This window comes from Pseudoliparis swirei, chromosome 5 (genome assembly GCF_029220125.1).
Source record: "Pseudoliparis swirei isolate HS2019 ecotype Mariana Trench chromosome 5, NWPU_hadal_v1, whole genome shotgun sequence".
Classification (NCBI taxonomy): domain Eukaryota; kingdom Metazoa; phylum Chordata; class Actinopteri; order Perciformes; family Liparidae; genus Pseudoliparis; species Pseudoliparis swirei.
In genome coordinates this window covers 19,042,115-19,186,293 of record NC_079392.1, presented here as the reverse complement: position 1 = coordinate 19,186,293, position 144,179 = coordinate 19,042,115, and the positions used below count along the sequence as shown (strand labels likewise).

The window sequence follows — 144,179 nt, the reverse complement described above, 5'->3', positions numbered from 1 at the left end:
AACCAAAGGTGGAAAGCTGAATCGTTTCCAAATGATGGATAACAGAAAAATAATGAGAAACTATTATTCCGCTGTAAATATAAATGACAACAAAAACTTGACCAGAATCAGCTAAGAAATCACAGTTCTGTTTTAGGACTAGGTTTTACAATCCCTGATTGATTTGCACTCCTGAGATGTAAAGTGGGTTGACGCAGACATGCAAGGTGGTTCCGGATAAGGGTCATGGTGCCGTCTGTGGGACAAAAGGGTTAAAAGCCTCATTGGAGTCATCAGGTGGGCACCCTCCATCTCCGGTGTTTCGATGATAGGCCCACAACACCTCCAGAGGGCTCATCGGCAACACCTGGCGTCCCAGATGTGCCCCCCTCTGCTTCAACCCTTCTGCGCCACAGATGCTATTTTGGGGCCCAGGTGGCGTCTCTCCTCTTCACCCACAGCAACCGGCTTGCCCACTCAGCAGCGCTTGAGAGGGCTTTGATGGCTTGGCGTTGGGCTTGGCCTCGAATTCCCAAATCCCTAAGCAGCCTGGTAGTTGTCTTACCAACAAAGCTTCTGCAGCCGACTTCCACTGGGCAGACTTTGGCTTTCCAGCCACGTTGCTCAGCATCAGTTGCCAATAACATAGCACAATTAATCTAATTAACAAGCAGCAGAGAGTAAGCCATTTGTAGGTCTCTAGGTCTCTCTAATTCAGGCTTTAAAGGGAAATTCCACTGCTTTACACATTGAAGTATGTGTACAGGTGTTGAGAAGTACTATGGTAAATGGATTCTTTTAACATAAATTAAACCTACTAATCATCAGCTTCAAGTCTTTGTGAAACAAAATTCTAAACGGCAAACCTTCCCATTGGTAGAACCGTTTATACAGTCCACAAGGTTGGAGTTATTTACCCATCGGTGTTCTTATTGACATTTGTCTTCAAGCAAACAATACTGCATGTGTTTGCATGGCTCCCACTCTGCGTTAACTGTATAATGTACAACATAAACCCCCATGTTAAAGGTTAACTCATTGCTCGGTTACATGAATGAAGGGCCAAAGCACATGCTGCGGATCCATAATCTATAGTGACTCTAATGACTGTTGAGGTGATTAGTGCTTCTTCACCAGAATTTTTTTAAATAAAAACCTGCACCCACAACAGATGGAATTACAGGTCTGCAGCCTGGGAAAGCTAGAGCTCTTGTTTCAACACATTAGGCAAAGGCCGAAACCGTGAATATTTTACAGCTCGCTGCACACACGTGTTCATATACTCATCAATATCAATGTTCCTCAGTTGATATGCAGTTTCTACCAGATGGCTACAAAGAGTCAAGGGAGGCCACATAAATCTGTCCTTCTGTACACATTACATCTATTGCATCTGTCCATCCTGGAGAGGGATCCTCCTCTGTTGCTCTCCTGCAGGTTTCTTCCCTTTTTTTCCCCCTGAAGGGTTATTTGGGAGTTTTTCCTGGTCCGATGTGAGGTTTTGGGGCAGGGATGTCTATGTGTACCGATTGTAAAGCACTCCGAGACAAATTTGTAATTTGTGAAATTGGGCTATACAAATAAACTGAACTGAATTGAATTGAATGAATCCAGCCTTTATTTCATTGGCTTAACTGATGGGGATGATGGGTGTTTTGCCTAAGTAAAAGATCCCTACTAATGATATAGTCAAACATGCTTTTATATGTTATCATTGTCAATGATCTGAACAGTGGGCATCACAGCTGTTTGAACAAACTCAGTAGCTGGTAAGGTTGGACATCTGCACACATTTAATAAAAAATGGAGAACCACAATGTAATATGAGATGGCATCTGCAGCAGCCACAAATATAATTGTTGTGCAAAAATAATGTGACACATATTGTTTGTTCATAGTACTTTTAAAGTCACAAAATGACACATTGTTTTTCTTTGGAAGTCATAAACTGGTAACAAACAAACTGTAGATGCCAAAAAAACATGATGTATGAAGTAGTACAATTAAGAAAATACTACTCTTTTCATGCTCACATAATACATGTCAGATGGACGTCACCTTGTCCTTTGCTGCTAAGAGCATTTTTCAGAAATGTGTGATCTCCAATTAAATCCGTTAGTTGCAGACAAAATTAAAAAAGATAATTTGATATTACATATATACAACCCCTTCATCTGTAAAGTAACCATTCATTATTATTATAGTTACTCTTAGCACTTGAATACATGTTCTTACTAACTTTGACCACTTGATTGATTCATCGATTCATCTTCATCAAATGATAACGTTTTGTATTATATTATTGGTTATGTCTCTTCCCTTGTGAATATACATTGGTCTCTCCTAATTAGTAAGGCCTGTGCAGCTTTGAGTTCTACACCAGTGGAAAGCGATCAAGCTAACGAGTCAGAGGGAGGAGCCACTGCCTATTTCAGCCTGCAGTGGCCGTGGTGGAGGAATCTGCATCGACAGTTCTGTGTTTGCAACAATGGGGTCCAGCCAGCTTCTTGTGTTGGGGTTTGTGCTTGTTTGTGTCAGCTTCAGTGCTGCTAGATTTCTCAGAACGAGAGCACCAAACTACCTGGGAGTTGAATTTGAGCCGGCAGCAGCGACGCCTGAGAGAAGGCCCTCCAGGAAGTCTACTCAACAAGCGCCCATGTTCCGGGTTAAGCAGATCCAGCCGGTGGCCGACTCGCTGTCCTGGAGGTTTCCAGAAGATCCAGTGGATTCGGTGACGGTGACCCCTGTCAACTTTGAACTGCGGCAACCAGAGACGGACAACCGCGTTGCTGTGAGGTGTGGAGAAAGCCGAATCCAGGTGGAAGTGAGCCAGGACTTGCTGGGCCTTGGCAAGCTGATAGACCCAGAGGACATCACACTTGGTGGCTGTTCCCCTACTGGGATGGACGACTGGGCTCATGTGCTGGTCTTTGAATACGAGCTGCACAACTGTGGCAGCAAACGAGTGGTGAGGTTTTTGTTCTCTAAATGCATTGGTGTTGTACTTTCGGTCGAATGTTACTCAGTAGTTCTCTCTCTTTCTTAGATGACCGAGGATGTCTTAATTTATGCCTTTACACTGATCTACGACCCCAAAGTGTCTGACGGGAGTCAGATCACGAGGAGCCAGAGTGCCGTCATTGGAGTAGAGTGCCACTACACAAGATGATCAGCTGCAGCAGCCTGCAATGATGCCCTTGAGTTTACTGTGTAGAAATTGTCTCACCGCAAACTACAATAAACTTTTTATCTCTCTGAACACTAGTTTACTCGGCTCTATTCTTGAAACCCAACGAGATACAAACGCATGACTGACTGTCCCAACTCCATCACAGACTATGATGCTCTACAGAAGATGGGATCTGAAAGGAACTTTTGTAAACAAGTCTGTGCTCTTGTAAACTGTCACAAGACTGGGGCTGCGGGTAAAGTCCAAAGTATCTCCTAATGTCATTTCCTAAACTTTTCCTCGACCACGATGGACATGCGTGTCGGAGAGTTCATTAGGAAAAGGCTACTGTGGAGCTTTCAGCTCTGCCATGGTGAAACTACACCAATTAAACCACGACCCTGTGAAATGTGACACTTTGAAGATCTTAATTTTAGACTATCCCGAAGAGGCTGCTTAAAGAAGTTTTACCTTATTTGCAACTTCTCTATTAGATATTGTCTCTTTTATGACAGTTCATTTCCCGAAGTCTTACAAAGTAGCTGTAGCTACCTTGCGAAGCCCTGATCTAGAGCTGTTGGCTAACTACAAACTGATCCCTAACCTTTCTGCCTCATTCGGATCCTTAAAAGTGGTCGCTAATCAGTTGTGTGACTTTCGACATCGTTCATGTAGCCCTGGGGGGAAATAAGAATAAAAAACAATAGGTTCCTCTATGACGAAGTCGACGAGGACCCTAATAAGCCACAAAGATATATTTATATATATTTTGTCTTGATTGATTGGGCACACAGGTGTCAATTGGTCTCACCTGGTGGGGGTGGGGTTTAGAAGATAAAAGGTGAAAGGAGTGGGAGAGATGGGTGAATGAAGTGTGAAGGTGCGTGCTGTTTGCGGACACTGCTGCGAGAGGACACGGCACCCAAAAGGACAGCGCTGGAAGGAAGGGGCTGCAACAGGCCTGCAACGTGTTGGGGAGCATGAGTGTGTGTGAGCGTGTATGCTGGCTCAATGGGGGGTTATTTAAATAATTAATTTAATAATTTAAAGTAATTAATCACCATCATGAATGTTACCGATTTGTTTGGAGAAATCCGGTTTCTTAGTTTGATTGTTTTGATTGTATTGTTGGGTATATAATTTATATCAGTAAACTCAAGGTGGTCATTAAAAGCGGTCATCTGTGGTCAGTTAGTCTGTTAACTTCCTATATGGTCGATCACTCAAATTCTACTCGATAATAATGGCGACATGAACCCAACCACCCCATCTTGCTAATTCAAAATGTTGGGGTGCTACATTCATTTGAGGACTTTCAGACAGGATTCAGAATGCAGAGACTGCACTGGTGAAGATGACAAACCTAAATGCATCCGATAAAAGGCCTCATCTCTGTACTTTTTACCATGGATTGTGGTTCTATCTTGACCCTATTCCTGCCACGGCCCTGCTGACGCCCACCCTTCTCTATCTCCTGTATTAATTCATGTCCCATCAATGCACATTACTAACTCTGCTCCTTCTCCGGAGATGTTGTGCTTTCTCGCCTCACAGGTTTACATGGATCGTGGCTTTATCTGGATCCTGGACCTGCCCGACACCACCTGCTTTTATCATTATTTCTAGTTGCATTGTAATTAGTTTAGCTAATACCATTACGGCATTTGATTATTCTAATATATTGACTGTTGCTGTTAATTTTGGTATTTGTAACTTTTTCATCATGCCTGCAACCCATTATATAAAAAGTTTCTGTCATGTGCATTGCATGTGTTGTAACTCTGTCATGTTATTTATTCTGTACACATGACATCTATTGTACTTCTGTTGATCCTGATGAAGGGATCCTCTGTTGGTCTCCTGAAGGTTTCTTCCTTTTCTCTCCCCGTTTAAAAAGATTTTGTGGGGGAGTTTTTTCCTGAACAGATGTGAGGTCCCGGGACAGGATGTGTACAGATTGTAAAGCCTTCTGGGCCTCTTTTGTGATTTGGAGCTATCCAAAATGAATTGAATTAAAGAACAAGACCCTTTAGGCCTCCGAGTGCTGGTGGTCTTCTTGACAGGCCACTTGTTAGCATTTGATCATCAAACCACCACTGATTTATGAGATGACATTGTGTGGTACCAGGCAGTACAAATATTTACTGATTGGATCTTTTAGACTAAAAGTAGAGCTGCAAATATTTTATTTCATTCATTTTATGGTTCAGAAGCCAAAACGTATCAATACCAGTGTTAAATTGATAAAGGTCAGGGCTGGAGTACAGGGACAAACTCATTCTGATACAGATAATTACAATTCATATTTCTATCAGATTTCGTTTCAAGTCTGTAATATCTCAATATTATTCTTGTTAAATGCATTGTTTAAAATTGAACCTATATTAATAAGTCGGCTTACTTTTTTAAATTTCCATAAACCAAATAAATGACACCGAGCTATTCTTGTCCTGTTTCTGGCTTCAGCTGTCTAAGTCTAATCAGCAAATTCAGAAACTTTTAATTAGAAAGTACTGAGTAAAAAAAATATTTTTCTCTCATCATTGCCCTATATTAAAAAAATATAACTTGTTTAGTTGGTCGAACATGATTAGATATGTGCATGTCTTTCTCATGACAAGATTATACATGGCTCGACCTCTCCTCCGCTCAAACAATTTGTCATCAAACAAACTGGCAACCGGCTCACAAGAGGTGCAGCAAGAGGGGATCGTATTGTTCCACTCAGGAAAAGTGCTTTTGGTCAGTCTGCTTTTTCTGTTCGAGCTGCAATAGACTGGAACTCCATTCCAGGATCCATCAGAGATCTACATACAATTAATTTAAAGCTCAGTTAAAGAAATGATTAGTTAGTACCTAGCTCTGTCAGCACTGAAACGTAACTGCTCCTTCCTGTCCTCAATCTGTCCGTGTTGAACGTTCCCTCCGTCTGTCTGTTGTCGTCTATCTGTGTGTCTTGACTTTGCTCGTCGAACATTCATTCTACCTGCATGCATGTCTTTTGTTGTTGTTTAGCTGTGTCTGACTGATTTATATATTTAATTTACTCTGCAAGCTTTTTTGTTCTGGGCCTCTGACATGGATGTTTTTATTCTGTCCATTTTAACATAGTTCTTTCCTTGCTTTGTGTCTTTTTAATTTGTAAGCCTCTGGGTTGCATGTCTTGTTAGTACTTGAAAATGTCTAAGAGTCTCCTGAATGAGGATACTGTAGGAGCGTGGGAATGAACGCTGCGGACAAAGTTAATTTCTTTGGCTGCACACCTCTGTGGCCGTTTATTCACTCACTTTTCTCACTATTACACTATTAGTTGTTTGTGCATTAAAAAGCGTCAATATTGTATAAACCTTGTATAAGTAATCTTATCTCTGTTTATACGTTTGTTTTGTGACAACTGCCTCGGCACGACAGATGAAAAATAGCCTTTTGGATAACTCTGGCACATTTACAGAAATGCTTTTATTAATGTGCACTATCCCTGATCAAATAAACCAAAGTAATACATTATGAGAGCAATGCCACTGTTTATTGAACTATAAGTTTAAAAGATCAGATGTGTGTAAGTAAATACTATGTGTTCTAGAGTATTAATTTATTATTTTGTGAGCGATGGTGAAGTGCTGGCTATTGCTGTAGCCAAATACATTTTAAGAGAATAATTTAGCTACTACACTGCAAATCAAAGAAATTATTATGGAAGAGTATTAAAAACCTTTCAATATGAAAAATGTGTGTGTTTCAATAAAGACTGTGGAGGTTTTTATAGAGGTCCTAAGGCTGACATGCTTTTGTGATGTCATAAACTTACTGATGATAAATCGTATTGACTGACTGACAGTCGTGAGTAGAAGTCTATAAAGGGTGGCTGTCATTCTTTAACTGCAAAGTTGGCGGTTCGATCCCCGGCTCGTACTGTCTATATGTTGAAGTGTCCTTGAGCAGAACTCTAACCACCAAGTTGTTCCCCAGGTGCATTACAGCAGCCCACTGCTGCTAAAAACACGTTTGTGTTCCGGTTTGTGAACAGACATATTTCTAAGCCACAGATTTCACTTTCAACCCTGCGGTTTATTATGATTCATATGGCATGGAGTGTAAGGACATTGTTAATTATTTCAGAACGCTGATCTTAATATTTTGATCTTTATAAGCAAATAATCATAAACCTTTGGGTGAGGATCTCTCCCTCTCTCTGCGGTTTAACATAAGATAGTTAAAGTTGAATAAACAACTTTCCAGATATGATCACATAACTAAACCTGAATAAGCAGAAACAAACAACTGCAGTACATTAAATCACTTTCCAAACCATAGCATTAATCGGATGTTCAGTTAATTAATTAATTTGTCAGGAACGTCACCCCCGAATCTTATCATCATACTCATTTTAATCCTGCTGCTGCTGGTGGTGATGGTGAGGATGACTTTTTTCGGATGTTGTCGTGAGTCTGACCTTCTCTCTCCCTCTTATCTTGTCATTTCATTTTGTAATAGTAGGGTATTACAGAAATTGTCAGGCTGATGGACTTATAGACCATACTACCTTCGATGCATCATAGCTTTATCAGCTTGCTTGAAAATACGTCTTTTGTATGATAATTTGCTTTAAAGTATGGTAATTTTAAGCCTTTGGTGCGACTTTTCTCATCTAGCAAAACTGTACAACAGAGAAAAGCAGAATAAGAGGAAAATCAGACTCAAATGTAAACGATTGGAGGAAGAAATGAAGGGAGAGGAGGAAAAAGCTTCATTTTCTATCAGTTGATTGCAAACGCTCTAAGCTCCATCATATTGGATATCTTTTCTTATCCTCAGGGCGTCAGTCTGATATCAGTCTGATATCCATTATGTCCCGAATCTCTCAAACAATTTATTTCAGATAGAATTACAGTGAGAGATCCTTTCTCAGGCTGCAGTGATATAGCATCACATAATTTTAAGCAATTTGTTGATGGGAATAAAGTTTAATAGGATTAAAAGTCTACAGCCATGGTAGAGGCTATGTGAGGGTTTACTTGGCTAAATGCTAATGTCAGTATACTAAGTTCCGGTTTATCTCTGAAGGGAAGAGCGAGGATCGCCTGTACACAGAGTTAAACCGGATCACAAGAGAAACTGACATCTCTATGGTCGATTAGATTGTCAGGTTTGAACGCCGGCACAACAGAATAGGTAAGTTCAAGATGGAGCCTCCAGATGCTGTGTTAGCTTTTGAGCTGCTAGATACTGCAGGACTTAATGTTAAAGAGAAACAATTGTCACACCTTGAAGAGAAGCTCCACAAGAGGGAGCTGATGACGCGCGCGTGTGTGTGTGTGTGTGTGTGTGTGTAGGTGTGTGTGTGTGTGTGTGTGTGTGTGTGTGTGTGTGTGTGTGTGTGTGTGTGTGTGTGTGTGTGTGTGTGTGTGTGTGTGTGTGTGTGTGTGTGTGTGTGGAGGTGCTGCCGACTCTACGACACGGTTTACCTGCAAGCAAGAAAATAAATGTCAGTTCAAGCCTACAAATCCATGCGGCTGTTCAAGGGACAAATCCACTCGACGGTTATGGGAGAAGGAGAGGATGTCAGTCTGCCAAAGCATTTATCACTGGGCTAAGGATTGTCCTCACGTATGAACCTGCACAATTGACAGGATGAGAAAGTGACAGATATCGAAGACTGCAACATTACTCTGCTGTCAAAAGAATAATTGTCTGATTCAAAGATATTAATGTTGGAGTCTCTCGGATCAGCTGTAATTGACACAGCTTACACTAGAACTGTGTGTGGAGAAAAATGACTTGATCATTACAGGAGTGGACTAACACAACTTGAGGTAATGATCATGGAACACAAAGAGCATTCTTGTTTAGTGATGGTCCTTTCTGCAAAGAAAGTGAAAATCACAAAGTTATTGTAAAATGTAACTGAAGTGGTCCCAGTAGATATCTCATTGCTTTTCAGCTCAACTTCACTGAAAAGGATCACTGAAAATGACAATGCCACAATGTTTTAACAGCCAGTGAAACATGAACATGTGTCAGGACATTATGGTGGGAACATTAGAGATGAGAGTAACCCAATAGAAACATGAGATCTAGAATGAGAGTGACATTCTCAGTCAGTGCGTTTACATGATGGTATAATTCGAATCTTGCTTTATTCGGACTATGCTATCTTTTGGGGGATCTGCTGTTATCCCAATATACATGGCAGTGAGTAATTCGAATCATTGGCCGAAAGCATGTCATATCCGATACGATAGGCGGCGCTGTTTTCATTACAACTCGTGGTGATACAGCCATTTCCGCTTGACCTCTTCACCACCACCAACAACAACATTTCGAGAAAGATGGCGAACAGAGAGCGAGGCGAAGCTACATCCCTCTACTATTCTTCCATGGTGTTAATAGGAGTACAGCGAATGCAAATGGCGCTATTGGCTGAGTTGATAACGGAGAGAAGACGCCGTCGCCGAAGGTACACGGAGAATTTAATTGATCGTCTCTTTCGACTTCCGGGTCACGACATGGGAGGGAGGGGGGAGGGCGGCGGGATCTCGAGCATGCGCAAAGACGCAAAGTCCAGTTCCGAATCGAATTCAGAGTTACATGCCGCGAGAGTCGAATTATCAACTGGATCGGACCGAGCTAGCCAGGGGTGTTAATCGGACCGAAGTCGGACCGCACATAGTCCGACTAAGGTGTTTACATGAAACGGATGATTCGATTTCAGTCCGACTAAGCCAATAATTCGATTGCATGTAAACGCACTGACTCAGAAAACATGACAACAAAAGAAAAACTGAAAGCTCTGTGTAAACTACAAAAGTAATTTTGGCATACCTCTGTTGAGAGACTGGAAAAAATTAATAACCTGCTCAGGTAATGATGATGAGGAATGCACCACAATCCTTAAAGACATTGTTAAAAACACTGTGAGGCTTGCATCAGATATAGCAAGCCTAAGCCCGTGGCCTCAAACTACAATGAAACTGTAGCTGTGGATTTGTGCGAGCTAGAGTGTGTTATCTACATATAATTTATTATTTCACATGCAGGGAGCATCGTCACCACCAAGAAATCGAGGGAGATTGTGAAGCACTTTATACATTGCTAGTGTTCATGGTCCTCCACACAGACTTGTTAGTAATAATGAATTCAACAACAAAGATGTCGGAAACATTGCTGAAAGCTTCAACATTGAAGTGAAGACAACTCTGGCTTACAGCAATGTGCTTTAGAAAAGGCATAATTAAACCCTCACTAAAATCCTGACGAAATTAAAGAGCGATAACGGATGTGACTGGAGGACAACCCTGGACTGGGCCCTGATGGCAAAGAACTCTATGCACAACGTCCATGGCTATAGTCTCCACCAGCTGATACTTGGAAACAATTTAAATCTGCCTTCAGTTCTCAGTAATAAGCCGACAGCTTTGGAAGGTACTAACATAAGTACTTAGATAGCCTAGCATTTCACAACATTACATGCTGCAAAAAGTCGATATCCCACATGCAGTGCTGGGAGAAAGGGACAATCAGCTTCTGGACAGAACATTAAACCACATTACCAGAATCTGGTTTTCAGGATAATAACTATGACCCTGAAAATTAAAGTGAGGAAGAGACGTCTACAAATGGTGATGATAACAGTGAACCCCCTCACACACCAATACAGCCTGAAGGAGGTGGTGAAAACTGGCCAAAAACTGGACAAGTATATACAAAGATAGCCAACAGGAAAAATCCTCAGCAGGTCAGGAAACACCACTGGACAACCCTGTGTCACGAAAATGACGTTCCCCCAGAACTAAAACATAATTTGCAAGTTTGACATATTACAAATACGTCTCGAATCAACTAATCTTTGCCCTTTGTTGTCATGCTTTTCTACAATGCTGTTATTAATTAGAAAAAGCATACTCTAGTCCTATTTAATATTATCTTATATGTTGTATCGCCTGCTTATTACGACAGCAGTAGGCGTGTTTACTTCTTATAATACAAAAAAGCAGGTATCAGGAAAAATCTGGGAAATAATTTGTGTAATCGTGTTTTAAAAAGAAATAAAGGAGCTTTTAACTTGTTTTTACGTTGCATCCGTTCCTGGGACAAGTGAGCCTTGTCCGGGGAAGGCACAGTCTCTCTGCAATAGTAATATCTACCCGAAAATATGTTAACCTCGATCAATAACGTCAGGTGAAAATCACCCGAAGACCTGTCTGTTGAAAAAAACTGAAAACCAGGGATTGGTTCAATTAATAACAGCATTGTAGAAAAGTGAGACAACAAACACTAAAGATTCATTGATTAAAGACGTATTTGTTATACGTCAAATAGAAATGTAATCTGGGGAGAAATACGGTCAAACGTAATTGCAAATTACGTTTTAGTTCTGGGGGACCATCATTTTCGTGTTACATGGTTGCACTGGAAGATACAAACACTCGTATAATGAGTAGTGCATTGAGTTGTAGGCAGGTTATGTTGACCTAGGACGAGTACACAATCTTCACGTGGTCCCATCTGAGCATGTCAAATAATGTGCTAGCCATCCTGAAGAAGGTATACATAAACTCAGCAACTGAAAAAATTATATTGTGTGACAGAATGAGGCCAGAAATGCATCTCTACAAGGTGGGGTGTGCACCCTGAAGGAGACATCTCATGGTGGTGTATTTAAAGCTAGATTAGTTGAAAGAGACTTTAAATGAAATGAACACTCGGGAACTTCCAAAAGATTCACCGACATCTGCTTTGGGGTCTCTAAAAAATATTAAGGCTGTGATGTGTTTAAAAGTAATGGCAGCTAAAAACGATTCAGCAGTTGCGAGCTACTGTGTCAGACGTTTATCTCGCATTGTTTTACTGGCTGGATGACTCCTACAACGTGATGGGAGTCCTTGCTTGTCACATGGATGATTTCATCTCGAGTGGTGCAGAAACATTCTCCACAAGGGTCATCCCTCACTTGAAAATTGCTTTTCAATTTGGATGTGAAGAGAACAACAACAGCTTTAGTTACATTGGAATGGAAGTTCACTCTTTAGAGCATGAGAAACACGTGCAACAAAGTATTTACATAGATAATCTACAACCTATTCCTGTGAACCCCACTAGAATCACACAGTGAGAGGCTCCTCTAACACTGACACTGACACTGACATGTTAAAGTTGAAGATTGGCCAAATATGTTGTGCAGCAAGGCAGAGTAGACCCGACATAGTGTGTGACATATCCATCCAAGCATCAAGTAAGCATGCTACTGTTCAGATTCTACACTGTGGAAACAAACTTGTTCGGAAACTGAGGAGGAAAGTCCTTGAAGTTTCAGCACTTGGGAAAAGACAGCTCACTCTCACACTTGTGGTGTTCATTGATTCTTCGATGGAACAGCTTCCAGACGAGGGACTCAAGGCGAACACTTGGTCATGCTTATGGGAGAGAATGGAAGAGCATCTGAGCAGGAGAGACTTTGGCACTTGCGGATGGCATTGACAGTGCAGACTCCTTGGCTTCTCTGCTCAAAACGTATCACGGTTGATTGCACACGCAACAATTTGACGATTGTGTGTGTGTGTGTGTGTGTGTGGGGGGAGGGGGGGGTATGTGTAACGGACAATAACTCTCTTCTTGATGCTGTCAAGTCCACCAAAACATAACTGAAAAGAGACTACCCCATGTGGTCAGCTTCCAAGGAACAGCTCGCTAACTGCTTTACAAACGTCTGCTCTCGTTCTGCAGAGGGCTCTCCGCAAAGGAGTATGGCCACTTATAGGCTATAGACAAACTAAACAACAAAAGCCTTTCTACCCTCAAACTCTAGTCATTAAAGTTGCAAGTGTAAACCTATATTAATATGTTTACCGTTTTAAAAAGTGAATGTTTCTAAAGAAAGGGGAGTTGAGGTGTTTAGTTAACCACTGCACAGTTGTGTAAGTCAGTCGTTCCCCAGGAGTGTAATGGATGTAGCCGCAGTTGTTGATGTGGCGCTGAAGTTTCAGAAAAGTCGTAAACATGTCCAGTTGTTGCTGGAGTTATTGAACATTGGTAGCAGAGGATGGTGTTGGAGTAGAAAATGTGTTTTAGAAGTTCTCTCTCTCCTGGAATGTGTTAAACAGTTGTCCCTCCTGAATGTCTATGGAGGATAATCTAATCCTGTGTGGGGTCATGTGGAAAGGTCACAACCCAGGCTCTCATGGGAAAAGGTCACAACCAAGGGGTCTTGAACTGAGCTTGAACCTAGCAGAATAAACAAGCCTTCGGGGTGTCTCAACTTCTTCTAATAGGTAACAGATGGACTTTGGAATGTGGATTCTCTCTGAGATCTATAAAGGTTGCAGTCTTGCACTGAGACAGCAGCAGTTATTTCTGACGGCCTTGAGAGAAGGCTCAGGGATCCTGCTCCATTCAGCTGAATGTTTTCATGACTTGTTTGTTATTTAGCAATTGGTTGATGACTTGTAAACTTGTTACTATAATAAAGTGGTATGGGTCAACCATGCTTAAACTACTTTTGATCTCTCACAAGGTAAAGGAACACTTATTTCCACCACAAATTGGCGACGAGGATGCGATGGACGCGCTTGACGGGGACTCCGGCTGAACGGCAGATGGCCATAATATAGATGAATCCTCCCCCGAGGGTGAGAAGCTGCCGTTCAGACGGAGACCGGACGGCCGATCCAATCTAGTTGAAAAACTATGGACAACACGCGGTGAGAGATACAATTTATTTTAAAACAAAAAGTCATGAAACAGGGAAAATAGAAAAAATCTCACAATCAGGTGTTGTTAACAGACGTGTTTTGAAAACTGTTGGGTTCTCTAGTGGTTTGTATGCACCAGGTTTGGCGCACACTTCTCAGGGAAAACAGTTAGCAGTTTTTAGAGATAGCAGCGGTCACTCATGACTTGCCTTGGTCATTCATGTGTATTGTTTAGAGTGCATGCGTCTGGTGAATCCTGAACATTTATTGACGCACACGTCGACGTAATACACACATGACTATATGGGTAGTGCTCAGAGAAGAGGGGAGACTCGTTGGAACCATGTCGTCCCGATCCTTCCGACCCTGTGTGAATTTATGTCGGAACATTATCTGGGCAGTTTAGATCAAATGCAAAAATGGATAGAAGTTGGTTTTCCTTCAAACGGAAGTTTGAGCGAGAATCAATTAAAACAGTTGGAGGTGCAACTGAGGGAGGAGATGAGCGCGACGGCTCAGCATGCAGTCTTATCAAGGAAAAAGCAGAAGAATGTGATATTTAAGGCAGACTGGGAAGCCTTTGGAATGTGGGAATTTGGGTTAAAAAAAAAAAAAAAAAAAGGGAGAGACAGAGATTGAAAGCATTTAATTCGCTAAATTCCAAAAAACCTACAAAGAAGGTTAACAAGTGGCATTGCATTCACCCAAATACTGTGTATCCTTGTCTTTCTGAGGTACTGAGAGAATCGGTGGCTCCAGACCTGGATTCCGCCCCCCCCTTTTGCTCCGCCAGCCTGCTTGCAGCAGCCTTCTCAGTCAAATGCAGCTTCATCGGACACAGTCCAAGAGGGACACAGACTCTGGAACAATGCAAAGACCATCTGAAAGAGCGTTTCGTGAGCGGGACGAGACCAAACTCCGGCAGATGGTGAGAAAATCATATGTTCCACTAACAGATGTCCTAAAGCACGCTGAACATGCTAAGGCGGAGTTGCACAGAAAAGAGATGCTTGCAACGATCAACACACTTGCAAGGCAAATACGGAATATTCCCCCATGGCAACTTGGGAGGACAAGAGGTCAAAGCAGAGGCAGAATGGATCTGACCTTGGAAAGATATGATTCAAGTGTGTGCTACAACTGCGGAGGGCATGGACACTGGCGAACAGAGTGTCCGGAGCCCAAAAAGGAAGACCCACTTTCGACACGGCTGAGCGGAGGGAGGCGGGGGAGGGGCGGATCCCAGAGACGGACAACCCTCTCCAGGACAAACAAGTAAGGCACACTACACAAAAGAAAAACAAAAGAAGCAAACTTTAACATTGATTTTCTAACTATCCTTTAAAGATGTTTTGACTCAGAAGCTAAAATCTCATTTGTAAAATTGAAATTCCCATTATTTTAGGCTATAAGAAATAGCTCAAAACCACTCTGTAGCGAAAAGAGTGAAAAACTAATATTAGACCATGGAGCTTCAGTTGCTCATGATCTTTTTCACATTGCATACAGTACTGCAGCAGAAGGTTACATGCCATTATTACATTGTCATGTAAACATAGGAAGTAAACAGAAGGTTTGAGAGAATGTAGATTTGAAATAGAAGTATTGGTGAGAGAGGGCTGCTGTTGGGTCTGTCTGTATGTCTCCCTCCGTCTCAGGAAATGTTCCTTGGAGCTGCCCTGCATATATCACTGACAGACTATCGCACTGGGAAGGGCGAGGATCTGGGTCCATGTTTTGCAATACGTCTCGGCCTTTCAAAAGAAACAACGACCGGGTGCTGAGAAACCTAGGGACTAGCGCTATTGGTAATGTATTTAAACTACATTGACCATCACAGTAAGTGTACACGAATAAAAAAAAAAGAAATAAAAAAAAGAAGAAGAAACGTAATACACGGGGACCAGAATGTCTAAAGGATTATCATGAAAGACCAGGCATGTCCCATAGAGTGCTTAGTGAAAACTTTGGAATTCTATAGACGATGTATTAGTTTATATAATATTATATGTATGTATTGTATTATATGATGAATTACAGCCATCAAAGGAGGCTTGTAAAATTAACACAATCTAAACATTTGGGCAGATAATGGACATAAAGTTAGTCTACAAAAAGAAAAATGGAAACGTCAATGTGCACTAAAACGAGTAATTTATCTGGGACATGTGATCACAAAAGAGGGCAATTTCCTCTCTCCCAAATCGTATTGTGGTAGTTCAATCACTACCAAAACTAATTAAGAAGAAACAAATTATGTTTTTTTAGGAACGACGTCATACGACAGACAGTGGATCCCAAATGACTTAGAAAGAGAGGCACACCTCTCGTCCATGGTAAAGGCCTCAGTGAACATGACTGACTGACTTAGACTATAAAAGCAAAAGACAGAAGAGAACTTAAAGACTTCCTTACTACAGGCCCGACCGGGGCCTGCCGAGACCAAACTTGATATGTATTTTATACATAGACCGAAATGACTGTTACATGAACTCCAGTTGTGTCAGCCTCATGGAGGAAAACTTAGGCCTGTGTCCGACTTCTCCTCGACATTACTTTGTTGTCACAGGTCTTCCTCTCTGTTGCAGCAGCTGAAGAAGCCATGGATTAACATCACGGGACATTGTGGGCTATTCTGATGTCACACTTATAGTCCCGCATGCAGCTTCCCACATCTTCTATGCCCAGAAGACTTCTCACCTCTCTGCTCAGAGATGGTTCAGATATCATGTTGGAATAGCGTGACATTACGGTAAAACGCTGCGATGAACTTAACTCAACTACACTTCTTCCGACTGCAGATGATGGAGAGCCTCATGATAGTGTCCAGGTATTGCAACAGACATGCATCCTGAGACCTGATCTGTTGGACACACCTCCTTCCAATGCAGATTCAAGCTATCTGTAGCTATCCAGCTCACCCACAACGGGGCAGCGGTCAGGTTGTATGTTACATCACATCACACACTTGTTGGTGTCAGGCTTACTGCACACCGATCAGTACAAGCAGCAGAGCTGATTGCTCTCACAGAGGAATGTAAGGTAGCTAAAAAGGTAAAACTAACAAATACACAGGTTCACTTCATGTATCTGAAGCTTACATGACCTTGGGCCTCTGTGGAAGACACAGAGGATTTCTAACAACAGTGGCAAACCTATGCACACCACACGGTAGGTTCAGCTGTTTTCAGTCGTTAAATGTGAAGCTCACATCTCTTCTTTTGACCTGTGTCAATAGTAAACATAGTGGCAGATCTGGTGGCAAAGGCGGCAGCCTTATCGGGCACCGCTTTTCCCCACATAGACTGATTCCAGTCCTTAGGCAGATCTTTCCACAATTCATTCTTTTGCCAATGCCCAGGAGCGCTCCCTATGGAACGCTCTGGTGCCACTCTTTGAGTCGAGGGTTGACAGCCCAGACGGCAAGCCTTGTTTGCCACGCGCTCTCTTCCATACTTCTAGATTTTCTCATGGAGGAGACCACGTGGGCAAAGGGGGAATGTGTAATGCTCTAAATGCAAGTTCATACACCAGAGCATTTTCAACATTTGCAATAAATAACAACAGCAGGGTCACCGCCCTGGAGATACACTTTTTGAACAGTTAGTAATGTATTTTAAATCTCAACGTTTTTAGGTTTTAACATCAGGCATCATTGTTCTTATCATCCTCAATCAGCTGATTGAGTTGAACGAGAAAATGGTACTATTAAATCTAAACTAGCGAAATGTTGTGAAGAGACAGGCCTATCTTCGGTGAAGGCACTTTCCGCGAGTGCTTTTTCACATGCGCATGCGAATACAGCATGCTAAGATATTGTGCCAACCTCTCATCCTCGCTCTCAGCACTTCACACACAGGTGAAAGCCACACTTCCCTCACCAGCCACTGCGGTCCAGCATCACCTGAAACCAGGAGACTGGGTGCTCATCAAGGATCACAGGAGGAAGCACGGGAAGCAGAGACACTACACGGGTCCCTTTCAAGTACCCCGACAACGGAGACGGTGGTGAGAGTGGAAGGAGAACAACGTAGGTCTACGCCAGCCACTGCAAACACATCCCAGATCCAGAAGGAGAAGGAGCAGCTGCTACAGGTCCGGACTAGAGGGGAAGGGTGAGAAAAGCGCCTTCCTCCATCAAGTAGCATGCCAAGCTACCAACAAGCGCACCCTTAGCAGTGAAGTAACCGAACACCTCACTTATTTTGTGTGGCTGGGGAGAAACCCGAGTTTCTCAAACTGCAAAGCTGTCATACAGAAATCAGTGTGGTAGGAGGTGAACTCATGTGAAAAGGTGACGCCACCCAAGGAACAGTGATGGAAGAAAGATCTCCAGCATCAGGACACTCCTTTGAGGAGCACGGGTGCAGCCAGAGCAAAAGCATGCACTCACTGCTCTATCTGACCACGACAGCAAGGATACTGTTCCTGAACTTTGAATTTCAATTACAAGACATAAACGGCAAAGATACCAGCCCGTTTCATCTCACAAAGAAGTGGCAGGAATTGCCCAACAGGACGATGTGTTCCCTCTCCTCAATAGATTGATTGATATGTTAATATGGACGAACAACTTCATCAAATAGTATGTGAGTGGTGTTAAGTGGTCTACCAGCAGGTCAGTAAAGCACAGCCAAAACCAGCACCTATTGGAAACATGTACTTTTAAGCCCAACACAGGTTCTATTCGATTAGAAAATAGGTATACAGAGCATACCTTGAGTAAATAAATTCAAAGTCAAGCATTCATTTTGGACAAAAGCATAATTGTACTAAATCCTTAACTAAGACCAGACTTTGAGGTGAAGATTCACCAAACCAAAAACCATCCATTCTGATCCATTCTTTGACTAATGTCAGCTGTCGTGTTAATTTCTACGTGTTAGAGGATAACTACTTTGAGAATAGTGTGTAACTAAACAAGATCAGTACATAGTGGGTATTAGTAGACAAAAACCATACTTTGCACTCAGAGGTTAATGATGTAATGTCTTGAAATCTTTGTGAATCTACACCATGGATGTTTGCTCTAAGAATGTTTAACATTGTGTTACTATTTTTTCAGTTTAAATTGTCAAAAATGACAAAAAGAGAGGATTGTTGGAGTAGAAAATGTGTTTTAGAAGTTCTCTCTCTCCTGGAATGTGTTAAACAGTTGTCCCTCCTGAATGTCTATGGAGGATAATCTAATCCTGTGTGGGGTCATGTGGAAAGGTCACAACCCAGGCTCTCATGGGAAAAGGTCACAACCAAGGGGTCTTGAACTGAGCTTGAACCTAGCAGAATAAACAAGCCTTCGGGGTGTCTCAACTTCCTCTAATAGGTAACAGATGGACTTTGGAATGTGGATTCTCTCTGAGATCTATAAAGGTTGCAGTCTTGCACTGAGACAGCAGCAGTTATTTCTGACGGCCTTGAGAGAAGGCTCAGGGATCCTGCTCCATTCAGCTGAATGTTTTCATGACTTGTTTGTTATTTAGCAATTGGTTGATGACTTGTAAACTTGTTACTATAATAAAGTGTTATGGGTCAACCATGCTTAAACTACTTTTGATCTCTCACAAGGTAAAGGAACACTTATTTCCACCACAGACGGTAGCTGGCAACTACTAAGTTCTGCAGCCTTTTGACGAGAAGAAGTTTTATGCGAGCTGGAGAAATTAGGTTGGAATTTGGAGGCTGGTTACAGACGTCGAAGAAGCAGGCCTTGGCGGTTGCTTTTTTGCTGACGGGAGGAGCGAAAATTCATCCCAGAAGATGAAAAGAAAATATCAGCATATAAGCAGCAGCATAATTAATGACCAAGATGTTGTTGTTTTTATATTCAACTTGAGCCGCTGACTCCTGTGTACATTCAGTTGTTTAAACTCAGACCAAACTGTGAATAATTGGGTTTAGGATTTCAAACTAAACTAAAACTAAAACTAAAATGTTGGCCTAAACTTTCTTTACTAAAAGCTCTCTAATTTGGTTCTACATCCTTTTTTAAAAGTCAAACTATGTAGAGAGACTGTTCATAGTGTGCTATCACTGACGAGGCCTAGGCAGGCTGCTGCATCATTCCAATTAGATGATCATCCTGAAAAGGCCTTATTTTTTTAGGCGAACCTGAAACCTTTAATTTGTGGTGTGTGCTATCTTCATTTACTCTTAACCAGTAACATATATAATAGTGGTATTAATCACTCACAAGTGATACTGTTTATTTAAACACCACAAGTATTCAAATAGGCCTTGTGGTTGGAGAGATAAACCCTTTTTAGTTTGGGTATGCTATTAAGTCAAGTTTATTAAATAATGAATTTGGTTTTACGGGGTTAATATCCTCCACGTCATAGTGTGAATATTTTATCAGGCTCTTCATGAGTTGACTTCATTGGGAACTTGAAATAAATCACCTCACTTAATCTACAGCCGTGGTTATCAGAGCGTCTTTGAACTGCCATTTTACATATTGCCGTGCTGCAGAGACATCCTGGACTCACACACCATCTTCTACAGACCTAAGAGAGCATCTTGGTTTGGTCCGGGATGCACATGATAATCACATGATTCTAATTTATTTTAATGACAATGAGAATAATAATGAGTATTCATAACATTTGCTTTTCAATGTACAGATGTTGTTCAGAGATACTTTTGTAAACAGTTACATTGGCTGTAAAACACTTTGTCAAAAAAGTAATCCTAGTTTTGGCAAATATCAACTATCTTTTTTCCCGATGCAATTGATCTTTTGTGCAAAATTGCCGTGAGCAGATTTGGAATCAAATATCAAAAGCATAACCGTTATAGATAAGTTAAAGTTCAGGGAAATTGTGACAGAGATTTGGCTGACTCTGGCTTTAGCTGCTGAGAATTGAGTCAGCAACATCAAAATGAATTCTTGAACCTATAGGACTCATCTGATGTATGAGGTCCTTTACAATAACAGACAGATCTGCAATGTTGTTGAATTTGTTGTTTGAGAAGGCAGGGAAAATGCTCTGAAATCTAGTTATGGTTTTCTGGTATCTGCCTCATATCTTCTCAATGTAACACAGCAGGGAAAATGTGTTTAAATAATTAAATCAATTAATGGTCATTTTACACACCCACAAAAACGTTCTGATCTGAAACTGTGACATATTTATGTTATATTTATGTCACAGAACTCATAACAAATTCACATTTTCTGAACGTTATATTGGAGGAAAAAAGCCATCCTGAAATTAAGAATCAACCAATTCAGAATCGATTATGTTAATGTGATTACAATGTGGTCCTCTCCTTAGATAAATGGACACAAAATCAATTGGCAACGATCAGCTGAAAGGCATCAGGACCGACTCTCCTCTCGGCTCCGCTTATGCATGTCCCGGTAGAGTAAAGTAGGGTTAATGAGGAAAAAGCATCACGTGACACATGTATCGTACTGACGAGGGGAGGTCATCATAAAGTCCTGTGATACAATTTAAATGTAATAGTCAATACATTTTTGTATGCAGACACTAATTTCATGACAATTTATATTTTTACCCACTTCTGTGTCTGTACTCTATCTGGGCAACGATTACAATTTTTAATCGCGATTAATCGAATGATTTCCCTGATTAATCACGATTAATCGCATTTGTAAACGCAAAATCCAATAATTAATCCAAAAGTAGTGTATCGCGCACTTCTATTTTAAATGTTGCTGAGATTAAACATCTCTCTTGTTCTGCCTGTTTTGTGATATACATGCCTAAAAGGTGCCTAATATTTCTAGACTGAAATAATATCGGCATTATAATTATTATAACAATGAGGATTTTTTTAGTTGCCTATTTTGTAGAGCCCCCTCAGGACCATGGACGGATTAAGAAACCACGGGCCCCTGGGCCTGGATGTGTCAAGCCCCCCCCCCCCCCCCCCCCGCAAAAATAAAATACAAAAATCGCTAACAAAACAGTCCGTATGGAACAACGATACCGGAGCTGAGCAGACAACATAACGCAAATTATATGATAGCAGGGACTTCGGTTTTATGTATTAAATGAATAACTTTTGTAATCGTTACAACCACACGGCTCAAAGTGGAAATAACATAGTAGGGATACCACACCGAGTTCAGGTTTGAATTCAAAAGATAATTTATTAAATTCTTAAATTAACTATTTACAAAAATCCGTAACTAAGAAGCAAGAAAAGGTAAAGCGAAACATGTAGTGCAAATCAGCATAGTGTATGTGTAGTGCAAAAGCTCCCTGAGCTCATGGGCCCCTGGTGCCGGTAGGCTCGTTCGGTAATCCATCCCTGAGTAGGACTATTGGGGCCCTGTTACTGACATGAATGACTTAAGCCTAGCATATACCGGCTACGGCGCATCGTGTCATATCATCATATTCATATCAATACAATGTTAACTAGAACGGGCACTCGGTAGAGCGCATACCTTCGCATATCACAAGATTGGGCATTGAATTATGAACATTTTGGCATTAGTTGCATGCCAATTGGACAAAAATGTATCGCGCTATGGTAAAAAAGATTTTGACCTTTCCATGACCTTGACCTTGACCTTTGACCCGATTGATCCCAAAATCTAATCAAATGGTCCCCGGATAATAACCAATCATCCCACCAAATTTCATGCGATTCGGTTCAATACTTTTTGAGTTCTGCGAAAGATTTTGACCTGTTCATGACCTTTGACCTTGACCTTTGACCCGATCGATCCCAAAATCTAATCAACTGGTCCCCGGATAATAAACAATCATCCCACCATATTTCATGCGATTCAGTTCAATACTTTTTGAGTTTTGCGAATAACACGCATACAAATAAATAAATAAATAAATACATGGCGATCAAAACATAACCTTCCGGCAATTTCAATGCGAAGGTAATAACAGCGACGTCACACGCGGAGGCTCTGGCTTAGGGGCCCCCTGAGCTCATGGGCCCCTGGGCCTGGGCCCGGTAGGCCCGTTCGTTAATCCATCCCTGCTCAGGACGTGGTGCCCTACGCACAGCGCGTAGTGCGCTATGGGAGCGGCGGCGCTGGGAGTAGTTTATAGCATGCCGCACAAACAACAATGAACTAGTGGAGGCGGCAAGGTGCTCAGTGTTGCCAGATTGGAAATGGTGAAGTATCGTACCAAAGGCTCAAAATGATTGTATTTGGAGGATAATTATCGTGTATCTGGCAACCCTGAGATCGGTCGACCAATGACTGCTCTCTATTCTGTCAGAGCTCACGCAAGAAGGTGGAACGTAAGGGAGATACCATTTCCAAAACTTGTAAGGTACTAGTTTGTGAAAACCCAGAGAAACACAAATATCCAACGAAGCAAAATCACGGACGTTTTTGGAATCCCTGCCGGACGCATTTTTTAGGTCTCAAAAGCAGGACATGTCCGGGGAAAACCGGACGTCTGGTCACCCTAACTAACCGGCCTGCAGTCTGTAGCTCTCCACTTCGCTGTGGCATTGGTTCGCTTCTCTTGCCTTGGTTGATCTCCTCCCTGCAGCGTAGTCTGCCGAAGCCTCGCTCCACTGTGTGTTTGGTTGTATGATTTGCTGGCATCAACGGTGTGTTTAGCATTTAAATGATATTTAAGACTGGAAGTACTCCGGTGATAAGACAATTCATCTTGGCAGTGGTTACATATGACTTTGTTTCTGTCGACTCCACCGTCTTTCAGAACTTTAAATTGAAAATGGCCATTTAAAATCTCCGTACTCTTCTCCATGTTTGTTAAACCGCGAATGACTTTCTTTTCCGGTTCCGCAGCAATCAGTAGCAGACTTTCACAAAATAAAAGCCTGTGAGCAACACACTTTTACAATAATAAAATTAATAATTAAACCTGCGTTAACGCGCGATAAAATAATTGTCGGCGTTAATTAATTGATGCGTTAACGCAAGATTAACGCGTTAACGTGCCCACCCCTAACCTTAACATAACATAACACATTTCATATTGAGAGGATATAAGAATAGATTTCAGAGCATTTTCATGCTGCCAAACCTTCTTTGACAACAAATTCCACACCAGTGCAGAAATGTCTCTTATGGTAAAGAACCTGATAACTCAGACGAGCCCTATAGGACCAACAATTCAGGTTTATGTTGTTTACTTTGGTGTTGGATGTCAATCGTGAGATGCAGAATTGTCAAAGATAAACTTAATTTCAAGGGATACTTGGCTGAATTTATTAGCTATATCTATTTATCAAACAGACACACAAGACTGTCATTTGTGTGCATCTTCCAAATGTACGCTTTTCATCTTATTGAATATGCATTGATATAATGTTTATTCAATCAGATCAAGATCTCTTTTGCAAAGGTTCAGCAGGTCATAGGGAGGGTCGTGTAAATAACAAGATGAAACGTCTTAAAAGGTCGATTATTTAGACACAATTTACGACAGTCAGTTTTTATAGAAAAATTGTCTTTGGAGAACAGTGCAGATGTTATATATAGATTTGTGTGCAACTACTATTAGACAGACAAATCAAGCATTTAGGTTATAATAAACAACACAATATCTGATCACAGTGACTCAAACAAATAGGGGAATTGTGATTTACTTTCATACAATTTTAATATGAACTTGGATTGGTTCTGTGTGCGTCTGTTATTAGCATCCACATGAACACCATCCACAACTCCACCTGCTCCACTCACACTGCTCTGCCTCACTCTCTTGGAGATCCCATCACTTCATTCACTTTGATGTTTTTCACATCTGGCTAACATCAATAATTGTTGTTCCATTTTGGCTCAAATCATGTTTATGTGCATCTTTACACATATAGATTGTACTAACCCATCAAAGGATACTGTCGAGGACATTAGGCCGGAATAAATCTCACTAGCGGATGGAAATGTGGCAGGCCTGGGAGTGTGGGAGCAGGTTTGTGTCAGATGTCATCCAAAACACTTCTAATCTGCCAACAGGAGGAGCAGTGACCATGCAAACATCAAATAGATTACATTTTGAAAATTACTGGTGAAGAAAGTCAATAAAAAGGGTCAAGAGATGAATTTGGGACTGTTGCTGTAACTAGTGAAGTGTTAAACCAGGGGTCACTAACAGGCAGACCACGGTCCGGGTCCGGACCTCGTTGTCTGTGGATCATTGACCAAAATCCGATAGATAATTGAGAATTATTACATTTTCATGGATCACTTCGATTTATCCGTCGCAGTTTTTCTAGCCTCTACGGCTCTTGTTCAGCGGTCCAGAAAACACACCGACCAATTACACAGGTTGTTCATCCTCTCATGTCATCCGACTCGGCCAATCATATCTGTGTATTCCATGAAGCACCACCCTCGACTCAGGTGTCATATTCACACACACGGGAGCGACAGGAGAGAGACCCGATGGTTAGGGAAAGTATGTGAGTCAGAGTAGTTACCTGACGCCTGAATAAACTGAATTTAAAGCTGCAGGACAATTCCATAGAATAAATTTTTTTAAGTCCTTTATTTCAGGTCACATTTTTCAAAAGCTTGCATTTATTTTACTTTAAATAAGATAAGATAACGTATATATATGGAGTATGTATTAATTAGATTTAATCTAGTTAAATTTGGAATCTGTAATAATAAATATTGTTTAGATATTATTCAATTGAACTTTCTTTATTTCATTTCACAGTCAGTTGTTGACTATATAGAGATGTTAATACAACTGTTGGCAGGCACGTGCACATATAAGAATAAAACGTACTCTCTCTGTCATCAATGGAGAGCCAACTCCAGGCCAATAGTTTTGTTCGTTTGAAAAGAAGATTTGCACCTAAAAATGAAAGTTTTAGTCTTGAACTTTGAACAATTCAACAATGTATTCAAAATGAAATTTGTATGAACAGTTTCGTTAAAATATAATGTTGATTCACTAACTTGAAGCATATGACCTCTACTACAACCCGACAGATCCAATACGGTTTCAGTCATTCACCTGTATGGAAGGGTCTGAATGTAAGCGCCCTGGGTGGCAGCTGACACCTCATGGGCCAGGCCGAAGTCGATGACTTTAAGCCTGTAAGGCTCCTGTGCATGGTTCACCAACATAATATGTTCTAACTTGATGTCTGCGTGCATTAGTCCAGCAGTCTTCAAGTGACCAAGTGCATTGGCGAGCTGCAAAAGGTTATTACAGTCAGTCATTTCCTAATACTAGCAATATTCTTATTAATTCAGGACCGCAGTAGAACCGTACCTGTTTGACAATGGGTTTTCCCTCAGAAGGAGAGGTTGGAAGAATCTTTCCTCCATTAAGTCGTAAAGACTTTTTGTCCAAGTGCTCAAACTCCAAACAGATTTGTTGTTTGCAGGTGAACACCTGGTACCATTGCACCAGGTTGCTCTTGTCAGAGTCCAGCAGTTGGAGTTGAAATAGGACATCCACCTGGTGATACACAACAGGCCACAGACAGATGTTATATTGACTCGAGCCACAGTAACAAACCATCATATTGTTTTTCGTATTGTATCGTAGGTATTTCTTCTCCTACCTCTGCTCTGGACTGCTCGACTAAAGAGCCGTGGTTTCGCATCATTTTGATGGTTACCATCTTTTTGTCGACGATATTCCTGCACTTGGCAACCGTGCCGAATGTACCCTGCCCGATGGCGGGCTCCACCAGGTAGCTGGAGGTACCCGAACTGAGCAAGTCTCCAATGAATACCCGGTTCTGATTGGATGGGGCTTCAGCCATGGTTAAAGCCACAATGGGTGCCCTTTTTTTGGTTTGAGCACCTGCCCCCCAAAATGTCTGTGCACGTGCCTGACTGTTGGCTACTTCAACATACATGGCACCCAATCATAGAGCGCACAATTTGACATCATTGTGATGTTATGGACCTTTGGATGAGGAAATTCTCTCAAAGTGGACCTTGTTTGATTTTAGTTGAATAGCCCTGACCTAGACTAAACTACTCCCTGGACACAGAAGAGATGTGACATAATGGGTGAATATATAAATTACTTTCATTGAAACTAACAACAGGTGGCATAGTGCGAAGACTGTACGTATTTCAATACATTTAAATTTTGCTCGAAAGAGATGGAATCCAGGTCCTTTGCGATCTTTCTATTTATATATTTTCTAAAATATATTTTTGTATACATGCTTTTTATGTAGCGCTCACTTATACAATCGTGATCGCCGCAATGGAACTGAAATGTGGCTTGAAGATCTCCGGCAATATATTTGGGAATGTGTGACGAATCTGGTGACCGACAGAAAACCGCTGCAGCTGTTAAGTGAACACAACGCACGCACGCGTAGGGAAACCAGTAGATTTGAAAACCAGTTGGGGTGTAACACCATATTGTTTATTTCTGCAATTCAAAGTTGAACCTTCTCTTATAGACAATAAGAAAACAATTGTTTCAGGGAGGATGAGGGAGAAGCCACCGATGTAAAGAGACTGAGATGAACAAATGGTGGAGTGAGTGGTCTGTGTGCATGTAAATCTGTGCAACCTGTGTAGTTTACACTGCACAGTAAGGCCTTTGATCTCTGTGAGACTAATGGGCCTGTGAGTGCCTGCTATTATGGGAATGATATAAACCTCCTAAAGATATGTCTGCCATGTACCAGGTGAAGGGGCCATTTTGGTTGTCGTGACAACTCCGACGTGTCCTATGACGGCAGTATTTCAGCATTATTTTCTGTGTATGTGGACATTTTTGTTGATTTAGATACACAACACACACATTAATTAAGACTTCTGTCAGTTTTCATACATAAACATTCATTTGTAGATTCATAGATTCTGACTTGCCTCAAACACTTCAAGAGGCCGTGCTTAGCCTTCACTGACTTTGCAGCTTAATACATAATTCTAAGTGTAATACATATTAATAATATTAGTGTATGTAAGGTGTTATCTTCACTGGGGAGCGCTTTAAGAAACAGAGAAACTGGATAACTTTAACACTGTGAAAATATGTAATGGCCATCACTCATTTTATCAACACATCCATCTGCAAATACACAATACAATTTAGTTAAGTTAGTTATTATATATTTGAAAACAGGGATATTATACATTTGAAAGGAGTTGTATTGTAGTATGCTTTTCCAATTGTATAGTTTTTGATTTTGTATATGCGGGAACAATTAAACAACTGAGCAAATATAATTTATATTGATTTCTCTTAGTATTACTTTTACTACTTTTCATCTCACACACTCAAAAAAACGATTCAAGCCCTTCTTAGAGGTGACACATTTAAATATTGTTTGATACATTTAAATAAATCAATTACAAAACGAAGATATTTATATTGAATGGGTGTAACACAAAATGTAGGAATACTTTCATTTATTAGATTTATTTCGGTTACACTCACAAAAGCGATTCAAGCCCTTCTTCAAGGTGACACATTTAAATATTGTTTGATACATTTAAATAAATCAATTACAAAAATAGATATTTATATTAAATGGGTGTAACACAAAATGTATGAATACTTTCATTTATTAGATTTATTTAGGTTAGATGGTGTGCATATCAACTCAAAATAAATGTGTTTCATTGAGGACTACTCTTTGCGCATGCGCCAGCTGAAAATCAGTTGTTTACATGAGGTGAAGATACTTTCAGGGCTGTACGGTGGTGTAGTGGCTAGCACTGTTGCCTCAAAGCCAGTGGTCCGTGGGTTCAATTCCCAGTTGGGGCGTTCCTTCTGTGTGGAGTTTGCATATTTTGTTCGTTAGTTAGTTTATATTTTGAGTTGGACAAACACAAATTAATTTAATTTAATGAATATCGTTATTTTATTTTAGATGTATTTGATACAAATGAGTTGGACTAACTTAATTACATTTTATTGCACTGATGTGCTAAATTTGAGTTGGAGTGGCATATAATTATTGGATGGAAAACCTGCCAACAATTTAATTGAGTTCATCCAATGAGTCATTTCTTTGAGTGAACTAGCATTTTTAACACAGCACAAACTCTGTATTTTACCATAAAGGATTTTTTTATCCAATTGATGCCACATTTTATTTCACGGTGCACCAGGTTGCCTATACTTTATAATCTCTTATAAATGATAAAGGGAAAAGACCTATGATAATCAAACACTGTTGCATATCATAAAATGTTGAAGGTTCTTGTAATTATTCCTTTATGTGCACACTGTCACTCAAACTGTTTTTAACCGTTTAATTGCCTCAAACGTTGATTTTATCAACGTTTTCATATTGCTTGCAGCAGGAATCTGCAAAGAGGAACAGGGTGATGAAGCTCTTGATGTGCAGATCCAGGTGCTCCCTCGTGACTTGTGGTGCAAAACCTATGTGTGTCCCTCTTATGGAAATCAGGGTCTCTTGAATGTTTTTCCTTCTCATATACGGTACAACACTCACATCTCGTGTTTTATGACACAGCTTTTGTGCATTATAGCTGAGCATCAAGATCCATTTCTTCTTCACAGACCTGTCACCAGGGTAAATGTGTCTTTGGAGTATACCTGTGTGTATCATATACATTTTTAAAACCCTCTGATGATTTGGTACAATAATAACAATCCGGGAGGGAGACATTTAAGACTTTTCTCTTTAACGGCGCTTATAGTTAGGGCTGTCTCAGGTTTGCCCTGGTCCAGCCCCTAGATATGCTGCCATAGGCTTATAGGCTGCTGGGGGACATTTTAATTTATGATATTGGACTATATAAAATAAACTGAATTGAATTTAAATTGAATTGAACAAGACCTCGTTAAATAAAAAAGTATTTCTTCGCACTTACTGAAAATATATTCTCGTATAAATTCAGTTCTGTGCAGATCTGTATTGTCCCACAGGAAGAAATTATTTGTGCAGCATGGAATAGAAACTGAAACATAAAACATGAACACAGTAATAAATAAATAAAAGACCATTAAAGACATTAAAAGTGATGTGCCTAATTTAGAATAGAATAAAGGCTGCATTAGAGAAGTGCTAAAACACAAAAGAAAAAATATAATGCTAAGCTGTGCGGGGAACAGTACCATTAATGATGTATTTGAATAAGGAGCACTAAAATTCAAACTTGCACCACATTGTTGGACATCTCAGACCCAAATGTGTCTAAATAACCATACAAATAATAATATAGAATAATCAAATTCATCCAAACCGTCAGTCTAAAAAAAGAAATTTAAAAAATAATTTAGTTAAGTGCCTTGCTTAAAGGCCCCTGTGATGGGGAGAGGAGAATGTCTCACTCTTTTTTTTGCATTAAGTTGCATTGTGTGAAATGTAGTCATCACATATACAGAGACATTATAAATATGGATCATAAGAGCACCTATCATATTACAAAACAATTGATTTTATTTACTGTGCTTTCTATATTTCATATAATTATACTTTATGATGTGACTGACACAACTATTGCCCTGTATTCATCTCATGTCTTGTTATGACAAACAGCAAATGCATTTCTCTTTCGGACAAATGATAAACAATCTCAAACAGTTGCGGATGTTTGAAAAACTGTCCCTTTTTAAAGACACTAACAGTTGTCATCTAATTCAACAAAACATCAATCATAATGTTTTTGTTAGGGGTTTTAGTTTCTGGTAACGCGCTGCTCTGTTGGCTAAGAGCCAGTTTGAATGACTGAGGCTGCAGACTCATGTGTGAGGGTGGGGGTGGGGGTGGGGGGGGGGGACTCTTACGGTTCGGATGTGTGTATTTACTTAATGGATGATGCATTTCCAACAGCAAAGACAAGGACTTCTGGGAAATAAATGAAACAGCCGAGTGACACAGAGAAGGAACAGAATCTGCTCTGTTCTCTCAACAACACAACACACCTCGGAGAATATATAATTGATACAAAACATCCCCTTGATAAGGTCAGGAGCAGGGAACATATTCCCTTCAGCTCAACCTGCTGATGCATCCATCTCCTCCCTGTTAACACTGACAACTTATTTCCTTACTTAATTTGTTCTTTATTCTGATGTCCGATTAGACTCCTGTTGAACCTTGTTCTCTCCAAGGAGGCAGTGCAAACACAAAGTGCATTGATGACCTCTTAGAGATCCAGATCCAATACCTCTCAGCAGATGAGGTGTGTGTGTGTGTGTGTGGGGGGTAGTAATGAGAAACAAGGGGAGATTTTCTGCTGAATCTATTTCCGTGCATGTATGCAGACAACAGCGTTTCATGACGAGCTAGTACTGATTTGAGCCCAAAGTAAGGTGCATGCATATATAATATGCACAGCACATGCACAATTGTCCTTGTAGCTCTGTCTCCTGCTAGCATCACTCATGACCTTTTACATTCAAAAGCCACAAGGATCAATACCTACTTTAACAAGGATGCACAGAGTTAAAGCTTGTCATGAGTGCATTTCTTCTAACCATCGAAAATATGTCTGTTTTTTTCAGTCGGCATATGGACAACATTTTATTTTTCATGAAATGCTGGTGAAAGCTAAAGGGGGAATTTGTTGAGTCAGTATGTTTTTAGAGAGTTGGCATTTAAGCATTTATTTCAGCATCTTTGTTGAGTACATTTGATTATATCTTCTGTTCTGCTGGTGCTTAATGGGTTTTCCCTTTCCGGTCTTAACATCATTATTTTTAATGGCAGCAGTATTTCAGCAGACATCTACTAACTGAGTCATACGGTATTACAGAAAAACATAAAATAATTCCCAAACATTTTTTTTGCCGATTGCTGACCTCTGTTTCATTTCACTTACAAGATCAACACTCTGGTATTTCTGTTTTCCCAGAACAGCATGCAAACATTGACAATTCAAAATCAATACAGCACTAATTGTGTTCTTTCACTTTTGAAAGAAGAGTCCTTGAGCGAAGAAGGAGACCTTAAACCTGAGTAGTTATTGTTTTCGGTTCACCTTATACTTTTAAGGTGTGTTCACATCAAAAGCGTTGCACATTTTTTGCGCGAGTATGCAAAGTCAATGTACAGACGCGGGTGGTTGCGATAGACACGAATTGCGCGTTGCGAATATTCGCCTCATTCGCCTCAAGTTGAATTATTTCACCTTTGCCGAAACGCGGCTTATTTCAGGCAGGCCTCTATATTGATTCAGACCTAGAAATAGATTTACTCAAGACATCTTCAGACCACACATCTGGGATATCGAGCTACATTTGCTCCAAACTACAAAAGCATTCTTTTAGTAATTTGGGAATAAATCAACAACTCTAACATGTCCCAATCATATAAACACAATCAGTTATCCATCTTAAAAGTACCTGTTCAGATTTCAGTTTGAATTGTTTTTTTGGCTCAGTGGGTGTGCTTTAAGCTCTTGGGTTAGGGCTCGATCACACCAGACGCGACTCTCAAAAACGCGTCGCTAGCAAAACCATTGATTCCATATGGTATGCCGGGCCTTTCAGACGCGCCTTTTAACCCTCCTGTCGCCTTCGGGTCAATTTGACCCGATTCAATGTTTAATGTCGGTGTACTTTCGGGAGTCAACAAACAAACATAAAGTACCTCACACTTAAACTTGGAAAACAATATTAATTCTAATAATTTTCTGGAGATTTTAATATCTGGGGTCATATTGACCTCAAGGGTAAAATATGTTAGTAAATATAAAGGTAACAGGAGGGTTAAACATTTAATCGGGTCAAATTGACCCGAAGGCAACACAAGGGTTAAATGCCGCACGGCGCGTTTTTCTAGCGCTTAAAAGTTAAAATATTCTCAACTTTAAGCGCCCTCAGGGCGTCTGGTGTGATCGCGCCCTCAGGGCCAGACTTTTAAAAGCGCAGCCGCTCCAAAAACACCTTGGCAAAAGCTCGCAGAGCAAAACAGCGCGGTGCGCCTGTGGAGCGAACCTGCGTGTGCAACCAACCGTTGATTTTGGGTTCACGATATTTAGAAAAAAGAAAGGAAAGAGTACGGCGAATACCACCATATATTCAGCGTATTGTATCTTGATGACCAGCGCTTTCAGTTGCACTTCCGACTGAGCAGGAGTCAGTTGGAGTCGTGTTTCGATTTAGAATTATTAAGCTCTTCGTAATTAAATACCGCTGTCTCGTTGGGAAAACAGGACGGAAAGCCCGACTCTTGCTCGATTCGATTGGCTGCCTTGGGCCTCTTGCTTGATCTGATTGGCTGCCTTGGCCGTGTGTGATATTGATGAGCTGTGCGCCACCGCGCCTCACGCTTAAAGTTGAGAACATTTTTACTTTTAAGCGCACCTGAAATACGCTAGAAAAAAAACACAACGAATAATTTCTTTCAAGATTTAAAGTTTAAGAGAGTGAGTACTTAATTGAACCACATGTCATTAACTCTGTGTTTATAGCATCTCAAAGTAGGAGCTGGCAGGGCTGACATTCAATTCAATTCAGTTTATTTGTAGCCTATAGCCCAATTTCACAAATTAAAAATTTGTCTCGGAGTGCTTTACAATCTGTACACATAGACATCCCTGCCTCAAAACCTCACATCGGATCAGGAAAAACTCCCAAATAACCCTTCAGGGGGGGAAAAAAGGGAAGAAACCTTCAGGAGAGCAACAGAGGATGGACAGATGCAATAGATGTAATGTGTACAGAAGGACAGATTTAGAGTTTAAATACATTCAATGAATTAAGAGCTGCAGGACCATTAAGCCGTGGCAGATATGCCATAAAAATTAACATCAATTTTGACATTCGATCACAACCAAGCAATTTACCAAGACAATGTACATGAAGTACTATAATAATATGGCCCATTCAAGATCAGAATCAGAATCAGAATCAGAAACAGGTTTATTGCCAAAGAATGTTTTCACAAACAAACGAGGAACTTTTTTTGGCGGAAGGTGCAAGATTCGCGCACCAAGACACCGAGGCGCCGTCCGCGGCGCCATCTTGGAAAGGGTGGATGAAAGATTACAGCATAACATGAAGGAAGAAAGGCGAGAAAAAGAAAAGGAAAAGGATGAATGTGTAACAGAGAACACACAACCATGAGATTACAGCTGCTGGTATTCTTCATTGTAACTCTTTACTGGTCCTCAACCTCAACACACTTTAATCACTTGCAAAACACGTTTACTTACCTTCTCATTCACTCACTGTAATTTACATGGCCAATGAAACACACATATTGTTGCCGTTTAATCTCAAGTCTCCTCTTCCTACAAACACATGTTAATGTAGGATTGCATTTCCAATCAAAATAATTACAAATCAAAAGATGTTCTAATCCTTTCAAAATGTCGCTTTTTTTGGCATGTTGACATAACTAAATATTGTAAGTAAATGAAAACCTGAGATTATTCAAGCAATCCCAGTCAAACTGCCCTGTGTTTCAATCACAGTTTTGTAGTACAGTTCATCGAGACTCTCTTTGTACGAGTTGACAGAGCTGTTATCCTCATTGCTCTGTGTACTCTGAGACAACAACAAAGTTAGTGCATTTATTTATAATGACAAAATGCAGGTTGTCTTGAGGGCTTCTTAACTGATCCCTTATAATATTAGAAAAGGCTCTAATATTACAGTGAGTCTATAACAGACCAGAACAAACCATTCCCATTTGTTAAGATGATATTACATGTCATTTAGCAGACGCTTTTATCCAAAGCGACTTACAATAAGTGCATTTCAACCTAGAGTACAAACTAAGAACAACAAGAATACAGGAAGTAACATTTCCTCAACATAGTCGAACTACAAAAGTACCATAAGTAAGTGCTATTTAAGTGCCACTGAAGTGCAAATCTGTGTTTTAATCCAGATATAGTCGGAAAAGGTGTGTTTTCAGTCTCCGACGGAAGATGTAGAGACTTTCTGCTGTCCTGATGTCAGTGGGGAGCCCGTTCCACCACTGAGGAGCCAGGACAGCAAACAGTCTGGATTTCGAGTGATTAGCTCGAGGTGCAGGAGTCACAAGTCGATTGGCTGTTGCCGAGCTGAGCGAACGTGCCGGGGTGTACGGTGTGACCATATCCCAGATGTAGACGGGGCCCGATCCGTTCAGAGCACGGTACGCCATAACCAGTGTTTTGAAGCGGATGCGAGCAGCCACCGGTAACCAGTGAAGAGAGCGGAGGAGCGGAGTGGTGTGGGTGAATTTCGGGAGACTGAAGACCAGTCGAGCTGCTGCATTCTGGATGAGCTGCAGAGGTCGGATGGCCTTAGCAGGTAGACCAGCCAGGAGGGAGTTGCAGTAGTCGAGGCGTGAAATGACCAGAGCCTGGATCAGAACCTGCGCCGCCTTCTGAGTAAGAAGAGGCCGTATTCTCCTGATGTTGTGCAGCATGTACCTACAGGAACGCGTCGTCGCAGCGATGTTGGCCGTCAGGGAGAGTTGACTGTCTAGTGTCACCCGAGGTTCCTGGCAGTCAGGGGCGGGGCCAACACTGAGCTGTTGAAGGTGGTAGTCAGGTCATGGGTGGGGGAGCCTTTCCCTGGAAGGAATAGTAGCTCGGTCTTGTCAGGGTTGATCTTCAGGTGGTGAGCAGACATCCACTGAGAGATGTCAGTCAGACAGGCAGAGATTCGCGCCGCCACCTGTGTTTCGGACGGTGGAAACGAGAAGATCAGTTGGGTGTCATCGGCATAGCTATGGTAGGAGAAGCTATGCAAACGAATGACAGAGCCGAGAGAATTTGTGTACAGAGAGAAGAGGAGGGGACCCAGGACGGAGCCTTGAGGAACCCCAGTAGTGAGAGGACAAGGATCAGACACAGATCCTCTCCAAGTTACCCGGTAAGTGCGGTCGTTAAGGTAGGAAGAGAAAAGCGCGAGTGCAGTGCCTGAGATCCCCAGGTCCTGAAGAGAAGAGATAAGGATCTGGTGGTTCATGGTGTCAAATGCTGCAGAAAGGTCGAGAAGGATAAGGACAGAGGAGAGAGAGGCTGCTCTAGCAGTGTGAAGCTGCTCAGAGACAGCAAGGAGGGCAGTCTGATATGCTATGTTGATCTTAAAGCTATAGTTCAATTATATATTTTACGATAAGGTAAATATGAAGTTAGCTTAACTTTGCACATGACTTAAAACTGGGGGAAACGGCTAGCCTTGCTCTGTACCAACACTTCACTGATTAATATGTTATGCCTTGTTTTGTGTCGGGTATAGCCATCACCTGTTTGAGGTGAAAAATGAACTTGAAAGGGAAGATTCAATTCAATTCAGTTTATTTGTATAGCCCATTTTCACAAATTACACATTTGTCTCAGAGTGCTTTACAATCTGTACACATAGACATCCCTGCCCCAAAACCTCACATCGGATCAGGAAAAACTCCCAAATAACCCTTCACGGGGAAAAAAAGGGAAGAAACCTTCAGGAGAGCAACAGAGGAGGATCCCTCTCCAGGATGGACAGGTGCAATAGATGTAATGTGTACAGAAGGACAGATTTAGAGTTAAAATACATTCAATAAATAAGATGTAAAACTGTAAATAGGAACAAGCACTTTGCATAGAAAACTGGACTCCCCACTCTTGCATTGTTAGTCTCTCTCATCTTGGTATGTAATATACTGTAGTTTTCAGACTGAGTTAATGTCCTTTCACAGGATTTCTGGGATCCAAAGTAAATATTTTAAACTCCTGCTTCTCTTAACCTCTTATCCAAAGATTTGCATTCGTGAATGTCACCTATGACTTCCGATGGAGTGCATACGGCCGGTTTCATGTGGGTGGTTTCTGTTTTTCATCCGTGACGCATCTGCGATCAGATTGAAATCACGCGTTAGAAATCAAAACAGCTACTTTGTTTATATTGAAGATTGTTGCAACACTTTTTGTTTAAACTAGCGATAGCACACATTACTTAGCAGCGAATGTAATTTCATCTCTCATGCCTCCACTTGTTTGTATCAGACTTTTATGCATGTATTTCTCCGAAATAGGCCCTGGCTGACTGAAGGGAGCTGACAAACACTGAAAACCTGCACTGAACGATGTTTTTTTAGAAAAGTCTAACCACAAACATCCGGTGACATGATCCCAACACGAGTCCCCCTGGAAGAGATAGGGGCATCATTTCAAACACATCAATAGCACCTCTTGTTTACATGGAGAGCTTTTCCAGGCCATTTCCATTTAAACCACCTCTTCCCCCGAAGCTACAGATTGACTGAACGTGGCAGAGTTTGTGAAGTCTTCTGAGGCAGTGTTTTTGGGTGCTAAATTGACACAGCCGTGGGCAGAGATTTGAGAGGTAGTATGGCTTACACAAAATGTAAATGGCCGATTCAAAAGATTCCCAGATGTGTAAAATCAATTACACAGACATATGCAACAAGAAATTAAATTCTCATGAAACTAAAACCGTTAAAGATAACCAATTACAGAGAACCAAAACCTTTAGTCTATTAATGGACATGTTATTGATGATTTAGTCATTAGGACGACTTACTTGATCCATTGGTTAAAACCCCAGCGTGCTGCCTTCTACTCACCAGGCTAAATGGGATGTGGCTCAACGACTCGCTTACACTGCTTCTGTGTTTTTAAAAAGGGGGCTGGTTGAGAGGAAGTGAGAGACACATACTTGTACTAAGACCTGATTGTAATAGATTCCTCAATTACATAACTGATAGATTGTGAATGGTCCGTCCTAAACGAAGTTTATTCTTTTGTAGTGATGTGGGGGGCATGAGCCCTGATCTGAAGGAAGTTATGCTTTCATTGCAGACCAAAACACTGACACAACTTCAAGAATACACATGAAATGCTTCTTCAAACAATTCATCAGAAACATTCAGGACAAATACTGTAACATTCTTTAGTCGTTACTATTTTGGGGAAATTCTGTTCCAAACAAGACACATGCTTACCAAATACTACCTCATTTATTGGCAAATGATTAGCCTCAAACATGGGGAATAGGATACCTCTATGGACAAGTCGTATACTAAATGAAGCATCATATCATCAATATTCTAGAACCAAAAAAACAAGATTTCTATTCATCATGTTTGAATGGAGATCGTTTGTTCTTAATCACATATTTTAAATGGGTCTGAAAAACTTCTTCAGAGTAAAGAAAATATTTCTGACTTGATTAATCAGCATTACAAAGGAAATGATGCCAGCCAGAATTAGGAAATGATTAATACAGATTACAGCTAAAGTTAACAGTTCAGTGACATTTAGAGACCGTTCTGTGCACCAAAACTAAGATTCACCCTGAAGTACACAAGTTTTATAGCAAGATTATACATGATAACCGAGTTTTTCCTGCAGTACAAGTCTTTATTGTATAGTAATACGCCCCATTAATGGTCCTCCAAACAAAACATTAAACATATGAAACCCAGCATGAGATAAATAAAATTACATTTAATGTTCGAGTAAAATAGCCTAATAGTTTAATCTGCCGTATGTGGGCAGAATTTAAGTACCAAGTTTTGATCTGCGATGATTTGAAACATCAGGTTCTTCTTACTGACTTCGACTGACTTCAAACTCAGCCTGGAGTACTCCCCGAAGACAGATTATTTCATCTTTGGGTGCTATAAAAAAAAAGACAAGAGGAAAAGAAAAAAGGTCAGTCAATATACATACATACATGAAGCTACAGTTAACATGCTACGGGTTTTTTTTCTGAATCACATCCATTGAGGAACAGATGTTGACACCAACCTTTTGAGTGGAGTGTAAGGTGATAACAATTCAGATGTCTGCACTGAATCAGGCCAGATCTGAGGGCCAACCGCACACAGACCTCTGTTGCTCTACTTCACGGAACAAAAATACTGACAAAAATCAAGCAGCTATTAAATAAAAAGAGTATTTTAAAGAAATTATTAGTCCGTTTTTTGAGAATCCATTAACATTTTTATAAATGTTAAATAGTGTAACACAGAGTGAAATTGGGGGATGACATACAAACAATACAAGTTCTCAGGGATTTTTTTAAGCAAGTGGAAATAGAGAAAATGTCCTCTGGACCACACTTTAAAAAACTACCAACCACAACATACTTAACTCAATCCTGGTCTGAAACTCTTCCTGGCCTGGCTCTCCCTAAATGTTTCCCCAAGATAATTGAAGTTTCTTCTAGCTGGATTTGTCTAAACGATGACAGGCGTGCCTTATTCTGCACTACAGAGCTAAATTAACTAGTTGTTGTGTGCCTTGAATAAATAATTTCTGGCTCCCTTGGTATTAATCAGATAATCCCCTTATTTTACTTTGAAATATATATATATTCCCTTGAAACTGGAAAGGACCAGTAGACCAAATCCCTTTATATGTCCTATTTGGTAGATAATCATGAGTTACGTTTTGGAACTGCAGTGGTATCCATGTTTTTGGGGCTGTAAGAAGGACGTCTGGGATTGCTCTAGTTTTTGTGAATTGGCACGATGAAAAGTATTCCAAGTTAGCTTTTAGACATTGAAATATCTGTAGATTTACAAAAGTTCTAAGACGGAATCACTCATGGGGGGCGGAAACTTTTAATGAGCCGTGACGTGGGAAGGGAAGTTAAATCCGAATTGGCTTGTTAAATCACATGTTTGCTCAATTAGGTTCTGTTTCGCAGTTTGTATGTGCACATGGATGTGAGTTTTTCATGATATGTCATATTTTAAAGGAGGTATTCTTTTCCACACCAGTTTTAGGGAAAATACATCCAAATCATTAAAACCCAGATCAAATTTGAATTCAAACAGAACAAGCGAAAACAGACGAGTCATCCTGGTTGTTCTGTCCTGCTCTCACTTTCAATTTCTGAAAAACTAATTAGTGTGCAGTAGATTCCTAATGATTACTTAAGAGAGCCTACAATAATTCCACACTCCCATAAACTTGGCGGCATAATTTAAACGTTTGAATATTAACAGAAACCACATTGGTTTGATGGACCACCAGTGTTGGATGTTACTTACAGCAGCAGCCAGTGCTTGTCTCAGGTCTTCAATTATGTCTTCCTCATCCTCCAGACCCACAGACAGTCGGATGAGTGTGTCACTGATCCCCAGGACAATCCTCTCTTTTTCTGGCACTGATGCATGGGTCATGATCACCCTAAATTATGATAGAGGACAGTGCAATATACATGAGTAATGAACAAAGACATCCTGCTGTAGTAACAGATCAGAGACAATGGAAATAAGTGCCAATTAAAATCAGCTTGAGAATCTCAAAGGGATGTGTAAAGAGGTATATGCTGCAACCTTGTGGTGCTACTCCAACATTACATTTTACAGAGCAGCTTTGAAAGTTTTTTTTAGCCAAGAGGCCTGCTCCACAGGCCAAACCGTAGGAGGGGCCTGAAGGGCCAGATCTGGTATCAACCGCTACCCTGAACTGTTGTGCATAGGATCTTGCCCCCATCTATCGTGATATTTTGTGATGGTCCCTTGCACAGCAGAGGGCAAGTCAGTTGTATGTCTAAGAAACACCACTCAAGTTGTCCAAGTGACTGACTCTGTCCTAACTTTTTCACCTAGGAAAGCCTTCAACACCAATGCAAGGGTTTTGTTTGTCGTTTACAATACCACTTTATAACTATTCTCCTCTTCAGTCTGTACAGCAAACTCTCATGAACAGTGTGTACTGTCCCCACCCTGTACTGACTGTTCAGTACAGGGTTATCTCAAACAAAGTTTCTCAAACAATGATTCAGCTTACTGGAGTGAGTAACACCAGGACATTCAGGGTTTAGCACAACACATATCCTGTGTTTTACTCAGTGTTTTCATTTTACCAGTTTGTTTAATGCTTTTATGATTATTTTATGAGTCTGGATATTACCAGTTTTATACTCTGTTGAACAAGTGAAAGACTTTAATATGTGGGTCTTTCTATTTCTTTGTTTAGGTGAGCTCAGACAAATTCCCTAACATATAATTATATCATGTAGTGAAATAGTAAACTTTTGCATGGATACTTACGGATGTTCTGCTAAACTTTCATAACCACCAAGACTCTCAGCGATCGCAAATACCTGAAATGAAGACAAGCGGACATGAAGTGAAACATAGTGTAGGATGTAAATAGTATTTAAACCTCAATAGAAAACAAATAAATAACCAATCACAGACACGACCCAGGCCATAGTAACATGTTGTGTATCATTTTCAAACATACATCAGCGATTGGACGTACAATCTACTCATTTTGTGACAACGTGAGCCAAGACGTGATCACATGGAATACAACTATTTTAAACAGCTGCAAAACACAAACCAAGCTTTCCAGATCAAATAAAACTGTACTGCCAAATTACTTTGAGGTTACTGAGGAAGACTTTGGCGTGCTCGAGTTTGCCCTTAATGTAGATGGTGATCATCCCCGGACATCCGGTGCATTGTCTCTTCATCACTTCATGCTGAGGGTGAGAGGGCAGGCCTACGTCGAAAGAGAGAAAATAGGATTACATGATATTTCTAGACTAGTGGGGTGTAACGGGTTTGGAAGACACTTTGCTGATGAATCCAAAATGCAGACATAAAAGATACAGAATTTGTTTTAAACTTTTGCTCATGAGTCCTGGTTTGTTTAGAGTTGGTCTGTTGGTGATGAAAAAAATAAAACATTGTACGGTTTACATATGCTTGTGTGTGTATACATTATATATATCCTCCTAAGACCCAGCCCATTAATTTGTGTCCTCTGTGGTGGACATTTTGGTTTTGCATCTCTTCTTTGACTCATTTGAGTTATACCATCAAGTCCTGCTGTACTCAAAGGAGGACATCCTGGGCTTTCCAGTGATACCACATGTGTAGGGGTGGGATAATGACAACTTCCTCAAAATGTTGACACATCAGCCAGCACATTTTAGGGAAAGTCAAATATTGCTTAATTATTGTCTTTTTTACTACATTTATATTATGCATTGTTTATTAAAATGTCCAAAATGATATATTTACCTCTGAAAGTATTTCAGTTATTTATCTATTTTTAAATAGTAATTTTATGCAATGTTAATTATGGTGGACACCAGGACAAAATCTATGTATTTAATGACTCAACATTGTTGTATGAGGTGAACCAAATGCATTATTATCTGTGTATGTGTATGAGAGAGCGAGATATTACCTGGGAAAATGACCCGCTCCACATTGGGATGTGCCTCCAGAAACTTTGCAGCAGCCATGCCATTCTTGAAATGGCGCTCCATCCGCAGGTGTAGGGTCTTCAGTCCTCGGTTACACAGGAAGCAGTCAAAGGGAGACGGAACACAGCCCAAAGCTAAATCAAGGAAAGATCACATTGGAGAAAAATATACTATAAAGGTTGTAGAGCCTCCAAAAAAACAGATTATGCAAATGACAAAAGCATAAACGAATACTTCCTTCTGAAAGGTTTTGGAATTGCTGCTGAACTTTGGCCTCAGGGGCATGTTTTGGTTGTCAAGTTAGTGACTGTAGGTCAGGTTGAAATAACCAGTCCAACAAATACAGAACACATAAAAGCCGTTTCTCAATTCAAAGTACAGAGTACAGACTTGGGTTCTTTTGGAGTCTGGACTTCGGAGTTTGGTCTTAGGAGTCCAGACTCCGAAGGACGAGAGGACGGTCTTTCTGCGATAGGAACAGCAGCTGACTTGACGTCGCCACATCAGCGGTTCTTACTCAAGAGTTTACTCCAACCCTGCTTTTTTCATTATCCTTTAAATACAATTATTTTATTTTAAAATTGTGTGTGGATATATTTAGTTATATTCATGCATTTATTTATATACACACACAATAAAATAATCATACATACACATATATCCACTCGCTGACGTCGCCTGATGATTCGCGTTGTCAAAATGCGTCTCCGTTACTTAACCGTCAATGGACCTGCACTTATCAATGCAAGAGCAGGGGGACATTTTATTTGCACTCACCATTTTGCAGAAACTTCAGTCGTTCATACAGATCATCCCGGTTCATTGAGGCCAGACCCATCACCACGTCACTGTGACCTGACTCATTTAAAAAAGACAGGAATAAATGATTGATTATCAATACAAGTAGTTTGGAGTAGAACATCGTTGGTTTGTGTGTTGAGGGAAGTTTATATTTCAAGACATAATATTACAAGTGTAGGTTAGGATTGGATTAATTAGATTGAGATCTCGGCAAAGTGGGAAAAATTTACACAACCTACCATTCATGTATTTGGTTGCTGAATACATGCAGACATCGGCTCCCAAGGCCAAGGGGCGCTAAAAGTGCACAACACAAACACACAAGTTAATCAATTACTTCGTTGGTATTTAGTCAACTGGAATTTGACCGTTTTTAACTCTTATGTGCAAAGCTGTCACTCTCACCTGGAAGTAGGCCGACATGAAGGTATTGTCCACAACCACCACGATGTCCTTGTTGTATTCATGGGCCACCTGAGAACAGGCCTTGATGTCCACAACCTTCATCATGGGGTTGGAGGGTGTCTCAATCCACACCAGCTACACAAAGAAGCAGCATGTTTAGAAGGGAGTGTCAAAGATGTGGTAACGCACACATTACTGCGGCATAAACTGAGGCGAGGCAGCTCATCTACTGAGCCATAACAGTCATCACATAAAATGCTGATTGATAATAACTGCTTCAACTTTACTCAAAAGAAAATGATACAACCGATGATAGTAGCGAACATCAGACCAAACTACAAACACAATAGAAAAAGGACACAATGAGCACATTCATTCTATCATCAGTACTTGACTTACTTTAGTGTTGGCTTTCAGAGCAGCCTTCAGCAGCTCTGGTTTTGTACAGTCAGCAAAAGACACCTCCAGGCCATTTTCAGTTGCAATATTTTGGAAGTAGCGGTTTGTGCCTTTGCAATTAAGAAAGTGAAACTTGGTTATCATTTTTTATAGACGAGGTTCAAAACCAGCTCACACTATATACATCACAGCAGCAACGATTGTGTACGAGTGGGGAAATTGTGGGTTTCTAATGACATGTGAATGTTAGTGTTGCATCAGATTTTTCGACAGTTTAACAAGCAGGTTTCTCACCTCCGTACACGTCATCCATGCAGACGATTCCATCACCCATCTTGAGCAAGTGAGTGATGGTAACTGTGGCTGCCAACCCCGAGGCAACAGCAATGCCTGTGGGGGGGAAAACAAAAGTTATTGAAACCAACAATCATTTTTCATGCCAGAGGGAAGTCGCATTTCAGTTTGCATACATTTCCTCCGTTATGTTTGATATTTAAACCATGATCTAATTGATTAAATCTGTCCTCTTTGTGTCAAATATGCCATCACAATGATGTGAGTGGCAGTTATAAGTCATACTTACAATACTTTGCCCCATCCAAAGCAGCCACAGCCTTCTCAAGACAGTTTCTTGAAGGGTTTCCACTTCGGCTGTATTCATATCCCTATGTTAAAAAATTATTAGAAGACATTTTAGCCACCGCAATCAACATAGATGTGTTTAAACAGGAAAAAAGCAGGATTGTCTTTTGGTAGACAGGTTTGTGATAGTGTGGAATTTAGACTCCCAGGTCGGCAAACAAGGGTGTATGGAGAATTTTTTTTTTCTGTTGTAAATTCGCTTTTTTTATGCACTGCTTGAGATTCTCAAACTCAAGAAAATTAGCACACATCAGAACTGCCAAACATTGCTCACACAATATACTGATGGGAGAAACAGCATTTTCAAGAGAAAATCAAATAAGTTAAGATGTCTCTCTTCACATACAGTAGATTCCCTTTTGACTGAGGAAGCAGAAGAACACCCACAGCTTTGGCATTAAACAGGTAGAACCAGGTTTGGCTGCTAGAGTTTCTTCACTTGAAAGCCCCAAAGGTAATTTATTTGGTTGTTGTGTCTATATTTTGATTATGATCCTAGTTTTGTTGTAGTTTCTAGTAAAACAACTTTCAATTTATTGTTTTTTATAACATTTACAAGGATGCCCAATCTCGCTGTATTTAGATATAAATGTCCAGTATATAACCATCATTATTTAATTTAATGTTACATACTATCTGGACCTTGAGTATGTAATACAAGTTTGATTGATATTAAATTAGATTAATATTTCTAGATTACTTATTTAGACGTCCTTCTTGTGTGTTTTAAACATATACATATATTGCTTCTGTTCACCTGGGGAGGGGGACCTCCTCTGTTGCTCTCCTGAAGGGTTCTTCCCTTTTTTTCCGTGAGTTTTTTTTCTATTTCTTGGGAGTTTTACTAAAAACGTATTTCCAATAGTCTATAATAATGATTTAAAAAACATCAATAGTCAACTTAATAATATCTAACCTTTTTAACCCCATTAAATCCTCTTGCATAACTACATATGGTCTGTTTTACGCACGTGCATACCACAGGATGATTCCCATCAACCCACCCCACGCCTCAAGTAAGCATCCAGGGCATATCGGGCTACTTACAGCATGGTTTCCTGGCTCGAGCTGCTTGAACGTGGTAGACAGAGAAATCGGCGGCACGACAGCCATTGATTTCCATTGCTCTGGTTCCTGACCGATGTGAATTGCGTCTGTGGCGAACGATTTGTACGCCGGGATGAAGCCGGCGTACAAATCGTTCTGCTCCTCCTGCTTTTGACTCTTATCCATGGCAATGCGCTCCGCCAAGTGTATGCGGGTTCAGGCGAGGGACGAGTGTATAAGGTGGTAGGAAAACGGGAGAAGGCAATCTAACTGGTCCTGCGCGTTTTTCGTGTGAGCCAATCAGCGCCCATCAACAAGTGGATGAAGGCACTGATTGGTGGTTCAAAGGGGGCGTCCAGGTTACGTCAGGCTTTATGTTGTTTGACTTCGTGTGCGTCGGTCGGTGCAGTAGTGATGCAACATTTCCTGTGTGCACGTCTTACGTTTCAGTTCATATTCCAATTGTACTTCATAAACCGAGTTCAAAATCTGATTTTTTTTAAGTTCCGTAACAAACCAAATTAACGATGAGTGTTTAATTAATGACTTATTTTGTAAAACTAAAAGAATGAACACAATCGAAACATTTCTGTATTCACTAAATACCATAATCAGGATACTTCGTACACGCCACCATAACATTTATTATTATGAAATTATACATGTAGGCTACTGTAATGTTTCCGCATTTTTGTTCCTTCTAATGTACACGACAGAAACGTTTGCTGTAATTTCATTATTTAGCCATAGAGGGAGGAAGTGCTCTGTTGACTCAGTTTTATCTTTGGAGATCTCTTCTGCTTTGTCCTGCCTAAACATTGATGCTCCAGATACACATCAGAGTCTTGCTCAGTGTTGCAGGTAAGAAAATAAATATGACGTCAGAGATAAGTAATAATCAACCAACATAAAGTATGTATGGGGTATCAAATAAACAAGGACCCATACTCCAACTTTAATATATATTGAATACACGTTATATTCACTACATAATTTATTCATAATAGTGTGTAGCATATATAGTGCTGGATTGAGCATGTATTACAATATAATACTCTTTAGCTGTAGTTAGAGACACCCATGCATGCTTAGATACTTAGTCAGACAGCACTGAACTAATTAATAACAGGTGCGCTCCCTTCTAATTGCAAACAGAGTTTATTTCAAGCATTGCTGTCGGCTTGCATGGTGGAGATGTTTTATTACATGAACATTATTTTTAGGGGGAAACTAAATGAGAAACTGTAAGACTTTACTGATGAATTAAATGTGTATTGGTCTTTTCTGACTTTAGCCTTAAGTCAACCACAGGGATATAAATAAATATCCATGTGTGCCTCAGGCTGAATCTAAATTAAACTCAAATCCTTCTTTTAAAATAGTAGTAATTCAGTAATTAAGTACATTCATTAATTTACTCTAGTTGTAGTTTTGAAGCAGCCTACTTGAGTATTTTCAATTTTTACTTCACAAATCTACTTTAGATACCAGAGGGACATTTTCCATTTTTTGCTCAACATTTATCTTATAACTGCAAGTCATATTTTCATATTTTATATTCACATTGGCAATAATAGTTGTCGTTAACTTGTACTTTTATTTAAATTGAGTAATACATCAAACAATTGGTCTGGTACTAGTATCTTAGTGTGGTCTTTTATGTAAGTGAATGATTAGAATACAAACCTTAACTCCAGGGTATACAATGGTGAAAGTAAGATGCATTTCTACCAGCAGCACTGAAATGCCACTACGCTTCGATATATACGTTTTATTAACAAGTCAATAATGTGATTTATGACACACTCATAAAGGTATTTTCTGTATAAGAGTACTTATTGTTTTTAATATATTTTACTAATGATGTTTATGTACTTGACGTAATACTTCTTCCACCCATAGCATTTGATGAAAACATATACAGGTCCTTTTGTGATATAAATGAACAAGTATTAAAAATAAAAGTAGTCAATATGCAAAATACTTCCAGTGACACGTTATTACACGAGGAAGGGGGCACATACAAAATCTTCCAGGAGGAAATTGTAAAAGATGTGAGGAAAATATTTAGATTTTATTTGTATTTTAACATAGGTACATTAGTATTTCTGGACTCAAGCGGTTGTATTGGTAATGTATGTTGCTTTAATTAGATGGCAATAAATAAACAATGAAAAGTATTACAAAACAGGACGAGAAAATTAACTGTAGTTTTAATAACTACAGTAGTTTGTTACAGGAACAAATATATGTGTTGGCTAATGGCCCTTAGTAACCTTTACTGAACTCTCGCGATACTACGAGGCGGAAGACATCCGCCGAATCCTCCGTACTAGTTAACTGGAGTCGCTTATGTTGTGCAGCGACCAACGGGAGTTTGAAGAAGAAGAAAAAACCGGAGGGCGGTGAAGTGTTTGTTTTCACAGTAAGTCATAGATAGGACGTCGCTAGTTGTTCGTCTTCGTGTTGCCTGTTCGGTTAAGGATTAAGTGTGTGTTCTTTATGTTGTACAGTTTCCACTGTGTTTACGTGAGGACTTCCAACTGGCGAATCGCATCAGTTCGCCCGGGGGTCATCGTCAGCGACGACACTCTCTGCTCCCATAACTGTTTAGAAAATGACCGGAGAGAAGATCCGCTCCCTGCGTAAGGACCACAGGCCGAGCAAGGACGAGGATTTACTGGAGCCAGAGGAAGAGGCTGCAACAGGGACGTTCACCGCCTCCAAGACGAACAACAAGAGCAGGGCGAGTAAAATCTTCAGCAATCACAAGTTGATCAAGTCTTCATCCACTCAGCAGCAGCAGCAGAACCAACAGTCGCAGATCAATGCGAACACCAACACATTGTCAACATCGGATGTTATCGATGATGACAACAAAAACCCCATTATCCCAACCGGGCAGGACTTCCCGGTGCATGAATGTGTGTTCAAGGGAGACGTCCGACGCCTGTCCTCACTCATACGGACGCAGAATATCGCCCAGAAAGATATCCACGGTGAGTCTCCCAGCTGCTCATCTCTTAGCCCTGCACGCACTTATCACGATCCACCAGTTTTTAGGTCCAGCGAGGCTCTGTTTCAGTGAGCTAATAGGCCACCGGTCCCTAGTAGGCGAGGCTTCTCCTCGCAAAGGCCAACATGACGAATATTTAGTTTCTTCAAATCCAGTGCCTTCAAGTCAACAGAACAGTGAAATATGTAAGGAGGGTTGCTTTGCTTCAATGCCTCCTCTCACACTAGAACACTGGAATTCCTAAATATTCAGAGCTATTCACATAAACCCTCTAAGATTATCCATCTTTGATAAAAGCTCATTAGAAGTTGGTCCATAGCCATTGTATGTTCTTTAGGGATTTTCTGCAAGACCTTGCCCATACTGATGGCTCCTCTTCTGCAGGGTTCCGGTTGATGTTCTGAGACAAAAGATGGCCTGCACCATGTGCTCGGTGTCAGACCAGGAATGTGGTCGGTCTTCAAATCAAAGCTCTGACATTGTAAAGTGTAAACCAACAGATTGTCAGACGGGGTATTTTCCTCTGGTGTTGTTTTGGAACTTGAGCCTGTATTGGGGCGTGCTTGTCTTCTTGAGGGTTGGTACGGTTCAGTGGCAGCTGTTAGTGTGTTTACACACACATTAGTTCGTCTTCCACTGGAGACCCGCTGAAGCCTGACTGTCACATACGGTCAATAGCATCAGTCGGCATGTTTACAAATGAAGAAATATAGCTTTATTAACCATTGTATGAGGCCACCATATACACACAGTTAATGGTTCTAATGATATGATTATTGATTGAACAATTCATCCACATCCCAAAAAGACCTTCCTCTCACTTACTGTACCAGTAGTTGTATCAAACCATTCACTATCTTTAATTAGCTCCAATTTTAATTTTTTCCTGTTTAATATGCTGCAATTATTATTATTATTATTGTTACTAATAATCAGAAACATTTGAGTAATCTGTGTCTGCAAAATAGCAAACAATAGAATAATTAAAATGTGTTTTTAAATGACTTGTCCGTCCAACACAATGTAAGATATTACACTTTCAGTGATGTAAACAGTAAAAAGCAGAACATTGTCACATTTGAGAAGCTGGAACCATTAATTTTGTTAATATTAAACAATTATGTAATAGATTAATTTACAAAAGATGCAGCACTACATTTTTTAGAAAAAATACTTCCAATGAAAACTGTTGACACTATGATGTGGATTATCTATTATCACTGATTTGGGAAAGACACATTGCTAATATAAATTAAATTCCATTCACCTCCATTGACATCTTTATCATAACATGGTTGGAACTGATAGCTGATTCCCAGCTTGGATTGTGTCAGAGCTTCTACTAGACAGGCTCTCCTTTCTCTGGATGTTTTCCTACCACTCAGAAAAGAAGCCTGAAGGAGCTGACCGGGCCATTTGCCTTCCACCTGGAGGGGTTCTCCCATGTTGATGCGGCACATTTCATGTTCTGGAGGGAAACAACTTTGCTTTTCCACACCTGACTTGTATTAAGGATTTTGTTCAGGTCTGAAATTATGTCTCAATGAAGCACAGGAGCCATCTTTAGCCTAAATCCTAACATTATTTAAAAACTAGAGCATATGGCATCAGCGGTATAGGTTAATACATAATATAATATTGATTGTCATGATAGGAGAACACTCGATAGGCATATACTTACCATATCTTGTTGAATTTAGTGGACTCCGCCTCCTAAATGAAATATCTAATTCACTAGATGCAGAGGCACAGTGCTTAGCCTGTCGTTTGTTATTGTGATTATCAAAAGCAGCTGACTAATTAAGTTTATTTTTCTCCTCTTCAGGAAACTCACCCTTGCATCTCGCCGTTATGATGGGGCACAAAGGTGAGTAATGTTTAAAGATGCACCTCCATGTGGTTTGTGTTTGTCTCTCTGATACTTTCCATTTTAAACACTTTGCTGTTGTTTTTGTTTCCGTTTTTGTGTGTTCCAGTTAGTTTTCTTGCCTTTTGTGTGTGCATTTGTCTGGCTAAGCTCCACCTTGACCATCTGTCACAGATCACCACGCAAATCCCACCCCAGTTTGTGAATTATGCACGGTCAAAACAGAATACTGAAGAAAGGATGTTTATGGCCTTTTATTTTTCATACATGGAAGAGAAATAACATATTTAATCGATGTGGATTGGAAAATGATGATACTGCAAGAAATAGGATTCTCTCTGTGGCTAAAGTCTCTTGTTCTGATTGATGTTCCACCGCTCTGACTCAATTATTTTAGTTTGCGAATGGAATTATTTGTTGAGATCAGAGTCATTTTCAACTTTCATTATATTTGCTCCGCGAGCTATATATTATTTTTCTGATGGCATCTCTTGTCCTAAAAAGTTAACTCCATTATTAGTTTAAATCAGTTGTGATTACAATCTCACAAATGATGTTTGACATAAATGGTACAGCAATGTGTATTGTCCCAGAAGGGAAATTAGAAAGTGTAACAAGTTAAGTATTTACGAAACAAATTCTAGACGAACAATCAGTTGTGAGTAGAGGATGAATATCTCATGATGTATCGAGGCTTTATAAAAGTCTTTACGTGATTTTGTTCCTCGCTGAATTGCACAGGTTGGACTGAAAGCTTGTGCATAAAATATTCATGCGATGAAAAGAGACTTCAGAACATGCTATTGAAAAATGAATCTCTCTTCTGCAGCAGGTTCTCAGTGAACAATTTAAGCATAGGGTTACTTGTTCTGCACTTTCCCATTATATTCGTATCTGTCATTGGAGCACGGCTTCAATTGATTTTACATTCAAGTTCAATCACTGTCGACGAAGTGAAGACCCTGGCACTGCCTATCGGTAATCCAGACTGTGAACGGCCGAAGTGTAGTAGCGGATGTGACACTATGGAATGTATTGTGCTAATTAGGTTGTCAATTACCTGAGCTGCTTGCCAGTCATCGAGGGCGGCTGTCTAGACATGCTGAAGGCTCCAGCATGAGATCATTGTCTGGGTGTGGCTGGTCTGTCGGGCTGGAGAGGACCAGGCTCTCTTTGTGTGTGGTGTTTATTATTTACTAGACTAGAACAACAATGATGTGCTGCTTACAGCCCTTGCTGACATTTTTTTAAAATTTAGTTTAGTCTGACTCTACAAAACTACTATCCTAAACACTATACATACAGCCTAAAGTGTACCCACCCACCTCACACATATTTTTTTCTTGAAGGGGGTGGGTCATTTTTGGTTTACAATGTAATTATATAAATAATTGCCTTTTTTTATTTTTTGTCACTCATCTAATATTTTTTCAGTAATTTGTCTCATTAACTGAAGTAAAAGAAGACGTATCAAGTACAAAACAAATGTGTACGAACAACAATGGATTTTATAAGATAAACACGGTTTTCTCGTGAGGTCTGTTTCCTGTTATGTCCCCTTAAAGGACAGAACATGTTTTCCTTTTGTCCAGAGGTTGTGACATCTGTTCCTGTGGCCACAAAGATAACAATCACTGGATATTTTAAATTGGTTTCAGAGATAACAACCTCGAGAGTGTTTGGAGCCAAACGGCACAAACGCATATCTCATCAGGCAAGGAGATGAGAGTCTCATGATGTACATTAAGAATAACATTAGTTTGGGATAATCTGCAAAGCTTTAAAGAAACATTAAAGGGCGTCAGTTTTGCCTCAGAGACCGCAACAATGGGATTCTTCAAGTGCTGTTTGATTCGGTCAGTGAGTGTGTGTTTGATCGATGGGGAGTGAGCAAAAAGGCCATTTTATAGATGTACTCAGCCTGGATCGGAATGGGTGGGGATGGTGGGGGTTTTAACAGCCCACAGAGCCTTTTGTCAAGTGCCCCATCTGTAGCCACTGCACGTCGTGAAGCAATAGATTAGCACTTTATTTCTTCAACCTGCTCTGCCTCCCTCATTCCTCTGTTAGAGTGGTACTGTATGTGTCTTGAGCAGGACCTCCAAACGGCTGCTGCTCATGCAATTAACCCAGAAACCCACAAAGAGACTTCCTTTCAATACTTTTACGACTTTGTTACAGATCGAATCAGACGGTAAGCCACTGCTTTAAAATTAAAGGCTATTTTTTGTATGTATCCAGGTGTATCTTTACGATTTGATTAAAATAAATCCCTGCATCTGTTTGATTATTGTTCCCCAGCTTACTATGAGTACATTACAAAGGAAACCCTTAAATATGTGTATTACATTATACTAATACTGTATTATATGAGACAACTAGTCAATTGTCCATGGTCAGAAAACACTAACTATGTTAAATAATCATGATTTTATAGTTTCAGTTATTGACTCAAAATTAGAATCTTTCCCAAGTCATAATTTACGTCTAACTTTAAAACCATGATCTGTGCACCAAGAGTACTAATGTTAATCAGTAGACCTAAAATTGGACACATTTAAGTTTATCACATGTTTGAACTCATGTGTCCAAACATTATTGTGATTCCAAACATTAAGAAAAGAAAATAATATTATAGTCTATATTGGTTAATCGCAAAAGCCAGACAGGCTCCTCCCAGACAGAAGCAGGTTGACAGGACCCATGGCCTGGCCATTGTCTTCATGGTTATATAATGTATGCTAAATGTACCTATGATTATTAAACAATCATTGCTTTTTAGCAGAGTGTTATATAGGTGAAAGGCCAGAGGGAATACAGGGCTTATGCACATGGCCGTCTGTATTTTCTCAACATAGACCTCTATAATCAGCTACTCCACCCTCAGGCCAGGCTATGGATCAAAAAGGCATAAAGACAGAGGTTTTTAGTTTTGTTTGCTGCTGTAAGGCACTTTACAGTTACATCGTCCCTTTCTAGTGCCAACGCAATGAAAACATGCAGTATGGCCAATGTTATTCCGTCTTTCTGAAGTGCTGAGCCTTGGATAAGCACAATTGTCAAGAGCTTAACATGCAGATGACATGGAATAGGGTTAGGCAGACATCTCAAAAGAAAACCAATTCAGACTTGTCATGAGCCAAGTTATTGAACCTCGGCTGCTCCCCTGGTGTGAACTCCATGTCTTCCCATCGTCTTTGTTCATTTTGAATTATTTGCCGTGCTTCCATATCGAATGAAATTGTACATTATAGCAATTGCGTTGCTGATAATTGCTCCTGTAAAGAATTGAGTGCTTTAGGTGTCGTCACAACACACATTTTCTATAACTACACTCCTGAGATAGCCACATTCCTCTTTGCATCCACACAAAATGTATTCCTCTTTCATAAAGGATGCATGAGACCCTGGCCTCTTTGTCAATCAGAAAACATTGAGTTTGTATCAGAGGGGTGATGTGCTATTTAAGACTTTGTAACAATGTTGCTACTCTGTCTGTTACATTCTCTTTTTCAAAAGGCTCTGTGAATACACCACTTCAGGCAGCTTCTTTTTAATAGCTTTCATACTGATATTAAGCGAAGAAACAAGTCTGAACGTGAGGGCGGTAACCAGTTTGAATTTGTATACAAGACTAATGGGGTTGGCTCGGAGGTTTGAAATGAAAACAGGCTTGTTTTGGGAGCTTAAACGATTCTTGGAAAGGTCGGTCAAACGGATATAATAATCACGCCCCGTCAAGTGAGAGCCCCACATATCCACTCTGCGGCAGACTGTTAGCGGTTTGCTTGTGTTCACATGTGACGGCTCTTTCCCAGCACTGAGACCGAGTCGAACAGACGCCGACATCATAACGAATGATGTCACGACAAAACTGACAGCTGAGCCGGAACAACAGGCTCCACTTTTGGCTGCAGTTTGTTGACCGGCTGCCCAGAGAGTGAAGGGATTTTGCGCTGCACTTACTGCTGATCTTGCCATTGAAAGAGGGATGAGGCTCTTTGGCTGATTTCCCATCATTAGAATTCAAGCACATCAACGGGGAACGTTTACATTTTATTCCTGAGAATCCTTCCACATGTTTTAGCAGTATAGATTCTAAAGTTGGATGCTGAGTCTTGTGTAACTGTTGGTGCCATATGGCTCTTAGTTTAACAAATCAGCTGACATGTCAATCCTACACACAATTTCCTTATCTATAAAACCAGAGTTCTTTTTTTATTTTTTTCGTTGATGTGAATCTACAGGAAACATCTTCAGCTTGTACATTTTACAGCAGTCGGACAACCTGTATCTTAAATATAGTGAAAAGTGGTTGGATATTTTTTTTATTAAACATAAGTGTGATCAGGTTAAACAGATGTTCCTTTTTGGTTGGTTCATCTCGGAATATGAGCTGGACACAATTACAGCTGGTCGCAGTGTTGTCATAGAGTTAAACATAGTTTATTGGGCCTTGATTATGTATTAAATGATGAAAAGTGATTGAAAGAGATGAGGAAAAAAACGCTCCGAAGAATTGTGGGATTTTGGGTCAGTCTTAACTGAAATTAGTTTGTGGATCTTGTCAATTTCTTTGTCCTATTCCCATTTGAAGCCAAACACGTACTTTTCCTTCTTAGTCTTGACATTTTGTATTCATGCGTTGTGGAGGAGTATTATCAGGAGGACACCAGGAAGTCAAATGAGGAAAGTAATTAAAGTGTGTTCACCCGTTGGTGTTTGGTCTTTAATAAACATCCCTTCTGCTTAATACCACACCACTTTTCTTCTGTGCCATCAGTTTCTCTGTGTGTATATTGGTCTCCTTGTTAAATAAATAAAAATGTCCTGGTCCCTGTGAGTTGTCTCTGAGACTCCTTTTGAAGCTTGATTCTACTATCACTTCAGAGGAATGTGTTCATACTCACCTCTCTCTTTATTACCCAGATTAAACATGTCTCCAGTGCTTATCAGAAAGCTGCAGCCAGGGTTTTAATTGGTAGTCAGAGAAAGAAATCCACTTTCGATGCTGCTTTACTGCCCCTCTTTGTAGCAGAACCACCTCTTACAGATTGGCTGATTTGTATTATTTATTTAATACACACACACACACACACACATGATAACTGCTGTTATATTCCAGGGTTTTAAGACCCCCCCCCCCCCCACACACACACACACACAAAAACAGACCTGTATTTCAGACTCATATTTGTGAGGAACAATTGTGAGTTGTTCTTGCTGCTGGTCTTTTATTTACATACTGTAGTCTTTGTTTGTATTAATTATGACTTCATTCGTATAACTTCTCATTTAAAGAGAGTTGTTATGATTCATGTAAACTATCTACTCATCTGACTGTCTTCCTGTCCCTCTTATAGAGTGTGCCCACCTGCTGCTGGCCCACAATGCCCTAGTGAAGGTGAAGAACGCTCAGGGATGGAGCCCCCTTGCTGAGGCCATCAGCTACGGAGATCGACAAATGAGTAGGTATCCGACTGACTGAGAGGCACTGCTTGGCAATACACTGAAACCCCACACCATAAACTGAGTTGATGTTGGTCAAATTTACTGAAAAATGTCCGTTTAATGTGGCTTCTATATGGTTTCAGTTTTTGGTTTTCAAATCAGTCAAAACGATCAACAGTCCCGAGCACTGCCTGCCCTGCCAGCCATGATGCTGGTCTGCCTACTTTGTCCCTCAGCGAGCGAGGGAACATTCCTCAAGGCCCTCTGGCTTTTGTGCTTCTATGAAAGGCAATTCATTGGATTTCTCTCTCTCCCCTCATAAGATAATTATTCTCGAGCCTCTGTCTCGCCCATGGTTTTGCTCATAGTTGCTCAAACTTTGGTTTACAAATGTTTAGAACATTTTAAAGATGCATTTTCAAATGAATGACAACACTATTGCTTCAAAACTACCGCCAGACTGAGTTGGTAAAGGGCAGGTGGAGTTGGAACATCATGTCTAATCGTAGAAAGGCAAAAGAAAGAAGAAGAGAAAAACAGCAATTCTTCCATACAATCCCTCTAATTCACATAAACATGAAAAGCCTTTTATGTTGTTTCAAAAGAGTCCCTTTTCCATTGCCTTTGAATACCTGAGCACGTGAGCAGGCAGAGTAGCATGTCCCAGTTGAACAGATGTTGGTGCTGTGAGAGGACTGAAGGTCAATGTCTTTGTTTTGCAGTGGGAGGATCCTTCTAAAATATGTGTTTTTCTTTTGGTATTGGTATCATATCTGAAATACCCAGTGGGGTCTAATACTTTTCTTGGCCCATTTTCTTGGTTTTGTGTATCCTTATTCCTGCAGATAACTGACTGAGCATTGATGTGAAAACATTTTATTGGGGTTCTAGTGTAGCCAGCAAATATCCGAGCCAATACTTAATTTTCCGTGCCAAGCTCATTGTTGTTATAAATTTGTTTTTTTTAAATGATTGTCAATCGATAGCAGCTGAGTCCTGAGATCTTCTTCTGGAAAGTGCTATCCACATGCAGCATTCAACCAACGCCTACTATAACGTGAAAAGTCACTACAAATAAAAAACAGAACATTTCCGAGACCGAAATCTTGCCCAGCGACTTCGTGCCTACAGATTCTGCATATCAAAGCAATACGACTATGATACAGCTCAAAGGCAGAATACAATTGTCCAATTTTCTCAAGTAGACTTTTAAGTCCACCAGAATTAAATAGCTGGGGCTTATTAGCACTGCCACTTGGCACCAACATTGATCAAACTGAAGTGTCTCATTTGACTGCATTCTCTAACTCTCTGAAGCCACATACCTGTACAGACAACCGTGCCATGCAGCTACACAACGTAGTGAGTTTAACTCTCGGTTGCTACCGTCACCTTTGCTTTTTAATGCTAAATGCAGCATGTTTGCCGCTTGTGTCTGAATATTGCCAAAAGACATTTTGAGAAAAACAGAACCTCTCTATTTATGTAGAAGATGAGGCAGATTTAGGGAAAGTGGTCATATTATAAAAGTAATTCAAAGCACTTCATAACTAAAAACTAATGCAGTTAAGTCTTATATCAAGCATATGAAAGGTTTTAATTTTAAAGTAAGAATGCATGAAAGTTCATTGTTTACTTTAGGATACTGTATCTGTGACAAAATGATCTCAACTCAAAAGACATTTCCTCGCTTTTTAAAAAGTTTTAAAACACATCTCACGGTCTTCATCAACAAATGTGAAATATATATGGTAAAAGAAGCCCCTCCTTACCTTGCTCAAACTGGACTTCCTGGATCAGATTTCCTTATCTCACTGACATCTGAAGCAACAAGCCTCAAACGTAGGTCCCCGACTAATTTTATTGCAGGGCAGACTTTGGTCTGAATGCCCCACAAACGTTCTCCTTTCTAAATTTAGAAGTTATTGTCCCGGCACCTTTGGTACTGGACACCATGAGGCAAATGTGCGTCATGCGAGGGATCAAAGTAGACCTCTATGGAATAGCGTTCAGGGAAAGAGCAATTTCACTTGGACTGGTACCTGCTCCTCCTGGATGGGAGCCAGGGAGAGGTGTTTGTAGGCCAGAGCACTGCAGGAGATCAGTAGATGAGCACAGCTCAACCTATAGCAGCCCCACATATTTCATTCTGGTGGCCTATTACCTGAATCAGCCGACAAGAGGAACTCTGCCACAGAAGGTTACTCTTGTTGTTGTTCTCCTCCTTTAACTCTTTTTTTATTCCTTAATGTCGGCCTAAACAATCCCACTCGGCCTTCCACATACAGATTTCACCTGGCTGCCACAATTCCCTGAAAGGAGAAAGGTGCTGCTATAGAGTGCATGACATGTGGAGGCCCTCCCTGGCTTCCTCACTAGCAGAGCCAAGCAGTGCAGTGTGTCAGGCGTCTGTGAGGGAGACCGAAGAGCTTTGGTTGGTCTGGTCTCCAGGAAGGCATGTGTTCTGGTTTGGACACTGCTTCAAACTGGTAAGATTATTTAATTGAGTTACTTTATGGTTTCTACATAAAGTCAGTTTATGAGTGTGATGGATGAAAACAAATCCGAACTCGGTGCTCTCGCGGTTTTATTTTTAGCTCACGTTTGTGGCTAATTTCCATTTGTCAACCCACATTTGTTGATTTGATGTATTTGTCAACAAAGCTTTTGTCACTTACGGTTTTATCTTTTGAACAAGGAGGCGAAACTTAATACTTAAAATAGTTCTTTGTTGTGTGTTAAATAAAAACTATTTCTGTCCTTCCACGCTCAGATGGGTTTTCTGTATCAGGAGTTCATTTGAAGCCACAGCTATGTTGGCGTTTCATTGTTTCTTGCCTTGCGTTTTTGAATGTTCCTCCATTTAAAGAACATTGGACTATATTGTAAAATTATACGATCAAATGAAAAAAGAGGGATGGAATTGGTGTCTTCATATTGTCATCCTTATCATCCTGCTGTGGTATCAAAGCCGCCAGATGTATCAAAAAGGAAGTGTTGTCCTTTTTACGGGTGAGATTTGTAGTTGTAGTTTGCTCTTCAAAGACCAGTTGGAGTATGGCTGTTTTAATTAACTTATTTTTTCTTCCCAGAAGAACATTTGGGGTGAGCCAAGATTATCACCACCACCCAATGTCCAAGGTCTCATCGGTATCAGTTTGTCCATTTTTACAGCCACAAATGAACGTTTGGAAGATTCGTAATATCATAAATACATCGTATGTTGGTGACTCAACAGCTGTTGTATTAAGTTACATTACATTTAAAAAGCATAAACACTGTCAAAATAATATTAAAACTAAATATTATATATCCCCCACACTGAAGCCAAAGTAAATATTATCTTGTCTTTCCTAATAAAGCAGCTTATGGATTTAGACATTAAGAGCTCAACCACCTGTACGCGATGTCTTATCTCCAGTTAATATGGCGCTTTTGACTTTAGATTCCTTGTAATATGTTTTGATAATGCTTCATTATGTTTAGATATGTTCTACTGTATTCAGATTGGACTGTTTGCTGTCGGCTTTGGTCGACTACACAGTGACTCCAGTGAACTTGAGTCAATATTGACTGTTCTCCGATTGTTGGAGACCTGCCAGCAGCAGTTGTTCAGTTAGATCCATGGCCTAATTGTTGAGTTGCAGATTGTGGTGATATAAATACAAATAGTCTTGACTGTCTCTTTTCATTAATGTGTGGAGGTGACATTATGGAGATCACTTGTCTAATTAAAGTCAGATGAGAACCCTAATTAGTATCTCGATGAATTAACTCCAGTGTGGTGAGTCATCTTGGTTTACTGTTAAAGAGGTCGGCATTGGTTTGTCAGCCTTTGTTGGCTTGAGTGGTCACTGAGCAGCTGGTGAGATTGTACTTTTTCTGTGCCCCTGAGAGGCAACGAGGATGAGAAGGAGCTTCATCCCGAGCGTGTCCACCCTCATGAGGCAGCCGGAGCTGGTCCTGTACTCGTGTCTGTATCAGTTGTCATATGTGTCGTCATATGTATTGGTGTGTGTGTGTGTGTGTGTGCATGTTTTTGTATTGCATGCCTGCCCTGTACTCTCGTTTGACCGTGTTTGACCATCGAGTCCTTGGCACTGCCTCCTGAGGATTATCAATCAATATGGAGGACCTGTTCGTGTATGTTGACTCGGCACATGCAGCACATATCTTAATTAGGCTAATGTTAATGGCGTATGTCATTTTTTTGCTTTTAGTGTTATTAAAATGTCGGGAAGTCTGGGTGTAGCGAGTCAAACATTTCATTTTTGTATTACTGTTTCTATTAGTTTATAAGAGGCACAGTCATGTGTTTAATGTAATCCTCTCCTTGCGTCATTAAAGCGCCACAATTATTTCAGCGCTCCCATTCCCGCAATAACCGGGAAACAACATTTATGTTTACTCGTTGGGTGTGGATCTTTTTATCTTAGTCCTGCTCTCGACAGCCAGAGGGCTGAAGAGCTGCGAATGCTTGTGCAACTCCTTTATAGGAAGGTCCATACCTGCCGGGCTTGTTGCCCTTTATTGCCCTTTATTGCCCTTCTGGTAAATGTTTTGATCCCTGCAGTCAGTGTGCAAGGATTGGCCCGCTTTGGGAGCGTCCCATCTGGCAACGGGAAGTCAGCGTATCTCTAAGCCGAAAGCCATCGTTGAGTGCAAACGGCTGATATTTGCCTTCAGCATGTCACATTGCTGACAGGATAAACATAGCGAGACAACTCCTTAGATAATGGTGTTGACTCGCAGTAGAGTCACGCAGGCATAAACATAAGCCGTTGCTTCCCTGAACATTGCTACATTACGGCAGCATTCATGTTGGCACCTTCAAATTGGTTTTAGTCTTTGTGATATGAATTTTACATTATATATACTTGCTATTTTTTTCCCTCAGAAAACTAATCGGTATTAAGGAGAAGCTGTTTTGCATGTGATGCAAATAATGATGCCAAAATAAGAGCAATATGGTGGATAAATTATTTCTTTATTTTATTGAATAAAAGTGGCTGGATCGAATTCCATCAAAGCAAAAGGTTATTTGAAAAAATTCACAGTCAGCCGTTATGGGAACAGATCCAATTTCTCCAATAAGTGTCTTTTTTTCAATTTTCTGTGCTGAAAAATATGCCTTTGGGTCTCACTCATGCTTCTCTTCGCTTGTTTTCTTCTTCTCCTTTTGTCTTCCAGTCACAGCGCTGTTGAGGAAGCTGAAGCAACAATCCAGGGAGACTGTGGAGGACAAGAGACCCAAGCTGCTGACAGCCCTCAAAGAAGTAAGTAGTCCGTACTCTGTGTTCTGCTCCTGAGGTCTGGATGTGTTTTTTTTTAAACTTGTCATTCTGCTTCCCTTCTTTTTTTCCTTTTTCATCTCGACTTGCTCGTAATCTCAACTAAGCCAGGAGCCACACACATTATTTACTAGCCAGACTCTAAGACGTGGTGTTAAACATTGTGTTTAATCCCAATGTTTTTGTGGCTTTTCCCCTCTGATTCCCTGTATTTGTATGTTCCATCTTGAATCCTTAATAGTGTTGTGTAAATGTAATTTATCGAGCTAAATACCCACCTGCCTTCCTTTTTGTTTACCTTTTCTTTTAGTCTCCATGCTTCCATTGGTAACTGCATGTTTAACATCACATTGCTATGAATTGTGGGTAATTCCCATGGGCAAAGTCTCCATCTAATGCTGACTTATGGAAAGGGTTCATAAAGAGCTCAACATGTCTGCCAGAGAGCCCTCAAACACTCAGTGATGTGACAGTGGGACAGCCCTAATCCCTCACAGAGTTAGTGAGGGATTGAGGAGATTGGAATTGGGCCAACGGCTCAAATTTGGGTCTATGGAAACTGAACGTCTTCTGATACGTCATACTCTTAAAATATTTCTTCCTAATTGTTTGTCTAATTGCTCTAGTTTCTCATTGTTCAATGTTTTTGTTGCATTCAAATTAATTGCACCTTTTGCTTCTTACAAATATACTTCATTTCTATTACAAATAGTATTTCCATCTTTTCCACTCATGTCGTGTTGCTTGTGATTGTATTTGTCTTCACTTCCAGCTCGGAGACTTTTACTTGGAGCTTCACTGGGACTTCCAAAGCTGGGGTGAGTAAAGCGACACCTTCTGCTGTCTTACAAAAGAGGCAGAAAACTTAATTGTTTCAAAGATGCAATCCACTCTGGAAATTAAGCATATGTCCTCAGTAAAGGTGTAGTCTGAAACACCAACAGAAGAATGTGTAGTGACAGGAAAATGTGATGGAATCTGCGAACGTCCGTTTGGTTAGTGAGTAGTAATCTGTGCCATAAGGGGCATTAGTCGAAAATAACATCCCTCCTTTTATGATTATATTAGGAATATCTGCTTCGACCACTGCATTTACACATTGACATTACTCACTGTCAGTGGGAATTATTGACAATATGGACACAATTATGTAATGAATGCATTAGTAACTCAATGTAAACTGGTTGCGTAACAGTGTATTTGTGATGAAATTTGTGTAGAAAGTCAATTATTTGTATGTGAGAGAGATTAGGACGTATGTTTTCTGAGGAGCATCTGGTTTAAACCAACACGGTCTCACAGATCTGAGACAGTCACAGGGATTTGTCAAAGTAGTCCTTCACTATACTTCTGAATGGAACATCAAGGAGTCTCTGTCTTCCAGTTACTTCAAGAAATAATCCGAAATTTAGCTACAAATTTATAGGCGATACAGATGTCTAGTCTACAGAGCGTTATGCTATTGAGGCTTTGAGGATAAAGATTGTCTTTGTGAGATTTCTAAATGTCGACGTTGTTTCACATGTGCTGACTGTTTCTTTTCATGTTGCAGTGCCTTTGCTCTCCAGAATCCTACCTTCAGATGCATGTAAGATCTACAAGCAGGGCCTCAACATCAGGCAAGTCCTGTCAAAATATGTGTTGTATTTGTGTGATGTTTGAAGACAAAGAAAGAGCGGCCAACAGCTGCTTGATCCCAGGATTATATGTTGTGGTCTTGAGCCAAAATGAACAAGATCACCAACATATGGAAGCCACAGCGAAATGGAACTGTAATCTTTTTGAGACGACCTTTCATCAAGGTATTTCATTACTTTTGAGTATTTCTACTTCATGTGTCATCTGCTCATAACAACCTCTCCCATATGTCTCCTCTCTCCTCTCTCCTTCCTCCCCGTTTTCTCTCCTCAACCTAATCTGGTTAACTAGATTGGGAAGTCAGTGCCCGGCAGTATGAGGAAACTGAACGGTGATGCCTCTGCGCACAGACCTTTTAATTCTGTGGTTTTTCAATCTATTTGAGAGGTCTCATAGAAGGAGCTTTACAGTGTACGTTAAATGTGCTGCTCAGATAGTTGTCAAAGGGAAGCTGACACAAGGTCACACCAATTAATCTACCGCAGGAATCCAACATGTTGTGTTTCCTGTTCCTGTGGGCAAAGATCTAACACCATGCAGCGTTCAACCGCCCGGAGGTTCAGCACATCAACACTTGGGTCCCATTTGTATCACTCGGTTATATCGTAGAGAAACCCCGGCAGCCCTTTAATCAGCACATGCACGTGCTTCTTCTATTTGAAGAATGAACCCGACTCATAGGAGTGTATTTGAGTATCTTCATCCTGGAGCGTGTCATTGTTCACTGAAACTGCTCCTGGCTGTCTAATTTGGGATTCAAAATGCCCCCTTGTTATCCTGCAGTTGCAGGGAGGAAAGGAGAGGGAGAGAGTAAAATAATAAAAACGGTCACAGCAAGTTAATTTACATTCTAGTGCCACAATGTGTCAGGCCTGTCATACCGACACAGAGCACCTTCCACTGTGTGCCTGGTCTGCAGGAGCAGATCAGCTATTCTCTTCTTCCATGACGATCCACTTTGAGTGGAACAAAAAGATTCTTGAAATGTGCTGCTGGTCTCCCATGGCAATGATCACCACACACATTGTCTCTCAGAGCAAAGCTGTGACATCACCGTTTTTTCCCTTTCACATGCCAGTTTTGACACTTTGTTTGCTGAGGTCTAAGTGGTGGCCAACGTTAAACTGTGTGCAGCTCTTTTGGTCATCCAGTGCTTGTTTCTCTGTCTGTGTTCTTCTTTCAGGTATCTAAAGTTCCCCCACTAAACCTCCTCTTTATTTGTGAATATGTGTGTGTGTGTGTTGTTGAGTGTAGATTGGACACGACCCTGATAGACTTCACAGACATGAAGTGTCAACGCGGGGACCTCAGTTTCATCTTCAATGGCAATGCCATCCCCGCCGAGTCCTTTGTTGTGCTGGACAACGAACAGAAAGTCTACCAGCGGATACACCATGAGGTGTGTGTGAGACGCATGCTGAAACAAGCCTGAAAGACTCACTTGCAGCTACTGATGTTTGCAGTGTTCATAACAAACCCACATTTAGGGCGTCAACCGGCAATTATTTTGTATCTCAGCTGCCAAATATTCTCTTGTTTCATGATTTTGTCGAGATATACTTTCCAATATGTCCCTCACAGTCGGAAGAGATAACTAGGCTGTTTTGAAGTGTGGCTGTTTGAGGCACTTGGGCTTTTGCAGTCCCCTGAGACGAAGTAAAGCATTTAAGAAGCAGTTTTTGCTTGGAAAATGATTATATGGAGGAATTGATCATCAAAATGATTGCAGATACATTTTCGGTAAATCGTTTAATTGTTTTAACTTTACCGCATTACCAAACCATTGGTTGTAAAGAACAACATACTGGCAATTTTTCTATTCTAACCAAATGTCTGGTTTGTTCTGATGGTGATATAAGAATACGATCAAACGAGTCTATCCCTTGATGACCATGAATATTTTTAGTAAATGACATTGTTCCTACATATTTACATTTTTTCCCCTGCGCATTCTGGCCAGTACTTAATATCTTGAGTTGGATGCCCCTCTTTAGTTTCCTGACACTGTCCTGTATTTTCAGGAGTCCGAGATGGAGACAGAGGAGGAAGTGGACATACTGATGAGCAGCGATGTTTACTCTGCAACTCTCTCCACCAAGTCCATCACCTTCTCCAGGGCGCAGACCGGCTGGCTGTTCAGAGAGGACAAGACGGTCTGTGCCCGTTGTTGTTTTGTGGTTGTTGTTATCATGTTATTACTCCCAGCTTTCTCAAAAGTCAGCTGTGGGTCACAGGGTTCCACCAGGATGTGTAATTTCTGGAATTTGTACCAGCTTGACCCAGGCAGAAAGTTGGGAGTTTCAACAATTCTCTGTATGAAGCAGGAAATGAAAGCTACACAGATAAATCTCAAAACGTATATAACAGATTATGGGTAACATTTATTGCAAGAAATGAACCCCGGCTGTTGAACCCTTAACAACATGTTTGACCTGAAAAACATACCAAACTGAAAGGCAACAAGTATTCGGTGTGTTCTGGGAAGTGCCCTGACGGTGTGCTAGATGTGCTGACTCAACAGAAAGACAAACATGGATCCCTGTACTCTTACTTTGAAAGCAATATAATGCAGGCAAGGTAAATATAGCAGATACATTATCAACAGTTTAACTAGTCTGGACATAATCCAAATCTGATTTATTTAGTTATTTGTTACTTTTATTTCCATCGTTACAGGTAAACCAATGTGGTCACTGTGATATGTTCTTAGCCTGACCTGTACATGTTGTTTCTCTGTACCTTCTTGCTATCTCACCCCTAAAGTATTTTTCAGATGATGACTCTTGTTTCTGAACCACGGTTCTACGACTCATTGCTGTAGACTCCGTCCACTTTCCTCATCATATTTACGGCACAACATCTCCCATAGCAGGCAGCAAAGACAGTCAATAAATCCATGATAACTCGAGTAAGGAACCACAGGTGATCGGCTCAGACACAGGCAGGGGGCACGGAGGTGGTGGATGAGCTATGAGGCCATTGCTTTCATCCTCTTGACATATTTCAAAGGGAAATTGGTGAGTTAGCGGGGGACTTATAGAACTGTTGCCTCTACCTCCAGGAGCGCGTGGGAAACTTTCTGGCCGACTTTTACTCTGTGAACGGCCTGGTGCTCGAATCCAGGAAGCGACGGGAACATCTGAGCGAGGAGGACATCTTGAGGAACAAAGCCATCATGGAGAGCCTGAGCAAAGGAGGGAATCTCATCGAGCAGAACTTTGAGGTGAGTGGGGCTTCTAATATGACTGATTGTTAATTCAATGAAGCAGTGTGATGGAGAAAGCAGATCGGCTTCCACCAGAGAATCGAATGTACCGCCTCAGTCCACAACGCATTGGTGCTATCATCACCCATCATTTGATTATTTTGTTTATACGGCTCTATTAAGCATCACATCGCAAACGCCCTATCATAGATTGTTACTGGAAACCTGCGTGTCGATAACCTGTTCCACAGGGCCCAAGGACGAACATCCACCACGACATTCTTAGAAGGAGCAACAGAATCGTTCCCGACTCCCGCACCGAACAACATTTACCAAAAACGATAGAACCAGAGGAACTAAAAGCCTCTTTGCTGTTTTTCTATATGCGCTTCCACAGAAGATCAGGCAAACTAGACTCAGTCTAACCCGGTTCAACTTTCTCTTTGTTCCGTTGCCTTCTGTGACAGTCACAGACATTGAGAGCGTTGCTCTGTTGACAAACTGTTTACTTGCACCTGTAGCGTAACCAACAGTCCAGTCCTGAAACTGTCCTGTCCCGCCGGAACCTTGGGGTAGGACTCGAGTCTCAGACGGAATAAACCTCACAGTTCACCCTCCTGTAACTGTTCGAACATCCATCCTGTAGAGGCAGCATGACGATCCCGCCACAGCCTGTCGATCAACGGAGCATGGTGTATTGAAACATTCCTGTCGTGGTGTTGGCTCTTTCCTGATTTATTTGTTTTTGACATGAAAACAGAAAGAGTCTGCGCTCGACCCCTCACTGAGACAGTACCCCCTCCTCATCCACTGCACACAGACCTGAGTCCCAGCACAGCCACCTAGTGGTAGGAGCTACAAAGCTACACGTCACATTCACAGGGGTGACTACCATCCACCGTCCCCTCACTACAGTACGTTCTAGAGTCTGCTTAGCAAGCTCCTGTCTTTACAGCGACCATAAAGCCAGTCGCAAAGTCAAAGCCTCTCGACACTCAATGGGAACCTTTTAACCCTTGTGTTGCCTTCGGGTCAATTTGACCCCATTCAATGTTTAACCCTCCTGTCGCCTTCGGGTCAATATGACCCGATTCAATGTTTAACCCTCCTGTTACCTTTATATTTACTAACATATTTTACCCTTGAGGTCAATATGACCCCAGCTATTAAAATCCAGAAAATTATTAGAATTAATATTGTTTTCCAAGTTTAAGTGTGAGGTACTTTATGTTTGTTTGTTGACTCCCGAAAGAACACCGACATTAAACATTGAATTGGGTCAAATTGACCTGAAGGCGACAGGAGGGTTAAATATTGAATCGGGTCAAAATGACCCGAAGGCAACACAAGGGTTAACTGGTTGTTTTTTGTCCACTCCCCCTTGTTCTGTGCTGGGCTTTGTCTCGCCACAGGGTCCTCTGTTGCCTGTCAGTGTATTTACACTCTTTTAAAACACTCATGTTTTAAAGGGCCTGTAATTGAGTGTTTCTTGGTATCCATGTGGAAATAGAGTCTCCTTCCACCTCAGCGGAAAATGATACATGGGAAGTCGGTGAGAGGAACGATGGCAGCTGTGGTGACGTAGCAGTGTTGACGGCAGTGAAGGAGAGCGGGGCAGATCTGGGGGGTTAAACACTAGGCTTGACACTATTGATCACATGGATGAAGGCTTAAACACACGGTGCAATGGAATGATGGAGGGGTGGCTGTGTGTACTCTGTCTTCGTCACAACAACATGCCAGAGCTGATGCACACGGCGCGAGAGCGATCACTTAGCGAGGCCGCGGCCCACGGGGAAAACGGCGAAACATCGGGGATGATTTCAGTGTAGGCGGGAACCAAAGTGAACAAAGAAATCGATACGTCGTTTGTACACACAGCTGACTCTTGGCACGGCCGGGTGTCTCATCATCCACATTATTCTGCCTTGGTGCCTTATTTACTGCTCACAGAAAGAGGTCAGCTGGTGAGATTCAGAGGCAGGAACACTGAGTTCATTTTAGCAGAAAGTCAATTTTATGAGAAACAAGACCCAAGTTCTAATTCAGGGCCAAGTCGAGACGGACGACCAAACTCTTCCAGTTTATTGAAGAAGGCAAAGCTGAGATCATGTTCCTTAGATTATTAGATTTGAGGAGGAATGGCCACTCCTCACACAACACAGTATTTTTTTTAATGATGAATGGGAGGACTTTTGCTCCAGCAAATATGTTTTTAACCACTTGAAGCAAATCTTCCAATAAGTTGAGGGAAAACTGGCCCTGCTTATGATTATGAATGACTGAAGATCTTTCCGAATCCTACAGAGAACACTGTATCCTTTGGCTTGTATAATTGTACATGTTAGATTCTGATGTTTTAATACTGATTCTAATCATATTATGAGTGCGTTTACGTTGTGGTTACAGCATTGGTCTTACTTTTCATTATCATACATGTCTGTTTGTCCTTTTAGATTGGCTGTTTGCTCTACAGGTTTTGTTAGTGCACTTCAGAAAGAAGAGAGTAAACCGAACAAGAAAGTAAACTGTAACACAAAAGTAAACACAGAGATGATTATTATTCATTTGTAAAGTTTCCACCTCAGCAAATATTTATCTTGGTTGTAAATGAAACCAACTACAGCCTGAGAAGATGTTCTTTCTTACGGTTTACAGCTGCTTACGTCGAGTCCTGTAGAGAGTGATTACAAAAGGAGGAACACTGAAGGTCAGGAATGAAGAGCAATGCGTAGAAAACTAGATTAGACTGCACTCTGTGAAATAGAATCACGGCTCAGATTACATGTTGTTTAGTGGTGGACTAAATTATATTAATTCAGTTACTCGCGTGAGTCGCGTTAGGCTGAAAAGGCCAAACAGGCTCACGGGTGGAGCGATGCACCGACGCCCTCTAGTGGCCTCTGCTGCGAGTGTCATCGCTCTGTGGAAACTATCAATACAGACAAAGAAGTGTTCAAATAATATTCAAGAATATCTCACTTTCTTAACAGGTCCTCGAGTGATTTTTGTCATATTTGCTGTTGAGCTGAAACTGGAATTTTACTGTCAACCGCGAAGAAGAAAAAGAGAACCTGTGGATAAGCCTAATGTCCTCACTTACCTGTTTATTCAGGAATCTTGTTTTGTCTGACAAGACGACGCTGCTGTTGGTCTTCACAAGCAACACATTCAGAACAGTGATAAACATCGACCATAAACAGGAATTGTAATCTCTGTTTTTGTATTATCTTGTGTTTGACCCTGCAGTAGTTTAGTCTTTAGATCTGCCCATAACATGTTGATCTTGTTTTCTTTGCTCTCCAGCCAGCGAGGAGGCAATCTCTAACTGCCCCTTCTCTCAACACTGTTTCCTGGGAAGAATACATCACTGCTGACATTGGAAAGTAGGTTCTTCAGGAGATACCTGAACATGCAGGACAAATAATGTAATATGTAATTGACATATTGTACTTGTGACTGAACCACTATTCTATTCTCACTCTCTGATCTTAAATCTAACTTTCAATTATTTTGATTACATTTCTTTAGCAAATATATTGCTGACATATTATTGTGACGTTAATGTATGTTGTTTCCATTCATATTGTATACAGTGTTCTCTCGCACACGTTGCATGCTAAATATATCTTCTCAGAATTATTTGAGCAATCGTCTCAGATTCAGTGTGACAGGATATTTAACTGCGTGAATGCCGGTTGTTCCCTCTGACTGAGGACAATTCACGTACCGTCTTAAGAACATAAGGGACAACAAGCCGTTCCATGAACATGTCTGTACTATTCAGAACTCGTGCATCCGCTTTCAATATTGACACACAGGAGATTTGTGTATAGCAAACAGCTGTAAATGCTTCATCATGAAATTATATTCTGACAGGTTTTAATTTCCCTCTGCTCAGAGCTCCTCATCTGGGAAGAGAGCTGGTCTGCAAAGAGAGCAAGAAAAACTTCAAAGCAACGGTAGCCATGAGCCAAGACTTCCCACTGGGCATCGAATCGTGAGTCTTCTCTCTGCCTTTGTATCCAGACTGTTATTCAAACGCAGACAGACATAGTTCACCCTTTTTTTTCTTTCTGTGGTGATAAAAAGAGAAATCACTAATATGTGCAAACCACAAAAATCTTTTTATTTGAATTAGTTCCTTTTATATTATTTGTTTTATTTTTGTATTTGTTATTCGAACAAATATTCTAAATTGTTTGTGTACCAGCAATATGTAAGAGTTATTGTTCTGTGGGCTTTAAATGGTTGGTATAAGCAACACATGAGTTTAAATTAATACTGTTGAATTCAATACTGAAATATACAATGATAAACAAAAACATTTTTACAAAATAAGACAATGACCAACTACGAAATCTAACAAAATAATACAGTAATAAACTAAGAAATCTAACAAAATATGCCACTTTCTAAGAACTTAAATTATAGCCAGAAAAATGTTCCCTTAGATTGTATTTCTTTCAGCTCTAAGTTAACTTCTCTGGAATGCCTTGTCAGTAACCATGTGCTGTCTCTCTCTTAGGTTACTGAATGTTCTGGAGGTCATTGCCCCCTTCAAGCACTTTAATAAACTCAGGGAGTTTGTTCAGATGAAGCTCCCTCCTGGCTTTCCTGTCAAACTGGGTAAATCGATGTAATTCCAATAAGCACGCTGTGGAAGATAGATTTGAAGGGACTTTTTTTTTCATTTCATATTTTTGCCAACAAAGAAATATATCACGGTAGAACCAAATTAAACATGAATAATAATTCTGCTCATGTCTCCCTGCAGACATCCCTGTCTTTCCTACGATCACAGCCACCGTGACGTTTCAGGAGTTTCGCTATGATGAGTTTGACCAGTCCATTTTTACCATTCCCAACAACTATAAAGAAGACCCCAGCCGCTTCCCCGACCTTTAACCTCTTCAGCTGGAACAGGAATGTGCAACAAGGGAACATTATGCTACAAAAAAACTACTTTCCCAATGACAGACAGGGAAAATAAATAGCGGTAATTGTTCCATCAGTTGATGGATTTGTATTGCCCACCACATCAACCCTGAACACAAGCAGCAACACGGCAGCCAGAGAGACAAACAGGACTAAAATGGCGTCATCCGAACTGATGGAGGCCCACTGAGGCAGCGAGGTCGAAATCTCCCGATAGGAACGAGGTGTTTTGAAGCTCAATGTTGCAGGTTTCTACTCTCTCCTTCAGATTTAGTTTAATCCGGCAGCCGAGGCAGGAAATGCAACGAATGTGGAGGTGAGAGGGCGTTGAAGTTGAAGTTAGTGACATCCGGGACATAAGCAGAAGAAAGACAATCGGTTGATGCTATGTTTTTCAGTATGTAAGTAATGTTTATAAAGGGAATGTGTTTAACTGACCTGTAGTAAAGCACTGTGTGAGATGTGGGGGAGGAATTCCACCAAAAATGACTTTCTAGGTCCTTTTTCCTTCTGAAGAAAACTTAAAAAAGGTGGGATATTAGATCTGAAGTCAATGTGACATAAACCTGTATATAATCTAATGCCCACCTGTTAGACAGGTGTGGAAGAGAATACAATCACTACTTTTTGTACACTCAATTCCCAAAGATGTAATGCCACTTGAAATTCACAACACTGAAAATGAGTTTTTGAATATGTTAAGTGAAGTAGTGTCTTTTGGAGGCAAAAGCCCTGAAAATCACTTTTTGCAGAATTCCTTAAATTGTGTGTGTGTGTGTGACATTGATTGTAAAGGGCATGGAGTTGCATCACTGACCTTTTGGGCACTAATAAGATCCATAACAGCCACTCTACATTCAGTTGAGTTTATCAACACTCATTTTGTAATACACCTTTAATCCTGCATTTTAAATATTAAAGTTTAATTTGACGGTAGTTTAGTTTTTTTAATGGTACCACAAAGTCTTCTCATGTTTTATGGCGTGACAGCGCTTGCAAGTAATAATGTCCACGCCTTTTGTTTCTTACGACACCTTTAAACTTTACAATCATGCTGAAATAAGTTAACTTTGGGTTGTATAGTGGGTACATGTTAGGGAATGAATGAGTGACTTCAACATTCATGCCATTTCTACATCATAACAAAAACCAGGCTTTTCATAACGCATGTAAATATACGTTTTATGAACTTTTTGTCTTTTATGTTCTCTTTTATTCTTCTTTGTGTTTGTGATTTGAAGACGTCCTTTTTTAAGAATATGAAGCGCCACAAGTTAATCGAAAGTTTGTGCATTTTTTCACGTGGTGGCAGTTGCTATTTTTGTAAATACTTGACATGTTTTCAAGAAAAAATAATCTCTTAATTCTTTGTCATTATCTTCCTTCCGGTTATGTCTGATAAACATCATGAACCTCCTCCAGTTGTGATGAACAAACAATCAGCGTCACAGGGGGAAAAGCACAAAGCATCCAAAGTCCAGGTGTTGGATGGAAGTTATTTGTTTATAGCTGCTGCTATGGTTGATTAATTATGTCGATACCTACAGGTGTTGTGCTCATGTTTCTTTGTTTGTTTGTTAACTTGCCTGCTCCTGGAGTTTTCAAATGAAGGTGTACACAGATGTGGTAGCTCTGTGTTGTCAGAACAATTGGCTTTGTTTATTTTCTTTTTACTTTGACTGGCCTTATTCAGTATAATCAAACATAGTACATTTCATTTTATACACGTCACATTCCTCCATATGGGCAAGAGCCGCGAACACAACTGGAAGTGAGCCTCCTGACTGACATATGACATCACTATACGTTTTAGTTCACACTCCTTCCGGTTTTCAGCTGCTTGAGGTTTCCATGTTTAGGTAGTAAATGTATCATTCATCTACAACATGGTCATTGTACAGCAAAGACTGTTGTATAAGTCTGCAAAACTATTTTCATAAATTTTACTAACATTAAAATTCCACATATCTGAAAGAGTCTGGTCTCGTGTGTTCCCCCGCCTGTGACTGGTTGAACCCGTTTTATATTTATATATGCTGGAAAGAGACGAGAAAAGACCCCAGAAGATGTCATAGTATTCTAATAAACTGTCACCAACAGGTCATGCATATAGTATATTGTCAATTATCAGGTCATAATTAGTGTAGTATGGGATAAAACATTAAAAAAGTTCTGAAAAAGTAATTTGTAATGCTAATGTAGATACATAGTATTAAATGTAATACAAATTATATTATGTCATGAAAATGTCATATTATAGTTTGACATGAAAATAAGTCATCGTACATACCGAAACAAAAGTCAATCATAAAATAGCATGTCATAAAATAGTCAAAATGCCATAGTATTTTATGTAGTCAAAATAGTCACATGGTATTTTAAAAGTCAAAAATACATTTCCAAATTGACAAAGTATGAAGATGAAGAAAAGTTATAATATAGAATATCATGTTAAAAATTCAACAGAGTATATCAGTGTAGTAGGTCACAAAAAAAAATCATGAATAGGTCAATGTAAATCCAAAAGAATCATACATGTCATTGTATAAGTATGCCATAAAAATAGAATATAACATAAAATAAACTCATAATTTGCTATAAAAAATAATTGTTATAACGGATTGTCCTTAAATAATGAATCCCAAGGAATCCGACAGTAAAGCAAGGAACCTGTGGGTTCTTTGCATATCTTGTTTTTTGCAGAGTACCCAATGTTCTTGATCGTATTTAGACATTCAACATTAATAAACTGTGAATAATCAGAGAGCAGGTCTCTGGCTCACAGCGTTGAGCGTCTCATCGCAGCAGCAGTCCAGGAAAAGATGGTCACTCCCACGTCCAGCCAGCAGCACCAGGGCATTCTGGATCGACGGCAACAGGCCCCATGCCAGTGTCATCTCAATTCATTTCTCAGTAGGAATTTACAATTTTTTCAATAAAGTGCAGTCTACAGTATAACATTTTTAAAGTCATAAAATAGTAAACCATAAAAGATGGTCACAGCGTAGCATTCTATATAAAACAGATAAGAACGAAGTCTCCAGTACATCGCTCCTCTAACGGCAGGCGGTGGGCCGTCGACTGTCTTGAGTTACATTTTAACATGAAATGTATGCATCATATAATTATTACACTGCGTCTAACTGACCCCTAACAAACAGGTTGGGAATGAGAGCTACTGGTTTATGGGATGTAGTCATGATCCATTATCAATGCTCGTGGTGTTGGCAAATTATAATTTTGGTGGTCAGTTCGGCAGTTTAATGTAAATATGAAAACAAAAAATAAATTGATATCAACATTTTGATAATGCCCTTTTAAATTAATTTCTACAAACAAGATTAAACTCAATTCACAATTGTATAAAAAGAAACGTTCAACTTTTGTTTTGAAAGTTTCCGTCAGTGACGAAACAAGTTGACAGTTTGATACAATTTTATTAGTTTCCTTTGGAAAACCTAAAGCAACTCATTGCAACAACACATTTCGATCTACAGTGTCCACTTACCACAGGGTGTGAAGAGTAAGGTCATCTGAAACAGGACGCGTGCATTACAGTTAAAGCTAAATTGTCCAGCAACCAAAACATGACCATAAACGTTGTGCTGGGTGTCAAGTGACTCAGTCACAGAAGGAAGAAAAGACTCATAACATATTTACAGCGACAGAAATTTAGTTTGAAACGCTTTGTATTCTACTGCCAGGAAGACAAAGTTCAAAACACAAAAAAGGTAACAACAAAAAATCAATAGAATCTTAAAAAAGTACAGCAATGGCTATTTAAAACCACGTCTCACGTTACTCAGATTTTAGCCTTCGTTTCCTCGTCTTTACAAAAAGGATTTAACCGCCTTCCTTCGACGCTTCTACGGACAAGACAACAAATCATTCTTTTTAACTTAGAGTGATCAGGCACAGACGCGTCGTGGCCTATATTAAAAATATAAAAGTGGAAAGTTAACACTGTTGGGCGGCTCCTAGTCGCTCATCTCCATGTCTTCCTGATGGTGGTCGTCTCCATTCAATTTGGACTTCTTGGGGGTGTGGCCCTCTGGTCTCTCCATCTCCTCCTGGCCCTTGGGGGATGAGGCAGAGTCAGAGTTGCTCTTCCTCTCATAGTCATCCTCCTCTCCTTCCTTTTGACCGTCATAACCCTGCTCCTCTTCATCGTAATCCCGGGTCACCTGTCCGGACAATTTTTTTTATTTTTTAAAAAGATTATATTTTGGGGGCATTTCTGCTGTATTTAATAGAGGGAGACGGGAGAGGCCATGACAGTCACATTCAGCACTTAAAGGGGAGATCTTCTGGGACCTTCAATTAGTTGCCAGTAATTTCAAAACAATATTCGAAGCATACCTTCACGTCTCCTTTCTCACTGTCAGACTTGCGCTCCCGGTCTCGCTCCTTGTCTTTGCTCTTCTTCTTCTTACTGGCCGAGCGCTCCCGCTCCTCTCTGCCCCGGTCCTTGTCCTCCCTCCGGTCCTTGTCTTTGTCCTCCCTCCGGTCTCTCTCCCGCTCCTTCTCGCGCTCCTTGTCTTTCTTTTTCTCTTTCTTGTGACTGAACATGACAAATGGATCATTTCAGTCGGTGCACTAACGTGACGAGTCGTTATGTTCGGTGAACTGCATGTGAAATGCGTTTGCCGTCTCACCGTCTGAGCGATGGAGAAGTGGACAACTTCCTCCGGGGGGAGCGAGTTGCACTGCGGCTCCGCCTGTGCCTCCTGAGACGCACCGCACAACAAATACATGTTAATCATCAGGTCGTTCTGACCAAATCATGGACTGCTGACCCTTTAAGTTATTTGCTTTCATGAACGTAAAGCACATGAACCGTTTGGACTGCAGCCTGTAATTCCCCAGAGCAACAGTCAGCGTGGAGCTCAGACACTCACCGACTCATGCTCCGAGACCTCCGGGCGCTGCTGTAGCTCTTGGGGGGCGTCTTTGACCTTTTCTTAGACTTTTCCTCCTTCCTCCTGTCCCTGCTCCAGACACAAGCAAGGCTCACCACATTAACAACCAGCAGCACAGGTCAGGAAACAACGACTCCATGTACTGGCAGCTCTTGCGAGTGAAGGAAAATCTGAAATTCAGCGACTAAACTCTGCAGCAGTGGTCGGCAATAAATATTAATAAATCAACGAGGCAGCAATTTAACTACCGAGGACAACAATGGAGATGCTGACCTCGATCTACTGCAGCGGTTCCTTTCGCGGGAGTGGGACTTCCTCTTGCGTGGACTCTTGGACCGCCTCCTACTCCTGGAATGGGACCTGCGCCGAGACCGACTCTTTGACCGTCTGCCAGAGTGAAGCAGGATCACGTATTAAAACGTAGCAAATGACTGACGGCTATCAATCGTCTTGATCACGTCTGGTGTCACTTTGTTTTCATCCAACTGTGCTGAGCAGGCGGGGTCTTCACCTGTGTCTTGAGCGAGATCTGGACCGCCGGCGCCTCGACCGCGAACGAGAGCGCGAATGTTTGCGCTTGTCATCTTTTTTACCTGCAAAACAATGAAAACAGTTGAATATCTCGCAGGTAGGCGGGGCTTCTTGCTCACATAATGGAACAAATACTTTCTTCATTGATTATAAACTGTCGTGGGGTAAGGGACCACTGTAGGTCCGTGATCTAACGCCACATAACAGATATCATTTACAATAGTTTTAAGCAGTTTCTAATTTTTTTTTAAAGACACGATTTGATTTAATCCAAAATAATTGAATTTCTAATCATTTCAATTGTGTGTTTTGACGAGAAAAAAACATTACAGATGACTATAATAAAGTAAAAGGATACCATGTAGAATGTGATGGTTCACATTGACGCAGCTAATATGGATCAATGATCAGTAATCACTTTTCCATGCCAAATGTTTTTTATCGGAGATCTCTAAAAGTTATTTTCTCTCTTATATATTTCTTGTTGATCCGATCGGTGAGTTTTATGACCCGTCGCATAAAACAACCTTTCTCCAAAGGGGACACGAGGAAATGGAGAACTCACTTCCAGGTTCAATGGCTGCAGAGATGAGCGACTGGGCCTCTCGGACCCTCTTCATGGCCTCTTCAATCTCCTTATTGGACGCATCATTCTTCATCCCTGGATTCAAGTTTAGTCCGGCCGCTAATGGGTTAAGTCTGCAAATTCCATCAATTATTATTTTTTCTTCTTCTTCCCTCCCCAAAAAAAGGAGGCTCAACGCATCGTTTCCCCTGAATGAGAGTGCAAAGTGTCTTACTTGGGGTCCATGGACTGCATGAGCTTCAGGAAGTCGGCAGAAAGAGCCTGGACATTTTGTTGGAGGGAAATTACCATTAGAAAGAACTTTAGTTGAAGCATGCTGCAACTCTGAATGTGACCAGCATGGGGCTCACCTGGGGGTTCATGTTAGGGCCCGACATTCCCATGGCAACCATTTGCTCCATGTTGGGAGCTCCAAAGGGTGTCCCTCCCATCTGAGACACAGCAGAGCCAAGTTAACAGCACTCACAACACTTTTTTATCAAGCATCCAGCAGACACAACACAGCCTCGAGTCTAAATCATCAGCAGGTGTTAAGATAAACCGAATCCGTGTTCCCATTTCTATCAGTGTTACTTCAGGGACCACGTGCTTTCAGTCCCGACGGTATCTCACGGTAGTCCTAGAACATTTGACCCAGACTCATTTAGTATTTCATTTATTCACTCGGGCCACCACGGATTCTTTACAGATGAAGTCTTCAAGAGGCAGAACGTCCTCTTAAAAACAGAATCCCAGTCACTTCCACAAAGCGAGGCAGATTATTATGCTTACAATAGAAAAAAGAAACAGAAAAGAACCCCACATGATCTTGAACATAATGAATACTTAAGAGTCAAACTTAATGTCAAAATGTAGTTACCAGAGGGTTGGGTGTTGGAAGAAGGCCCCCCCCAGGCATCATTCCTGCCACGGCATTGGCTGGAGCCAGCAGCGACATTGCTTTAGATTCATCAGGGATGACTCCTGGAGAAAAACAACAACATTTCAGGACACACACACCGAGCAAACATTGATGAACACTCAAAACAAGACTTGCAGACAAGCCACCTGTCTAACTACTCTGTATTCAAATAATGAGTAAATAAAAATAAAAAAGGGCTATTTTTTGTGGTCTTGTCTGTAAATCTTGATCCCTGATTTTGTGTGAGAAAGTATGATTGTATGATTAGCAACTATTAATTTATAAGTCACAATACACACTGTGGTCAACACTGCCAAGATTTTTTCACCTGTACTTGTTTTTTAAGTCATGAACCAAACGTAAGCAAGCACAGCCAGTTGTCCCGTGGGATGTGCTCTCAACTTTCATTAGATGTTTTATGAACAAGCGACTCGTGCCGGCTGCTTCGCTATAAAGCACAAAAACATTGAGATACAGAAAACAAAGTTCATGATTTGGGTGGAGACAAGGGTACATTTCAACATCACTTACCATTACCAATACAAAAACAGAAAAGGTTCAGACATATTACCTTTTCTGGGCTTTTGTTGGTGGTTACTTTGTACAATTCCACCACAAAAAAAGAAATAAAAATACTTGGCAACCAAATAAAGTATGTCTAACAAGCTACAGTACTGCACGGTTTTGGCCAACAGTGCGTCTAGAAACACTAAACAATGACAAAGATAAACTGCACTAAACAGTTAAAGGCTATTACCAGCAACAGCTGTGATAAAATCATGACAAATGTGGCCAAAGCTGAAGAAATCAAACAGTAAATTCAAAAGAGAAAATCTTATGGAGATGATCATCCATGGTGCAATCTGAAAACAGGCTATTTTTTGTATGACATTTTACATTTTAAAAAGGGGTGGGCGAGAGACACACACACACACACGCAGGCACGCACACACACACACACACAAAAACACACACACAGGACACTTGAGAAACAGGATAAGGCTGCAGAAGACAAAACTGTTGGTGGCATTTTCAGCAGGGCCTGGTATATAGGGCTGCCTGAACCAGGAAAAAGAACTGTAAAACACAACAACAAAAGAAACACCACTGTTAAACGTGAGATTCACTCAACTCTTTCAGTCATGTGTGGAGAGGATCACAAAAAAGCATTTTTACTGCAACATCAAGCAGAGAATTAAAACTACTTGTATCTCTTGCGTCTTTGGTGAAAATGTGGCAATACAAATTCACAATGTAAGATAATACAAGGCTTTGGCACATGGAGCAAGTAAATGCCAATGCCGGTTTGTGTGCCTCTCTTAGTTATAACCAAACTATATGCTAATTAACTTCCAAAATAATTGTCTAGCCGATGGCACGCACACACACACCTTCCAAATATATCCTTTTATTCACAGCATCTGTCCTGCATACTTTGTGCTGGTATAAGGTTGTCCGGAACATTTTACCCAGACGAGCCATTCAAGCAGCATTCTGCTAACACCAAGTCCAGATCCAGTATTTATAAATTACTTTGAAATGCACCCCAATAGCCTAATCAGGGCTTGATTACATTTAATAAGGAAATGCAGTTTAGATGGTTGGTGAAAAGCTATGCATCAAAAAGAAAAGTCACACACACACACACACCGGTAAAGTGTTCACTTATGAGGCTGATGAGACCTATTCTTCTAGACTGTGCTAGATTGATATCTCCTTACTCTATTGTTTTTATGGAAGCAAATCAATGGCATTTATGCGACGTAAAATAAATGATATAGTATTACCAAGATTAAAAAGTTTTGTTAGACGTGTACAACACGTGCAGAATGTCACTGGAATTGACGCAAAGCAACTAACCTACGCTGACAGTTTGGATAAAATAGATTGAAACGCATTGTTGATATTTATTAATTCAAGCACAGTGGAACACTTACAGCAGGCTTACCCAGGGTGCTTACGGTTCAAATATAAATAGAGGATCAGAAATGATTCAAGCTTGAAGTCCGTACACCTATTTTGCTGAAGAGTTGCGTGGCTCATTTTTGTAATAAAAGATGCCTTGAACAGAGAGAAAAAAATAAATAAAGAATTAATATTTTACTGCAGAACAAGAGAGAGAAGGGGGCTTGCGAGCCTGGTGCCATTATTTTTTCTAATCTCCTGATGTCAGCAGAGGACCACTTTCAGCCAGCAAGGAAGGGACTCTCTGCAAATGACTTGTCCACTATGAAAACCACAACACAAATAACAGAGAGAGAAGTTTACAGCTAGATTGTCAGACATGGACACAAATGTACATTTCCCTTTTATTAACCTAGAAATGCCAAGCACTGAAAAGCTTAGCGAAGTTTGCTTGGTCACAAAGAACTCAAAATGGCTCAGAGTGTTTGCCATTCTATCAAAACAACGTACACATTATGATGCATGTTCAGAGATAGCCATGTGAGTGAGACACGAATAATACAAACACCCACCTTCAGCAAAAGGGACCACGATCAAGGCTCGGTCCACGAAGACAGTGTTCGTCAGGTGTTGGGAAACTCCCACCGACCCGGACTCTTGGAACTTTACAAAACAGACACGTGAAGTCACAGGCAAGGGAGAGTCACTGGAAGAAAATACAGATATGTTGTGCAAAGAATACAAACAACAAGACCCAACATGCTTTCTTCAAACTGACCTAATTATTATGTTGTTGTCCCCTGGGACAACTAACAACAAAAGTACAATATGCATCATTTTTCTAAAAAATAATGGATGGACAGATTCCACCCTAAAACATCACTTGTTGGCACCTTCCCCACAGTGTGGTGCTATTTTCTTATAATCATTGACAATTTGTTGAGACTCAAATATCCCTGCCAATCACTGACATTTTGAACCGTTGTTGTTACAGTCCTCGCCATGTCCTACCTGCTGAGAAGTCAGGTGTAATTCCATACAGGAAGATACAAAGCAGACAACAATTATTTTCTACGATAGTCAATGTTAAAATACTGTAGATTACAGAAGCTCATTAACACCCGAAGATGCAAGGAACCCACGGTATTGCATAACAATATTGACACCAAATTAATGTGTTCCTCTACTTTGTTTAAATCAGCATTTAAAACATTAAGATGCTGCAGAAGATACATTCAAGGTTTTAGCTAAAATATGTTAATTTAACGGATAACTCAAATTGTTTAGTCTATAAATTGTCAGGAGGGGATGAAAGAGAAAATGCCCAATATATTAAATGAACAGTGATGTAAAGCAGAAGAAAGATAAGAGACTTGAACATGCTAATGTCTAGCATTTTTCAGGGTAAAACTATTAGTCAATTAATTCACATAAATTTCATAATAATTTTATTTAACAAAAATGTTGTGCTAACGTTGTTTTCAGTTCATGAACTAAGATGGTGTGCTGCTACATTTGTGTTAATTATATCGTTGCAAACTGAATCTCGTTGGTTATTAAACCATTTCAACTTGACTAATAGTATAGGTACTTGTAATAGGATTTTTTTTTATAAATAAAGAGGGCAAACAGTTGAGGGTTAAACGATTAATCCAAAAAAGAACCACAACAATCAGTTGAGGTCCGACCACGTTGGCTTGATACGAATTAGCCATTAGCAATCGATTCACGTTAATTGTGAAGTAACATCTCGGAGTACGTGGCAGAATTTGAATTTACTTCGCTAATTGCCTCACGCGTGCACACAACAGAAGTTATGATGAGCGCGTGTCCCTCGCGTTGTGAAGGAGTTACTGCTGCTGCATTCATTAAAGGCGCGGGGAACGTTAGCGCGAGCAGCGAGGCCTACCCGACACAACAGGCCTCGGGCGTCGCATGCGCTAGGTAAGACGACGCGTTACCAGTTCACAGTTCGCAATACTCACTCAGGCGGAAAGAGTTTCAGCTCGTCTATGTTTCCGAGGAATCCGAACAGAGTCCTCATCTGCTCGGACGCCGCGCTCGGGGAGACATTCGTCACCTGAATGACGTGCGTGTTGGAATTCATTTTCGCCAGTGCTAATCAAGCTAGCTAGTTTTATATTAGCAACGGGCTTCAATATAGAACAAAAATGACGAGTTGTCTAATGTTTACGAGGAAAACAACATCAGGCGATTACAAACGCGTGCATTTTTTCCCCAATGTAGATAAATAGGTGGTTAATGTTTGCTGGTGGCAGATCGACGACGACCGTCAGCAGAGAGCAACAATGCCGCTGCTGAAAATGTCGCGAGGCAGGGATTCTGGTGCGTTCACTTGCAGTTTGTATGCTCGTACTTATGGGCTTTCCCCATAGCTAACAAGAATGATCCCATTCTAGTAAAATTATGTATTTGGTTGATAGCTGACTGTCCAATGGTGAAAACAAGTAAAATCGGAAATACCTCTATTTAAAAATACTCTTAAATCATATCTGATTCGTGCTGTTTTCAGGCTGATACTTAGATCAATATTTGTGAGTTTAACATTTTTTTATAATTATTTATAAAAACAAAAAACACCTTTCTACATCACGTACATTTACAGACTAAGATGGATATTTTACAGTTGAAAAATAAATTTATCAGTGCTCTCCGACATACAAATTGTCTAACATTTTGTCAATGACCTAAACAGTTGTATGGCATTACAATTGGCAGATATATCCACAATAAGTTAACATCATATTTTATATCTGTCTGAGCAGTTTACCATCCTAGATCTAGAAAATATACATAATCTTAATCTAGAAAGTAATGCTGTCAAATAAATGTACTGGAAAAAAAAGTTATATATTCTGCTGAAATACAAGCAGCCTCTAATGTAAAGACTGTAAATTGAATTAATCCAAAACTGTACATAAATTCAGTACTTCAGTAAATATATATATATATATGTACATTTACATTTCTATATAATATATGTGCATCATGTGTAGTATATGATTAGGATTACTTGTTTATGTTACTATGTTTTTTTTAAAACTATACTGTAAACTGTACACATAGTTTAGTAGCATTGCTGGTTAAGAAACTACCGAACCAACTATTTGATACATTTCTGCAACTCCACGAGTACTTGGGTTGTTGATATACTTTAAAAATGGTTAGACAATGTCCAGCAAACAAAACGAGATTTCTCAATTGTCAAATAAATAATTAGATAAATGTGTTATGTTGTGCTAGAATACTAAATGTACAATCACAAAAAAGAATGGCTCAAGAAATGTGTACGACATCATAAATGAAAATGTAATTCCTACGCCAGTATATCTCATTTTTCCAACGACACGCAAAGGCTGCACGGCTCTGAATACGACTCAAGCTAAAGTGGGTGTGGCTACAAATGTGTCACAGCATTTGCTGCTAGGCTGCTAACTTTAGCTTGTGATTTCTTTAAAAAACCTTATTTCCGCGTTGCTTAAAGAAATAACAAAGCCATACAGTCGCCGTAAATAACGGCACATGTATGCAGAGATACAACAGCCAGTTTAAACAGTCAAACAGCGGGTGGCTTTGGGCTCGGATTAAACCAACAGCGTCGCAGGGCAATTCACTGCGCTGAATATAACGTCATCACGTGAGGCGCAAAGTCGTGGCTGCTAACGCAGCACCCTCGCTACCAGTTGGCATGCCAAGTTTGCTGCAGTGTTTGTTACTGCAGGTATTTGTTTTAATTATATGACATTTCCGTGTAACGTTTACGGAGTCGATACATGTCAGTGTAACGTTAGCATCGATACATGCACGCAGGAATCCAGGAACGCGGCTGGCAAGATGGAACTGCAGATATTAACGACGCGAGACGGGCAAGTGGGGGCCCTTCTGTCCTTTTTTTAATGGTTACATGATATGTTTTGTGCATGCCAATAATATGGAATGAGAGCTTTACAAGCTAAATGTGAAGGTAACACGACAGAAGTCAGTAAACAAGATTCAAACCGTCATCGTTGTTTTTGTCTGGCAGCGCCATGTCTGTACATCAAGACTAACATGGGCATTCTTTCTCTTGCAGGAAAAGGTTGGTAATTTACCCAAAATAACTATGAACTGGAACGACCCATCATGGTGAAAGTAGTCCCTTGTACACTCCCGTTCTCATGACACCCACAAGGAGATATGGGCATCCTAAGACTGGCAGTCAGAATCATGGGTAGGATCAGCACGTTCAGGTCCTATCAGTTTGTGCTTCTCCTGGCTGCTGCACTTGCTGTTGTAGCTTTTTACTATTTTGGCTCAGAGAGGCAGAACTTCTCTAGTACCACTAAGAGGATCAAGCAGACCCAGGCCACCCACAACGGCAACAGAAATGATGCTGACCTCACTCTGGACACTAGGCTTTCCCACCCAGCTGGATTGGAAGAGCAAAGAGATCGAGATGCAGGAGGAGGGAGTGAGGGGTCAAGGTCCAGGAAAAGGGAGAGCGGTGACACCGATGACCAACGCTACCACGCACTCATGATGTTCACCAAGGTGGACAAGAGCAGGAGCCTGCAGGACAAGTTCAGGGTGGCCATGTTGTCGATGGTCAAATTTGGAGACTTCCTTGAAGAAGAGATATTGGTCCTTCATTTTGTGAGTGACCAGGCCAGCAAAGAACTGGGAGAGAGGATGCTGCAGGAGTTTCTCCTTGATGCACCATTTAAGTATGAGGTAGGCAGTCTAACAATGTGTTTTCACTGTACCATGGCACTGATATCAGTTGATTTCAGTATTAAGGGAAAGAAACCCCTGTAATGTTTGACTTAAAGATGAATTTCATTTTGAGTAAAGTGAATTTAACAACAATTTTAACAACTTACTAATATTGGGATTGTGGGTTATTTTTTTCCATCTATATATAAAATGTATTTACTGAGCTAAGTTGTGGCAGATAGATGGAAGTTAGAATTGATTTTAAGATCATTGTAGTAGAACAGTACAGAGAGACAGGTCCTGTAGTTTAACATTCAACATTTCCAAGTTAGAGGCAAAAGAGCATTCTCAAGTTAACTTCTGAAAAGATACCACAGACGATAGGCTTATGCACTCAAAGTCAAAGTGAAAAGTGGCGTCACAGACAGGGATGAGACCAAAGTCATATACATAAGGATGATAGCTTTACACTTTCCCACACCTGTTGGATCGCCTAATAGATTGGGTATGCTTTACAGTTTGTAGTTTTAAGGAATTTCCTGAAATTGCACACTGACCTGAGCTCTAAGAACACATTACTAGATGTGCTATTTAAAGTTGAAACACAAGGGGGCAGGATTGGCTTGCCAAACGAATCCCTCTATAATGGGGTGTCCCTTAGCTTCTGGGTTCCAACACAGAAGATCACATTTCTTCTCTATTTCTCATTGTGCTGCATGCAATTTCAGCTGTTTCTCTTTATTCTATATTTGTCACAGAGCGCAAGATCATAAACTTGTTTACAAGTTACTTATTATTTTGTCCAAATCCTCCTCACAGCTAGGCCTCAGGAATGTCTCATCTACAGAACATCTGGTGTTGTTACAGCTCGGTATTAGCTCAGGCTGATCCCAAGCCTGCTTGGGATGGTTGGAGGTTTGCTCAGCTTGGCATCGTGTCAGTTTTGAGCCTGTGGGTCCCACTGCTTCCTGTTCATTTCACTCTCTGTACTCCTAGGAGCACAGCTAAAGAGGGTGATGTAAAATGGTGGTCAACATCTGATGGTAAAGGGCTGTAAAACTTGCTACACCAATATGAAATGGATCTGTTAACATTGGTTACACCAGGGTGTTAAGAGGACCATATACGGTCTCTATCTCAAGAATAAAGCAGAATCAACTTTGCAGAGGTTATCTCCCCACCCACACAGTATTTGCAGTATTATCAAGATGTCTTAAATGCAAAAATATATGATTGCAAGGATCCATAATTAAAGAACTCACTTAAAGATCTCACAAACAAATGTCCAACAATTTTGTCAATAAGAAATACTTTTTGTTGTATTGACATAAACTTTCAGCCAGAAAGCTGTCAGCAAAACCATAATTCACGATGTAAATATGATGATTCACGATACAGTGTAAATATTGTGAGACATTTCAAGCTTATTTACTAGCCTTACAGTAGTTGTTGGTAGTGTGTGCTCTCAACCCATTGCAACGCAAATGGACATGGCTCAGCCTGACTAATACTGAATTTGACTGAGAGGCAGATATATCAGCCCAAATTATTGCTGATATTTAATTGGTGTATATGTCAACAAATTACTGCACAGTAATACCAAACTAGACTTGAGGAAATTTAGAAATGGTGTCTCCATCACGTAGTTCGGCCACCGTAGAGCACTGACATGTCGACGCATGTTGTTGTGATGTTTCAACTGTAAAATGTTACTGTATGCAGCTTGGTAATAATTATTTTCCACACTATCTATCAATGGTGCAATAATGTTGGGCCATTATTTTGATAGAGCTCTCTTAACCCTCCTGTTACCTTCACATTTACTAACATATTTTACCCTCGGGGTCAATTTGACCCCAGCAATTAAAACCTCCAGAAAAGTATTAGAATTAATATTGTTTCCCAAGTTTAAGTGTGAGGTACTTTATGTTTGTTTGTTGACTACCTAAATAGCCCTTTAAATATATAAAAAAGTTGATATTTCTTATTTGTTTGACACAGTGAAAAACAGCCTGGGGTCAAATTGACCCCAAAGAACATCGACATGAAACATTGAATGGGGTCAAATTGACCCTAAAGGTAACAGGAGGGTTACACTTGGTTATGAAAGAATTGTGACCAATATATAATAATTATAATAGGAATAATAATACATTACATTTCTATAGCGCTTTTCAAAATACTCAAAGACGCTTGAGCAGATGTTGACCATGAACGACTTCCCTCTGACTGGTTTGCCATGAGATGTTTGTCACATCGTTTCCAACACCGATCTCTCCCCTTTCCTGTCAACTGTCCACTCTATAAAAAAAAAAAAAGGCACTAAATTCCCCAAGAATCAGATTACCATGCACACCTACACCAATATCGCGATGATAAGCTACAACTGGGCGCAAATATCACAGTTATTAGTACATCGCAACTCGGGAAACACATTTGTATAACTCTCACACGATGTTGTGCTTTTGTAAATCAAAGTTACATGCTTCATAAATTGTACGAGCTGGGCGACCTCCCGGTGGTTTTAACTGTCCTTTCCAGATCACTGCTTTTAAGCATCATGGTTTGAGATGATGAATCATGAAATGATGTCCTCCACCCCTGATGGCCACAAGTAGAGCAACCGTCTTCTCTGCCTCTATTTAAGTCCTGCCAGCGTTACAGATGGGTCGGGACTCCCCAGGGGCTGGCGGAGGCCGTGCATATGAGCATGTTGACATCCTTGTCCGCTTAACTTGAGCTTCATTTCTTTTAATTATTCATCTCAAAGTATCATGGGGGTATGACAGCGGTTATGTAAGAATTTGAGCCCCATCACTTCTCAACAGTGGTAGATTCATTGACCCACTTGACATTTGCAGCAAACAGCCCCACGGAGTCACATACCCAGAGGCTGTGCTCATTTCTGCTGACCATCAGTTACACAACATTCTTGAGTCGTGTACCTCATTCCTGTTCAGGCATTGGCATGGGGAACCCAGTGTTGTGATACGAGTCCTAGTATAAATATCCTATTTGCAGTATACAGTATATCAATTATGTAACGGACAATACACAATCTCAAGTGAATCGGCACTATTACAAAAACAACAGTCGGCGTTAATATCTTCCCCTAGTTATGGAGATCCTCTGACATGAATGTCCTGCTAACAGGTAATCTGAGTACTTTGACTGTAAACTTGTATCTGGTTCCTGCACTCTTCATTAGATTGAAAGAGGGGCGCCTCATTTCTGTGTTCTCACCACACAAAGTCGATAATGGTAATTGATAAGGAAATAAATGTCCACATGAAAGGATACTGTCGTTATGTACATCCATCTTTTCCTGGTCATTTATTATTCTGTATTCAAGAGTTGATTTAGAATGAATTATAAATAAAAGTTTACCAGGCAGGAATCTTTTTGTTGATACGTGAGATTCAAGTTGTCCAAAGTGTTTTCATAGTTCTAGTCTGAAGCTAGCAATGGCGGTTGTGCTGCGCGGATGTTAATGTTAAATGTCCTTCACTTGGACAGCACTTTTCTAAACTTCTGACCACTCAAAGGACGTTAACACTACTTGTCATCAGTGTCTTGCCTCAGGACACATCGACATAGATAGCGATACCGGGATCGAACCACCGATCCTCTAAGTGCAAGATAGGGGCCCTATTGTAGAAAATATGTAAAAAATATTTTTAAAGAACATGTTGCAGTATTTATTGTAGCCATTTTGGTAAAGAAGTTAACTTGGTTTAGCTGAGTCTTATCCTTGAATTGATAGTAGAAAAGCTATACAAAGTAGTTTATAAAATAAACAAGAATCTTACAGAAAAGTGACGCCCCTACAAACATTTACTTTTATATGAAACGGCGAACATGGATTCTGATAATAGTATTGTGATGTAACTCGTAGAATTCACTTCATAAAATGAAAATTGTGTCCGTTGCCGTCCCAGTGAGTGAGAATTATTTATCAGGACTAATATCACTTATTCTTCCCACGGTCGTGATTTACGTGCAATTACATAACTAAGTGCAGTCTAGGACAGTCTTTATTTCCACAAACAGAGGGTTTAACTTTATCTGCCAGGGATCATTAAATGATTGTCCATCGAGGCACATGGGCCGGATTTATAATAATGACGGCCGTATTGTCTGGGTTTTATCCGAGGCCTCTTAACGTTCACACCTACTGATGTCAGACTTGACCAGTAAAAGGCCAGAATCTCCTCTGGAAATGTTTGTCCCAAACCCAGCTCTGTCAGCACTAGACTGTAACGGCTCCTACCTCCTCGATCTGTCCGGGTTGGACTTTCACTTTGTCTGTCTGTCTGTTGTTGACTGTCTGTCTGTTGTCCGGTCTCTGTATGTCTTGACTTTGCTGGTCGACCATTTACTCCACCTGAGTGTCTTTTCTTGTTGTCCACCTGTTTGCAGTTATATATTTCATTTAGTCTGTATGCTTTTACGTTGTGTCTCTGACGGGATTTTTATATTCTGTCCATTTTAACATTGTTCTCCCTTATTTTATTTGCTTTGTCTGTAGATTGTATTTGTAATCTTGTGTTTTTAGGTTTGTTCTTAACATCAGCATCATTCGGACTACAGATGAAAAATAGCCTCTTGGCTAACTCTGGCACATTTACTGAAATGTTTTTATCAATGTGCACTGTCCCTTATTAAATGAACCCAGTAAAAAAAAAACCTCATTTAATTTCCCACATGCAGGAAAGCTTTAATATTAATCAGTGTTTACTATATTTAAAACAAATCCTCTGTCAGTAATCTGTTGAGATGTCTACTGTACATGTCCATGAGCAGAGGCTGCTGCTTCACAGCTGCCGTGTAATGTAAAGCTCTGCAGAGGAAGGCAAAACAAGAACAAGGCATTTATTTTAACACTTCTTTTATCAGAAAATGTTCCTATAGGCCGATATGTACCTACGGTCTCATGAATATCTTTATAGTTCTATATATTCCCAGCGCTACTGCAAACGGGACTTTGTGGTCCTAACATGATTCCACTGTGTTGATCTGCAGGTGTTCTTTCATGACGTGGTGGCTCTCACACAGAAGCTCTTCCCTATTGTGGAGGCCATGCAGAAGCACTTCAGCGCTGGCTCTGGTGCTTACTACAGCGACGCCATCTTCTTCCTGTCTGTTGCCATGCATCACATCATGCCTGAAAGTAAGAAAAAGCATTTTTGGTCACGTTTACTTTGTCAGTGAAAAAAACACAGCTTTAGATTTAAAGCTATTGCTGATCTATGCGTGGCTTTATTTAGTCAATCCAAAGATGACCTCGTAGGTGTTGGTGACTTGTTTGTTGGTGCTATTTTTTTATACCCATTTTTACCGAGTCATGCAAAACACACAGACGAGAAAGAAAGAACATTTAACCCTCCTGTTACCTTCAAATGTACTAACATCTTTTACCCTTTTTGAACACAGTCGTTAAAATCTCCAGCAAATGATTAGAATTAATATTGTTTCCCAAGTTTAAGGGTCAGGTACTTTATGTGTACGCATCGGTGTTTTTTGGGGTCAATTTGACCCCAGACTGTTTTTCACTGTGTAAAACATATAAGAAATATCAACTTAATTCTTTATTTAAAGGGCTATTTAGGTAGTCAACAAACAAACAAGTTGTGTACAGGACAGTGAAAACATCATGTGAATTTGATGTTTTCCCAGTTGTCCCCAATAAATTAGGAAAAGTCATGAAATATGAAGCAAAAAAAATTATGTCAATTTTGTTAGAGACGTCAAACATTGAATGGGGTCAAATTGACCCCAAAGGTAATAGGAGGGTTAAAAAAACAGCAACAAATGTTCGCTGACCTGTGTTAAAAGAAAAGCATGTTTTTTTTTGCATACAATGTATGCTATTTTATATAGCTTTAAAATGATTCTTCTTCTCTGGTAGACCATATGTTAAATATATTCAGATGCTCACTATTTGCACAGCTGGAGATGGCAGCATGGGCAGGTATCTAACAGACATGTGGCATGCTGCAGAGCCCTGGGGAGTGAGGTAGGCAGGATGTGTTCCGTCGCTGCTGCCCACACTAGTGCCCCCTGTGTTGGTGCTGACCGATGCAGCGATCTCCTTCATTGTGGTTTATTTCAGTTATTTTGAATGAAAAGTCGTGGCACATATATGAAACCTGAAGTCTCTGATGTAGTTATTTGTTTTCCACTCTGAAGCAAAGATTTGTTCAGCTTTTGCGTGCATGAAAGTATTTTTTCTAAACAAGGTGGTATTAGAACTCGCTGGAGCTGGAAGCTGAATTTCTTCCATTATTAACTTTCCACCAAAGAAAGATGTTGCATGTTCACATGTAATGGTTTGATGCTATTTACATACTGAGAAAAGCTGTCTGTCACTTAAAGTTGAAAAGAGGAATGCTTGATGGCTTCAAGCTAAACAGAATGATAAATAAAAGATTGTGCTTGATGCGGAAATTATTGAGTGTGTGGTTTTCACTCGGCTGTCAGCTGTGAAAAGTAATTTCAGACTTTGTACTGGATTTTAAAGATATTGCCAGTGTGGCATTGGGTGTTTTTATATGACAAACATTTGTTCCCGAGTAGTCCCTTATAAGGTGCTGGAGGTGTATGTCCGATGGTGCTTGGTATGACCAAGCTCACGAGGATAAGCAATTTAAAATAATTAGAATTGGTATAATAAAGGTGTTTTATTTACAAGGAAGGAACTTATATTATCACAAACAAAGAGGTGGGCTAAAAAGGAAAAAGACGTGTCGGTGCTGTTGAAATCAAACATTCACTAACCAACTGCTACTTCGCCCAAAAGGAAACCAAAATGGAATTAAAACGTCAGCATTAAAACATAATGCGATGAAAACCCAAAACACTCTCAACAGCACCTTTGCTGCAAATGTTTTTAGATAATAAAAGTATTAGTGTGTGCTATCAGAAACATGAGTTTATGATAGCACACATGAGTAACTATACCTGGCCCAGTCTCAAGGGGTTAACTGGTTAAGCGCCTCGATATTAATTCACAAACCACAATTAACGTATATTAGTCTGAAAACAACAACAGCTGACATGGTGGCAAGATGCCCACGTGATATATATATTTATATTTATATATATAGCTGGACTGGGTGCCACTCAAATCAGGCTCTTCAGATATCCAAGTGGGATGGGCAATGCCAGCCAGAACCAACCTATCACAGGGCACCACGCATCTGACCTGGCTTACGTAAAAAATCAAACACTAAAAGGGTTAGACACATGGGAGGGGGCCGGCTGTGGCTCTACCAGTGTCCCTGAAATGCTTATCGATCGACCACATGAGCCATCTGCTTTGTGTCCAAGTGGTCACACATTTCTATTTAAAGAATCCCTTTATCTCTAAAGGGCATAATGGGGTCCTCTTAACAGAGAGAGCGGGGGTACCATTTTCCTGAAACTCTTCATTCAACGGACATCACAGCAGACACAGAACATTATGATTTAAAGACCAAGTTAGTGTCCATAAATAAAAATATCAGCTGCAAGTGGGAGGAAAATGAAATGTAACATCCTCTAACTTGTGAAGTGGGCGACGTTCTGATTGCAGCAAGTTTCATTTGGTTGTCAAAAGAGAAGTAAGAGGTTGAGGAAATTGTCAACACTTTGGCCGGCGATGTAGCATGAAGAGGAAAGTGTTTGTTTATTATTAGTGGGAGAACACTATTTTTGTGGTCTATATTTAGTTTTTATTAGACCTATGAAGTCCATTTGGTTCTCAATAGTATTTGATATCACAGAACAGCTATTTATAATATAACACAATATATTTGCTGAAGGAATAATGTGATATATATGACAAATTTGAGCAGTTACTAGACACATAGCTTTAAACCAAAAAATAGGCCTCCATTTCCACACCCTCTGTCTTTGGAGGATGGAAATAAAATTGCACAATGGAAACATGTTGCAATTAATGATAAGGTTTCTAAGACACACTGTTTTTGTTGGTGGAGAGGTGTTCCATGTTTTGTTTCCCCTCTAAAGGTCTCAACATGCTGGGACTTGAGTCAAAACCGCGTCTTCTATTTTCCACCTCAGGTGGAGTGGCACTGTTGATGCGTTAAATGCTTTGCTCAAGTAAGAAAGATGGTCGGCTACCTGAAAGCGAGCTAGTAGCTCAACTTTTGTTGTCACACAAGCCATTAAAATTGCACAAAAGATGGATGTCAGAAATGATTTCTTGCAATAGTTTTGAGGTTCTATCTTTATTTACCTCTTGACAGATCTGTTTCAGTGCCTGTGAAATTCCAAGATGAAACACTAAAAACCTACCTGCGCAGTCTACTTCTGTTCGCAAACACTGACGTCTAACTTTGGAAGACATACCTGCTATAATGAGACCTCGCATCCTGTTTATACAGAGCTGATAACACAAAGATAATAACACTTCAACATGGATGTATTGATACTGACCGCAACGGTTGAACATTAGTTGGATTTCCTACTTTAAATCGAAGTTTCCAAAAACAAGACAAAAAAAGCAGTGATTTAATATGAACCGTTGTTTTTGCTAAATTTTTCCAGCTGTAAATAAACGACTGTTTGAGTGTCGTGATTGGTCTCTGAAAGGCTTCAACTTAAATGGTGATTATTGATTGGACAGGCGTCTTAGTGTAGTGTAGCATAGCTAGCTAGCCATAATGTTGCTAACCAAGCTGCAGCAGGTCTGTTTTTGTGATTAACAAACACACGGACAGCAATATATAAAAAGGCGTGTTCTTTACTTAATGTTCAACAAGAGTAGACGGCATGTTTTCATTGTTTTAGCCTAAAGCAAAGGCATCATATTGTAAGAAGTTTAAATTTGGATTGCAGTCCAGCAAAGCTAGTATTGCCTGTTGTTTGAAATAACTAATATGTTTAATAACTGGAAATTAGAAACGACAAATATCAATAATATAAAATCTACCTAAAAAGTAGATTTAATCATACAAAAGTGTACATTTATTTTGAATAGCTTCATGATCTGAAGCTATTTGTGATTTTGTTTTTCCTTTTATATTCCTAGAAGCATTTTCTAACCAGTGTTTGTGACGAGTGGACTCTGTTTACTGCAAACAGTAGTTTGTTCTTGTAGCAGGAAACCATCAACGGTTGCATATCCTTTTGAAAAAGATGGGCTGTTTTCCAGCGACTGATAGTGAAAGCAGACAACAATGACCCTTACAAATAGGAAGTAAGTGCTCACGTCAGGCTAACATTAGGGCTCAATGAGGTTGACCTACTTTTTTTCTGAACAAAATGTGATGTTAGATAAGTGTCTCTGGAGTTAAAGTTTACTCTGATCTGACCAGAGACTCGGGCAAGCTCTCAGCCACACCAACAACATTATTTCTGCAATAACTTTATAGCTCAAACGCAACAGCGAAGATTGATTTGAACTCATATCTGGGTTTTCTAAATGCTGCTGGGAGGGAAAAAATGGGCTTAAACAGTATTTTTCAACAAGCTTTTAACAATCTTGAAATTTCTATATGAAAATATATTCATATCAAAAGTGTCACTTAATTGTGTGAAGAATTGAAATAGACCTACAAATTGTACTCATTTGTGATTTAAAGGTATACTGGCTTCATTAAGGGGGTGTGTGTGCGTGTGCGTGTGCGCGTGCGTTCGTTCGTTGGTAAACTCAACAGCCTACTTTTAGTCTTCAAAACTTTGGGAGAACAATACAGTTCCGAGCAATTGTGCACCAATCAACAGTGCTTCCTCTCTCCCTTACTTGCTGCACAGATTATAATTTTCCCTTTTATGCTTCTGCTTTCCAAGAAATGAACATCTGCTGCTTTTAAACAATGGGTTTTGTTGAAAAAGTAAGCGTGCTCGCCATTTTAACCCTGTAAGACCCAAGCATATAAATAATATCTAAAAAATTTTTTTTAAAGTCAGATGTTGTAAGAGTCTTCTGATGCAGATAATGAAGGATTAATTTAAAAAAAATGTTTTTGTAAGTTTTTAGGGAAACGTTGTAATATTGCAACGTTGGGCCTAGTTGGTAGCAGAATTTCAGCCAGCGAGACCGGTCCCGGGGCAGAGTCAGTTTAGTTGGTTGGCTTGTGTTGGTTCGCTCAATGTCCTTATTGTCATCATCCTCAGTTGGACAATCAGTGGGTCTCTTATTCTCTTTTTCCACTTCCTCATCACTCGAATCACTGGTGTCTGATTCCATCTCAACATCGCTCTCTCCATTTTGGACAGCCTCAATGACATCTTGGATACTGAAGAAAGCTCTCCTTGCTGGTGGCATTCTGAAATGGAAACAATAGTTAGAGAATGTTCAAGTATAACTAATTCCAATGCAAATTAATCCTATTCAGGCAATACACTCCACTGATGGCACACAATACTGTCTGGCTAGCCTAATGTGCTCTCTACTTACATTTACAAAAGGAAAATACAACCCCCCCAGAACTCTTACATCCCCATATTCCAGAACATTTACACCTCTCCCTGAACAATGCATTATAAATGCAACCCCCACATTCCAAAACATTTACACCTCTCCCTGAACAATGCATTATAAATGCAACCCCCACATTCCAAAACATTTACACTTGTCCCTGAACAACCATCCTCCAAAGCATTCTGCAAACATTATCTGGCTTGTGTAACAAGGAGATATTTGGGCAAACCAACAAAGTCCAGATAAAAAAACCAGTTGACTATATCAAACTGCGAACATAGAAATAACATAGGGTTTGGGTTACCCTAACCCATTTAGAATTATTCAAATCTGGTCTAAACTTAAAATTATAACAAATAACCCTTTTGTAAAGTGTGAATCATCAAATACATTATATTTCTGTAAGTATTTATCCTGTATCTGAACATCCGAGAAGTGGAATGTCTCCATGTAGTGTGCAAGGTGCACATGTTATTTTAGCTACCATTTTCACCCAATGTTGTAAAATTACAACAATGACAGAACAAGCTGAAAATCTAATGTGATGCATTAATTCCACAATAACTTAGTATTTACATGAACTACATATTTTAACAATCACCCAAAAAAATATTTCATGGAATTTACTTACTTCAATGTTGATATATCCAGTTGAATGAAACAAGGAGATGTGCTTCCGGGAAAGTTTGCAGGTAGAGTGAGTTCATGGCCTTATGGCCACACCTGTATACACATTTACAAACCAATGGCATCGCAAGGCAAGACAATAGGACCCACTGACTATGTAAATATGGTCTTTCCCCAAAAAACGTTTTTGCAAATGTGTTTTTTAGAGAGATAAAAGTGACGTAATATTACAACGCCGGGTCTTACATTAAGCCTCGAACAGATAAATGTTTGTTTGTAAAATAGTTTTCTCCGAGTCAGATTTCCCGCTTGTTATCTGCAGTCAATGACGCCAGACAATTTATTACAGAGGTGGCATTATAGCCAACTTCATTTACTATATCAAAACATGTTAGTGAGCATGAAGAATGTTCCTAAGATGGGCTTGATCTCAGAAAGGCATCTTTAGTCGCAGTGTAAAAATAACGACCAATGCAAACAGTGTTGCTTCAGTTGTTGACTAGCTACTGTTCCTATAAGAAAATCCTTCTTTTTTCAAAATTAGGATGTTGGTCTGTGATGTTTGGCCCTTTTGAGTAAACTCCTCCTGCGTTGGACACCATTATTATTTGTATCCTAATGGAGACACCATTTTTTGCCAGACATATTTATAGAAGCCAGACATAATTGCTGTGTTTATTCAAGCAACACTGTTCATTGCAAAACCGGAGTAGATAAACAGTGCAACTTAAAGATGGGACATTAGGGAGAAGAGCTCAAATGATGTTGACCTGAGCTCTAAAGGCCCATGAGGCAGGCAACGCATGCAGCTCAATATGTTTACGTTCTCTCGTCTCCTCATTCCTTGAGCACCGGTTGTACTAATTCAGCAGTTGTTCAACAGCCTTCTGCCATTACATGTTTTTGTTTTTCTGTATTTGAAAGTTTGTCTAAAGCTGACAAATGTTCAATAATCATGTTGTTCCCCTGGTTGTTGCTGAGTATTTCCCAACCTTTTCGTGACCATGCCAACCAGCAAAACACAGGAAGCTGAAACAATGAACAGATGAGGGCCTGAATATCCTGGATACTGCTGTTACCATTTCATCCACAAAAAACACGACTACGTTGTTCACTCCCTGCTGTCAACAGTGTTTTACAGCCATGCTCATCTTTCGAGACATTTCGCCCCACAAACTGAGCAAGCATTAAACTGAGCAAGCATTGAGCTTGTCAACGGTCTCGTCAGTCTGCTCCTATTGCCTCCCGCTGTGTATTCTTGGAAGCAGTGCTGAGGCAGGCAGTCTGTCACTGGACGGAATTTAACTTGCATGTACAGTTGATGCAGAAGCTCATTTCCTGGGACAAAAAAAAAAAGAGAACTTGTTTTTATAATTTCTCAAACTTGGTTAAACATGAATTGTCATTAATCAGTCAATCACATACAGCAAGCAATCAAACAATCAGTTTACACATGTTTAAAATAATATTGGATGTTTTAACAGTTTGATGCTGCTTTCTCAATGTGTTGTGTTCTTCTCTCAGGCCTGACGCGCATAGTCCAGCTTGACCTGGACCTGAAATACCGGACCAACATCCGGGACCTTTTCCAAGAATTTGACCAGTTTCCTCCAGGAGCGGTAATAGGCATCACCAGAGAGATGCAGCCGGTCTACAGGTAGGCAGTGTGGCACAACACGGCACATGTTAGCGATGCAAATTCGACAGGGCCACACAAAATACATTGTGCTAAAATGTATCCAAACAAAAGTCTATAGTCACAAGTTAGGTTTTGAACATGGACCCCTGGTCTAGAAAACATATAGATAATGCTTTGGATGTTATTGTCAGGTCTTTGTGACAGGGTGAGGCTCAGGCGCAGAGAGACAGGCTGGACGCATTATAAATAACAAAAAACCCTCTTTAATGAGGCAAAACAGTTTACAAAAAAACAAGGTCCAAAAGGGGGAGGCAGAGGATCGTCGGTCAGGGCAGGCAGGCAGAATCGGATACGACAGACAGGACGACGGAAAAAAGACACGGACCTAGAGACAACAATCCGACAGCAGACAAGGGAAAGACTGACACAATATATAGGGGGGGAAACACAGGTGTACGACATCAGACAGTAACGAGACAAGAGTGGCTGAGGGCAGGTGCAGGAAATTAAACAATTAAGACAGAAGACACAGAGGAGACAGAGGAGACATAGGAGACACGGAACACAGGAGAAACAGAACCGGGTGTTACAGTTATACATTCATTTAATTGATTCCAACGACACATGTCCTAGTGTGTTAGCGTCTGAGTATCAAGACAGCTGAAATGTGTGCAAAGAACGGATAATGAAAAACTGTTTTGTATCAAAAATGTAATGTTTGGACCGATCTTGTTTTGACCACTTGGTGTGTGTCTTCTCTTTAAATTGCTCCGTTCCTAATCTTGCAGAAAAAGTTGGAAAGATCGTTTTACTGGAAAGATCATCAAAAGCGAAGTTTATTTTGCAATTCTGATGTGCTATATTTATCTAAACATAACATTAGTAAGAGCAACCCATAACAATATCCTTTTTATTTATTTCCCACTAATGGGATAAAAGCCACCGTAATCTCACTCACTTTTGTCAACCCCAGATGGATTGTCGTTTTAATGGGCACTTGCACATTCACAGTTATTTTCTCTCACAGTTTCGAAGTGAGAAAGCACATCAGAAGTCTCTCGTACATGCTCAGATTCACAAGAACCTCAGCAGTGTTAACAAAATGTTCAGTCATTTCCCAATGAATGCAATGCCGTATTTGAGAGAAACAGCGTGGCTTCTCTAATGATCCATGTAATGATTCTCATTCCAGGATTTTCAATTTTCTTTATAAAATAGCCTCAAATATTCTATAATGTAAATTCTAAAATCAAAACTGCTGTAAGAATAGGGATGTAAATAATGTGATTGTCTTCAAGTACAAAGTAAGGGGGATGAATCATTACACACAACATTCCTATATCTGTATAGTGTGATGCATAGTATAACGTCTAGTATGATGCAGCTCTATCACACCTGCATCATCCTTGTGTGCTTGAGCTTTTGGCATAATTCCTAGGCCGAATGTACTGAATGTGACAGTAAATGTTCCTGAGGGGAAGCCCTTAAAACAACGCCATGCTGAATGTTGTTATTGTAAAGAAGAAAACAAAGAAAAACACTGAGGTGTTAGTATATGATAATTGTTTCCATTTTACAAAATCTGCCACAAACCAGTGAAAAATCGATTTGTACCTCCGTGATAGCAGACGTACAGTCACAGTCGCAACACTGAGAGTCGGATGTGATGTTTTCATGAGTGAGCTATCTTAAGTCCTTCGTGTCCGAAAAATAATTGAGGATTTGGCAGAATGTAAGCAGCAGAAAGTCTCCTCTGGGTGGGAAATGTTCTGTTCTCATTCTGTGATTCAGACGTGTCCCGTGTCTCGTTAGACCTGTCTGGAGTAAATAAACCATCTGCTCTTCCACAAAACTGATGAACACAGTGATAGGATTCATATAACCTTCAATAACTGTCTGTATTAGCTCATCTCTACACTCTCAGATCATGCTTTTTCTGTATCAAACTGCCCTTTGGAAATATCTTTTGCATCAAAAGCTTTGTTAGATGTTTAGTCTTTGCCATTACATCAAGTGTTTAATATACTTTTTGTTTAAAAGACAAATTTAAACTATAGTTCCAGGAAGTGTCAACCATGGAGATTTTGTTGAATGGGAAGAAAAGTTATCATTTTAGTTCCTACAATTAAGATAAACTTGTCTGTTGGCAAACTCTAGTCAGATCAACGAGCCGTCCCACTTTACGTCTCTGAGTTGCCAGTTGTGTTCTGATTTAATGTGATGGAGATGCCCAAACCACTCAATAATAACACCAGTGTTGTGCATTCAAATCCAAATGTCATACTTATTAGTGTCAATGAACTCTGTGTGTGTGCGTGTGTGTGTGCGTTTGTGTGTCATTCTATGTAAACAAGAGGCTTTCAAGTTCTTTGTTCTTCTGCAGATTATTCTGTTCCTCTCTAAGACCGCAAAATAAACAGGTTGGCTTTGTGTGTGTGTGTGTGTGTGTGGCTGCTTGATAGTGCAGTGCACCTGACCATTGTAGCTTCACTCAACACCCCACCTGCTTCTACATGATTGATTTCACAGAACATGCTCAACCCTCATGGGTCTATAAACCACAAAAGATACAGTTGTTTAATTTAATGACAGCTTAAAACATGTCATTAAATTACAATATTTCATATTATTTTACCGATTTATTCTTCAACAAAATATTCTGCATTCCCTCCCAGACCTGGCAAATACAATCTGCTACAAAAACGCTTTCCTATCTTTGAGCACAACTTGTGTTTTTCATAGTCATCCAGCCAAAAGAAATCAACAGAAATGGAGTTAATTTTACAAAAGAGTATACACCCTTTATGTCCTCTTAGATGGGGCGTAAAACACAAAGTGCACCTCATTCTCAAATTCACCGACCTCACACAACCAGTGACTAAATTCATTTTTGCTATGTCAAGTGTAGCGTTCGTGTGGCGTGGGTGTGTGTGGTGGACATGTGTTTGCATACGCCACACTAACCAATTAAGTGCAGCAACCATTGTACGTCTTGGGGCATTGTAGGTGTCATGTCAAATCGCTGAGGTTTTGTCAGGGGCTAATGGTGTGTGTGTGTGTGTGCGTGTGTGTGTGTGTTCAGGTGGAAGGTTTCAGGTGGCTACTGGTTACTGGGGTAAACATACATGCAGGTGGTTTCCTCCCGGTTTTTCAAATGGTCTGTGAATGAAACAACAAATAATTTTAGTTAGAATGCATATTAAGACTATTATTCACAGCATCAATCTTTTGAATTTTGTTTTCAGTATTATAAGTGTACAAGTATCTTAATATTTTGGGGTCGGCTGTAACTCAGTGGGGCGAGTGGTCGTCCAGCAACCAGAAGGTGCCCGGTTTCTCCCCATAGTTGCATGTCGACGTGTCCTTGAACAGGACACTGAACCCCAAGTTGCCCCCCGATGCTTCACTACAGCCCTTAATAACTAAGGACGGGTCAAATGCAGGGAATAATTTCCCCTCAGGGATAAATAAAAGTGAACATTTCTAAATCACAATGTCTGCTATTCATAGGATTCATAGGATATTTGGCTGGAAATTAACATCAGCATGGTTACACAGCCAATGCTTGAGGTGTTCTTTTGAAGATGATGCTACCAGAGGGAACGTTTGAGGAAACACAAGTGAGCCAATTGAGCTGGCCTGTAAACCATTAGCTAGTGGTCATTGGACCTTGTAATATTAACATTTTAAAACTTGGTATCTGCGACATATTTCGTGCAATCTGCTCACCTGAATGTTTCACCTGTGTTGTGTGGAGAGGTCAAGGTCTCTCAGCTCCCACACTGTTTCGGTGCTAATGGGTAGAGCATTATGCTGGAGAGTGCATCCTCCCACCCGCCGCATTCAGAATTCATCCCGCCACAGAACAAGTCCATCGTTGGAAAACTATAGTTGCTTTGTGTACAGAGTCTCTGTTGGGTGACGCATCACAATTATTCCAAATAAGTGGTTCTCTGTCATCTGTGTACCTCAGAACCAGGACCCCTTCTAGTCTTGTTTCAGTGTACTAAAAACACAAGAACAGAAAAAACGGATGTCATTGTGACGGAGAACATAGCTGCATTTTGTAATTAAGTCTCACCATTTTTCCAAAGCTGAACAATTTCAAATGATCCATGAACTATATAGAAGTTATCCCATTGCACCACTTGAGGCTAATGCAACTTGAATTGTGTTGTGCTTGCATATTGACAATAAGGCTTGATTGGTTGGTTGGTGTTATTATGTGATGTTGGCCAAACTCTTTATGTTGTTTATCCGTCAAATTGAGGGGGTTATTTGATATGAGAGAGGGATGTATTTAGGCTAGTAATTGGAAACTGGTGCCTTTTGTGTATCAAGCCTGCAGTTCTTTAAATAGTCTGATGCAAAAGACATTTCATACAATCTCGTCAAAAACGGTGCTTGGCAGTGTGTGTACTGGTTCTGTTAGCTGTTAGCCAAACTGCAATAAAAGGACCTCTCCTGGTCCTTTTATTGCAGCCATAACTGGCCACACAAAATGTTATGCCGTTTTCTGCAGAAGAATGGGAGATTATCGTCGATTGTATGATCCTCCCGGTGGAGATACTAAAATGTTTATGATTCATCATTAGCCTAGCTGGAGTATTGTTTGTAAAAAGTACACATATATCAAATACGTTAACAAAAGTAAATTGTGTCTGTGTAATTTATCTCAATTTCTGATCACAAAAAGCTGTCTCCTATACTAACGGTAACTTTCCTTTACTGTCTGACAGCAGAGTAGTTATGAGACATGAACGTCTTATATCACGGCCACCATGACACTTAAAAACAAATGCAGTAGTCTGCTGTTCTGACATAAGAAAGTGGAACAGAATGGAAAAGTCTGTGTAAATCTTCCCTCACTGGGAATGTGTCTCTGGGCACGTAGAGTGTCTCTTAAAGATAAAAGATAAATGCTCCACAGAGGCCACAAGTCCCCAGCGACCAAACCAACATATTGAATATAACTGCGTGGACAAGCTACAGCTGCTGAATATAGGTCAGCTATAATATCAAAGCGTGACTCAGAGAAAATCTTCTGCTCCCACTAGATTTGATCAAGCTGCATCGACAATACCCTCGACAATATCACATCACATTTCATTTAGCTGACGCTGTTCGACGTACATTCATGCACCGTCGACACAGCTGCAAGGAGCAATTCAGGGTTAAGTGTCTTGCTCAAGGACACATCGACTTTAATTCATGTTACTCTACAGTAGGTTTCTTCAGGCTTGGCCAGTACTAAGAATAATCTCAATTCTCGAAAGCGTTTGTGCCTGTGCATATACACTACCGTTCAAAAGTTTGGGGTCACTTAGAAATGTCTTTATTTTTCAAAGAAAAGCACTGTTGTTTCAATAAAGATAACATTAATCAAAAATACACACTATACATTGTTAATGTGGTAAATGACTATTCTAGGTGGAAACGTCTGGTTTCTAATGAAATATCTCCATAGGTGTATAGAGGCCCATTTCCATCAACTATCACTCCAGTGTTCTAATGGTACTTTGTGTTTGCTAATCACTTTAGAAGACTAATATCTGATTAGAAAACCCTTGTGCAATTATGTTAGCACAGCTGAAAACAGTTATGCTGGTGATATAAGCCATACAACTGGCCTTCCTTTGAGCTTGAAGTTTGAAGAACAAAATTAATACTTCAAATATTAATCATTATTTCTAACCTTGTCAATGTCTTGACTATATTTTCTATTCAATTTTCAATTCATTTGATAAATAAAAGTGAGTTTTCATGGAAGACACGAAATTGTCTGGATGACAACAAACTTTTGAACGGTAGTGTACATTCAATAAAGAATACTATCCCATACGGCGAGCACTTCACTTAAACTAAAAATACAACTGGTACACCATTATCACCACAGCAACATGAACGTGCCGTTATTTCTCCCATTTATCTGTTCGTCTCAAGAGTTCAAATAAATAACTAATCCATACTCAGGGGTTGAATAGGCAAAACATACACTAGGTATTTTCCAGCTTGGTTCATCTGAACTGGGTCTCATCGCTATTGGGAATGCACAAAATGAGGCTTGAGAGAAGAGTACGCCACTTCTCGCACAAAGGTGGAGATCTATAAAAAACAAAAATAATTGAATCCAGATTGTAGAAATGAAATGTGAGATGCATCATTCTAGGGTTAATGATGCCTCTCACACATTTAATTTCACTTTAAATCACACGGCACTCTGCACTTATATATTCTCGTTATCATAAACCGTCAAACCAGCAGTGTTATTTATGCTTGTACTAGTGAGCATGTTTCAATTGTTTTTGTTTGTTTTTTATTCGTTTAGACATATTAACATAAAACAAATACAAAAATGTCAGACATGAAAATATATGTACACCTATATATATACACATATACATACATACACATATATATATACATACATACATACATACACATATACATACACATGCACACAAAACAGGACACAATGACAGATATAAATATATATATATACATACATACACACCCATACATACCCCAAAAAAGAAAACAGAAAAAGAAAATTGTAACGGGTAAAAAAAAAAACTCAAACCTCAAATCAAAAAGGTACTTGGCGCAGAAGTGAGGGCCGAACGATGACACTCGTGGTCCGCTGTAGAGCAGCTGATGCAGTTATCGTCAACTGTAAGTTCTCGTCGAATAGAGTTAAAGAACAGAAGAACAGAGCGTCAGGAGAGTGGCAATAAAGCCAATGAGTGCTCTCACTGCACAATCACTCCATATCCTCATCATCATAATGCCATGAGAAAACACGAGTAAACACATCAATAAATACTTTGTGTTCACCTATGAAACTTGTTTAATTGTCGCAATCATTTGATAGCAATCGGTCTGATTACTGCAAACATAAATACTACTGTGATACTGTGATGTGTCATTTTGCTCGTTAGATACTCACTGGAACTGTTAGGGCTGCGAAGGGAATAAATATTAAAGGATCCCTTTTATTCACAAGCACTTGGATTTCTGTATTTAAAAAATAATTTTCTCTGTCTTCCTCTGTCGTGGCCGTGATTCACCTGAAAGACCCACTGCTCAGCAGGCTCGTCTCGATGCATTAACACTCAACATAATTCACCATGCAGCGTACAAATACAGAAGGACTGCTGCTGGCTCATGTCAGTCAAGTGTGCCAAACATAGTGATCCTATTATTACACGTGTATTGCATAACATTAAACATGTGCCATCTATTACACTGAGCTAGAACTTTTCTCACCAGGGTCAACTTTAAAATGAGATGATAATATGAATACATCCCACAAAAGGTCTCCCCTTTGTCGACACAAGTAACGACTGTGCATACAAATGCTTGTTGAATGCAGCTCCGCGGGTCATTTGGCTACCTAACAGTGTGTTGGCAGAAGACGGTGCTGAGTTGGCACGAGCATCTGGCACTGCAGCACGCTCTGACACTCCTGGAAAAGCGTGCTTTTTGCCATTGCTCTTTGTTTTTTTTTAAATGTGCACCAGCCCAAGCATACATATGAGTGAGACGTATAAACGTTGATGTACAAGCTCCAGGCGTTGCAGAGAGACGAGTTCAGGTTCAGAAAGAGACGATATAAATCATCAACACAGGAGAGTGGTCGTGTTTGAGAGAGCTGTCCGTTATTCCAGACTTTTTCGCAACTGCATTCTTCCAGTCATCATTTATTTTTTATTCACTTGAATAAATCTCTTGATGAAATGTGTGCGACTTTGTTCCTCGGGTTTGGTTGTCGTCAGTGAGCCCGAGAGAGAAAAATGACGTTGTAGGCATTCAGATCAGTTGTTCGTGCATGATTCATTCATGTGTCGTTGCAGTAAAGGGTCCACTGCAAGTTTGGTACGCACGAGCTGGCAAGCTACTGCGACTAATGAGCTAACCCGCCAGGTGGCAGGCGAACTCGGCTTGCTCAATCGCCAACCCGCACAATAAGTCAAAGGATGGATGCACCTTGAGGACCGACATGAGGCCTCTTTAGTGGGCCCTTTGTTCTCCGACAGAACACTTTTTCATGCGACCCTTTCTGTCTTTCCTCAGACACACCTTCTGGCAGTATCGTAAGGAGAACCCTCAGACCAGCGTGGGGGATCCCCCTCCCGACGGCCTCCCGGGCTTTAACAGCGGCGTGATGTTATTGGACCTCGGTGCCATGAGGGACTCGGCACTCTATAACCAATTGTTGGAGCCTAGCAATGTGGCCAAACTAGCAGACCAGTATCGCTTCAGGGGCCACCTGGGGGACCAGGACTTCTTCACCATGATCGGCATGGAGCATCCTGAACTGTTTTACTCGTTGGCCTGTGGGTGGAACCGGCAGCTTTGCTCCTGGTGGCGGGACCACGGATACGGAGACGTGTTTCAGATGTATTATCGCTGCGATGGCCTCGTCTATATCTACCATGGCAACTGTAACTCTCCGATACCAGACGACTGATGTAGGCACCGGACTAAAGCTGGAACCGAAAAGGAGGCGATGACATCTACGATATAGTTTAGCGAAAAATGTTTCTCCTGCTTTTTAGATGGAGGGGATTTTGACTTGCTCGGCCGTTTCTAGTTTTGACCACGATAAAGCCAGCGTCGTCACAGACTCTGCCCCCTGCTGGCCATGGGGCCCCGACAAAGGTGCTACAACTATGGCGTCCAACTGTGCTATTTTCGAATAAATGTTGGTCAGTTTGAAAGCCCCGTGTTACGGCTATGCAAGGAGCCGCAATAGTTGACTAACATCTTTTTAGCTATAGAGAAGATGAAATATGGTTTGCAAAGTTCAGATCCATTTACTTAAAGACGTGGAGGAGGGGTCTGGAGAGTGTGGCTGTTCGGGCCCCTGTGTGTGCAGTTCAGCTGAGGCCAAACACGCACCTTTCAGAAGGAGTGAGGCGGCCAGGTACTCTGAACCACTTTTAAGTTGTTCTTGCTGTGCTCACTGAACTGCCACCTGGATCCAAAGAAATGTCAACACTCAATATTCATCAGTCAAGAAATGGTCTGAGGCGATACACACTTTAATACACACAGTGAGGGTGAAGCAGCTGAGTGGCCTGCGCTTCACCATCAGTGAGTCAAAGAGAGGCTGCCGAGGCGAAGACACTTGAGAACAAACATTATTGCAAGTCAATGCTTCCTTGAATTCACCCTGAAGCTGGTCAATATTTTTTGCGGCATCTCTAATCTCTATCGCTCTAAAACACATGGAGCCGTTGAATCATAGTAAATATTGAAAAATAACTTCCATTCTCAGTTTCCAATTGCACTTTACAACTTCAATGCACAATCTTAATCCGTAAGGGTTGTGTTGACTAGAACAGGTGGATTTATTTCATTGCATTGATTTTTTTTTGTTCTTTATTTTCAAGCCAGATTGTTGTAGTTTTTTTAAATTGATTCCCACTCTTTAGGCAGCAATTCTTCATAGCGGTGCGTTTGAGGACCAAGAAAGGATACTTGTTTGCTGAAAAAATTAATTTTAACGATGTTTAAAAATGATATGAGGTATCACATTACATCTGTATTTCTTTCTAGAAACCTCCTTTGAGATTACGGAAAATAAATTAAATCCAAAAAAGCGTAATCCAAGTTTTACCCACCAACACAACTGTTTACAAATTGGGAAGTACTGGAGATTCAAGATGGTGAGAATGCTCAGGTTTGTGAAAGCAGCCTAGTTTTTATGAATGTTAAACTTTCAGACCCACATTTCCTGTGACAGAAATACAGTAAACTTTCTCTGTTATTTCATAACGTCGACATTTTGTTTCTTTTGTGTGATCAGCATTCCTAAATAAATTATATGATAATATAACTCTTTTTTTTATAGATGTTATTGTTTTCCAGAGACTAATATTGCAGACTTTGGTTATTCTTTGTTCCTTTTTCAGTTATTAAACCGCTCACCTTTTGTTTGATGTGTTATGAGGGAGCTGAGCACATGCTCATGAAAAAGGGGACGCTTTTAGTCACTTAAGGGTTATAATAAGGTGGTAATTATACCAATTTGTGACTGTTCTAGTTTGTCTGGTCTGTGGTAGACACGAACCATTTGTCACTCAAATTTGCAGAAGCAGGCAGCAAGCACTCCTCGCCTAGACAGAAAAAACAACATCAATCAGCATTGACCTCTAAATGTGCTGACATTAAAATAACCCAATTTACACCGGAAGCTAAAATGCATCAATAGATGCTGAAATATAATGGTCTTTTGTGTTGTCTGCATTACTCTTTAAAAACATGTCCTGTTGCTTCACATACATCAGGTACAATGATGGAGGCAGTCGGAGAAGACCGATTCACAAACCTTTAGCTTTTTATTTGACAGCAGATATTGTGCATCGTGAAATAAGGCATATGCCACAAAAAAACAAGCCCATACTTGTCCATGTTTGCAATGATATTTAAATATTTTAGCAGCCGGTAAACAAGGAACAACATGTTTAACTGTTCATCCCATATTGCATAAACACACTGCACCATTAGCAACATGGTGTTTTACACTTTGAAGTTCAAGTGGTGTATATATAGTGGCCCTATATAACAGCTTATATACATATAGAAAGTTTATCAGTTGGGCTCGGCATAAAAATGTGGGTAGCCTTTCAGTGTGCTATGATTTCTAATAACCCCTCAGCCTGAACACTTTGTGATTTACCTTCAGCAGAAACCACAGGCTGGTAGAGATTCAATACAGCAGCAGCATCGACGTCTTATCCAAGAAACACAAACGGCTCAATGGAGAGCTCAGTGAGACTCCGACAGATTGACAAATGCTCTGCAGAATCTAATGCTGCTGTAACGGCTAATCATAGATGACTCACTAAGTCAGGGACACATTCAAAGCCACTAGAGACATCACACACGGGTAATAATCCTACAGACATGCACAGAATGAAAACGACATACATATACATATGCTCAGTCGATCGTATGTATGTATATACATATACATACGATCGACTGAGCTGCTTTTTGTCTATAAACCACTTCCCTTTGGTTCTGAGAGTTGCTTTGAACATACCGAAACTCTTTACTTTCATACTTTGACTTGCAGACAGCACGAACACATTAACTTTGTGAAACTTTTTCCATCTTGTACCGACATCTTAAATAAATGATTTATTTCTCGTTGTGCAATTATAGTTATCGTGATTGCAAATGATGTTCCACTTTTGTCAATTTAGAATAGCACCCGCTACTAAATTTGATGAGAATATGAGTGCTGAGAATGTGTGTGTCCGAGCTTCTCTTTGCTCCGTTTCTGCGTTTTAGTGCACGTGAGTCTCTCTGTCCTCCCACGGCCTTGCTAGTCGTCGCCCGCACGGCCCTCGAAAGCCAATGTCCCTGCTGATAACGCTCTCCCGACCCGCGACGCCATCGCAGAAGCGGAGCGCTCACCCTGTGGTTGCCCCCATGCTGCACACTGTTGCTGCTGCCTGTACGGTTCATGCTGTTAGCATTGCTCGCTGCTAGACGAACATTTGTGACGTCTGAGACGCATTTACACGACATGAGTTCTCCATGACTGTGTGACAATGTGTCAGTAACATGATTTTTGACAGTATACATACACCTGTGGTTTACAAAGGAATGTGTGTCTGTTTGTATGTTTACTTATGGCACAGTAGGCCTATACTAAATAATGTAGGCCAGTATCTGCTTGAGCAGCGGTCCCCAACCTTTTTTGAGCCACGGACCGGTTTCCGCGGCCCGGGGGTTGGGGACCCCTGTTCTTGAGTATTCCTTCTCTTTTGGTTGGTCTCTCTCTCTCTCTCCCTCTATCTACACTCAAAGAAATGACTCATTGGATGAACTCAATTAAATTGTTGGCAGGTTTTCCATCCAAAAATTTTATGCAACTCCAACTCAAATTTAGCACATCAGTGCAATACAATGTAATTAAGTTAGTCCAACTCATTTGTATCAAATACATCTCAAATAAAATAACGATATTCATTAAATTAAATTAATTTATGTTTGTCCAACTCAAAATATAAACTAACTAACTAACTAACAAAATATGCAAAATCCACACAGAAGGAACACCCCGACTGGTAATTGAACCCACAGCCCTCTGGCTGTGAGGCAACAGTGCTAGCCACTACACCACCGTACAGCCCAGAAAGTGTTTTCACCTCATGCCAACAAATTATTTTCAGAAAGCGCATGCTCAAAGGGTAGTCCTCAATGAAACACATTTATTTTGAGTTGATATGCACACCATCTAACCTAAATAAATCTAATACATGAAAGTATTCATACATTTTGTGTTACACCCATTAAATATAAACATCTATTTTTGTAATTGATTTATTTAAATGTATCAAACAATATTTAAATGTGACACCTCGAAGAAGGGCTTGAATCGTTTTTGTGAGTGTAACCTAAATAAATCTAATAAATGAAAGTATTCATACATTTTGTGTTACACCCATTCAATATAAATATCTTCGTTTTGTAATTGATTTATTTAAATGTATCAAACAATATTTAAATGTGTCACCTCTAAGAAGGGCTTGAATCGTTTTTTTAAGTGTATGTGACTTGCTCTCTCTGTTTCTGTCTCTCACCACTTACTCCCTCTGGGCAGATGCTGTTCAATAAAAGGCTGAACAGTGAGTGGCCTGATTCCCTGGTGCCGTGTGCCAGTTCTCACAACACTTGTCTTTCCCTAATGCCTTTGACTCACCTTGACACGTTGAATATAATGTTTACCAGTAATAACCCAGAATCAAGTAAATTTTGTACCACTAGTTTCATGAACTGAAAATGTTTGTACACCCATTGCTGGTTTTAGGGGTCGGGGGAAAATGTGATCCTTAGATGCATCGAGATTCTCTCTTGAACGATTGACTTGATACAGAAAACTCAATTCTCAACATTAAGATCGCCAGTAACAATTTTGCGACACTGGGCTGTCCGTTCCTTTCAGCTACCCCTGAACGCAACAGATGCAAGAAGATTGTCATCTGTCACCGTAACTTTGCACTTTATCAATGTATGTTTAGTTTCACCACATGTTCCAGAAAGCGTCATTTTTGTACGAGAGCTAAATGTTCAATGCCTATAAAAGGATGGTTTGTTTGAAAAGAGGTTTATATTATTGTTTGTGAATAAGGACATCGTGTTACCACGAGGATTCTGCAGGCATCGTGTTGGTTCTCTCTGTAATGTTTGAAAATGTAACCCTCCAGTTGACACATTTCTTCTATTTGCTACTAATATTTAATGAATTAATAAAAGATAATAGAAGTAAAGTCATCCGTTTATTAACTCATGAATCATTACAAATATGCAGTTTTAAAAATATATAAGATAAACCCAGTGAGAAAAAAAAGAATAACCACTTTATAATCTCATCGTAGGCCTCGGAACCGAATTGAACGTGATTAAGGATTCCCACCGCTAGCTGGCTTGGTCCTCTCCATGAGTAAAGGGACATTGTTGCTCACTCGTAGTGACCATGCAAAAGAGGGTGCATGGTGAAAGGTGCGTTATCAGCAGTAACCGCCATGCACAGTGGAGAGCGGCACATTACACACAGCCACTAGGGCACACACACTGGGACTCACGTGCACTAACCGGCTATAACAAGGCACGGAGAAGCTCAGATTACAACACACAGAGCGTCATTCTCTGCTCAGGACACCATTACTCCACAATATCTTCACAAAGCACACAGTTGTTTGCTGCTATATTGATACTCACCTTTAAACAAAATAACATATTCGTGAAAGAACAGTACAGATAAAGGACAATTTTCTTTAGGCAGATGTGCAGTTAAAGGAGATATTCTTCTGTCTCTTGTTTATCGTGCTCCTATTTCACACCCAAACGTGTGCATATGCATAACAGGACACAAATCAACATGCACGCACCACCACCATCTGTGTTCCTCAGGGATTGCTCTGTTTCCCACTCATCGCCAGTCAGAACAGCTGTAACTTATAAACAAGAGGGAAGATTATGATGACATCAGAGGGTACTGTCAGCCAAAATGAAATGGCTCTAAATTGGGCCACTGAGTGTCAACATCATTTCTGCAGCTCATTAGTTTAAGTAAACTGCAGGTCTTAATCATGTGATCTCATACACACTGATGTAATGCTTTTATTACAATCTGACATTCACTGACGTCAAGCAGTTGAAAGTGGGCAGTGCCTTTATCCCTTTGAAATATAGGCAACAAAGAAAATAATACATATTTTAGATGTACTCGTCGCATTTTAATATAATCTTATATTTCTGTGAATTTTCACTTTTGGGTGCATTAGCCACGTATTTCGAAATATCATATTTGTTTTGAACTGCACTAACTAAATGAGGAAATGGAGAACAAAAGAGCGTTTAATGATACTCAAGTTCAAGTACAGTGTGTACACGTAGGGTAACGCCCTGTACTCTCGAGTCAGTTTAAGTACATTATGTAACGTGGAGACTTTCACAGACTACAGCTGAAAGTATGAATACGGTTTATAAAAATAAAACACAATATGGAATAAAGACACTGTAAAATAATGCGTTACCAAAGATATCGGTAGTATAGTTAAAGTACAAAAACCCTTCAGACATGTAAGACCTTTTTAATCATATGTTCGTTTGTTGAGGTGTTAATCCTGTCAGATTAACTATGTGAAATCAGGTGGTTCCAGAAGATGGATTTGGAAGGTGCGTCAAGAACCGCAGGGAACACGGCGTCTCACAATGGGAAGACAGTCTCAAGAGTTTATAGCTTATTTCGGCTATTTATTCACATGATATGGAATCACAATGTCTTCTCGGAGAATGCTAACTGAAAACTGTCCGGTAGACTGACCCACATAATATGTCTCTACCGAGCAGAAATTAGGGGTCTGTGTCGCCCTACTTCAAAGTCCACGGAGAGAAATGTCCATCTGTAACGTCTAATCTTGTATTTGGAGGTGGGCGAAATATTGATATCGACAGGGTGAGTTTGATTGAACCAAATGCTCCAGATGCAGTGGAGTCTCATGTTTAAAAGAAGTCATTTCTTGACAAAGTTAAATCGCATTAGTTAATCCCATTATTATGTTGTACGGTAATATTATCAGCCTTACTCTTTTTGTCATTTTCTTTTTTCATTTCAGACCTAAAATAGTTACTGATAAAATTGATTTATAATTGGTAGTGATTAGTTTACTTATTCTACTAAATGCACTTTTTGTGTAAACACAAGTTATTCAAACTTGTATCATGATGACATCTAAATGTATACCAGGTGTAATCTGGTGAAACATTATCTATCGTCTCCCTTTGTTCCACTCCTAGTACTGTCAGTAAAGCCTGAGGCCGTAAGGAAGTCATTGAGCAGAAAATGAATCTCCCATTGGGTTTCTTGGAGATTGATGAAGTAAAATAATCTATTGAGATTAGTCAAACTGGGCCATCTCTCCTGAAAAGTAAATATCTTTGATTAAAAGACCCTCTAGGGACTAAAAGCAGCAGTTGAGAGAACCTGTTTGGCCTTGAATAATCTTGAAAGACATGACCTAGATCACTAAAACTGGACATCAAGGTTTAAATGACCCACATCTAGTGCCTGAGACGCTTCATTGGTCAGAAGAATAAATCCAGTTAGTTCCCTTTGAAAAAGTTAGACCTGTCACAGATTATTCTTTCATGGTTGTTAAACCCTAATGTGTTTGTACTGTAAAATGACACATATATGAAGCTCTATGGTGTTAGTTTTGCTTCTCAATGCTTAATATGCCAGTTACATCACTAGCCTAAATAATGACCAAGAAATGACCAACATATGTGTGTGTGTGTGTGTGTGTGTGTGTGTTGGAGTTTCATCATACTGCTAAAGTCCCTGTACTTGAGTAATTATACTGTGATTACCCTCTCTTGCTCATAATACATATAATGCAGCTATTACTAATATGCCAATGCAGTCCGGCACACACACAACACACACGCACACACCTATGCCTACGTATCTTTTATCTTACACAAGTTGGTTGGTGAAAATGGCAAAATAGGAAAACCAGAGGAAAAGGTTGCGATAATGAAGTTCTCATATATCGGCCCATTCTGTTGCCTGAATATCACAAACAGCAGACTTCATAAGTAGGTTAGTGTGCTACTGAACATGGAGCAGGCGAGAAGAGAAGCTGCAATGGTGATTACTTGCTACTTGGCCATAACGCTGCATATATTACAAATGTGACACACTTCCTATCAGGATGCAAGTATTGAGCTCATGCCTAGGAGACTTTCTGTGGGAGATTCATCAGAGATAATCTATTTTAATTAATTCAGGAACTGTATTTTCTTCCACATTCGAAATTCTGCTCCATGGCCTGGTGGACGGCGTAATGAACAGACGGAGTCAACCAGAGGCTTTGAGTTCAAGCTTCAGGAGGGTGAGCAGCTGACGGCAACTCCTATCTGTTCATGCATCGCTGTTCTGTCGTTTACCTTTGACCTCTCACTTCTGGAGAAGGGCTAGACAAACAACCAAAAGACCACCGTGAATCACTTGAATACAAATCAAGGTTCTGACATCCAATAAACCCACTAACAAGCAACAACGACACATGAATGCACTTTATCACTTAAAGTTTCAATGCACAATTAGTTTTTGGTCCAGTAAGTACATCTGACCACGAGCCAAGTCAGACAATGTAGAACTGAGTCTGACAAAGCATATATCATTTTATGACCATTGTACACTGAATGATTCCCCTTTTCTCCATCCAGCAACTTAATTGTGTGGCATATAACGAGTGTTGAATCCTTGCGATGCTGCTAGCCTTGCTATATAAAGTGTATTCTTGTAATGGCACAGTGAATAACAATACATAAATCAACTCAATTATCAATTCCTGGACTTGATGCTTGGTACAAACAATTAGCATTGCCATAGCAACAAGCGCATTGCGACTTCTCAACAAGTCCAGTCTCTATTGTTGCCAGCGTCATTATAAGCCACCATCAAATGACTGCATACCCTGCAGCAGCCTGTGTGTCCGTGGCTCTGTCCTCTTCCCTCGGCCCAGATGGCCAACGTCCACATCCTGTGTCTCTGCCAAAGCAGTGGTGGCGATGACTCACTGGCATTTATGTCAAATTGAATAGTCAAAGCCTTTTTAGCTGATGCACATGCTGTTATCAGACTGACCTCACTGGCTGAGGGATGCATCATAATCCACTGGACGCAAACATGGAAAATATAAGTGGTAAGTGACAGGTTGGCCTGTTATGACACCGGCTTACTCGACACTTCCAACTGAGAAGTAAACAAGCCATAAAATAATGCATATTGTGAGAGAGATTGTGTTGACCAAACAATTTATTATTAGAAGATTGCATCTGTTTTCTTTCGCATATCTTTCCCAAATGGTTCGTATCATTGTAAGGGCCTGAGGGGAAGTGTGAATGGCTGGAGTCTACGGCTGTGTCTACGACCGGACACTTTACGAAGTACACTGCAATACAGTGCACTGCAATACAGTGCCTACTTGAGGGTAAACTAGCTCCAGGGCTGGGTAAGCTAACCTGCCCTTGTTTCACAGTAATACAAAAAACACGCTGTAATATACTAAAGAGACAGAAGGCCAAAACCGTATGTGTCCACAGTGTTCCCCCTATGTCCTCCGGGCCCACCTCGGGGTTGAGAAGACAAGGCAGTGGATTGCAAGCCGGTTCCACTGGAAGTGGGAAGAGCAGTAGAAGACAATTGTCCTACCTGTGTTGAATGCCTAAAGACGAGCCCGAAAGCCCATTTTAAAAGTCCCCTCATGTACACTACCGTTCAAAAGTTTGGGATCACTTAGAAATGACTTTATTTTTCAAAGAAAAGCACTGTTTTTTCAATAAAGATAACATTAAATTCATCAGAAATACACTCTCTACATTGTTAATGTGGTAAATGACTATTCTAGGTGGAAACGTCTGGTTTCTAATGAAATATCTCCAGAGGTGTATAGAGGCCCATTTACAGCAACTATCACTCCAGTGTTCTAATGGTACATTGTGTTTGCTAATCGCCTTAGAAGACTAATGTCTGATTAGAAAACCAGTGCAATTATGTTAGCACAGCTGAAAACAGTTATGCTGGTGATATAAGCTATACAACTGGCCTTCCTTTGAGCTTGAAGTTTGTAGAACAAAATTAATATTTCAAATATTAATCATTATTTCTAACCTTGTCAATGTCTTGACTATATTTTATATTCATTTGATAAATAAAAGTGTGATTTTTCATGGAAGACACAAAATTGTCTGGGTGATCCCAAACTTTTGAACGGTAGTGTATCTCTGTTTTCACGCATTGCTCTGGACTTGGTAAAGTCCACTAGGGGACATCAGTATATTCTGGTGATACTGGATTACAAGGAACCATCAGGCCATTTCCCTGAGAAACATGAGCACAAAAACGATTACAAAGCTGTATTTCTATGTCCTACTTCCCCAACATGGCCAAGGAGTATACTCCTTGGCCATGTTGGGGATGTAGGACATATTGTCATGTTGTTGTATCAAACTTTTAAATCATATGAAGTATTTAATTTTAGATTAAGAATTCAACTGTTTGACATCTGTGATCTCGGCTGGTTGAATTGTTAATTAAGCCGAGAACACAGATGTCAAATAGTTGAGTTCACTTGTGTTTAATAAGGGCTTACATAATGTAAAGTATCGAGCCACCTCGTCCTTGTCTGTCCGAGTGACGTCACAAGAATTCATCTTTGACTTGCCAAACTGAGAATTATACTAGTAGTGGGGCTGATAAAAGCATTTTTTAATAAGAATCGTGCAAATTAGGATACAAGCATGACATTTGGTGGAGTTGTTCTCCAGAGGTATTTGGTCAAATCTGCACGACTGGCCATTCAAAAATCCAAGATGGCGGCTATTTTTCAAGATGGCCACCAATTAGGTCTCCAAAAATTACTTTTCTTCATAAAACTGTTTGTATTTCCCCGATTTGAATGATCTTGGTGTCTATGCTTATGTTTCTAAGTAATCTGGAGCTAAACATGCTAATTTATTAGACTTGTGACAAAAATGTTGCTACATTTTCAAACATTTTAAAAATGTTGATGATTTAAAGAAAATAAAATTGAATTGAATTCAGTTCAGTTTGTATAGCCCATTCTCACAAATTACACATTTGCCTCAGAGTGCTTTACAATCTGTACATATAGACATCCCTGTCCCAGAACCTCACATCGGATCAGGAAAAACTCCCAAATAACCCTTCAGGGGGAAATAAGGGAAGAAACCTTCAGGAGAGCAACAGAGGAGGATCCCTCTCCAGGATGGACAGGTGCAATAGATGTAATGTGTACAGAAGGACAGATTTAGAGTTAAAATACATTCAATGAATATGCCAGAGTGTATGAATAGTTGGTAATTGGCATGGACCACGATCCAGACCTCCATGATCCATCAGGCAGATGGAGGTAGAGAGGAGGAGTGGGCAGAGCGCCAACAGGGCCAAGGCATAGTTGGTTGTAGGCATATTCCTTGATGAAGGCAGAGAGTAGGAGAGAGTAGGAGTGGGCATCAGAGAGTAGGATTGGAATGCAAATGTTACACATTTATCTTTGAATATTGAATGTATTGTTGTTAGATTAATTAAGTGTCCAATGCAATATAGTTTTATGTCATATTCTTCTAATGTTCAATTTGAATATAGTTGAAGGAAATTATTTTAATAAAAGGGTTGAATTATCAATTGACACATATTCGTAATTGTCATTGTCACAGTGTCACAGAACAGAGTTTAGATATAGAGTCCAATTACATTATTTCATCACTCAATATTTTTTAGTTGAGTTCAACAGGCTACCGACTTGATTCAAGACGGGGTTAGGCGTTCCTGCGCTGGGGAAAAGTCCATCTCTTCGCTCTGGGATCAACCGTTCCTCTTCAGGAGATGGACCAGTCATGCGGTTTGAGAGGCTCGATGATCCCGGGAAAAAGATTTTCCAGGGGAGAGTTGTTGACAGAATCTAACCACCTGAATTTTAAATTTAAAACGGTTGAATTCTTAATTTTAGATTAAGTATTCAACCGTTTGACATCTGTGTTCTCGGCTGGTTGAATTTTTAACTAAGCCGAGAACACAGATGTCAAATAGTTCAGTTGACTTGTGTTTAACAAGGTCTTAAGCAAACAATTATGAAGCAACCTCTAATTCACTTTAAATCCCAGTGTTAATTCTCCGCTATATTCAATAGCTAAACGGTTTCTGTTTTTTCGTGAGGGGCAGAGATAGTAGACAATGGGTTCATCAGAGCTTTTTGGCTTAAAACCGCTGCCTGCTGCTGATGGTAATGAAGGTGATGAGAGTGGAGTTTGCAGGCCAGTACTGGACACAACACGACAGAGTTTGGACATTATTCTCTGTGGGTTTATTAATTACAGCGACTTTAGTCACATTTAATGTAGGTTTCTTTATTTCTTTCTCTCTCTCTCTCTTTTAAGTGACTGGACCCGCCAAACATTATTAATGAATAATGACTAAAGCAACTTCAGGTGCTTAGAAAGGGAGCCAACTGAGATGCCAAAACAATGCGGTTCATCAAATGGCCACCTGGGGCATGCTCCAAAAGTGAGTCAATCCCCATAAACACCTTGTTAACTTTACATCAGAAATAAACATGTTTACAGAGAACATTTATAATAATATATCCCCACACACAGACAGATATAAGGCATTTATGTTAGATCTGATCCAGCACATAAAATATCTGAAAGTATAATGTTAAATGTGTGTTGAATAAATACAGTGTTAAATACAGTGCACACAAAGTGTGAATCTACACCCCATCCCTCAATTTACATAAACATCTCCATGTTTCAATGCACACTCATATAAAACGTATGCGTGAATGTTACAGAGCGTGCTCTCACTTGGCCCTGCAGACGCTTTTAAATCGACAAAAAAAAGCAAGAAACACTCTGTTGAGCAGTATTATTCGGGATAATTGGAAGACATGCTTCTTGCTAGTGTTTGAAATTCAAAACACTAGTTTAAGGTAAGTGCTCATCCTAAAACAGTCTTGGGGCATGGAATGGGGTGCCACAGCAATTAAGGTCATATTACTCATGAGTTTATGGATATCTTGCGAGAGTATTTCATTTGCCCTTTATGAAGAAAGGACATTTGTGAATTTTGATCTGGAAAAGAAAGGCCATAAATTACATCAAAGCTGTGAATGACGCACAGATGAAAAAGAGGAGGAAAAAAGAAGGAGGGGGCCGTGTGCAGGTGAGCAGCTTCACATCTCTCGTCGTCAGGCTGAGGATGAGCAGATGCAAACAGAATCACGTCTGTGTGTGGTGAATGCATGCACACACAAGATGTAAAAACTAAAGAAGATGCATTTTCTCCTGGCAGGCAGAGGGCCATTTTGTTGACTAAAGTGTCAGGCCTCCACTAGTATGACCCATATTCCATGTCCAAACAACACACAAGTGCTCCCGCTGTTCCAATCTCGCTCCTCTTTCTCTCTTTGTGTTTCTTTCTTTCTTCGAAGATGAGCCTGTTGTGTAACCACAGAGGTGACGAATGAAAATAAATCCTCTCCATCAGGTCAATGTGCTTCGGAAAGCACAGAGGTGCTGGTCAAAATACTGACACTGCTTTAAATGTTCAGCTATTTCATCTATGGAGCGTTCTGCTCAGGGAATATGTTATTCCAAGCAAGAAGAAAAGCTTTGATTAAATTAAAATAAGAGGTGGGTGGTGGAGCAATGGATAATTTGTTCAATTTAAACTCAGCCTCTTTCTGAAATGTTCATATCTTAATCCTTGTGTTGCCTTAGGGTCATTTTGACCCGACTCAATATTACACCCTCCCCCCGCCTTTGGGTCATTTATACACCCTCCCCGCCTTTGGGTCATTTTGACCCGATTCAATGTTTCACCCTCCTGTTACCTTTATATTTACTAACATATTTTACCCTTTGGGTTAAATTTGACGCCAGCAATTAAAACCTCCAGAAAATTATTATAATTAATATTATTTTCCAAGTTTAAGTGTGAGGCACTTTATGTTTGTTTGTTGACTCCCGAAAGAACACCGACATTAAACATTGAATGGGCTCAAATTAATCCTAAAGCGGGGGGAGGGTGTAATATTGATTCGGGTCAAAATGACCCTAAGGCAACACAAGGGTTAAGGAGCTTGTCGTACCATAGTGCCCCACTAGAAAGCTGCGCTCACTAAATGCAGGGCTACTTCCTAGAGCAGGGCTGGCCAATCCGCGGCTCTTTGCCTGGTTTCATTTGAAGTTTGTGTTGTTTTTTTTATGTGCGTGTTCGCTTGGCTTGAGTTGAATACGGTATTTTCGTCAAACGCGCATGTGCGTGAGATAAAAACGCAAAGTTTCCCAGTAGGGCAGGGGTCTCAAACTCGCGGCCCGCAGGCAGCTGGATGTCTAAAGTAGTTTACGGTGACGCTTTCTCCAGCCGCCCTTAATTCAGGACACGGTGTAAGCGTTGCGGGAGAACTGCATCCGAATGTCGAATACTTTCTTCTGCTAAAGTGGTTTATTGGTGCGCGTTTGAGTACTTTCTCCAGTGTAAGTGCGGGGCATCCAGACCCCCATAATGTGCCGTTCATGCGATTTTCGGACTCTTTCATCCGCGAAACCCTCCGTAGAAAGGCCCGCTCGACATTCAGATGTGGTATTTACGCGTGGAGCGGCCGTTCTCCGGAGGGGGTTTCACAGACTTCAATCCAATGAAAATCGGGTGTTTGCGAGTCTGTGTTTCCTGTAACACATGGAATCAAAGCATCGACCTGTTCTGACACCCATTTGAAAGAATTGCTTCGAGTGGCAACAACGGAATTAAGCCAGATTTGAAGAAGATTGTTCAAGGCAAAGAATGCCAGAAGTCCCACTAAGCATAGCTTATAGGCTGCTGGGGGAAGTTTTAGGATACACTGAGCACCTCTCCTCTTCTCTCTCTACTTATGGATGCATTTTCATCTCTCCATTGCACATTATTAACACTGCTTCCTCCCCAAAGTCTTTGTGACTTCACATCTCATAGGGTCCATTGGACCTGGCTGGGTCTGATGCCATGGCCTTGCTGATGCCCCGCCCACTCCTCTTCTCTACCTCCATCTGCCTGATGGATCATGGAGGTCTGGATTGTGGTCCATGCCTACTTCTAAATATTCATAAACTGTCATAGTCATTGAATGTGTTGTAACTCTGTAATGATTCCTTCTGTACACATGACATCTATTGCTTCTGTCCATCCGGGGAAAGGGATCCTCCTCTGTTGCTCTCCTGAAGGTTTCTTCCGTTCCTGTGAAAGTTTATTTTATTTTTTTGGGGAGTTTTTCCTGATCCGATGTGAGGTCCTGGGACAGGGATGTCGTATGTGTAAAGATTGTAAAGCCCTCTGAGGCAAATTTAGAATTTGTGATATTGGGCAATACAAAATAAACTGAATTTAATTTAAGCCATGAATAGTGAATTGCAAAGCCCCATATGGACAAGGCTACCTGTTTTAACTCCATTGCACCCAAAAGGGCCAGATCGTAACTCGCTTGGACACAAGTGACCTTGGTGCATATATGAGAAATTCAGACCACATTTTGAGCACAGTGTCTTCTGGAAAGCCGGTTTGTCTCCGAAAGTTTTAATGCTCTGCTGGTATGTGTGTGTATGAGTGAGTGTGTGAAGTGTGTATTACAAATCCTAATATGAATGTGACCCAACATGCACGTGGCGTCTAGGATCTCAGGCACAACACAGACCTGCTTTATGCCTGCAGTCACGTTCCAGCTGTCCGTCCATCGACAACTATTGCTTTCCTCTCCATGTATCATATTTCATAATGACTCATATTCTGATGGTCATGTAAAATAACAACTGCTCAGCACTGTAGCAGCAGCTTTCCAAAACAGCACTATGTGTCTCTGTTTAGACATGTTATTTTAGTCTGGTAAATGTAAGTATTTGGACAGCAGAATAGTTGATTCAATATGTTTTACTTTGTGCTCTATTTATCTTTATTGTGCTTCAGTTTCCTCCAGCCTGCCTTACAGTTATTTGACATAAACTTAAATGCAAGTATAGGGAACAACACAAGATATATATTTATGAATAATTCTCCAGAGTAATAAAGACCTGGGCACAGCAGTGACATTACAGTACATTGCCGTAATAAACACCGGTATGACTGGGCCATAACATTGGCTCAACTGGAAGATGGATTCCCAGTATTGCATTGTAATGTGCATTCTATGTTATTGTGTAATCTGTATAACTACATATCTTCCTCATGAAGACAGTACCAGCTGTCGGCTGCAGTGAATTAAAAGGTTTGGGTGGTGATGCTGAACATATTCTATCACTCATTCTGTCTTTCTTTGTCTCTCTGTGGTTTGTGCTTCATTTTAACTGACCAATCCTCCATCTCTCCACTGCCTCTGTGTTTAAACCAGAAGACCATTCAGAACATTTAAACTCATCCACAGATTTGTACTCAGGCAACACTGCAAAACCACTGATCCACAACACTGCCCTCTCACCTCTCTGTACATTATCTTAAGTCTCACCCATATGTTACCTTAACTGCATGAAACCGATTGTGATGCATATAGTTTCTAGATAAAAGACTTGAAATTATGCTAATGGTAATGACTTAATAACAAGAAGAGATAGTGTTATAGCTGAGGGACATCTGCTCATGATCAGACTATGACAGTCTTTTGCCTCAACACACTGAGACTACATCTCACAGGGAACGCATTACAAACCCCCCACCATGGTAGTGCCACTTCCTCCGTCTGCCCCAGTGAGGCTGCCAGCCCTGTTTAACCCCTGTTGAGCACTGGCCAGCCTGAACCACCCACTCATCTCTGCTGAGACTTCTGCGGGAGAGACTCTGGCTACAGAAACTATGATTTATAATGACAGATACACACAGTCCCCTTGGTACCAGATGTGTAACACACACACACACACACACACACATGTGTGAAAAAACAGGTAGTGTTGAAATAAAGTGGCCATGGTGAGTGGGATGTAGAGACAATCCAACAAACAATCCGGTGACCGTCCGATAGCTGATCCAATAGTCATTGGATGATCCAATCCCCTCTGACATTCTCTGTGATCACTTATTTTGAAAATCAATACAGACGATCTCACTGCACAGCTGCTGTCATTAACGTGTAATATTGTTTATTCATTCATATGAAGAAATCTCAAACATCACAACTGCACATACCTGCATTAAATGCAACATCCACATCTTCATCCACCACACATCATGCCTCCACACACAGTTAACAGGGTGATGTTATTTTGTCTCTTCTTGGAATTGCAAATGGATGCTGCTGTGCTTCCAGTTAATTGAGTGACATAACTTGTTCACAGCTCATTATTTATGGCTGCTGGGGGAAGTTTGATTTATCAATGCCAGTTTGTAAGCAGCTGCTCTCTCTCCACTCCATGCTTTGAGCAACGAGCCCTTGTATCAGAAAGCGGCAGAACATCATGTTTGTTGTTGTATGTTTTCTCACTTGTCAAACCCACTTCGCCTGCCCACCAAGGTATGTTTGCTTTGCTCATCGTAGTCTGACGAGGCTAAGTGGCCATTTGCGTTGGACATTTAAAGGCCGAACACGGAGGGATTGCAATCCTTTTTTATAAAGATATAACATTATTCCTCCCGAAAGAAAAGCAGTAGAGAAACATCACAGCTGGTGGGCTATCACTTTTCTTGCTTTGGATTTTACACATTGAAATTCACAGATAATTTCCTATTTTTCCTAAATGTTCTATATTGAGGCTCCACATTGGCATTAGTGTTGCAGAGCCATAGTTTATTGTATGTGCAGTTCGATAAAATGGTTATTCATGGGGTTTGGGAAACAGACAAAGAGAGAAAGAAACAAATTCAGACATGAATAAAATAAAAGTTATTGTTACGCTTGATTACTGTATCTCTGAGGTCCTTTATAACAGCACAAACCGACTGAGACAGACAGACCATGCTTGACATTGTTTCCACTTCATGGAACTGAGCCAGGGGGATGTACAGCCCAAGGACACACAGTTCACTCTGCTGTACATTGTGTTCTGTTCACACGATGCAGAAAGAACTCCACAGGTCCTGTGGGCCGCCGACAGGAGGCACTGCTGTACTCTGAAGGGGTTGCATCGTCGCTGCTCATGAAATGGGACAAAACCATTAACACAACCCAGTTTTTCAAAACAGTAATGTTAGTGTAGAGCCCCATGTAATAGATGTTTGTGTTATCTGTTATCTGTTTATTGCTGACGAAGAGGACTGCAGACATCCAGCTTAGCGAGCACAAGAACGACGCAGCAAAAAAATGGTTGACTTTTTTTTTCCTTGGCCAGTCACTCCTTTATCACCATTAGCTATTGGTTAATTTCCCTTGTTAGAACAAACATCTCTTTTGTTTCTCCTTATGAAAATGCATTTGTTTTCTGATACAAAAATATATTGTGTAAAATGTCTGTAAAATGTCGTGCATTGGTGATGGTCCTTTTCTTAGAGACTTAAGTCTCGAATAAAAGTGTCAATGCTTTCATTTGTTCTTCACGTAGATGAGTTTCAGAGTGAGATAGAAAGATGACTGAAGGTTTATGGGAGGATTTTATTGTGCAATGCATAAACTGCATAAATTACAACAATCATAAATGTAAAATGTTCAATGTTACGAGAGAAAAATTGACTGCAGCTCTTTAGAACAATAATACTGTTTACAGTGATCTGTATTTTATGCTATATCAGTCAAATTACTAAATGCATGTATTTAAAATGTTGTCAGTATGTAATTGTACGTGTTTAACAAAGCCTTGACAGTGCTTTTGAAGGCTGCATTGAACAGTTCACAGGCCTGTTAATTGCATGGTTACACACAATGATCACTAAGCAATTCAGGGCCCTTACATAATTAAAAAGATAATAGATTTTCCATAAATTATATTGCAACATTGTCTTTCATTTCTCGATTGTACTTTGTCTCGTTCCACCTTTTTACTTTTCACCAACACCCTCCTCTTCTATTCTTCCGTCAGAGTCTCACACTTTGCTCACTTTAAATTGCGTCACTCCTTCCTAACACACATTTCTGAATTGGTGACCTACATTCACAACATTCCTCTCTCCCTCTTCATCCCACCCCTGTTATCTCTCTTTGCCTCCCTCATCGCATTTTCGTTTCACACACTGTTTTTTTACTTCAGTGAAAACGTTTTTCCGTCCAGTGTCCCAGATTTTTTACAGATTTATCATACGTATTACAGAGAGATCATCTAGTGCTGGAAGAAGAACTCAGAAATTATAGAATTAATCCCACTGTGGGAAAATTATAATAGTGGCTCACATATAAGATGTTAAATTCAAAACAGACAATTTAATATTTTTCATAAACTATGAAACATTGTAAAAGAAAAAGCCAGATTTAAGTCGTTTCTTCACACATCACATCAGTTTATCAAAAAATATTAGCTCTTGCAGTGTGAACCAGGAAAAAAGAAAAGCAAAAAAACGTTGGTAAAAATCTGAGCACCAGTCTCGCCTGATATTTTCCCTTTTCATTCAAACCACCTGTGTGGACGAATACATGAATATTCATCAAAACACCTTACATACAGGATGTGGGAAAATACCAATTTAACAAGAGTCCCAGCCTATCGTCCTATCAGTGAATGCTTCTGCACTGTCAATTACAAAACAAGCAGCAGAATGATCTTTGATAACATTGATACATGCAATGATCACAAGCGGACGCAAACCTTCCTTGTACTCACAAGACGGCTTTAACATCCAGCACTGATACAGTTGGAGAAAATCATATAGCTTAGTTTGAATTCCTTAGATTTAGCCAGTAGAAACAATTATGTAACTTGCTATGATACTTGGTTATCCAACAGATGTTTCTTGGAAATGGGGATTTGGGCAACAACAGAAGGAAACTGCATCTTAAGTGTGTTCTGAAAACGGTCACCTTGACCCAACCGGAGTTAATCCTGTGCCAGGTTCTTTCGGCCCAGAAGAACACTCAAAAAAGAACACAAGATGTTTGGGAAGCAGGAAGGGCTCTGGTTTCTGGCTCTGGTGACTGACTCCAACAACTGATCTGATTGGTGAAAGGTCTGATGGGAGGGCTAAATTCACACTACAAATATGGGCAAAATATTCTAGAAAGATGGATTTGTTGAACTTGTGCTCATTAAAACACTTGCTGCTGGGTTGCTTCGCCAAATCAACTTCTCTCTGCCACTACATAATGGAGCCCAACGCGTGTTCGAGTCGAGGCCGAGGCATCTCCACTACGTCATCCGACTGACGATCACGCTAGAGGCCGTATCAGGAAGAAGATCTTCATATCTCACCATAGTTTTATTTCTGTATAGCGTGCTTCTCGCTTGTATGATAGACTGGGAGTGTCTGGGGTCCCCTCAACAAAAAGCCAAGTCTAAAAAGGCAAAGGAAAGAGAGAAAGATTGGTGTTAGCAGATAAAGAACAGTAAATTGAAATGAGCTTTTAAAAGAACAAAAGTGTCCATCTTAACATTACACATAACTCAATAATATCTAGATAAAGCCAGCAATATCAATTACTCAACACCTGAAAAGGGCTGGAAAAGTACACACTAATATTATAATATGTCTCGTAATAACTTATCTTACCTACAGGTCCCTGTAGGTGTTGCCCCCCCCCCCCAAGCACCAAAGGTCGAGCACACTGAGGTTATAGTTGGTAATATGCTTTATTTGGCTACAGACTGTGCCTCCATCCTTATCCCTCCATCCCCATGCCACTTCATATGGGTAGACACTCATCAGCTGATCCCCTGCAGCTGAGGCCAATTAGGCCTATTGCCTGCACCTGTTCCCTGAGCCACTCCCCCACACACCTCCACAGCTGATCCTAACTACACCCAGCCACCACACCCCACACCTACAAGTCAATTATTTGTTTTCTGCCGGAGTCATCGGTAAACTAAAAGTCATTATCGCAGTGTGATGGCTTCACATTATCACCTCACATCATGTAAATCTGCTGGAAAAAAAGTTAATCATATTCTGATGAAGATGGAGATTCCTGAATGTAAATCAACAAACTTCTTTCAGTCTGTTTACAAATGTGATCTAATTTGAAGTAAAAGTAAAGACTAGGACAGCACGCTGATTTGAACTTATAATATGGCAACACTGATGTTTCGGACAAGACGCCCTTCCTCGGCGTGTATTCTGACAATTTCACAATTACTTCACCCAGGCGTGTTCACTGAACATGAGGAGAAAAATAGATATCTCTGCCTCTCCACCTCCATCTGTAGCTTATGTTCCTCCTGACTGCTACTTTTTCCTTTTAACAGCTTCATCTCCTGATTAAATCTGTCTTCTGCTGTATGTGCCTTTCCCTTAACTTTTATATGCTTCTTTTTAATGTATTTTTTTTATCTCCTGCAATCAGTTTTTTCTCTTTTCCAGAGAACTCATCTCATTCTCTGTACCTCCCTTTTGGATTTCCCTTTTCATTTTCTTTCTCATCTATATTTTCCTTGTTTTTCTCCTTCACATCTCGATATTGTTTTCCTCGGTCCTTCTTCTCTTTATCATCGACACTCTCCGTGGGCACTGCATGGCTGCTGACTGATGCCTCTCTGTGCACTAGGTGATCAATCAGCCCTCAACACCGGGGTGCCACAGCGGGCGGCCATAACACGTGCTTGTGGGTCGACAACCCCCCCCCCCCCCATCCCAAATCTGAAATGCATGTGCCCACAAGTGCACCAACCCTCTCTGCTGAGCCCCTGTGCCCTCTACACTTATCCTATTCATGTAGGACTTTATGAATTTTCAACAAATCACTCACAGAATTTTATTTTTTCTACAGAATTTTATTTTACAATTAACAACCTGTATAGCTTGCTACTTGGTTTGAAGAACACTTTTTGTCCAATTTAACATATTCTGAATTGATTAAAGCCTCTGAAGAAAAAGGGAATATATATACAGATACAGTTTTCACATCTAACATTTTAAAGTGAACTGTGTATTACATTGACATGTATTGCTGTAGGTTACATTAACTGTGAGATATTCTCTAAAACTCCACTACTACTGGATACATGAAATGGTGGATCTGTTCTCACTCTATTCTAAATATGCATCTTTAGCACATCAAGCTGCACACAAATCAATTGGGGTGCAATCGTGTAAATAATAACTCATCTTTCATCATCAGCTGTCATTTTTAATTGTCATATAAATATACAATAAAGCCTTGAAAAACCTTGGCAGTACTTTCTGTGCTTTTTAGTTCGATGCTTTTCTGTCATTATTCTGTTACTGCTGCTCTGCTTTCTTCTTCTTTAGTCTGTTGGTAGCAGCTCGGCAGTCTTATCTGATTGACCGTTCTATGCTGCTAACTTTTAAATAGGAAATCCTCAATTCATAGTGTTCGCTTAGAATGATATTTACATGTTCCTCCTGTTTATCTTTAATCCTCCTATTAAAGACACACACTTTTTTGTTTATCACCTGATAAACATCAGGCTCCAATTGTATTCTAAATATGCATTTTCAGTACATCAAGCTACACACATTCATCAATTGTTGTGCTATTGTGTACATTTTGACTTTCATTTTCATCTCTATTTTCATAAACTCTCCTAAATAAAGTTTTCGCAGTGACACAGATAAAGGTAAGAGGAAATGTGAAGATGAGAATAAACGGCTCAGGTCGATGGATGTGACGCATGCCAATAGATGTTCAGGTATTTGTAGGCTCGGGGATGCAGAATCAAATCCAGAATCCGCTTCTAAAGTAGTATTGATGTCACAGTACATACTAATCTTCCCGGCAAAATTTCCAACCAAAGTGCGTCATAAAGTGGAACGTCTCTTGGGTCACTAAAGAGTATACAGTATGATGGTGTTAAGTCTAATACACTCTGGGTCATAGTATGAGCTTTCTGTACAGTTTTCTATTCTATCCTTGAGACAAAATAACATAACAAGAACATAGCAGCTTGGCTGCCACTCTCAGAGTTGTTGGTATGCTGTGGACTTTAGCACCACTTTATTAACTTCTCTTGTCACCTGAGGTGATCAGTTCTTATGGCAGTGAGACAATATTCAGCATTTCTGCTGTCTGGACAGGCTAAAAATAGACTTGACTCATTACTGAACCAGCTGACAAAGTCTTCTGTCCACCCTCAGTTATGACCATCAGCCTCAGAATCTGAAAAAAAATCTCATAGACCCTGGATGCATTCAAATGTTCATCTATAGTGCAAAAGGGAAACTGCAGGTCATCCGGTATTGAATATATATATATTTATATATATATATATTATCTGAAAATGTACACAACTTCAATATTGCAATAAATGAACACTTTCTCAGAGCAAAATCGGACAGGATGTAACAGGCCACATGTATGCAGGTATTAAGTGAGATATGTGTATTCGTGTCTTTATATTTATCTACGCACTCTTGTAATCATTAAGTTGTATTGTTTTAGTGTCCAATAAACATTATTCCTGGAAAACGTACGATGTTATTATAATCCTGTGAAAGTATCAGTCTCATGATTCATCTGTTTTCTGTAACGCATGAAAAGGGAGAGCAGGGCCATGATAAAAAGCAGTAGTTGCTCAGACTGACCTGGATCTTGCCAGACAAAAAAAGACAAAAAGAGGATGTTGAATCGTGCAGAGAGAGAGAGAGAGAGAGAGAAAAACTAAAGTGAGTTCTTAAAACTAAATATATGTAATGGCCCAAATCCCAAAAAATTCTAATTTGCCCCGACTTTAGACTTTCAAAAATAGAAATAAGTTTGATGAACCAACTGAAATAAAACACAACGTATATGCTTAAAGACGGCTAAAGGTACATAGAGGATAAACAAAAGGGCATCTCTAAACCTCAAGAATGTGATCAGAATGACTACTGTCATTAAACAACTGGAATAAGAATACAAAATATAAAGGATTGATAAGCTTCATGTTCTGGAAAGACAGACTTGTCATTTTCTCACTTTCTAAAACAACATCTTAAAGTTAAAGGCAAAAGTAAATAGCTAGCTAGCAATGAAACCACAACTCATACCTCACAGAACTCAACAACCTCCAGCAACTGTAAGACGAGCTCAAACAGATCAAGAGAGCAGTGATGACCTCGGACAAACCACCTGAACACTCCAGGAGAACACCCCGCCGAAAAAGCCCCTGCACTCCTCAGCACTGTGGACTACGTCAGCCGTCCCCATCTCCCGGGCTGCATAGGAAGAAGAAGAAAAAAACGTCAGTGCAACTGAGCCACGAAATACATAACACATCTCAAGAGGCTTGAGATGTGAGCTGCTAGCAAATGCACAAGCTATAGCAAACCCACAAGCTAGCGAAAATGAGTAAAACATATAAAGTCGCTGCAATTGTGGGGACGTCGAGTGAAAAGGGGGGTTCAAGGAAAGGTGATGAGGTCTAATCGGCATCAGCTGGTGATGATCAATCAGCCCCAGCTGTAATTAATCTGTGTGTGTGTGTGTGTGTGTGTGTATCTCTTCCCTATAAAAAGCAGTAAGAACCTGGATGTGGGAGTAGGAGCTTGGGCGAGAGGTCTCATCCAATCGCCAGTGTTATATAGCCAATAAAAGGTTTTGTTAAAACATAACAATCCGTGTTCTTGTCCCTATATTCAATCCGATACTCACAGGATAACAGAGAAAGCTGTTACATGACCAAAACAAATTTAGCGCGCAAACCCGACGTATACACACGTCGGGTGTCATTGCAGAAAGACAATCTCAGGGCTCCCACTAATTCAGCGTAATGCTGAGTTGTATTTTGATGCACTTTAATCTTGACGTATCATTTTATTACGTCTTATTTATTACATTATGTTTTTCACCCACACTATGAAGGCCCGGTCTGTGAAAATATTTTCTGACACCAAACTGCTCCGTGGCTCAAAAAAGGTTGAGGACCGCTGGATTATATGATCACATACACTACGGTTCAAAAGTTTGGGATCACTTAGAAATGACTTTATTTTTCAAAGAAAAGCACTGTTTTTCAATAAAGATAACATTAAATTAATCAGAAATACACTCTCTACATTGTTAATGTGGTAAATGACTATTCTAGGTGGAAACGTCTGGTTTCTAATGAAATATCTCCATAGGTGTATAGAGGCCCATTTACAGCAACTATCACTCCAGTGTTCTAATGGTACATTGTGTTTGCTAATCGCCTTAGAAGACTAATATCTGATTAGAAAACCCGTGCAATAATGTTAGCATAGCTGAAAACAGTTATGCTCCTGAACGCATGTTATTATTGTTGGAGATTTTAATATCCATGTGGATGTTGATAATGATTGCCTTAGTGCTGCATTCATCTCCTTGTGTCCGTCCCAGATTGATCATCTTGTTCCTGGTGTATATTTTTCCTCTCCAAGATCCTTTTCTACATCATAATAGTTTATTTGAGAAATTTCAATCAGTTACAAATGACCTCTTAATGGCAGCAGATAAAGGACTCCTCTGTCCTGGTCTTGTTGGACCTTAGTGCTGCATTCGACACCATTGCCCATGACATCCTGTCACAGAGACTGGAGCAGTTAATTTGGTTTAAATCCTATTTATCAGATCGATCTCAGTTTGTATTTGTAAACGATAACCACCAACGTTAATCATTGGACCAATTTTATTTACCTTATACATGCTTCCTTTGGGCAATATATAAACTTTCATTGTTATGCAGATGATACTCAACTATATTTATCGATAAAACCAGAGGAGAGCAACCAACTCTGTAAAATTCAAGCATGTCTTAAAGACATAAAACATGGATGACCTGCAACTTTGATGTTAAACTCAGACAAAGTAATTTTAATCGGCCCTGAGCACCTCAGAGATCAATTATCTGGTGATGTGGATTCTGCATTGCCCTGGCATCCAACACCACTGTAAAGAATCTTGGCGTTATCTTTGATCGGGACTTGTCCTTTAACTCCCACGTAAAGCAAATCTCAAGGACTGCATTCTTTCATCTACGTAATATTTCAAAATCAGGCACATCTTGTCTCAAAAGATGCAGAAAAATTGGTTCAGCGTTCATTACTTGAGACTGGATTACTGCAACTCCTTATTATCAGGCTGCTCTAATAAATCTCTTAGGTCCCTCCAGTTGATCCAGAATGCTGCAGCTCGTGTTCTCACTAAAACTAAGAAAAGAGATCACATCACTCCTGCACTAGCTGCTCTGCACTGGCTCCCAGTAAAATCAAGAATCACTTTTAAAATTCTTCTTAACCTACAAAGCCTTGATTGGTGATGCTCCATCATATCTTAAGGAGCTAGTACCATATTGCCTCACACTAGAGGGGACTACTTGTAGTTCCTAGAGTCTTAAAAAGTAGAATGGGAGCCAAAGCCTTTAGTTATCAAGCCCTCTTTTATGGAACCAGCTCCAATTTCAGTCCGGGAGGCAGACACAGTCACCTGTTTAAGAGTAGACTTAAGACCTTCCTCTTGACAGAGCTTATAGTTAGGCTGAATCAGGTTCACCTGGTCCAGCCTTGATATGCTGCTATAGGCTTATAGCTGGGATGAATTTTCATCTCTCAATCACACCTTACTAACTCTGCTTTCTCATCTGCCTGATGGATCATTGAGGTCTGAATTCCTGCTCATGACTAGGCCACTGTCCTGTTGAGACTCCGCCCACTCCTCCTCCCCACCGCCAACTGCCTGATGGATCGTGGAGGTCTCCATCGTGGAATATGCCTACTATGAACTATTCATACACTCTGTCATATTCATTGAATGTATTTTAACTCTAAATCTGTCCTTCTGTACACATTACATCTATTGCACCTGTCCATCCTGGAGAGGGATCCTCCTCTGTTGCTCTCCTGCAGGTTTCTTCCCTTTTTCCCTGAAGGGTTATTTGGGAGTTTTCCTGGTCCGATGTGAGGTTTTGGGGCAGGGATGTCTAGACAAATTTGTAATTTGAATAAACTGAATTGAATTGAATTGAATATAAGCTATACAACTGGCCTTCCTTTGAGCTTGAAGTTTGTAGAACAAAATTAATACTTCAAATATTAATCATTATTTCTAACCTTGTCAATGTCTTGACTATATTTTATATTCATTTGATAAATAAGTGTGATTTTTCATGGAAGACACGAAATTGTCTGGATGACCCCAAACTTTTTAACGGTAGTGTACATGGACGCCTTCTGCCCTTCAGTGCCTTCGCATGCAAGCCCTAACCCCTTTTATGAGACCATGTAGCCCTCTCCTTCAAACAGATCAGCTGTTCAACATATAATAAATTTCAATGGACATTTCTAATAAAAAATTTGAATAACAAATAAGCATTAGAACTGGAAACAAATACAAATGACTTCACACAGTACTGTGGGCTGAAACGGGGCTCCACTATGAGCCTAAACCTCTGCAGCACATAAATAACTCACCAGTCCCTGGTGTGACTCTCTGCAGGACACAAAAGTAAAATGTCAGATGTTTGCTGTGATGGCCTGATTCTCCTGTCTCCCTCCAGAAACTGAAACAAACAGGAGAAAAACAAATGTACATTCGGAAATATAGAAATCGATACAGAACATACATGTATAGGCTTAAACACCCGTTTGTCCACTGGACCTATTGGCATGGTTGTAAATGAGATGGAGATTGTAAAAAGGGATATTTATGCCATCAAAAGACAAACTTAGATAAGGCCAATACCCTCTAATAATCTAAATTGGAAAGCGAGACAACACATTTTATAGAAAATAGTCCTTTGCCCACACACACCAGAGTTTCAGGGCAGACACCAAATAATCTGGCCCAATCAAATCAAAAATAATAAAATATTGGAACCTACCCACCAAATTATAAAGTAAGTGACATTTCTTTGTGACACTATAAGAGAATACACAATGGCAGAGTACCTGCCAAGGTGACTGATAGAAAACTAAGGTACAGACTGAGTGGGTACAGCCTGTCACAGGCACAACAGAGTCAGCTGGGACACCAGGCTTTGTCATAAAACAGAGGTGGAGACAGAAGCGCACTTCTTTGAAAAAAACAAATATATCCTGAGTTTATCCATCCCTTAAATCCAACTGCCATATTTCTGTTCGGAAAAAATATATCTGTGGAATATTGGCAGCAAAATATGTTTACTGATGTTATACATTTAAAGGTGCTACAAGCTCTGTTGTAAACGGTTCTGATTGATAATATCTGTCAAATAATGTGTGTTTACAGTGTTTTTGTTATGTAGTTCTAAAACATATTGTAATAATTTTAAAAGCAGGATTTCAGCTGGAGTTTTGCCAAAGATCGACTTTCAGCCTTGATTAGAGAGAGAAAGAGAGCGATGGATGATAGATGGATAGATAGAGGAAAGAGAGAAAGAAAGAGCATATATCTCCATGCTGTTCAGATTATACTGATATCTGCCGTGAGAGAAAAGGGAACACTCGGTGCTCTCGCCTGCATATTCTTATTTTTATGCCAGTCAGAGCAAAATCAGAAGCATGAGTGTTGAATAGAATTTATAACTATTACAACAAAGTAAAATAGCAACAAAGTAAGTGTAATAAAGCTGCAGACTACCTGTTTTACAAACCTGTTGTTTTTCTTCCTGAACTTTTACATTAAAATATATAGCAATTTAACATCTAAGAATGTGCTATATATAATATAATATTGAACATATGTGATCAAATTGAGGTTTTAATTTCATTTATATATATATTGCTTATTTGCCAGGAATTTCTTCATTCTATATTATTTTTATACTATACATATTTACAGAGTCATGTGTATGTGGCGTACAATCTGTGTGTATACGTGTATTTGGATTTGTTTGTGTGTGTTTGCACACATTTGGAAAAGCATTTAAACTGCAGCATACTGAGTAATCAATGCAAAGTTTGTATTCCTTTCATAAAAAATCCACCTGCTCGCAGAGAAAAGAAACCATTGAATCTGACCTGGAAGTGTCATCCCGTCCTCCTGGATGTGTCTTTTTGAAGCTTGTGAGCCAAAATGTGACAACAGATTCCACACCGAGCATCTTACACAAAATCAGGATTTTATGCTTAGTTTTGCACATGGAAATATTTCCATCTTCATAAAAACACGAGTTTCAGTCCGATAGGAGCTTGAATGTCAAGAAACAGTCATATTCTTGTTGTTCTTAGTTTGTACTCTAGGTTGAAATGCACTTATTGTAAGTCGCTTTGGATAAAAGCGTCTGCTAAATGACATGTAATGTAATGTAATATACATCTTTGAATCTACATAACTGAGTGCATCCAGACCTCAACTTTGAATCAATACCATTATTAGTGGCCACTGCTGACAACCTAAACCCCCCTCTGGCCTGCACTCTGCAACCCACAAACACCTTCTGGGGAACCGTGCTGGCCCTGGGAGACCCTCGACTCCCAGGCTCATTGACAAGAAATCCAGTGTTTGTATGGGTATTATTACCACATTGTTTGGGCGAGACAATTAAAGAATAGGATTTTATTGCAGATGGCGATAAAAAAACACTCAGAACAAGTTTATCGTGGGTGGTATCCATGATCAAAATAACTGTAAACATCGACACATGAGTTACTTGAGTGAACTTTTGATTTATGATTTCTTTATATTACATTGTTAGATTGCTTGCACATTATGGGATTATGATTATGGGGACAATATTTTGAATCACAATTGTTTTGGTTAGGATCTAGTTCATATTGTTCCACGCCCATCACGACAGGCGTAGCCATCTCGGAGTTTGCATGTGGGTACTTCCTGCTGTCCGACTGCCTGCACTGTGACAATTTGTGCTTTGTTACATTTTCACTTTCTTAAGTGAATGGTTAAGAAATAAAGAGAATAATACAAATTGAATCAAATGACCTAAACTAAAGTTAACACAAGTAACATGTTAAATATTGGAACTTTACACTGTCATTCAACTCTACCGCTCCAAAACCAAACCATACAGACACCTCTTTGTAGCATCACCACAATGGAGGCCAACCACAGGATAGCGTGACAGTAGATATGTGATATTTGGTAATATATTATTCTGTGATATTACTCAGAAGTGTTATCGATCACCAAAACAGTTTTTCATTTTCGGTTGAGTGTCAGATTGATCAAACGATAAAAAGTGACTGAAATGTAGCGACCACACTAACAGCAACGACTGTTTTCCCCTCATACCAGACAGCTCATCATTATCCGGTCGAGACCTGTCCATCATATATAATGATATATGAGGTTCAATTAAATTCTCCACTGATAATGCGCATACTGCTTCCTTTTTCAGGGAGGATGAATGAACACACAGCATGACAGTCACTGGAATTAACTTGGTTTTGATTCTCCCACGGTTCCAGGGATTGATGATGCAACGTAGTGGGCATCACAACTGTCATGAGTGAGTTGTTTATTATTTGTCTTAAAAAAACCAGTCTGGATACAAACTGGGCCAGAACTGAACTAAAGTGAAAGTCCCTAAATCTCATGGAAAAATGTATTCCGGTGGGCCAGAAAAGAATCATGAGACATGTAGGCACTCACATTCCGAAGGAAAACAGTAGACCAGTTCATATAAATACTGAGGATACATTTTTGGAAAAAGTGGAACCAAACAAATGCTCAAAAACGGTCTGCTTACTAACTTTCAGAGCAAACTTTTTAACCGCACCTCACGGCTTCCAGCAAATATATTGTTGAGAGCTAAAGAGTGGACCTTTGACTTTAGAGTACTGTTACCTACTTGAAGAGGATTTATGACCTGCGTCCCATGTGTCCTGTGGGGGACACTGTGGTAGAATATGGTGCCAGTCCCCATCTGGCACAGGCTCACACTGCACTGCCGTTTGTGAACTCAGTCATCCAAAATTAGCTCATGAAGGATTTCCAGCCAGTATGTTGTGCCAAAGTTCTGTGCTGGGGGATGTGTTGTACTTTACACCCTCTGCCTGGGTGTGATCCCATTATGGTCTCATTGGCTGGCTGCTAATATACAGTGATGCCGGGGTGAATATCAGGTCACAAGGCTGAGTGAGAGCGGTTTCCTAAAGCCTCACACTGTGGAAGTTAATTGGTGCTCCAGTCAGCCAGGGGCAGCTAGCCGACTGTAGTGGAACTGGGCAAATTGGAGAGTTGGCCAGACTGGTCAGTCCTCTCCCTCTATTCACATGTCTGTCCTTGTCATAATTAGTTGGCTCTCAGTTTCTACTTCACACGGACAATTTGACATGAAAGCGAGCGAGAGAGAGCGAGCGAGAGCGAGAGAGAGAGAGACAGCGCGCGCACAAATGGAGAGGGACTTTCAACTCAGCAGGAATGGAATGTGCCTGCAGTTTCCAAGATGATAATAAGGTGCCAATTTTGATATGTCACTTTCCCCATGTTGCATTAATAAGTGGCCCTTTTTAAAATTTTTATCTTAGCATCTCTCATTTTTTGCATCTTGTAATAATGTACTCTAATCTGTATTGTCAGAGTAAGGACAGTGTAGACTTGTAGTGGATTTTATGTACACTTGCACATGTAATAAAGGAATCCTTATGTCTTAAATGAATGCATATCGAAAGATAATTTACATAGGGGATATTATGAGGAATATTCTGAAGAATGTATTTTAAAGCTTAGAAAAGTATGATTACTGTGTTATATTTGGAACTGTAATGTTGATTGTATGATGTCTTATGGTTATCATAGCTATAGAATAGATAGATAGATAGATAGATATATACTTTATTAATCCCCAAGGGGAAATTTGTCGTGACAGTAGCAGCACCAATAAACCAAACACACAAGAATAAAAAACAAAACACAAAATATAAGAAACAGGGATGAAAGATATAGAAGTATACAAAGTAAAATACAAAACAAAACAAAATATATATGTACATATACAACACACATGCATACACAACACACAACACCAATGACAAATCAAATACAAAAATATTAAATATAGACAGTGTGCAAAAAGCAAAGTGTGTGTATGTGTGCAGATGAAATGAAATGTGTGTGTATGTGTAGTGCAAACAAATGAAATGTGTGAAGTGCAGATCAACATAGTGTAAATATTAAGTTATTATTGCACTACGATCTGGCAAGAGGAATGACTCAGGTATGAATGAGATGTTTTGATTATGGGAGAAGTGTGTTTCTCTTGAGAGATCGGGGCTGTTTCTAGGAAGAGACTCTCATTTTGAAGCCCTTATTTTGAAGCTGTTATTTGGAAGAGTCTAAAACCAGAAGTAAAAATCTGCAAACCGTAACCTGGGAACAGCTGTGGTCTCGCTGGAGGAGCACGCTTTTCTCAATCCTTTTGAATACTGGAGCGAGCAGGGTTGGAGGGTGAGGGTGATGACCCACGATTAACATGGGAGCTGGTCAGCTCAACAAATGATGAATGAAAGTATTAACAACTATTTGTTAGACATGAGATAGGTCTTTTGCGGATCCGCGACCGACAGAAACTATCTTTGCTGCGGCTAAGATGGGCTGTGGGTTAAAGATCCGTAAAAGCGTCCGGCCTGACCGCGCCAGGGCCATCAGCCATTGGAGATCTGTATGTTTGTTAATGTTAAAAATAAATACTGTTTAAGATTTCCCTGGCTATGAGAATTCTTCCCCAAACACCAGGCTCCTCTAGACTTTTTCTGAACCTTTTCAACAGCAAATCCACTTGAGCAAAATGTATTGTCTGTCGCGTGAACAGCCTTCATTCATAGTGTTACAATACCTAACCTTTACCCTGATACCATCATTCATCATCATTCAAAACATTATTCACCACCAACCCTTACCCTACCCCGCATCCACCAGCGGGAAGGTTATAATTCATGAAAGTCAGTTAAAGATTGACCAACTGGCACTGGGCGTCTGTAGGTGAGGGTTTACAAAGACATCTGGGCTCTACATTGTTTTGCTTGCATAGGTTTTTATATCTTCTACAATTTCGTTTTTTTGTCTTGTCAGTCATTTGTAAAGCAATTTGAATATCATTCGATTGGTTTGAAATGTGCTGTATCAGTAACACTTGATTTATTGAATTAAATGGGAAAATGATTGGAAGATTAATCAATAATTAAAATAATGATTAGTTGAAGCCATAGGTGTGACTTTAGACTATGAATAAAAACAAGCCTTCTGGCAGTCTGCTGGATGCTGTTCACTGAAAACAAGTGCCTTAAAACTATTAACTGCACCATCAGCTGTTGTGAAACCTCTGTGAGAACTTGTATAAAATGGAAGGATTTATATCAAACTGTGGCTCACACACTGTGAGGCCACAAGTTATTATTGCTCTCCTAATGATGGGGTTTCTTGAAGACATGTAGTATAGTTGCTATTTTTCATAATGCAGGGACAAAGTTATACATTTGCAAAATGTTGAAACAGGACAAAAGGTCCACAAGGAAAACCAAATGGCACTATATCCTGGTGGCCTTTTTGACACAATGCATTCAATGAGAAGTGCTTGAGGAAAGAAGGATGTGTTTTTCATCATAGCTTTTACCAGGCAACTGATTTGTGCCCAGTCTGACCCACAGGGTGGTATCAGCATCCCATTTCAACCAGCATTCTCCTCGATGTCAGGATCTTAAGTGACGTCTGCATTTGTCTGCAATCGCTATGATTGCTGTACAGGCACCATACTGCATGTTGAGTCTATTCCTTGGGGAATGGAGGGCTTTGACATGGAGCATCCCCTAGGAGTCTTTAAAAAAAGTTTTTGGCATGAGAATAACCGATTGTCACTGTTCAGCTTCCCTCTGTCCTGCTACTCTCTTACTCACCTAATCAGCTCATATTCAGTACACCTGTTAGTCACAGCCACCTCATCAGCTCAATTACTCTCACCTGCCCAGTCTGCTGCACCTACTTCCTTAAACCCTAGTCTCACACACACCCTCACTGCCAGGTCGTTCTCCGCATTATGCCAGACTTTCCCACTTTAAAAAAATGAACATGTACTTTAGTAATCACATTCATCTTCCCAAGACAGCTAAAAAGTGAAAATAAAGTATGTTCATTTACTTTGTATTTATTTTTGGTCTCGTCCGTCTACAGTGTGACATGGACGGATGCCCTGGTCCAGCCCCTAGATGTGCTGCTATAGGCTTATAAGCTGCTGGGGGAGGTTTTAGGATACACTGAGCACCTGTATCCTCTTCTTTACTTATAGATACATTTTCATCTCTCCATTGCACATTATTAACTCTGCTTTCTCTCCGGAGTCCTTGTGACTTCACGTTTCATAGGGTCCATTGGACCTGGCTGGGTCTGATGCCATGGCACTGCTGATGCCCCGCCCACTCCTCCTCTACCTCCATCTGCCTGATGGATCATGGAGGTCTGAATTGTGGTCCATGTCTATTACCAACTATTCATACACTCTGTCATATTCATTGAATGTGTTTTAACTCTAATCGGTCCTTCTGTACACATGGCATATTGCACCTGTCCATCCTGGAGAGGGATCCTCCTCTGTTGCTCTCCTGCAGGTTTCTTCCCTTATTTCCCCGTGAAGGGTTGTTTGGGAGTTTTTCCTGATCCGATGTGAGGTTCTGGGACAGGGATGTCTATATGTACAGATTGTAAAGCACTCTGAGGAAAATTTGTAATTTGTGAGAATGGGCTATACAAAATATAATGCAAAAATGTATGCAAAACAAGTGATTCAGCTGTCTAACTTTGAGAAATGAAGCTAATATATTTATTACACAGTAAATGCTAAACCTAAAATGAATACTGTTTAAAAAAGGGTAAATAAATAGTTAACATCAATTACGTCTCTTGCCATTTGTTACATTGTGACCGAGACTTCTGTCTTAACTGACAGACTGACAAGATCGACCGGAGACGATACAATCGGAAATACTGTGTTTTATTGATAAGTGAGCGCAAACATAGAAACATGTCTTATACATAACTGCCTTTTACACTTCAATCTAATATTTCCATGTCAAATATCCTCAACACCATGTCAGAGACAAAAGATATAACAATGTGTGGACTGAGTAAGCATCAGGTGTTAAAACTGAACCAAAACACAAAGTAGCGAAGCAGGAGAGATGGTCGTTCTTGAATTTGTCTCAAATATAAATATTATTATTAGGCATAATAGACATGATGAAAAGGTTGACTCTATTGTAATAGCTTGGGATCTTGCAGTTGGCGCGCCTTTCTACACTGTAGCGACAACATAAACAAATGTGTACTCGGTACTGAACAACATAACTGATGTAAAAGCTTTGGGGGCAATTATGCTCATGGTACAAAGCATGCATACCAGAAATGAAAACGAACTCACAGTTTTGTAACACAGGTACGATTTGCTTGTTATCTCGTACAGATGTTGTCCTGCTGATATTGTTTTGACCCAATTGTTCTCATTTTTTGCATAATGATCACAATCGTGTTTAATCACAGGGCATTAGTCTGAAACGCCAGCGTCAATAAGTGGTGGAAGGGTAGCCAGATTGCATTAGAGCTCCCAGATCAATAGTCTCTGGAATACAGCAGAGCCCCAGAGGAGACGAGGCAGCCCTGACTCTCACCGCAAATAACAAGAGAGTGACCTATAAGTTTCAGGAGTTTTTCATCATTTTTTTTATGAGTTCAGATTGACCTCATTCTGAGTGATAGGAACTTAGATCCCGACCCTCTATTTCATTAAGTTAGTTCTGCTTCATCGGACTGTGGCGTAGGATATAGTGAAAGGAACCAGCTCTGCTCTCGTGTATTGGGCCACAGCGCCACTTTCTGTCTTGGTCTCTCTCTGAATCTCCTGCTCTCTATCTTTCACTCAACCGGTGCTGAAATGAAATGCACTGGTGCTACAGATTTACACCCAGCTGAACCGAATTGCTTCCCTTACTTGTTGGTATCAAATGAAGCTCGTAAAGGCCTTTTGTCAAAAGACGGAGAACAAATACCCCGAGGGGTGTTTGGCTTATTACACACACATGAAACCCCAACAGTCCGTGTTATGTAAGTGAACTTGGTAAGTTGGTTAAGTTCATGCAAACACATTATTCATGCTCTACAAAGCCCTGAACAAAGCCTCATTACAGAAGATTGGCTTTATATAAGACTCTAATTCTGTCGTAATGGAATCGCTCATTCTTGAGCACTTTGCCTCTTCTGTTGTTTTATTCATCTGTTTTATTTGTATCTACTGTTACACATACACGCATGGTGTTTGTTACAAGTAAAAAAATATATTCCTGTGATCAGGAAGCGTGTCACTCCGGGGTGTCTTTGAGCAAGGCAGTACTTGCTTCAGTGTTTTTATACAAATTATTATTTTAATTAACCATGTCGGTGCAAATCCCTTAAACTCAATAAAGTTATTTTCCCAAAACAGTAACCTAATTGTCCTTGTGCCTAAAGCTTACCAAAGCTTTAGCTGTGTCAAATCAGAAAATGGACACCTAATTAACCAAATTTGTTTTAAAAGAACAGATCATTGGTGCCTATATGTGTCATTGTGGAGACCGATACAAACTATATTTAAATATTTAGTTCAGAGGATATATTGAATAAACTAAAGTGTTCCCACCAAGACATGTTGCAAGAAATACTTGGCTGGCAAAACCATCCTGGCGAGTTGAAATCTATAACCTTTGCTTGTCGTTACAAGCCACGTTCTGTGTCTCCTCTGTATTGATTGTTTCATTCCCTTCCCCTGCCCTCAGCCACTCCTCTGTCTCGCTGATTGTTTCATGCAGTACACCTGTTCCACACCTATATATTGTGCCAGTCTTTCCCTTCTTTCCTGTCGGTTTGCTGTCTGTAGTAGTGTCTTTATGAGTGTCACTTATTCCTGTCTTGGTCGATTCCTGTTAGTTTTCCCAGTGTTCCTTTTTCCACTAGTAAAGAGAGTTTTTGTTTTTATTTAAACCTGGAGTCCAGCCTGGTTTTCTCTGCACCTGAGCCTCACCCCGTGACAACCCGTGACACTGCTAGAGGCATGAAAAGTAACAGTAACAGTGAAGTTCATGGTCACTCATAGCAACCTCAAGCATACTCTGCGTGTGGGCTATCTAACTCTATCTGGGACCATACTTTACTAAACCTTAACAACATCAAGTGAGAAATAATAATTTTCTCAGACTTCTAGACAATCTGACATATTTTTGCAACCACAGGAGTCGCACCCTGCTGGCCACTCGAGAAGATGCAAGTTAAGTACTTCAGTACATTTTTTAGATATGGAGGTTGTAGAAATCTCAACGTTAAATACACAAACTCACAATACAAGCCATAGAGGCAGTATACCACTGATATCTGTCAGACTTTCCATGTTTTTCATCTCCACCATGTGCAGTAGCTGTAGTCCGCATACGGCTTGCCCTGTTCCTCACTATATCGAGACAAGGAGCAGCCAACCCTAGCACCGACCAGTGTCCTAAATGAGACCATTGTATTCCCTTCATCAATGCTGTCTCACAACATCTTCATGTTACACAGCCTTATCATGAACTTTGATCTGGTAAATTACATCTACGAACCCATAACGACCTGGCTAACCCTCACACAGAACCGGCTTTGTGCTTATGTTACTCAAGCCTCCATCTCTGTGACAGCTTAGAGACACCGTTTTAGTATTACAGCAAACTAGTGTTTGCTTGTGTGTGTGTGTGTGGGGGGAGTTAGTGAGTGAGCGTGTTGTGCAAAATCAATTTGGGATGTCACGAGAACCGATACCTCTGTGCAAAGATGATTATGCCCCAAAACTATTTTTTCTACGGTTACAATTATACGTATGATTATACAAATGATTCGGGAATCTTTTACCAGACCAACAAGCCACTGATTTGTTTCACTAAATGCATGGTTTCCTTTTCTAAACCTGACAGTTAAATCAAAATAATTATTTAAATGCTTTTCATCAGTGATATTGTTATTGAGTAAATGCAGCCAAAGGTTTATTTTTAGATGGAGATGAGGGTTATGCACTCAACATCCTCAGCAGGTGACAATCTAATCTGGTGAAAAACTAAGTACGGTGTCCCCCCATGTGTCAAAGTGATTATTAGAAGGGACTGTGCTGCCCTTTTATTCGATAAAAAACCTTCCATGAATCAGCAAAAGTATGGCTGAGAAATAAAATGAAAGGCATAAAAAGATACATAATAGAATTTTACAATTTCTAGGTAGATGGCAACATACTAGTAACAAGGGGAAAATATTGTGCGACAGCATAAACGTCCGCACCATCAGCATCATTATTAGTTAGTCGTGTAAACGTCACGACTTCCCCACCTTCATAGTTATATTCATCCTGCCTGCATGCTTAATTAACTCCTGTCATTCCAGATCCTGGCATCCTCACCTGATTGTCTCTCATTCCCCTCACCTGGTCCTCATGCCCTTCTCACCTGCAGCCCATCCCCTCGTTAGTCCCTCATTCCCTTCACCTGGTCCTCACGCCCTTCTCACCTGCAGCCCATCCCCTCATTAGTCCCTCACTATTTAGCTCCCTCACTTCCACTTGTCCTCTGCCAGATTGTCTTGTGTGTCAGTGCCAAACTCTCCAGCAAATTCCCAAATACCTATACAAGTATATACTGATACAAGTATTTGAATCACAAGGCGATAAGCCCACTCTTATTCTGCACAATTTTCACAGAGTTGAACCAAGAACAACAAGCTCTGCAAGGTGGTATGGTGTATCGAATTAAAAAGCCTCGGTAATAATAGTGAGTTATATAAAACCTAAAAATATCGACATAATAAAAAGTATTAACCACCAGCACATGACAAGTTAAAATTCCTAAAATCATAATATATAAACTAATATCCTTTTGGTGTACACTTTTGAAACCACAAAGCAAAAATCTGATTTTATTGAAAAATGTGTCAACAAACTGAAACGCTGTCCCTTTGAAAATACTCTAAGATGAACACTCCACAGTCCAACTATTACTATTTAAATTAAACTATTGAAACAAAAGAGCCATCAAATGATAGACGAAGGTAAGAGTTAATCAATGGTGTTGCCGTTATAAGAAGAAATTAAGAAAACGCCCTGAGAGCAAGGATGTTGTTGTCAGTGACCGTTTTTCCTTCAGACAGGAATCTTTTGTTCCCCTTGAAATGGTTTTAGCCAGCAGCAGAAGAAAATCCAAGAATTGGTAATAAGAATAGCAGCTACAATCCTGCCAGTTAATAGTTATTACATTTTGAAGAGCCATTTATCAAACAAATGTTGAACATACAGAACATAAACTTAAATACAATATCTCCACCGTCAACTCCCCTCTCATCCACAGCCGCTTTATTTGACACATGCAGCTGGCACCGGATAA

General features: G+C 40.2%; 4 protein-coding genes across 9 annotated transcripts; 2 read left to right on the top strand and 2 right to left on the bottom strand.

Annotated features, from left to right (window-relative positions):
* Positions 1 to 37,601: 37,601 nt before the first annotated feature.
* Positions 37,602 to 45,360, bottom strand: cth (cystathionase (cystathionine gamma-lyase)). 3 transcript variants are annotated; one of them, XR_008831685.1, is made up of 12 exons: positions 45,135 to 45,360; positions 44,029 to 44,110; positions 43,740 to 43,835; positions 43,446 to 43,555; positions 43,047 to 43,181; positions 42,881 to 42,938; positions 42,618 to 42,695; positions 41,822 to 41,974; positions 41,007 to 41,128; positions 40,672 to 40,724; positions 38,414 to 39,802; positions 37,602 to 38,283 (listed from the first exon to the last, which is right to left on the bottom strand). XR_008831685.1 is itself a non-coding variant. In XM_056414282.1 (12 exons), the coding sequence occupies exons 1-12, from the start codon at positions 45,318 to 45,320 to the stop codon at positions 38,266 to 38,268; spliced, it is 1,230 nt and encodes a 409-aa protein (XP_056270257.1). In that variant the 5' UTR covers positions 45,321 to 45,359; the 3' UTR covers positions 37,602 to 38,265. The 3 variants fall into 3 exon arrangements, 2 of the variants coding, with proteins under 2 accessions (XP_056270257.1, XP_056270256.1); XM_056414282.1 differs by having other exon boundaries at positions 39,664 to 39,802; positions 45,135 to 45,359; XM_056414281.1 differs by having other exon boundaries at positions 37,602 to 39,802.
* Positions 45,361 to 47,462: 2,102 nt separating this feature from the next.
* On the top strand, positions 47,463 to 72,514 carry ankrd13c (ankyrin repeat domain 13C). 2 transcript variants are annotated; one of them, XM_056414276.1, is made up of 14 exons: positions 47,463 to 47,559; positions 47,648 to 48,133; positions 49,976 to 50,017; positions 55,381 to 55,485; positions 60,659 to 60,744; positions 61,532 to 61,577; positions 62,312 to 62,378; positions 63,652 to 63,796; positions 64,419 to 64,550; positions 65,459 to 65,620; positions 68,909 to 68,988; positions 69,504 to 69,602; positions 70,131 to 70,231; positions 70,380 to 72,514. In XM_056414276.1, exons 2-14 carry the CDS (start codon positions 47,752 to 47,754, stop codon positions 70,508 to 70,510), a joined length of 1,578 nt encoding a protein of 525 aa, XP_056270251.1. In that variant the 5' UTR covers positions 47,463 to 47,559; positions 47,648 to 47,751; the 3' UTR covers positions 70,511 to 72,514. The 2 variants fall into 2 exon arrangements, with proteins under 2 accessions (XP_056270251.1, XP_056270252.1); XM_056414277.1 differs by lacking the exon at positions 47,463 to 47,559 and adding an exon at positions 48,535 to 48,631 and having other exon boundaries at positions 48,044 to 48,133.
* Positions 72,515 to 73,957: 1,443 nt separating this feature from the next.
* On the bottom strand, positions 73,958 to 81,710 carry LOC130193655 (serine/arginine-rich splicing factor 11-like). 3 transcript variants are annotated; one of them, XM_056414278.1, is made up of 12 exons: positions 81,368 to 81,710; positions 79,955 to 80,088; positions 77,436 to 77,539; positions 76,927 to 77,007; positions 76,791 to 76,837; positions 76,556 to 76,689; positions 75,971 to 76,052; positions 75,733 to 75,846; positions 75,439 to 75,531; positions 75,196 to 75,267; positions 74,900 to 75,101; positions 73,958 to 74,724 (listed from the first exon to the last, which is right to left on the bottom strand). In XM_056414278.1, the coding sequence occupies exons 1-12, from the start codon at positions 81,487 to 81,489 to the stop codon at positions 74,518 to 74,520; spliced, it is 1,392 nt and encodes a 463-aa protein (XP_056270253.1). In that variant the 5' UTR covers positions 81,490 to 81,710; the 3' UTR covers positions 73,958 to 74,517. The 3 variants fall into 3 exon arrangements, with proteins under 3 accessions (XP_056270253.1, XP_056270255.1, XP_056270254.1); XM_056414280.1 differs by having other exon boundaries at positions 73,958 to 74,616; XM_056414279.1 differs by having other exon boundaries at positions 75,439 to 75,528.
* Positions 81,711 to 83,282: 1,572 nt separating this feature from the next.
* On the top strand, positions 83,283 to 110,080 carry xxylt1 (xyloside xylosyltransferase 1). Its single transcript, XM_056414283.1, has 5 exons — positions 83,283 to 83,367; positions 83,476 to 84,113; positions 89,118 to 89,265; positions 96,676 to 96,808; positions 104,864 to 110,080. Exons 2-5 carry the CDS (start codon positions 83,580 to 83,582, stop codon positions 105,258 to 105,260), a joined length of 1,212 nt encoding a protein of 403 aa, XP_056270258.1. The 5' UTR covers positions 83,283 to 83,367; positions 83,476 to 83,579; the 3' UTR covers positions 105,261 to 110,080.
* Positions 110,081 to 144,179: the final 34,099 nt, after the last annotated feature.

What these genes read in the sequence shown, in the direction of transcription:
- cth (XM_056414281.1), bottom strand. Translation starts at nt 45,320, where the DNA reads ATGGATAAGAGTCAAAAGCAGGAGGAGCAGAACGATTTGTACGCCGGC. An exon ending in TCGAGCCAGGAAACCATGCT is followed by an intron (nt 44,111 to 45,134) that starts GTAAGTAGCCCG and finishes TTTTTAACATAG; the next exon opens with GGATATGAATACAGCCGAAG. An exon ending in ACTGAAGTTTCTGCAAAATG is followed by an intron (nt 41,975 to 42,617) that starts GTGAGTGCAAAT and finishes TCCTTGATTTAG; the next exon opens with CTTTGGGCTGTGTTCCGTCT.
- ankrd13c (XM_056414276.1), top strand. Translation starts at nt 47,752, where the DNA reads ATGACCGGAGAGAAGATCCGCTCCCTGCGTAAGGACCACAGGCCGAGC. An exon ending in AAGCAGGGCCTCAACATCAG is followed by an intron (nt 62,379 to 63,651) that starts GCAAGTCCTGTC and finishes TGTTGAGTGTAG; the next exon opens with ATTGGACACGACCCTGATAG. An exon ending in TCATCGAGCAGAACTTTGAG is followed by an intron (nt 65,621 to 68,908) that starts GTGAGTGGGGCT and finishes TTTGCTCTCCAG; the next exon opens with CCAGCGAGGAGGCAATCTCT.
- LOC130193655 (XM_056414278.1), bottom strand. Translation starts at nt 81,489, where the DNA reads ATGAATTCCAACACGCACGTCATTCAGGTGACGAATGTCTCCCCGAGC. An exon ending in TTCCAACACCCAACCCTCTG is followed by an intron (nt 77,008 to 77,435) that starts GTAACTACATTT and finishes GCTGTGTCTCAG; the next exon opens with ATGGGAGGGACACCCTTTGG. An exon ending in TGCAGCCATTGAACCTGGAA is followed by an intron (nt 76,053 to 76,555) that starts GTGAGTTCTCCA and finishes ATTGTTTTGCAG; the next exon opens with GTAAAAAAGATGACAAGCGC.
- xxylt1 (XM_056414283.1), top strand. Translation starts at nt 83,580, where the DNA reads ATGGGCATCCTAAGACTGGCAGTCAGAATCATGGGTAGGATCAGCACG. An exon ending in ATGCACCATTTAAGTATGAG is followed by an intron (nt 84,114 to 89,117) that starts GTAGGCAGTCTA and finishes GTTGATCTGCAG; the next exon opens with GTGTTCTTTCATGACGTGGT. An exon ending in GCATCACATCATGCCTGAAA is followed by an intron (nt 89,266 to 96,675) that starts GTAAGAAAAAGC and finishes TTCTTCTCTCAG; the next exon opens with GCCTGACGCGCATAGTCCAG.